The sequence below is a fragment of the Eucyclogobius newberryi genome, unplaced genomic scaffold (genome assembly GCF_026437365.1).
Source record: "Eucyclogobius newberryi isolate DKJ021-1_F unplaced genomic scaffold, fEucNew1.0.hap1 SCAF_6, whole genome shotgun sequence".
In the NCBI taxonomy this organism is placed as follows: domain Eukaryota; kingdom Metazoa; phylum Chordata; class Actinopteri; order Gobiiformes; family Gobiidae; genus Eucyclogobius; species Eucyclogobius newberryi.
In genome coordinates this window covers 38,412,996-38,545,495 of record NW_027316278.1, presented here as the reverse complement: position 1 = coordinate 38,545,495, position 132,500 = coordinate 38,412,996, and the positions used below count along the sequence as shown (strand labels likewise).

The 132,500-nt window shown below is 43.3% G+C and overlaps 2 protein-coding genes, 1 long non-coding RNA gene and 1 other non-coding gene across 4 annotated transcripts; 1 reads left to right on the top strand and 3 right to left on the bottom strand.

Moving 5' to 3' along the window:
* Positions 1–4,386: 4,386 nt before the first annotated feature.
* Positions 4,387–11,334, bottom strand: mat2ab (methionine adenosyltransferase 2Ab). Its single transcript, XM_072432684.1, has 9 exons — positions 11,204–11,334; positions 10,141–10,218; positions 9,934–10,056; positions 7,722–7,834; positions 7,499–7,642; positions 6,667–6,885; positions 6,391–6,573; positions 6,165–6,298; positions 4,387–5,717 (listed from the first exon to the last, which is right to left on the bottom strand). Exons 1-9 carry the CDS (start codon positions 11,295–11,297, stop codon positions 5,615–5,617), a joined length of 1,191 nt encoding a protein of 396 aa, XP_072288785.1. The 5' UTR covers positions 11,298–11,334; the 3' UTR covers positions 4,387–5,614.
* Positions 11,335–11,788: 454 nt separating this feature from the next.
* LOC140347525 (uncharacterized) lies at positions 11,789–13,915 on the top strand. Its single transcript, XR_011924374.1, has 3 exons — positions 11,789–11,880; positions 12,604–12,766; positions 13,269–13,915. It is a non-coding gene; the product is annotated as an uncharacterized lncRNA (long non-coding RNA).
* A 6,337-nt stretch (positions 13,916–20,252) lies between these two features.
* On the bottom strand, positions 20,253–20,335 carry trnal-caa (transfer RNA leucine (anticodon CAA)). Its single transcript has one exon. It is a non-coding gene; the product is annotated as a tRNA-Leu (tRNA).
* Positions 20,336–66,902: 46,567 nt separating this feature from the next.
* inpp5jb (inositol polyphosphate-5-phosphatase Jb) lies at positions 66,903–117,140 on the bottom strand. Its single transcript, XM_072433284.1, has 12 exons — positions 116,668–117,140; positions 113,665–113,772; positions 112,365–112,473; positions 101,088–101,204; positions 84,733–84,908; positions 84,126–84,237; positions 83,944–84,053; positions 76,221–76,422; positions 75,064–75,201; positions 74,786–74,869; positions 69,063–69,167; positions 66,903–67,274 (listed from the first exon to the last, which is right to left on the bottom strand). The coding sequence occupies exons 1-12, from the start codon at positions 117,117–117,119 to the stop codon at positions 66,978–66,980; spliced, it is 2,010 nt and encodes a 669-aa protein (XP_072289385.1). The 5' UTR covers positions 117,120–117,140; the 3' UTR covers positions 66,903–66,977.
* Between the last annotated feature and the right edge of the window lie 15,360 nt (positions 117,141–132,500).

Sequence of the window (132,500 nt, the reverse complement as noted above, 5' to 3'; positions counted from 1 at the left end):
AAAACAGGGGTTCCTGGCCAGCATGTCCATATGGCTCCTCTCTGGAGCCATATGGACATGGAGCTCCAGGCTCTCAGCGCAGAGCGATAAAAGCCTGAAGTTCTCGACAGATCCAGTTCTTTCAGGTCCAGGTGGAATAGATGTTTGTCGTACCTCAAACTCTCCACTTCTTGCAGCAGGACTGTCACTGTCACTGTCCACTACTGCTGAGGACCATAGAGGAACCGCTGTACAGCTCTCAGGCGAAAAGCTGCCAATCGGCCGGAAAGGTCCAACCCCTGTCCTCCTTCATCCACGGGCAAGTGAAGCACCGCAGCCCTAAGCCAGTGGATGCCTCCCCAGACGAAATCCACCAGCCTCCTTTGAATATTTGCCACTACAGAGTCTGAAGGTTGCAACACAGTGAACCGGTGCCAGAAACAGGAGGCAGCCAAAGTATTGGCCACCAAAACTCTCCCCCTGTAAGACAGCTGGGGCTGGACCCAGGTCCATCGAGACAATCAGGTGCTTACCTTTTCCACAAGACCTGCCCAGTTCTTAGTCTGAAATAGCTCGCTCCCCAGATACATCAGTGCTCCACTGCAGTCCTGCTGGAAGGGAGGGTCTCACCTCCTGCGCCCACTGTCCTTGAAGATAACTTTCACATTTATTTCAATTTACACAGGCAGATGAGGCACATTCATAGAGGCGCAGCACCTGCTGCAAAGTCACCACATCTGATTGCCCCGCAATGACCTCGTGATATCGTCCGCGTATGCCGACACGCGAAAGGGATGTGATGCCAGAAGAAGTCCCCTCGAACCACTCCTGAGCTGATGGAGCAGAGTCTCAATGGCAATGACGTAGAGCATTCCTGATGAAGGACAACCCTGTCGGATGTCCCTACTTACTGCCACCGGCCAAGAGAGAGAAGAGAGAGGGCGAGAGGAAGAGAGAGGGCGAGAGAGGGCGAGAGGAAGAGAGAGGGCGAGAGGAAGAGAGAGGGCGAGAGGAAGCGAGAGGAAGAGAGAGGGCGAGAGGAAGAGAGAGGGCGAGAGGAAGAGAGAGGGCGAGAGAGGGCGAGAGGGCGAGAGGAAGAGAGAGGGAGAGAGACAGAGAGGAAGATAGACAGAGCGAGAGAGAGAGGGAGAGACAGAGAGAGTGGGAGAGGAAGAGAGAGAGAGGAAGAGAGAGGGGGAGAGAGAGAGAGGGCGAGATGAAGCAAGAGGGAGCAAGAGGAAGAGAAAGGAAGAGAAAGGGAGAGAGGAAGATAGGGTGCGAGAAGAAGAGAGGGAGAGGAAGCGAGTGTGAAAAAGGAAGAGACAGGAAGAGAGGGCGAGAGAGAGGAAGAGAGTGTGGGAGAGAGACAGACAGAGGGAGAGAGTTAGACATTTATTCAGTCTAAAGCTCGAGAAAACAAGAAACTACTTCCAGTTTATCTCCCACTTTTTCTGCATTTATTCCACTTCTCTGCCTCTACTCTACATTTAGTTTGGAGAGTGTTGGATGTGTCGTGCTCTTGATGTGACTGTTGTGCTGTAGAGCGTCACTAAGCAACCACGGCCCGTCCATAGAAAAGTTCAAATCTGTAGTAGATGATGTCGCATCACGAGTGGTGACAGGGAACCCTCAAATTCATGACTGAACCCGCTCCGTACAGGCCACACAGGCCCGTTAGGACTTTAAAACATGGGACAGAGACCAATACACAAAAGGTGACGTTTATTAAGCTGCATAATTGATATAAGTTCAATAAATTCAAAACAACATTCACTTCACATGGTGCATTATTTCAGATGGTGTAGTTTTAACAATGCGTAACGTGACAATCAGTCCCAGATCAGTTCTGTCAGGCCCGTATGATGTCGCCCTCGTGCCCGAAGAGCCAGTGGAGACGCCACCCAGGCCGGCTCCCTGGAAGGACCCCAAACGCTGCTGAAAGGCACGTTTGGCTCCCGAGTTAAGGACCAAAGCAACGCACAATACGACACCCCGAGCCGACAACCCGAGCCGACAACCCGAGCCGACGCCCCGAGCCGACGCCCCGATCCGACGCCCCGAGCAGACGCCCCAATCCGACGCCCCGAGCCGACGCCCGAGCCGACACGTGAGCTAAACTACTTTGAGGCCACCACGCCTAACACTGACGGTAGCACTATTAGTTTGCCACTGTCCGACAGTCGGCTGCCCAGTCTGTAGCTCTGCAAGCGGCCATCTTTGTTGTATGTCAGAGGTCAGAGGTCGGGCAATGTAACAGACCCTTTTATAGGGCGCCCTCACCTCGGTCACTACACGCAGGTAGACAGTAGACCGTCCTGCTATTAGTTTCTGCTTCTCCGTAGATGTCTTCTCTGCTTGATGCTAATGATTTTACGCTTCTCGAACATATTGACATGTTTTCCATGACCACGGGATTTGTCTTGACACATGGTTGTTTCAGAAATGAGGAGCCCCTCACCACATGAGTTGGGTTTAAATACCATGTTGCAGCAATGATCCATTCGGAGGCACAGACCTACGTCAAAGAGGGTCTGTTTTCTACCAGGCACCAACCAGCCTAAAGTAAAGGCTGTTCCCTTACAAAGCAAGGGAACAGCCTTAAAGGTGCCATAACATGCTTTTTTTCACGTTTCGTAGTCTACCTTAAGTGTATAATTGATAATAATAAGGGTTGTGCAACACCCTTAACATAATAGTAAAAAAATATCACCCAGACCTTGGACCCCCTCACCAACCCGGAAATGCAAACGGCTTGGTTTGATATTCGCCCCCACCCTTGTGAAGAGCCATCTGGCTGCGGGAATCAATCAAAAAAACACTCTGGACATATATGATGCACAAATAGCAATGTAAGAAGGTTAAAAGCTCTGAAAAGTCGATTTTGCATGTTATGGGACCTTTAAGTTTGTAAAATAAAGCTGTGCATATTTGGATGAATCTAGAGTGGAATTTGATTGGTGGCAAAATAACTCTAATAAATGTGCTGAGTTGAATCAAAGTGAAGGTTTATTACAAGATCAAGTCATCGTTTGGTGAGAAATTATTTTCTGGTTCTGGGTTGCCCAGGATTTTTTTTCAACAGTTCTAATGAAATGGCCACTGGGGTCTGCACATGACAAAGTTAAACTAGCAATACCCTATCCACATAGTTAAATAGATTTGTGGTTTTCTCTTATCCAATCATCTTGATGTGTGTAATTCCTTTTCAGCTAAAGCCTCTTAAGACTCTTAACAATCCACTCCAAAGCCAAACAGTAGAGACAAGTCTAGACTATACAATAGGAATATGTACATTTGCAGTATATGGATCATTTTGTGTACATTTTGTGTGTGCTTTTGATAAGAGTTTGGTTTTCATATTCAACTTGGGAAATCAACTAGGCTCAGTGACTGTTCAGCCTATTCATAGTTAACCTCCTGGAGCCTCGACAAACCAGCCTAAATATAGTTTAGGTTTAGCAGATTCACAGCTGCGTCACAAGATCTCAGAATATCAGCCAAATTATACAAGGCACGTGCTCTTGTGGAGCCCGACCATCTACAGCGAGCCACCTGCACACAGCAACAAAGAAAGGCAAAAACTTGAATTCAGAAAAGTTATCTTGATTTTCTTTGTTTGAATTGGCTTTAAAATGAAAATATAAAATATACTATACTACTTTTTCCAACGTAAAATCGCAATGTCATTCAGACCTTAGTCATGTTCTAAGCCTTTCTATTGTTTAGTTGTTCTGTCACAACTGTGTTTCATGCCTGGAGTGACTCACTAAAGCCCTGAGCACCAGGTTCAATAGTCCTTGGATCTTGGTCTCAAGTATCAAAACTTGCCGTGTAAGGATGACGAGGCAAACTAGGGTAGTGCAAACATCTTTTATTAGGATTCAACTTTGAGCCAAGTTTTGAATGTGGATAAATCAAAGACAAGGAAATAAATGCCTGAACCAGTTGGAGTCAGGAGCCATTTCAGCTCATTAACTCAGTAACTCCTCAAAACATCTGAGTACCACAAAGATCACACTGTCGTTCTGACGAGGTTAGTATTAGGTTAAAAACATCTCTTTAGCTATGCATGACTGAGAGTTGAATCCATATTTTATACATTTTACTATTGCCATTAACGTTAAGATTTCAAAAGCATAAAGTATTTTGTACTTAGTTTGTAATCAGTTACCTTTAGAATGGTGTTACACAAATAAGCTTGCTTAATTTGACAAGTGCTTCTTCCAATTAAACCAATATATGTGATCATGTAGTTTTGAGACAGAATTGACAAGCACCTCATTAGCCTTACATTAATTACCCTTTTGGGTAGTTATTGAACCGCTTTACCAGCCTCATCATGAATGTGTGAATGTGCAGCAGCAGACACTGCTGTAGCATTACAAATACAAGACAGAGGCAGAAACTGATGGAGTGGTTGTTTATTACAGAGCATCTACACATGAGACTACAGTGTGGGTGTTTCTCTGGAGGGGGAGGGAGGGATAGAGGAAAGCATTAGTAGAGCAATAGAAAAGGCACTCTAGCTTATGTCAGCATCATGACCACTGAAGGACGGGCTGTAAACAAGGCTGGTTTCTCTGTACAACACCAGCCACATCTCTGCCTCCTCAGGGCCCTCAGGAGCCGAATTCATTGCACCAGACAATTTCAATGGGATTGCAAACACTAAGAACCTAATAAATATAATATGCAGGTAAAAAATAAAGTTGACACTTTTTTTAGGAGGCAGAACAAAGCTTTTCTGTAGCACACTTTGGAACCTCACGTCAAATTCTTTTAAAAAAACAGTCTAGAGTCCATACCAATATTAAAGCTACCATCTGAAGGTCAGCTTCTCTGTATCACGCCATCTTTCAGAGAACAAATAAATAGTGGAGGAGTTTGAGGACAAGCTCAGAGAGCAAGGCAAAGAGGTCCCAGCTTCAGAGCACAGAAGAGCAGGTTTCTCTGTAGCTACATCTGCCATCAGTGCACTGAGCCAAGACATGCCAACATCATGTGCAAAAAGGACGAGTCTATCATTTAATTTCAATGAATGAAGATCAAATTTGTCTTTAATTCAAGTATCACCAGTCCCAGGGCAGACCAGAGCAGACAGCAGCTTCTGACTTTTCTGTATTACGTCAGAAAACTGCTCCAGTCTGTGCGTGGGGAGTCTGAGGAGCTGCTCGGTCAGAAACTAGTAGGACTTGGCTTTTTCTTTAGCCTGCAATGCATAGCTTTTTAGTGAAAACAGCAACAACCCTTCAATTTTATTGTTGCTGTTCTAGCAACCTCCGCAAAAGACTATGGAATTAAGCAAAGAGACGGGAATAGAGGGACACTGCAAACAGGGCCATCTGACACCGCAACACCTACACCAGTAGCACCATGACCTTAGAAGGCTTGAAACATGTCCCACACTACAGGACATGGAAGACAAACCATTGAGGGGGAGGAAAAATGCCAGAGAACCTGAAACCGCTCCAGGTGCAGGACTGAACACGTAGAACCCAAAGATGTGCTATCAGTAACACGAGGAGATGTGAGGAGGGATTCAGAGAGACTAGGATTTAAGGGCATTTCTCTCCCGGAGACTTGAGGCTTCTCTGTAGTATACACCTACAAGCCTGGGGAGAAAAGCTTAACAGGTTTAATATTTGAGCTTTTTGGGCATCTCCCATGGGAAAGATTCTCGGCCAAAGTGACCATAGGCCGCAGTCCCCTGATAAATGGGCATCTTCAGATCCAGCTCCCTGGAATACATAATCGTTACATTTAGCAGCAGTCACAGACAGACATGCAAACCCACACTACAGGTCACAACTAGGTTTTCATGTAGCTCTTTCTTAAACATTACATATTAGCATACATGAGACCGGCTACATACAAGCGTACCCACCCTTTATGACCAGGCGCTCAGGTCAGGCATGCAACAAACTGGACACTTACCACATCCCTGAGGGCAATGACTGTGTGACTGGAACACACACACACACACAAGCCACTTATCGGCTTTATTTAAATAACATGGATCCAGTAGTGGAACAAAGCCAGCGATGCAACCGCTCCAGAATACTGTAAATGTTTAAACACTAACTCATAAAGCAAAATTATTCTGGCTATTTGGAGGCCTACAGACTACAGTGAGACGGTGTCTAACTGCAGCGCTTAAACTGACTGGACTAGTTTCTCTAGGTTACCTGACAATGACTCCAGGACGCAGGTCAAAGTTCTTCTTCACAATATCCAGCAGCTCGCGCTCACTCTTGTTTGACGTCCCATAGTGGAAGATGGAAATGGACAAAGGATGGGCCACGCCAATGGCATACGCCACCTGGAACAATACGCGTCATTGACTCATGTTTGTATATATTTTTTTTTATTGACCCTTGGTCAGAGGCAACGTTCCATTAGAAAGGTTCTCACCTGGACCAGGACTCTCCGGCAGAGGTTCGCCTTCACCAGAGACTTTGCCACCCAGCGGGCGGCGTACGCAGCAGAGCGGTCCACTTTTGTGTAGTCCTTACCAGAGAAGGCCCCACCACCGTGAGCGCCCCAGCCTCCATAGGTGTCCACGATGATCTTTCTGCCCGTTAGTCCTGCGTCGCCCTGAAACACAGGATGACGATAGATCTAGATCTATATAATGACATGTCCCCTCTGCCCTGGGCCAGCACAGGTGTCGTGTAGTGCCCCAGTTACCTGCGGGCCACCGATGACAAAGCGCCCACTGGGCTGCAGGTGGTAGATGGTGTCATCATCCAGATAGATGCAGGGGACCACAGCTTTGATGACCTTCCCTTTCAGGGCATCCCTCATCTCGTCCAGGCAGATGTCCTCATCATGTTGGACTGAGATCACAATGGTGTGGACACGCACAGGCAGCATGGCCCCGCGGTCCTGCCGGTACTGCACTGTCACCTGCACAAGACAAGTCACGTTTAGTTAAAGACCCCATCTCATGCTATTTTTACTGTTTCATAGTCTACCTTAAGGGTATATTTAATAGTTGTTGTGCAACACCCATAACATAATAGTTATGAAATATCACCCCAGGGCTCAGATGAAGGACTTTCTCTTGTACAGCAGCAGCTGCTAAACAATCGGCTATTTTTTTCAAATTTGTATAACAATTTAATAATTGCATATCAAAACACAAAAGTGACTAACAATCAATATTTTCCATTGATGCAACAATATTATTCATTTCAAATGTATTTGTAAACATTCTATTGAAAAAATAGAATGTGTGTTGCATAAAGAGTGGCCCCCGTTGGTCTGCTCATCCCAAGGAAAGGATAGAGACTGTTCTCTAGCTAAAGACTGCAGGAATCTATCAAACACTCAGGGCACATACATGAAGTACCAATTGCACTGTAAGAAGTTATAAGCTCTGAAAAGCAGATTTTGCATGATACGAGACCTCCAGTGATCCAAATTTTAACAAACAATCCTTAACATTGTTATTTCACATTTAAACAAAACCCTTTTCCCTAATGCAATAAGAACCAGTCAGCCCCCCCCCCATCAGTACCTGGGTCTTGGAGTCTGGTCGGAGCCAGGGCAGAGTACCATTGCGCCGCAGCTCAGCCATTTTGGAGTTGAGTTTGTGTGCGAGCATAATGGTCAGGGGCATGCACTCCTCAGTCTCATCAGTGGCATAGCCAAACATCAAACCCTGGAAAAGAACAACAATTCAATGCAAGTCTGAGACTCAACGACCATGTGACCCCTGGAGGTCTTAGGCCTTATCTGACCTGGTCCCCTGCACCGATGTCCTCCTCGTTCCGGTCAACGTGAACTCCTTGAGCGATATCGGGCGATTGCTGCTCCAAGGCCACCAAAACATTGCAGGTCTTGTAGTCAAAACCTAGAACAGAAGAGCGCTCACATGTCAGGGCTTGACATTAAGAATCAAGTACTTGCCCATTACATTAATGTAGTACTTGGATACAAACCGCCATAAAACACCAAAGACGACAATGTCCAAACTATAAAAAAAGTTACATGGACATATTTTGGGGTTGCTATTTAGTCACCTCTCCATTATGCATTTTTTGTAATTGTAATATAATTGCACAGCCCTATTACATTTGAAAAAAAAAAAAGTATCACTGTAGCTTTAGTCTTCTTTATATGTGAACATTAGGCTACATAAAGTATTATATTAATGACCCTTTTTTGGCCGTTTTTGGTACCTTCAATTTTGCCCTGATATACTACATTAAGAAATGTTTACCAGACCAATGTTGGGTATCTTTTTTTTCAGCACAACCTAACCTATATGATCAGTTGGTTAGTGTTTCACTTTGACATACTATTTCAACATACTGGACCTAACACACAGAAAACAAAGTCCGTCTAGAAAAATTATGTTGTTTTATTGTAAAACCCTCAAACATGCTCAACCAAGCATTTAAAAAGGTTCAAACTGAACCACAAGGTGCAAATATGAACATATAAAAGTATTCTTGTGATATATACACAAGCAATAAACAACTATTTACAATAAAATGTGGCAAAATGACCATGCAAGAACTATAATAATTAAAGCCACGGAGCGGCGATGATGGCTCTCGCCTTCCCACCTGTCCATGTTTTCTGCTGCGTTTTGCGTCAGACCAAACGAAGCTCAGTAATTCACCGTTGATGATTGTGTAGTTTGCGATTCAATTAGTAAGTTTGTCCTGACAAATTGCAAGATTGTGCTGAACGCAGACCTGAGCAGGGAGAAAGAAAGAAAGAGAGAGCCTCGGTGACCCGTGACTTTTCATTGATGTTCAGGGGGTCAAAAATACCCCAGTTGTGGCAGAAAGAATAAAGTCTAAAGAATAATAATTCTAATGCGGCACGAGAGGAAATGCCCCATCAAAATAAGAGGAAGAGGAAGTGAAGGCATTCATTGTGCCTCTGCTGGCCAATTGTGAAAATACACAATATCTGCAATGCACTTTTTCCATGGCGTCTCGAGGAGAATATAATCCATGAGTTTCAAACAAATCAGACAATGTTGAGTCTGTCACACAATGGGTAGGGGGCGCTATAGAGTACATTTGTAACATGGGTTTTATTTCCAATCAGACATAAAAAAACACATTAGTGAGTGAAATATGAGCTCCGTAGATCAATTCCATTAGGCGTGACTTGTCCTTGAAAAAACAGGAAATTAAGTCTTTTTTGAGGGCGTGTTACGCAGAGACCGTAAAGAATAAACACTCTTTTGAATATTACATTTCAATGTCTTTAGACAAAAGGCGTTGTTTTGAGCTCGATCGGACAAAAAAAAAAAAAAAAAAAAAAAAAAAAAAAAAAAAAAAAAACTTAGGACAAGTATGATTTTGAAAAAAAAAATAAAAATAAAAAGTCAAGCGTGGCTGTGCCACTTTGATTCAACATGGCTGACTTCCTGTTTATCATAGAGCGATGCTCCAGGTGCGTTATACTCTTCCAAAAAGGTCAAAGGTCGCTCTATCACTGTCCCAAGTCTCATGTGCCTAGGCCAAAGATGAAGCGTTTCATGATTTTTCTTTTTGAACTAGTCGGCACTGTTGCCACGGGCGTTCTCGCAACCTCCATTTTATTGGAGTCCGGGCCGAGCCGATCGTGTCCATGTCCCCATGTGTGACCTATGACCCCATGTGTGACCTATGACCCCATGTGTGACCTATGACCCCATGTGTGACAGTCATCAATGTTCAGGGTCAAAAATGCCAGAGTTGTGGCAAAATTTTACCATGCAAAACTACAATAATAAACCATGGCAAGAACAAAGACCCGTTCCATTCCATGGAGCCAATAAGCTGGAACCATTGTTGGGGACCAAACTGAAAATGTATTACATTAAAATGATAAGAAACAATTATTGGCCAGCCAAAAAGTTTAACTTCCCCTGACAAGCGAACAACAGCTCATGTGGAACCCAGCCAGTATTCCCATTATCCAAGACTCAACAAGCACAAGTACACTTACCTTTGGCCGAGTCATCGTATCCAATTTGGCGAATGGTGTCACGAACTATTTTCTGGTAGTCCACCACGGCCCGCGACGTGACTTCTCCAGCCAACAGGATCATCCCCGTCTTAGCAACAGTCTCTGAAACAGACAACAGAAGATCTCAAACACCACGTTTACCCAGAGTCATGAGCGGTCGACAGGCTGCAGCCCGCGGCAACCTACCACAGGCCACTTTAGCATCAGGGTCCTGCTTGAGATGAGCGTCCAGAACAGCATCACTAATCTGGTCACAGATCTTGTCTGAAACATAAAAAAAAGAACATGCATTAGGGTATTGATGAGCATCGCATACATATATGAATACATTCAGTTTGAACCACGAGGGAATGAAAAGAAAAAAAAAACACGTCACCAACATTTGTATCATAATCTGTCACTTCTGTTGGTCAGCAGCATGTTTAACACACTTGGGAAATACGAGGCAGAAACAAAGCATGATCTCCAAACAAGGCTGTAAGAAAGTGACATTTGGCACTTTAGAGGTTAATTTTATGGCCCATGTTCTGTCCAAGCGCGGCACCACTGCACGTGAGCGGCGCGTGTGCCGGCCGGGGTCGGGACGCGGCGGCACACGGGGGGTCTCGGGACGCGGCGGCACACGGGGGGGTCTCGGGACGCGGCGGCACACGGGGGGGTCTCGGGACGCGGCGGCACACGGGGGGGTCTCGGGACGCGGCGGCACACGGGGGGGTCTCGGGACGCGGCGGCACACGGGTCTGAACACGCCAGCGCCGGGAGAGAACAGGACTATTGCATTACAACAGTCGCCATTGCGTCATATGCACGTGGGGCAGCGGTATTAAGCGCGCGCAACACACCGGAAAACAGTAGGCGCGTGCGGACGCCAAAATAGTCATTTTATTCTTGTCGGTTTAATATTCCTTACATTAACGCTGCAAAAACGGGCCTTTCACAGTCAAACAAGGCACTGTGGCCCGGGCTGCTGCGGTGATACACGCGTGAACGCTCAAAATGCGTCAAACGTGCGTCGCGGCTAATGGATTCCACACGCGCGGATTATTACTGCGGCCGTGCACGTTAGGCTAGCTCGTGTTAGCAGCTAGCGTGACTTACACAAGCACAACCCGGCCCTGCGGGCGAAACAGGCGCTCACAATCCACACGCAAGAAGTCTGTAAATACCGCAAACGAGTTATGTCGTAACGCAAAACTACACGTGAAGAAGTGCGGCGTAACCGGGGCGGCGCGTACGGTGCGTGTCTTACCGGGGTGCCCTTCTCCAACGGACTCCGAGGTGAACAAGAAGCAGTCTTCGTCAATGAGCGCGTTGTGAAAGCCGTTCATCTGGCCGTTCATCATGGCTGCTGCTGTTGTGTTACTAAAGCGGTGTTAGAAGTATAATACGGTGTTATAATGATTGTGATCAGGACCTCTGCGCGGCTCCGTGTAGCTCCAGAACGGTAAATCTCATGGCGCAGACACGGCGCACTATTTAAGCATAGAGAGCTGCGTGCGTGGTGACGTCATGAGGGCGAGGAGGGGGCGGGCCGCAACGTAGCGCTGTGTGTACGCGAGGGGCGGGGCCATGGAGGTGGGCCCATGGATGTATTATATTATCTGGATAGGCCACGCCCCCTCTGCCTCTGGCTCCACAGTGAGTAGTGGCCACTCCGCAGAATGCAGCCTTTTGGTCGGACCATTTCAGGAGTTCGGCCTCTAAAATTACCAAACATGCTAAATTGTTTTTAGTCTAAAAATAAAATAGAAGGAATTTCATTCTTCAACTGTTTCTAAAATACTTAAAAAATACATTTTTAACCTTCCGGTGAACGGTGTACGCGCACCGAGCGCGCACGTGACCCTCATGAACGAGCCTCAGGAGAACATGTGACGGAAACTAAACACAAACAGAAGAATGTGACCAGACGAGACCACGATACACGTAAGTTGTGTTTGTATGTCATTCCTCACGATTCACACATCGTTCCATATGAAGTGTAAAACAACGATTACACAGTTAACACAAGTTAACACGAGCTAACACGAGCTAACGTAAGCTAAAGTTTAGCTACACAAAGATGCAATAACACGTCGTGATGGCTCGTGCTTCTGCAAATAAATAACTAATTATTTCTCTTACTAAATGTTCTATTAGACAAGAGGTTATGCACAGATCAAGGAAAACTAGAGAAAGAAGGGAAATAAAGTGATGTTTGTATTATGTGCTATAAAAAACAACCAATAATTCAAATATAACCTGCTGAAATGGGTCATATCTTACATACATAAATGTAAAGTTGTTTAAAAGTGACAGTCGTGTCTCACAGGGGCTGAGACCACATTTGAGGTTTTATTACATATTTCATAATGACGTGTGCTGTGTTTAAACAGCAAAGCACACGCTTGTTTTCTATAGGAATGTCATGGATTTACTTCCATGGAATATGTAGAGATTTAGCAAACATGTCAGTTATGTTCTAACTTCTAAGGTTTAAACTTATGCATAAATAAATGACTTTTGGTTCTAGCTTTAAAAATTAATGTGAAAAGAGGAACTTTTGTTTTACAGAGCGAAATGTAAATCTGTCAATAACATATTCCAGCTTTTCTCTGTTAAATGTGCAGAATATATCAATGTTCTAATGAGTATCTTTCTCATCTTCAGAGCTGACCAGTGAGTTTAGTCTGTCTGTGCTGTCCAGAGCTCTACAGGTCACTGCAGGTCACTACAGGTCACTGCAGGTCACTGCAGGTCACTACAGGTCACTACAGGTCACTGCAGACACAGAGTCATCTCAAGTAAACTCCTGACGACTCCAAAGCAAAAGGTATTTTAATAATAACTTCTGCCTCGACTAAAAGTAAACTGTGTAGAATCAGTATTTTTAATTTATAAAATGTCTGTTTTGTTATGACCAAAAAAACTAAATGATAATTGTTCTTCAAAAGAGCCACTGATGTGTCACATGTGTCTGTGAAGCAGCTTCAGGACAAACATGTGAAGTGTATGTTATATGACTTGTATAATCTAAAACATGTGAAGTGTATGTTATATGACTTGTATAATCTAAACATATGAAGTGTATGTTATATGACTTGTATAATCTAAAACATGTGAAGTGTATGTTATATGACTTGTATAATCTAAAACATGTGAAGTGTATGTTATATGACTTGTATAATCTAAAACATGTGAAGTGTATGTTATATGACTTGTATAATCTAAACATATGAAGTGTATGTTATATGACTTGTATAATCTAAAACATATGAAGTGTATGTTATATGACTTGTATAATCTAAAGCTGTGACATGTTCTGTTTGTCTCAGTCAAACGATGGAGCTGAACGGAGCAGTTACTGAAGTACAGAAGACTGCGTAGCCATGGAAACAAAGTCTTGTTAAATACTGAGATATTCAGTATTTAACACAGTAATGTCACATTCATGTGCATATAACTGATGTAAAAAGAGTGTTTATTTTACCATTATTATTAGTATTATTTTGTCTTACGCTGTTTTTATTTTATCTTTATTTCCCCCTCCATTCTTTATTAAGGTATGAGAGGTTCTGTCTAGAGGAGTTTTTGTTTATAAGAGTTCTTCTATTAAGATCGATCTATTAAGAGTGTTTTTTAAACTTCCTATAAGTGATCTGTCCTTTTCCTCTGTATCTACTGTGTTGCAACAACGAAATTTCCCCATGTGTGGACAATAAAGGAATATCTTATCTTATTCAGTTTGTTCTATTTGACTTATACAGGTTGTTTTATCATTGTTAATATTTTTATGTTGCACTGAATCACCAAAGCAAGTTCCACTGTTTGTGAATTCTGTTCTTTGACAATGGAATAAACCTTTTCTGATTATATTAATGATGATAATAATAATGAACATTACACAGACTCCAAAACCCCTTAATAAGGGACTCCCACATTGCAGCTTTAAAACTCATTGGAGCTTTAAAACTCAACTAAAACTGGCTAAAATCAATTTATCATTTGTAGTTATAATCAGATTTGCATTTATTGAACAAGTTCATTCATGTTCATTATTTGTATTAAATACATTAATAAACAAATGTGTTTTGTATTTATTAAAGATTGACATGATACAAAAACGACACAAAAGGAAACTGAATATAATTAAATACTGCTTAACTCAATTATGTAACAGAATCGATGATTATATTTTATATTTCTTCTCATATGATTAAAAAAAATGCATATTGGCCAAATTATATTATGTAAATAAATAACTGAAAAGTTAATAACAAAATAAATACCCAAACCAAAAACTACAGAAAATGATGAGGACGTTATTACACCTCTAAATGTAATTCATTGTCATTAAACCAGACTTTTTATCTTAACACTTCTTTATAATTCTCTTAAATATCAGAGCTTTACATCATGATACATGTATATTTATAGATGGATATAACAACATCATTATACGTTACGTAAACAGACTATTTCAAGCCGAATTATTCCAAAAGTCCGTGTTGACTTCTCAGTCTTTCACGCTGCTGTGACGTGCGCGCTCCCGACGCCAAAGCCTCACGGCGATGACGTCACAAAAATGGGAGGAGATATACCACTGTTCAGGAAGTAATGCGGAACTAAAAAACGTTTTTGGAACCATGCGCCAATGAGCAGCTCCATAGTTTTCAATGGCGGCCATCTTGGCTTCCGGGGGCTTGGGTGGGCCACGCGGATGCTGTCAGCCTATTCCTTCGGTCGGCACTAGATCATACGCTCATAACTCACGGAAGTCCGGTTAGTACCCCTTTGTGCCATGCTGGAGATTTTGGGTTCGACTCCCGCTCCGACCTTTATTTTTTATCGTGTTTAACTTTTTTTTGACTTAGTCAAGTTTGAAATATGTCGGTGTAATCCCTCATTCGTCCAGGCGTGTTCCATAGTAGAAAAAGCTTCAGTTGTAGTCATCTGGACTCAGTTTGAAAAAATAGACGTTTTGACTCATCCAAGAGTCATTGTCAATAAAAGAATTTAGATCGAGAACTCCGATATTTATACTGTTCTGTGGTAAGACCCGCCCATTGGGAGGAGCCTTCCTGAAGTAGAAAGAGTTGTTTGTTTCAACAGAAACTCCCCCCTTGTATCTACCGAGCTAGCCTATTCAGAATCTTAATGGGCTATTAGAATCCTCTTTGTCTTTGTGAGACCCTGGCTCAACCACCCTGAGTACCTGATTAGCATCTAAATGTCCTGGTCCTGGTCCTCTACCTTTCCAGGGGTTCAGTAACCCATTATAAATAACAGGAAGATAGAATCTGAGCCCTCCATTTCTGTTTAAAGAGGGTCTTTCTTTTTTAACAAAAATAGCTTCCTTGACTCCTCTTTCAAACCATCTTTTCTCCTGCTTAAAACCTTCACCTCACCGTCTTCAAACGAGTGATTAGAGGCTTCAAGATGGAGATGCACGGCACTCTGAGGTCCTGAACTAGTATTTCTTCTGTGCTGATAAAGCCTCTTGTGTAGAGGCTGTTTTGTCTCACCTATGTACCGTTCTTTACAGCTTTCTTCACTGCACTCCCAATGGGTGGGTCTTACCACAGAACAGTATTAATATCGGAGTTCTCGATCTAAATTCTTTTATTGACAATGACTCTTGGATGAGAGTCGAAACGTCTATTTTTTCAAACTGAGTCCAGATGACTACAACTGAAGCTTTTTCTACTATTAGTCAAGTTTGTTACATTTTTCCCTCTCATCTCCCAACTACTACAAAAACTTAGGGTTAGGGGTTAAGGGCTAGGGATTAGGGTTAGGGGTTAGGGGTTAAGGGTTAGGGATTAGGGTTAGGGGTTAAGGGTTAGGGATTAGGGTTAGGGGTTAAGGGTTAGGGATTAGGGTTAGGATTAGGGGGTTAAGGGTTAGGATTAGGGGGTTAAGGGTTAGGGGTTAAGGGTTAGGGCTAAGGGTTAGGATTAGGGGGTTAGGGGTTAAGGATTAGGGTTAGGGGTTAAGGGTTAGGGCAGGGGTGGCCAACCAGTCAGAGACTAAGAGCCACATTTTTTACTGTGTTACCGCAAAGAGCCACATCATACACATGGCACACATGAACATCACCCCATCCCTTCCTCTCACACACACACCTCTGCCACAAACAAAAACATAATATTTAAATACCATATTGAAGTTCAATATTGGTGGTTTTCTTTTAGATGAGAGCCGTCTTCCCGTATTTTGGACGGGGTATTTTGAAATGTGGACGGGCCTTTTCGAGTGCAAGGACGGGGTCATTTTTAATAATAAATCTTAGAAAAAAGAGAATATTATCATTAAATCGGGCCGGGAAGCGTTTGATTAAAGTCCGCCTCGGCCCGTGCCATGACAGTTACTGTTTACAAGTGAAAATTTGCATGCTGCGCGCTGAGTGGTCGACAAAGTTTGTGTGCTTGGCTCTGATTGGCTGCTGACCTGTGGTCCGGAAAATGCCGAAGCTCCACTTCCGTGCGGGCGCCGCTGATCACCATGAGGGCGCCTCCGCGCACGCAGAACGCCGTCTGGCACAAACAAATGTTGATATGAACGTAAAAAAGCCTCATGAAACCAGGCAAAGAGCCGCATGCGGCTCGTGAGCCACGGGTTGGCCAGGCCTGGGTTAGGGGTTAAGGGTTAGGAGTTAAGGGTTAGGGGTCAAGGGTTAGGGTTAATCCTGTACTACGTGTGAAGTGGAACAGACTGTAATGCAATGAAAAAAGCTTTTTAGAGAGATAATCATTGCCTGAGCTGTATCAGCGGGACTGAACTCAGACTTCCGTGAGTTATGAGTGTATGATCTAGTGCTGACCCGACCCTAATCATACATGGTGTGTGCTCAGCGATTTGTTAAAGGTCAGCAAAACCTGACATTTTTACAGATCGATCCAAGGAGCTAAGCTCTGTAAAAGCTGCGTTTGGAGTACATATTATGAGCAATGACGTTTGGAAAAGTGTGTGTGATCATTTATCTGTGTGATTCCACTGAGCCGTCTGGTGGGCTTTGGATTGGATTGAGCGAAACAAACCCGACTTGTCATATATCTATTCAGAGCAGCGGCAGTGACATTTTTGTGTGGATTCCTGGGTGGATAAGTTAGCAAAAGAGGCCCTTCTCCAGAATAAGGGTGAATAAAAGATAAACAGTGCCAAAGGAAATGGTATAAGGAAACTAGACGGGGATATTTTGGATGTCAGCACTCAAAATTGCAGACTTTTATTAATCCTAACAAAATCCAACGGAATTAATCAGGTGAAAATGATACGACTGAGAGTGATGCATTATGGGTTTGCAGCCTACTTAAAAATCACTGGTGAACATCAAAATGGGTTGTGGTTGTATTTTTTTGCATTGAATTAAAAAAAAAAGTAACTTTTAAACATTGTATTTTTGTACAGTGAAAATTAAAACACAGTACAAACTGATTTTAATACATTGTATATTAGAAGACGCTGAAAATGTTTACACCAATTTATTTTGCACTGAATTAATAATTGTATTTTAGTAGAAAAAGATTCAGTTGTATCGTTTGGACTCCGTTTTGAAAAAACTAAATGTTTCGACTCTCATCCAAGAGTCATCCTCAATCTGTGAATTTAGACCGGGAACTCAGATATTTATCCTATTCCGTGGAAAGCCCCGCCCACCTGGCAGGACTTCCTGATTATTTTTTTATTTAATTTTTTTAATTTGATGTCAAATGTATTTTCTTACAAATGGTATCTGCATCTAAGACTTAGATGCAGATACCATTTGTAAGAAAATACATTTGACATCAAATTAAAACAATTCTAAGTCATAGTTCTACCACTACCAAAAGTGGAAATAACGTTTGTTTACTTCATCAATTCAGTTGTAAATATGTATTTGAGGGTGGTACCACAGGTCTTCCAGACCTGTGGTACCACCCTCAGCTTCAGGCTCATGTGGAAGACATGCTCCATAACTCCACACAGTTCATCTGCGCAGGACTTAAGGAGCCTGAAGCTGATGCCGTCAGGTCCTGCTGCCTTCCTCACTTTAATCCTCTTCAGCTCACTCCTCACCTGTGCTGCTGAGACAGTCAGTGGATGGCAGGGGGACTGTGTGCTGGGGGGATGGGTGAGTCCAGGCGAAGTGGGGAGCTGATGGTCCATGGCAGAGAAGTGAAGAGGAGCAGATACAGGGCATTGTCCAGCTGTGGAAGAGGGAGCATGCAGCTGTGCAGGGGGAGGGGCGGGTGACCGATCAAACCTCAAGAAGTGAGCATTTAAATCATTCACCCACTGTAGGTCTCCCTCTGTCTGGGCAGGGGGGATTTTGAAGCCCGAGATGGTTTTCAGGCTCCTCCACACTCCCTGAATGTTCTTCTGCTGCAGCTGCTCCTCCATCCTCCTCTTGTAGCCGGCTTCAGCCTGCCTGATCTTCCTCCTCAGCTCCTTCTGCACAGTCCTCAGCTCCTCCTTGTTCCCTGACCTGAAGGCTCTCTTCTTCTCCTTCAGCAGAGCCTTCAGTTCACGGTTAATCCATGGCTTGTTGTTTGGAAAACATCGCACCGTCCGGGAGGGAACAATGTTCTCAAAACAGAAGTTGATGTAGTCCGTGATGCACTCTGTGATGGTGTTGATGTCCTCCCCATGTGGGCCATAAAGCTCAGTCCAGACAGTGGTGCTGAAGCAGTCCCTCAGAGCCTCCTCGCTCTCAGCAGACCACATCCTCACCTCACGGGACACCACAGGCTGCATGCGCACGATGGGTTCATACACAGGCCTCAGATGTACAAGGTTGTGGTCCGAGCTGCCCAGGGGAGGGAGGGGGGAAGAAGAATAAGCCTCCTTGGTGTTGGCAAAAAACAAGTCCAATGTTCTATTGTTCCTGGTGGGGCAGGTAACATACTGGGTGTATGTTGGTAGAACAGAAGAGGGAGAAGCGTGGTTAAAGTCACCAGAGATGAGGAAGAGAGCCTGTGGATGCCGTGTTTGCAGCCCACAAGTGCAGGAGAGCAGTGCTTCACAAGCATCTTCAGCATTGGCAGACGGGGCCACATAGACTGCGATCAAAATCACATGTGAGAACTCCCGGGGCAGATAATATGGCCTCAATAGCATCTGTTATGGATTGAGCATCAAATTTAGCCTAGGATACCCCCAGCTGAGCGTCAGATGCAGGGGGGTGGGCTGGGGGTTGGGGGGATCTACGATACCCCAAGTTGAGCGTCTGATGCGGGGCGGGGGGGTCTACGATACCCCCAGCGAGCGTCTGATGCGGGGGGGTGTCTACAGGGGGTCGGGGGGTCTACGATACCCCCCAGCGAGCGTCTGATGCGGGGGGGTGTGTCTACAGGGGCTGGGGGGGTCTATGATACCCCCCCAGCGAGCGTCTGATGCGGGGGGGTGTCTACAGGGGGTGGGGGGGTCTACGATACCCCCAAGTCGAGCGTCTGATGCAGGGGGGTGGGGTGGGGGTTGGGGGGGTCTATGATACCCCAAGTCGAGCGTCTGATGCGGGGCGGGGGGTCTACGATACCCCCAGCGAGCGTCTGATGCGGGGGGGTGTCTACAGGGGGTGGGGGGTCTACGATACCCCCCAGCGAGCGTCTGATGCAGGGGGGTGTCTACAGGGGGTGGGGGGGTCTATGATACCCCCCCAGCCGAGCGTCAGAGAGATAGAGATAGATATGGATATAGAGATGGATATCTCTCCTTACTAACGTGATCCCTTGTCTCATCTGCCTGAAGAGTGGGTCCAGCTCGCCTCCGACGGTCCCTCTTCTGCCTGAAGAGTGGGTCCAGCTCGCCTCCGACGGTCCCTCTTCTGCCTGAAGAGTGGGTCCAGCTCGACTCCGACGGTCCCTCATCTGCCTGAAGAGTGGGTCCAGCTCCAGTCTCCTCGTGTCCGTCTGTCCGTCTGTGAGAGTCGGATCTCTCCTTCACTGGAACTCCTCCAGGTTTCTACGCTTTTTTCCCAAAGAGGTTTTTTTTGTAGTTTTTCCTGGCCGAGAAGGAGAGTCTAAGGACAGAGGACCCTGGGACATCGTCCCTCGCCACCACAGACATTGTCTGACTTCATCGCCACCACAGACATTGTTGATTCATTTCTCCCTGTGGCCCTCAGAGGCAACTGTTGTTGTGATTTTGGGCCTTACAAAAATAAATTGATTTGATTTGATTTGGATATCACGTCAACGGCTATTAGCCCTACTGAATTACCGTCATGTCCCGCACGAGACCTAGGTTTCTTCAGCTGTTAGAAGAAGAAGAAGGGGAGCGCGTCATCGGGGACATCTCGGGAGAGGGGAGAAGGAGAACCTGGCAATATTTGTCAAGAATACCAGGAGTGGGATTTGAACCCACAAGGGCTACCACCCATCGGATCTTGAATCCGAAGCCTTAACCGCTCGGCCATCCTGGTGAAAACCTGTAACGGCGTTGCTCATTTAAAAGGGGTGTCGGTGCCTGTTACGACTACTGCTGCGATTACGACTACGACTACGACTACTGCTGCAATCGCCGCCGCCGCTACTATTTTAAATAAAGGATGTGACGACGACAAAAAAGAAATGCTATTGTGTCAATTTTTTTCAATTTTATTTGAAATAATAAGGAAAAAAAACAAAAAACAAAAAAACAATTGTGTCCTTACGACAAAGAAGTGAGAGTAAAACGGGCGTGCGCAATTGCGACACCTGCAGGTTGAGCGTTTAAGGCGACGGACGCGAAGTCCGTTGGGGTTTACCCTGCGCAGGTTCGAATCCTGCCGACAACATCAACCGATGTCAACAGTTCCAGAAAGAGCACAATCTTCAAAGCCAAACTCCTTCACCACAACGGCTCACATCACAAACTGTTACTGAAGAGGACAAACCTGCAGCAGAGCAGAGGCTCTATTCAGGGCCCACTACAGCGGAGCAGAGGCTCTATTCAGGGCCCGCTACAGCGGAGCAGAGACACAACTACTAAACACACCTTTTGAATTTGATTATCACATCTTTGGACCAGTTGCTCTTCAGAGACTCACAGCTGGGACCAGGACCAAGACCAGGACCAGGACCAAAACCAGGACCAGGACCAGGACCGGATTTTCTTCTGGTTTTAGATCCAGGTTTGTCCAGTTTCCTCCTGAAGAAAACAAAAGGATCAACACTAAACTAACAGCTGCAGCAGAGGCTGTGGTGTTGCGTTTGTCCTGAATGTAAAACTGAGCGTCTAAAGCCAGTCCTCTCTCATTAAAAGTGTGGAGCAAAGTTCAGATTAAATGAGACAGTTTTTTTGTCTTCACTGATTAAGTGTCTGTCGTCTTTATGTTTATAAAATCAACACTACAAGACATTTTCATGTGTTTGTAATAAAAAAGTCATGAAAACCTCTCAGCTCTAGTGGAATCATGTCACTGGTGTTTCTTTTATTATTCTCTTGTCACTTTATCACACTCTGTCCTCTTGGTACAGAAGAAATACATTCACTTGAACCTAAACTTAAATCCTTTCTAATTGAAGTCCAAAATGCAGTGAAGGGAGCAGACGTTTTCCTGTCCCAGTGTCTCACAGCGGCCCACCTCCCAAACTGAAGACAAGAGGACAAACCTTGTAGAGTCAATCCCACAGTCTTTAGAGCGGTCAGTCTCCAGACACACAGAGCTCAGACCAGGACCAGGATCACAACCAGGACTGGACGGGTCCATCTTCTCCTGAAACCACCAGAGCAGAGGGAAAGTCACACATCTATAATATCAATCTAAACCACTATTACAATGAGCAACAACTCATTTACACCAGAAATCACATGATTTCTCCTTGTATTTAGTAGTTAACTGTAACCTGCATAGTTTATTTTACATTTTGTTCTTTGTAATCCATAATAATATTGATTTAAGACGGCGAAATAATAGAATTGTGTTTTTACTTGCTGCTGCGTGACATGACAGGCTATAAATGATAATGTAGCAGTGCGTGCCTGCCATCTTCTGCTGACATATATGGCCACAATAATAACCACATTTATTATACTTTTTAACTTGTCTTAACCAATATGAAAAGCTGCCACCCGACGCAGCCACCGACGCAGCCACAGCCACCACTGAATGCCCGGGCAACAGAATTCTTCCCTACATTTGCTACTAGACCCACAGAATTCACATATGAAAACAAGCCGAATTTAATGCACTCGCCTGTAAGAGATGTTACTTTGCCACTTTTGTCACGTGAGCTCCAGTATCATTCTCCGCCTATGCAAAGGCTCCAAAACACAATGACACAGTACGGTAATACAATTGATCACTTCTCGTACAACAACAATGCTTGTCTGCGCTCCCGAAAAGAGAAATCCCAGTGTTCGATGGTAATCCACTGAAATATTACACTTTTGTAAGAGTGTTTGAAAATGGCGTTGAATTCAACACAACCAACAACTGTGATAGATTATATTTCCTTGAACAATTTACAAGGAGACATGCAAAGGAGCTAGTGAGAAGTTGCCAACATCTTGAACCAGAGAGCGGTTACACAAGAGCAAAGACTTTATTAAAGGAACATTATGGGAATGAGCAGAAAGTGGCAGCTGCTTATATGGAAAGAGCCTTGTCCTGGCCCCAAATCAAAACCGAGGATGCCTTGGCATTGCAGGAATAGTATTATAGTATGTTTCTCCGTGGCTGTTGTAATATAATGGAAGATGTTCAGTATCTACACGACTTGGATACCCCCTCCAGCATGCTTGAAATCATAAAAAAGTTGCCAACTTACTTGCAACATACAAGACACATTCACCATGAATAAAGGCGATAACAAACACTCACGGTCCCGCTCTGGAAGTAAAGAGACCAGCTTTGCCACAGCTATTGAGAAAGAACATCAGTTTGGAAATCCGGTCAACAATACTCAACAAACGATGGATAAAAATTGCCTGTGTTGTGAAGGAAGACACACATTGGAGGAGTGTACACAGTTGGAGATGCTGCCACATGAAGTGAAAATTGGCTTCCTAAAGGAGAACGGCTTATGTTACAGTTGTATGTGTAAAGGACACATCAGTAAGGAATGCCGGAAGAGGATCTCCTGCTTAAAATGTGTCCGGAAGCATCCAACTGTATTGCACAGGGACAACATGAGTACTGACCGGACCGAGCAGAACATCTCTGGGTCTGTGGACAATGCCCTGGTTTCAACTGGTCTTACAGGGGCTGGTGAACAGAACTGCAAGCTGCCTATTGTGCCAGTCCAGGTTAAGGCCAAACGAGGTAATAAAACCATCTACACCTACGCCTTCCTGGATCAAGGAAGCACAGCAGTGTTCTGTACAGAAGACTTAATGCATCGGCTGCACCTGACAGGAAGGAAGAACCAACATTCTTCTCAGAACCATGAGTCAGGAAAAGGTTGCGAGCAGCTTCATTGTGCCAGAGTTGCAGGTAGCTCCATTAGACAGCGGCAAATTCATTGACGTGCCAAGTGTCTATACACAGGAGTCAATGCCAGTGTATCGGAGCAACATTCCTACAAAGAAGGATCTAAGAAAATGGCCACACCTGAGACATCTTGCCTTACCTCAAATCGACGCAGGGATTGATCTGTTGATTGGCATTAATGTTCCTAAAGCTATTGAGCCACAAGAGGTTATCAGCAGCATTGACGATGGACCGTACGTAAGGACTGTGCTGGGTTGGACAGTGAATGACAGGGAACAGTGGGCAGGCCATTGATTGTGAGTCAGTGACGGTGAACAGGGTGTGTCCATCGTGAACTTAGAAGAAATGGTGACGTCATCTGCTAAACATTTAGATGGTCACTATAAGGTCCGTCCGCCACAGAAGGAGCTGAACATCAGCATGCTTAACATTAAAAGAGCTGTTGAACAGAGGCTGAACTATTTGAAAAGAGTCCACCTAAAGAAATCTGTGGTGTGGTGGAGGTGCAAGAGGAGGCTGTTTAAGAAGAGAAGATGCAAACAAGTTGAATACGTGTCAGACTTGTTCTGGAAACGTCGGATCAAGGAATACCTTCCACTAAACTGGAAAGGAGTCTTATTCCTGGGGATATTGGGATTGGTATGGACGGTACTGCGCCACCCAATTCTTGGATAATTGGACACGTTTTGGAGACATTTCCTGATCGGAAAGGATTAGTTCGTCAAATTCGGATTAAAACAAAGACTAGTTGCCTGGACTGACCTATTTCCAAGGTCTGTTTGCTTATGGAATCTGAGGCTGCGTCAGGACGTTGCAGGCCCTTGAAGTGACTTTTTCTTCCACCTTGGATTATTTACTTTTTGAACTTTGACCAAATTGACTCAAAGTGACTCTGAACTATGGGTCACGCAGCAACTAGAAGATTCTATGGATTAATTCATGATCTTGATTAGTGGACGTTAATTTTGTACATGGTAATTGACATGTCTCCTATTGTTTTGTAATTATTGTGGGATTCAATAATTAGGGGCTGGTGTGTAGGAGACAGTTTATGGGCACTGTGTGAATGTATGTGTGTATGTGTATGTGTGTGTATGTGTATGTGTATGTGTGTGTATGTGTATGTGTATGTGTATGTGTATGTGTATGTGTATGTGTATGTGTATGTGTATGTGTATGTGTATGTGTATGTGTATGTGTGTGTGTGTGTGTATGTGTATGTGTATGTGTGTGTGTGTGTGTATGTGTATGTGTGTGTGTGTGTGTGTGTGTATGTGTATGTGTGTGTGTGTGTGTGTGTGTATGTGTATGTGTGTGTATGTGTATGTGTGTGTATGTGTATGTGTATGTGTATGTGTGTGTATGTGTATGTGTGTGAATGTATGTGTGTATGTGTATGTGTGTGTATGTGTATGTGTGTGTATGTGTATGTGTATGTGTATGTGTATGTGTATGTGTATGTGTATGTGTATGTGTATGTGTATGTGTGTGTGTGTGTGTATGTGTATGTGTATGTGTGTGTGTGTGTGTATGTGTATGTGTGTGTGTGTGTGTGTGTGTATGTGTATGTGTGTGTATGTGTATGTGTGTATGTGTATGTGTATGTGTGTGTGTGTGTGTGTGTATATATGTGTATGTGTGTGTGTGTGTGTGTGTGTATGTGTGTATGTGTGTATGTGTATGTGTGTGTGTGTGTATGTGTGTATGTGTATGTGTGTGTGTGTATGTGTATGTGTATGTGTATGTGTGTGTGTGTATGTGTGTGTGTGTGTGTGTGTCTGCTCCTCCAGGGAGGGGTGGGGTGTCACGTGGTCATGGGTGTGTGTGAGTGTAGATGTTAAATTGAATTCAGGGCAGGGAGAGTTTGGTTCTGGGTAGCCGTAATTTTTGTTGCCCGCTTCCATTTCACCCTTTTGATTTTGGTTTCCTTTTTTGTCAACTCACTTCATCAATGCAATATTCTGGCCTCTGTATTTCACACCCGTTTATGTTCCGCTGTTCGCACCATTAAATCACCTTGAAATGTAACACGGATTTAGCATTTGTTCATCTTTTAAGCGCGTCACGCAACGCTAAAGGACCCGACGAGCTTAGCCCCTCAGCGGCTCTACAGGACCAGGGAGCCGCTACAGTACGGATTTAGCAGGGAAGTGTCGAGAGCGCCCAGACCCCCCCCTTCCGCATATGACAGAAAACTGGCCAAGCAACTCAACTCAACTCCACTCTGCCAGTTAGCTGTTAGCTAACTAACTGTTGATTAATTAGTCCTCATCAGGCCAACTCCCTACAACTGTGACAGCTCCTGCCAGATTGTTCTTGTGTTGTGCCTGACTTCAGCGTCTTTCCCCGACATCTGTGCTGCTTTTGTGTCCTCACCGTACCCGTGACAGTATCACCAAAGCAAGTTCCTATGTTTGTGAATTCTGTTCATTGGCAATAAACCTTTTCTGATTCAGATTTTTTTTAAAGGAAATTCACTAAGGTTTATGAACATTTTGGATGATATTAAAAAGTCCCAAAATCAAACATCGTGGTCCAGAACAAGTGGCACCTTTGTGAAACTATGAAACTACTGTATAACAAATTGTATATAATATAATTGTACAATGTGATGTGTCCATTACCACCACAATAAACAGAAAATATGTAAAAAAGTGTCTGCATAGCACTGATTCTACATGGGCCAAGAACGTCAATATCTCATACCATTTTGTTGTATTTGCCCATACTTTAAACAAGGGTAAACGCGAATCTAATTTACACAATAAATACGATTGCCGAGTAAAAACACACAACACCTTTAGATCAATGTTTTTGTTTGTTTTTTGTTTATTGGAGAATAAATCATTTAAAAGTATAAAAATAATTGTTCAAAGAAGGTGTAATGGAGCCAGGGATGGTAGGTCCTCATAGGTTTACAGGAACCAGGGGTGACGCTGTAGCTCCTTAATTGTGGGTCTGGTGCTAGGGTCCGTGGCCAGGCAGGATTTAAGGAAAGCCCGGCATTCGTTGGACAGGCTTTTGTCAAACTTCCTCTTGTTCTTCAGGTAGCAGAGTGTGTCAAAGACCTTGCGATGGAGGAGGTCGTAGAGGAGAGTGCCCAGATGATCACTGTGGTGGGCTTGGCTCTGTACTCTCTAGCGAAATACATCTCAGGCGGGGCATATCTGACGGTGCCTGCAAAGTCAGTATAGGTGCCTTCTTTGACGAGACATCCACAGCCAAAGTCAATAACCCGGGCTCTGGGGAACCCGTGGGCCAACTCCACTGAAACATTCTCCAGTTTTAAATCGCGGTGGAACACGCCGTCGTTGTGCATCTGGATGGAGGCCTCCAACAGTTGCCTCAGAATCAGCTTGGCGTCTTGCTCCTTCAGCCCTCCTAACCGGGTGTCTTTATAATACAGCAGGTCCAGTGCAGGATAGGGCCGCTCTATCACGATGACGACCTCCTCTGGGAACTCATAGTAGTCCAGCATAGGAACCACGGCAGGACAGTTGACCAATTTGACCATAAGAGCCACCTCATCTATCAAGTTGTACTCGACGCCTTTCCGCACCACTTTTTTTATAGTGGATATTCTTCCGTGGGATGTGTTTAATGGCCACTGAGAAGGTGTCCTCCAGGCGTAGGCCCTCAAACACAGATCCAGAGCCTCCACTGCCCAGCTTGTACAGCTCACGATACTTGGAGTTTAAATCAGCTCTGCTGTTGCTGACCTGGTAGGTCACGTCATACAGCTCATCCTCAGAAGAACTGGTCCAACTCTCAGAGGAACTTTCCACTTTGGCCTTTTTGGCATTGACCTCAGCCTCATATCCGACCTTGCTTTTCTCTGGGACTAGTCTCTGTCCCTCCACAGGACCGCAGATGTCAGTGTCTGGACTTTTTGCATAGTTCTCGTGATCAGAGATTCTGCTCCTCTTTCTGGTCTGTGGCATCTTCATCGTCTCTAGTTGGGTTAAATTCTGCTGAAGAACTTTCTCTGTCTGCACAATGTGTCTGCTCGTTCTGTGGTTGAGTGCGGACTGATAAGAAACTGTGCTGTGCATGGATATCTTCTGTGCACCTGCCAAGGCTTTATGACGTCATAACGCATCAATGTATGTGCGACGTAAACATCGTATCGCCGCTCTAAGAAATCGGAAGAATCGCGAGAATAGGCCACGAGTCAGGAGTTCGGGAGAATGAAGTCTAAATGTAAAGTCTAAAGTATAATGTCTAAAGCATAAAGTAGATGCGGTAAATGCACCAACACAAGAAGAGCTAGTCTCCGGTCTGGAGAGACGGGAGATGGCGGAGGAGAGTGGATCGGTGGTCGAAGACGTTCTGGACGGCGTGGAGGAGCAGCCTTTTCTGGCTGCACGTGCCCGGAAACGTAAAATGTCCCTTAGCTCGTCCGAGGGTTCTGGGAATGAGCAGCAGGATGAGGCTGAAGCTATTGATATACGGAGTGAGAGCAGAGACTGTAAGGTGATCATAAAGCTTGCACAGGATAGTGCATCCTTTAAGGAGTGGAATTCAGTGGCATTATCAAAGAGCCTAACTGTAGCTGTGGGAGTGATCAAGAGTGCGAGTGTCCTTAGAGATGGCTCGCTGCTGGTCGTGTGCAAGGACGCGGCTCAGCAACGGAAGGCGATTGGAACTAAACGTCTGGGTGGAAAGGACATTCTTGTGTCTGATGCTGAAAGAAACACGGTCAGAGGAGTTATCGTAGGTGTCCCTACGGCGACGTCTGTGGATGAAGTTAAGGAGAATTTGACTGGAGCTACGGTGGTGGACGCTAGGCGGTTGAAGGTGACCCGGTCTGGGGTAAGATGTGACAGCTTGTCGGTAATGGTAACACTTGAAGGGAGGTGCCTGCCAAGTAAGGTGTTCATTGGGTTCATGTGCCATGACGTTAGGCCATATTTTCCACCGCCCCTGCGTTGCTTTAAGTGCCAGCGCTTTGGGCATATTGCAGCGGTCTGTAGAGGGAGGCAAAGATGTGGTAAATGTGCAGGAAATCACGAGTATGGGAAGTGTGACGTGGGAGCAAAACTGAAGTGCTGTAACTGTGGGGAAGAACATAGCTCTGCCTACGGGGGATGCAGGTTTAGCAAAAGAGCTGCTGAGGTGCATAAAATAAAGGTCTCTCAAGGTATATCCTATGCAGATGCAGTCAAGAAAGTTTCAAGTAACAAGTTTAGAGTAAATACAGAGAGAGGAGCCAGCGCTGCTCCCAGCCAGGGCGAAATGAGAAAGGCCAGCGTGGCTCCCAAGAAGTGTGAAGGTTTCAAGAGTGGAGGTCCCAAGTGTGCAGGTTCCAGAATTAATGAGAATACCCTGGTTGTGGATAGAGAGGATTTTGTACTCTTTATGGTGGATGTTGTAAACTGTGCTGCTCAGACTCAAAGCAGAACTGAAAGGATCAGGATCATTGCTAAAGCTGCAGGGAGATTCCTTGGAACAAAGGAGCTTGATTGGGCAGATATAGAAAACAGGCTAAAGGCGCTAAATGGCAGTCGGAGTGATGGGGGTCTGCTTTTGGGGAGTCAGAGTAATCAGAGTGACGAGATGGGGGTGGGGGTGGTCTCCTGTCCTCGTCCAGTCTCGTAGACGCACGGCTACCAAGCAGCGATATCAGTGGAAATATTAAAGCCTATAGAATGAAGCCTAAAGAATAAAGCTGTACGGTGGAAGCACCGAACGTCAAAGAAGGAGAGGAAGATGAAGAAGAGTCTCCCTGGAATAAAGCCGGTTGTTGTTGTTGTTGTTGTTGTTTTATGGCGGTTGGCATCCGAGTGTTGCATTACCGCCAGACTTTATTCCTCAGACGTTTCGTAGTCCTCAGACTCTGTCGTAGTCCGTAAAAGTACTCCTCCCATTGCTTTGGCGTTACAAAGCCCATGAGGTCATGATGTGTTTTTGTGACTAGAATAGTTGTTGTGTCAGAGACCAACCGGCCTTATTCCAGGGAGACTCTTCTTCACCTTCCTCGCCCTCTTTGACGTTCGGTGCTTTGGAAGTACAAAGCCCATGAGATCATGGGACGTCTTTGTTGTTTTACAAAGCCCATGAGGTCATGGGACGTCTTTGTCGTTTTATCCTTTAGAAGTCCTTCTTCCATCACTTTGGCGTTTCTAGGCCCATGAAGTCCAAGCGCGTTAGAACATCTTCTTGCTCCTCATCCTCGGCTCAGTCTCCAACACCCCCCACCTCTATAAACGTTTACCCAGCCCTGTGCTACATAAGTAAGCAACCACAGCCTGACACAAACCCTGTGACTGGATCGCCAGAACGTTCCGCAGATTGAACTCCCGCCCATTATTCCGAAACCACAAGGCCAACCCGGCCCTTTCCCTATCATAAGCCTCACAGCAAATCAGCACATGCTCGACAGTCTCTGGCACCCGACAGTGACCACACAGACCGGTCGGATGTTTGCCTATCCTACTCAGTGACCAATTGAGTCCAGTATGGCCAATCCTCATGCGGGCGAAGGCCCTTTCCTCCCACGCGTTCCTGCCCATAGACCCGCAAGGACCCACACTACCCTGTATGTGATAGAGATGCCGTCCAGTAACACAGTGGCTCCAAAATTCCTGCCAAAGGCCGACCACATGACTCTTGATAACGGGCTTGATTTCAGACTTGCCCAACTCAACCGCCACATCAATTGATGGCCGCCGAAGGGAACGTTTAGCCAGTGCATCAGCCATTTCGTTACCATCCACCCCCACATGCGCAGGGACCCAAATGAAGGAAACCCTCACATCCTTCCTGGACAGGGAGAGCATCAGACAGAAGATGCCATTCAACACATCCTGTCTGCAATCCGATTTCCCAGATTTAATGCTTTGCAATGCAGAAAGGCTGTCAGAGGCCACCACAATGCCGCAACACTGCAAAGCAGATTCCGCCCATTCCAACGCCAACCGTATCGCTATAAGTTCCGACGTGAAAACAGAAAGGCGATCTGTCAACCTCTTCTTGACCGCTAGCCCCAGGTCAGGCACAAAATACGCGGCGCCAGTACGCCCACTCTCAGGATCCCTAGACCCGTCGGTATAAATAAACACATCACCTGAGTGCTTATCGATGAGCGCTTGAACGGCAAACTGCGGTGCCCTCCCAGCGACTCCTCTAAGCTTGCCATGCAAGCTAACATCAACAGGAGCCGGGACAAACTTCCACGGAGCTATAGCAGACAAAGCCACCGACGGGCTCACGCGCAGATCACCAACCCCCGCAAGCCGCGCCTTCGCATTTCCTACCTGGCTGAAAACCATACCGCCAGCCTCACTCTGCCTCCCATCAACCCTGAGAAAGTCCCTCACCGGGTGAGAGCTCGTATGACCTTGCACATTCACCCAGTAAGCCAACAGAAGTTCTAGCCTCCGGAGCCGTAACGGCAATTCCCCCAACTCAACCTGCAGCGCCGAGACAGGGGAGGTCCTAAAAGCCCTACAGCAGATGCGCAAGGCCTGGGCTTGCTCCACATCAAGCTTCTTTAAGTTAGTCTCAGCCGCAGACATGTAGGCTATACAGCCATAATCAATAGCCGCCCTCATGACGGCCCGATAAATACCCAGGAGCGACCTTCTGCTGGCCCCCCAGTCCTGGCCGGATAGACAACGAAGCAAGTTATTCACCCTTTTGCATTTACCACTGACCTCATCAATGTGCCGACGCCAACTAAGCCTCTCGTCAAAGGTGACCCCCAAGAACCTCACCTCCCTGACCTGTTCGAGCACCTGCCCATGCAGTCGAAGGGAGACGTCCCTATGCCCATTGAAGAAACAGATCACTTGAGACTTCCGTACGGACAGTTTAAACCCCCACTTCAGGGTCCACTGCTCCACCTGCTGTATTGCCCTTTGCAGTTTCGCCTCGTAAAACCGGAGATTCCTCCCTCTCACCCATAGAGCGCCATCGTCAGCATAAAGGCTCCTCCCAACAGACCCATCCACGTCGTCAAAGATGTCCTTAATCATAACATTGAACAAGATAGGGCTACACACACTCCCCTGCGGGATCCCATTCTCCACCCCATAGACCCCAGAGTAAGCAGCGCCCACTCTGGTTTGGATACGCCGGCCAGACAGAAAGCTCCGGACCCAGTTAAACAGTTTACCCTTCACACCACACTTCCGCAGCTTAATGAGGAGCCCATCCTTCCAAACCATATCGTACGCCTTCTCCACATCAAAGAGCACCGCAATAACCTTTTCTTTCTGAGCCCTGGCCAGCTGGATATCAGATTCCAAACACAACACGGAATCCATGGTGTTCCTGCCCCTACGGAAACCACTCTGGTGCGCGGGAAGCAAACCCTGACTCTCCAAGAAGTAATCCAACCGCTCGGTAACCATGCGCTCCATCGTTTTCCCGAGCTGCGACGTCAAGGCAATCGGCCTATAACTTGAAGGGTCAGACGCTGGCCTACCCGGCTTCAGAACCGGCACCACCGTAGACTGTTTCCACGCAGATGGAACACAACCTGAATCCCAAACACGGTTGAAAAGACCCAGGACTAGCCCAAGCGTGTCATCAGTCAAATGAGAGAGCATGTCATAGCACACCTCATCTTTACCCGGGGCTGTCTGTTTCGCCTTAGAAAGTGCTCTCCTTAGCTTAAACAAACTAAACGGAAGGTCAAGGTCATCTTGAGTCGAAGGCTGGTGCCCAATCAGCTCAGAATTCTGGGCCAGAGTACTCTCCCTGTAGTGCCTTTCCGCAGGTGAGAGATTGTCAGAGCTGTGCACCGACACAAAGGTGCTGGCCAACAGTTCAGCTTTGTCAACGTCGCTGACTGCTTCAACACCATTCAGTATTAGGACCGGGGTCCCATGACGGCGCTCAACCCCATGCATCCGCTTAATCATCCCCCAAACATCCCCGAGACGCGTTTCTCTCCCAATTTTGGAACAATACCGCCTCCAATAGGCACTCTTGGCCGTTCTCACAGTTTTCCGCACAACAGCGCGGGCCCTCTTCTAGTCAATGAGGGCACCCTCAGTGTGGGCAACCCTTAGCCGGCGAAACGCCGCATTTCTCGCCCTAACAGCATGACCACATGCTTCAGTCCACCACGGCACCCGCTTCCTATGTCCACTACCACCACTCTTAGGAATCGTGCCTACCGCTGACTGCGTGATGAGCGAGACAATTGCACTATTGAGATCATCCACCTGAGTCAATCCTCCTTCCTGCAGAACCCTAGAACCATCATCAGCTTTCCTCAGGAAAGCCCCCCAGTTCGCCCTTGCCAACTGCCACCTCTGGATCCTCGTCCCCCTGACCACACAGCTCCCAAAGCCAATCACGGTGCGGACTAGATAGTGATCGCTACCAAAAGAAAGATTACCAAGAACCTCCCAACTACAAACACCAGCTAACTCCTTGGACACAAGTGTAAGATCTATTGCACTTTCCGCACCGGTCCCCATATCATAGCGGGTCCCACCCCCATCATTCAGACAAACCAACTCCCTTTGATTGATAAAACCCTCTACCACCTGCCCATATCTATCGGTACCACTACCGCCCCACAAAGCGCTATGCGCATTAAAATCCCCACACCACACGGCCTTAAAGCCGGTTGTTGTCTGAAACAACAACTATTCTAGTCACAAAGACATATCATGACCTCATGGGCTTTGTAACACCAAAGCAATGGAAGGAGTACTTTCACGGACTACGACAGTCTGAGGACTACGAAAAGTCTGAGGAATAAAGTCTGGCGGTAATGCAACAATTGGATGCCAACCGCCATAAAACAACAACAACAACAACAACAACAACAACAACATCTATGCTGGACCATGAGTGTCGCCCCCTGCAGGACACTCTGCCCGCTCTGGAGAGCAGCTTCAGTGACTCGCTGTGTGAAGGAGACGTTTCGCAGGTCTTTCCTTCCTGTCAGACAACAAACACTGCTCACCCTGAACATGTGAACACCTGTCACTGTACTCATACCCATGTACAATACTGACATACCCATGTACAATACTGTCATACCCATGTACAATACTGACATACCCATGTACAATACTGTCATACCCATGTACAATACTGACATACCCATGTACAATACTGACATACCCATGTACAATACTGACATACCCATGTACAATACTGACATACCCGTGTACAATACTGACATACCCATGTACAATACTGACATACCCGTGTACAATACTGACATACCCATGTACAATACTGTCATACCCATGTACAATACTGTCATACCCATGTACAATACTTACATACCCATGTACAATACTGTCATACCCATGTACAATACTGACATAATCATGTACAATACTGACATACCCATGTACAATACTGTCATACCCATGTACAATACTGACATACCCATGTACAATACTGTCATACCCATGTACAATACTGGCATAATCATGTACAATACTGACATACCCATGTACAATACTGACATACCCATGTACAATACTGACATACCCATGTACAATACTGTCATACCCATGTACAATACTGTCATACCCATGTACAATACTGACATAATCATGTACAATACTGGCATAATCATGTACAATACTGACATACCCATGTACAATACTGACATACCCATGTACAATACTGACATACCCATGTACAATACTGTCATACCCATGTACAATACTGTCATACCCATGTACAATACTGACATAATCATGTACAATACTGACATACCATGTACAATACTGACATAATCATGTACAATACTGACATACCATGTACAATACTGACATAATCATGTACAATACTGACATACCCATGTACAATACTGACATACCCATGTACAATACTGACATACCCATGTACAATACTGTCATACCCATGTACAATACTGTCATACCCATGTACAATACTGACATAATCATGTACAATACTGACATACCATGTACAATACTGACATAATCATGTACAATACTGACATACCCATGTACAATACTGACATAATCATGTGCAATACTTTGACATAATGTCATCTTGGTGCAATATTCTCTGTCCATATAACTTCTGTCAATAAGAGTGTTACTACTGTTATTATTCTTTACTTTTTATAAATATTTTTTTTTATATAAGAGTTTTATAAGAGCTTTTCTATTAGTGTTTTAAAACGTTTTTTATAAGTTATCTGTTCTTTTACTCCTGTGCCTACTTTGTGTTGCAACACTGGAATTTCCCCATTGTGGGACGAACAAAGGCTTATTTTAGGATTGGACACTGCACAGAACAATAAATTGTGATTTATACTAGTTAAAATCCAGATTTAAATAGAAACCAGACAGAGTGACCATACATAAAGGTTACAAAGAGTGGACAATGTCTTGAAATTGCTTTTTAACAGGTCTTAAATATTCACACTGTAGTGACGTACTTAAGTACGTCAGCTTCCCCAAGTAAACCATGTAAGAGCTGACGTTGTTTGTGAGCTCTAATTCTCATTTACACTGATTATAGAACAAGCACTGCTCTATTTTTATAAAATTTCAGTTTTATGTGAGTGAAAATCTACTCTTATAAAAGTATAAATGATGGCAAAAACATACATTTGGAAGTATTTACAAGCTCATGAGTCCTGATTCAGAGCAGGTCAGTGAGGTTAGACACAGTTTTGTAGTAGGTCTGTGTAAGGACTCAATGCAGCCACTCAACTTCCTTGTTTGAGCCGCATGGAATTCTGGACTCCCGACATTGTTAAAGAAATATTGTTCTTTTTAGTATTTGTTATTTAAGTACACGCAGTTAGACAAAGAGTCCCAGAAAACTTAGAACCCTTCACTAGCAATAATAATGCAATAATTAGTCAAACTAAAATATTGGTGTTGTGATGGTTGGGGCCCTTCATTCAAACATTACCCCTCCGTCCAGCGCACAGCCTGGTCAGGGCACTTCATTATTACTACAGGAACAACACCTCAAATGAACAAAATACTAATATGTTTAAGATCTGATCCTTTTAAATTGTCATAATGTTTTTAAGCAGTAACTGAAGCCGACTGCAGTTTCTGTGATTGGTTAAATCCACCGGTCACTCACTTAGAGCCTCACAGAGCCGGACCAATAGGAGGAGTGGGCGGGACAAGTGTCTGTGTTTGAGCAAAGAGCTGCATTAAACAGAGAAACACTGAGTCGAAATGTCATCTGAAACAGCAGATTGTCACAGGATCAGATCAGGATTAGGTTTTTACCGTCTCATCGTCTGCTCCACCAGAGACACAGAGGAACCAGGAGCAACCAGACCAAAGCCAACAAACAGAGGCTCTGAGAAGCTGCAGCTGAAGGAGCGGAAGTGGACTGGACCGTTTCCATGTCCAACCACATAGAAGGACAGAGCTCCAGCCTCAGAGTCCAGGAACACACCTACTCTATGTGACCTGTAGTAACAGTAGGTTTCCCTTTTACAATGAGAAACAGACCATGGTCTTCCTTCTCCATGTCTCCTCAGACTCCAGGACTGATCATTGTCTACAAACCTACAGTCCTCAGCGTCTCTTCTCCGTCTGATTCCTCTGTAACTCACTGCTACATCTACAGACCCTCTGGCCTCCACCTCCCAGTAACAGCGTCCAGTCAGAGCGGTGGAGCTCAGGACCTGGGGACAGGAACTGAACCTGTCCTGGTGAGACGGAGACAGCTGGAGCTGCTCCACATCACTGTCACTGTCCTTTTGTCCACAGACAGCTCCAGTTTGTGGTTGGCCGTGTTTGGATCTAGAGAGACGTGACAGAAATCTGCAAACACAAATACACTGTTCACATGACTTTATTATAATTACAGCACTTATAAGAATAGAATGAAATACAGATTATACAAGAATAAAGTCAAAGAAAAAAGTGAATTTATTGTAGATTTGAGGTGGGTTAAGTAGTTGAGGAATGTGATACAATAAGAAAAATGAAACATACATTTATTATTCTATACATAATATGTATATATTTAAAATAAAAAGGAGAACATTCAGGTTAATGCTATAATTAGATCTTTATAAACATTGGTTATTGCGGTTGTGTTATTTGGATGGTTTACAGTAATGATTTATGTCAGATTTATTGCATTTATTGTTTGCATTTCCGGGGTGGTGAGAGGGGTCCAAGATATGGGTGATATTTCATCACTATTATGTTATGGGTGTTGCACAACACTTATTATTATCAAATATACCCTTAGGATAGACTATGAAATGGGAAAAGTAGCATGATATGGGATCTTGAAGAAAGGGAAACACAACACATTAATGTGGGACATGGGGCCGGTCTCCCCTGAGGACCTCCAGTCTGCAGGGGGCGCTCTTCAGTCCAGAACACAGACGCTTCACTCCTGAGTCCTTGAGGTGGTTGTTACTGAGGTCCAGATGTGTCAGACTGGAGGAGCTGAGGACTGAGGCCAGAGCATCACAACAGTCTTCAGACAGTCCACACCAGGACAGACTGAGGAGAGAACATGACACAGTCACTGACTTTGACTAATGTTCATTTGTTTTATAAAGAAATACAAAATGTGCATTATGACGCCACCAAATGGACACAAATATTAACACAATATTCACTTTATTAAAGACTCTGAGCAAACAGTTCCAACTGAATGTTCTCCATGTGTGAAAGTCACTGCGTTACCAAGGAGTAACACTTATAGTTATCACCATTCATTTGGATTATGTTCTGCTTTTTATGTTATTCAGTGTTACAACATAAGAGTCACATTTTCCCACAGCAGTGTTTGTTTTGTTAAATTAAATAAATTAATTTCACAGCAAATGTTTTCAGTAATTTCATCTGAAATGCTGTTGATCATGTCATCGTGTGAAAAATGAGACAGCTATGAGGTATGAGATGGAGGAGTGTAATTTTGCATGAAGGGATCGAATGTTTTTAGACGTTTCAGACATTCAAGGAAGTTTCCCTGGTTCTGGCTCGACTCCTGTTCCCAATGCCCACGGAATGGAATGCCTTGTTTTCCAAGAAAGCTTGTAACAGCAACGATTCTTTGTAGATACTGGCGTCTCTCTGAATTTTCTGTAACACTTGCTGTGTGAATTTTCTGTAGTACATCTCCCTGTGTTTTAGTGTTTTTATAACAATGCCAGAAAGTCATGGAGGAGGCATGGCTGGAACTCTTTTCAAGTTCTCTGAAAGTTTCTAAAGCCCTTTTCCAGTTCGAAAACCCTGAGCCATTGAGGGTATCTTGATTATTACGTACGTTTTGCCTTCCATAAAGTCTGCATGGAAAGCAGTAAGCAGAGTTCTTGGCAACAGAATACTCAAGCCATTTAAACTGTTCAAACCAGCTCTTGTTAAATGCTCTCTGCTGCTCACCAAACTTGCTGAAGGGATACTGATGGAGAACAGTCTGTCTCGGGCCACTTTCTGATGTTCCTAAATCACCTTCTTCAACTTCTGTTCTTTGCTGGTCCTGCTCTTGACTTGTTTTATTTAGTCCTGTTGTTGCTGTCCCTGGATCACTTCCATCTGCTTCTTTTCCCAGTGAGGATGCAGAGATTTGGCTTCTTTCTGTATAATCAGAAAACTGGAGATGCCAAGTTTTATTTCAACGCATGTGAATGTTATAGTTGAAACAAAACTAGGTTAAAATTGCACAAAAAGTGTATTTATTGACCAGAAATTATATTTAGGCAATAAAAGAAAGTTAACAAAAATACAGGTAATGTGTGTGTCAGTACACCACATACTGACACACCCACATCAGCTGTATGTATAATATGTAAACTGTGTGCATGTGTGTATGCTATAGAAGAGGGTGGTACAGGGAGACAAACTTACAAACTGCATAAATGGTTATGTTTTACAGAATTCAGCAGCAGTGCAAGAGTCAGAACAATTGCCAGGTAAGAGTTGAGAGGAGCTTTGTTATGGCGTGTACTGCAACATCTACGATGGGCTATGCAATGCAAAATATCATATTTTAATTTCTAGCTCAATGTAAAGCTGTTGTCTATTTAATTGTATGTTTTATGGCTGGTATTTATTGCAGTAGGCAAATACAGAATTAGTTCATGTAAACTTCTAAGAATATTCAGATGATTGTTTATATTTGACTAAGTATGGCCAAAACTAGCATTTTTTTTTTTAGTTAGAACAACTAAATATCTACATTTAATGTTGCCTATGTGTTGTTTTCCTATATATCCACAGAGGGGCGCTCCAGTGCTGCTGATGTCACAGGTATATGAGCCAGGTGAAGACAGGTAGTTAGAAGGGGCGGACTTAACAGAAACATTGACCCTGGCACGTGTATTTTGATCAGTATGCAATACAATGTAAGATTTCACAATGTAATAGTTCAATGGATTAACTCATCGGCCTGTGATTCTTTCTCTTCCACATTCTCTCTTTGTGCTATGGCCCAAACATCCAATAAGAAAATGACTTCATATCCTGCTTCCGAAGAGTGCACACGCTTTTTTGCTCGCTCCGCTTGCTATTGCTGCTTTCCTTATTTATTTTGCTTTTGATCAGTTTTTGTCTTCCAAACATTTTTGCTTTAGACTTTTTCAAGTAAACCAAGGATTTTAAGAACATTTTTCCAGTTTTAACGACATATCTGACGCCAGCGACATGTCCGGGAGAAGAAGGGAGAAAGACTGTGAACGCTGTCGGAAATATCAACAAGAAATTAATGAGCTGAAAACACGGATATTTGTTTTGGAATCTGAAAAAGTTCTTCACGATACCATTCCTGTGTCAACCGACGGTAAGAAGAGTACACTTTTTACAAGAAAAACTGCTACTTTCAACCTAAACCGCAGTGACTGTGTCGTTTCCAAAACTGTCTAAAAACCAGACAGACCAGGCTGTTTCTTGGAACAAACTTGGAGCAAAGCCTAAACGATACAAAGATAACGTAAAGTCACCTAAAATACAGCTCACAAATAGATTTTTACCACTTTCAGAGATGGAATTAAATGAAAAAAGGAAAGATGACGTGGCCAAAATACAGCGAGGAGGATCTGTGCCAGGAGCCAAGGTCACGCAGATTGTTTTGATTGGGGACGGCGCGATAAGTCACGTGACGCATGAAAAGATAAACACACATTCTTTTCCAAGCGCCACTGTTTCTGAGATAACGTCACTCCTTCCAAATATTATGGCTAAGCATGGAGGAGCTAAACAGCTGATTGTGCATGTGGGTGCAGTGGACATGCGGAGGGAACAGACTGAAGTTTTGAAAAAAGACTTCTTGAAGTTATTCGACGTGCTTGACAAAATGGAAATCAAAACATTCATAAGTGGACCTCTTCCAAACATCGACAGGAGGATAAACAAGTTTAGCCAGCTTCTTCAGCTGAACACATGGCTGTCCAAAGAGTGTTCCCCGAGAGGACTACACTACATTGAGAACTTCTATCTATTCTGGAAATGAAAGGACCTGTTTAAGAGAAATGGCCCCCACCTATGCAGAGGTGGAGTGAGGGTGCTGACAGAGAACCTGCTCCACGCTCTGAGGCATTGGACTGGGCCTGGAGAGGGTCCTGAGCAGATAGTTAGGGAAGAGAGGAATGAGAGAAGAATTCCTGCTCCATCAGCCAGAGACCGAGCCAATGTTTCAACATCAAAAGCACCACAACCTCAGCCTCCACCAAAGGATTCATCAGCAGCTGCTCCACCACCACCAGCAAAGGATTCAGCTCCAGCTGCTCCACATTCACCTCCACCGCCTCCAGCAAAGGAACAATCTTCAAAGGCCTTGGACCCATCTGTGACAAGCCCAACAACATCCCTGTCATCGCCCCTGCCTTCACACCAGCCCTGGGTTCCCCCTGCAACATCTACTCCCACTAAAGATTCATCATTCTCCTTCTCATCTCCACTCTCACCCATGGGCCTTCCCAGCCATTTTGAAAGTCTGATCAAATCAGGCATTAAGATGGCTCCACTCATGCCCAATATAGCAAGGGCTATGTTAATACTTATCAACTCTTCCCTGCACAAGCCGACTACACCAACAAAAGCCCCACCACCCATCCCCCCTCGCCTCTCACCTGGTCCCAAACTCTCCTTGGCTACAAAAGCCCCACCACCCCTCCAACCTCGCCTTTCACCTGGTATCTCCCATAGCTAGGATGCACTGGGTCTCAGCGTTGCCGGGACTTATTGTCACATTAAAAATCAAACCAACCCGGGGCCCTATGTAAAAAGAGCCCCCCCTAGTGCTATTTCTGTAGTCACATCATCACACAGATGGAAAAACAAAATGCGAGTCAGGCCCAATCTGAGTAATGTGATTCATATTCCCTGTGAAAAGATAAAGCCCAGTCTCACTGAAACTAGTCTGAAACTTGCTGTGCTAAATGTCAGATTCTTATGTAACAAATCTCTCTTAATTAATCATTTTATTTCTTCTTATAATCTTGATTTTATGTTTTTAACTGAAACATGGCTTGACAAAAACACAGGAAATGTAGTTCTGATAGAATCTGCTCCACCCAACTTTAAGTTTGAATCTGAAACACGAGAAAACAAAAAGGGGGTGGAGTCTGTGCTGTCTTTAGAGATGAAATAATTACCCGCAGGTTGTCTTTTGGGGTGTTTTCATCATTTGAGTATGTATCCTTTAAAATGGAGCTAAAACGGTCTCCATCCATTCTCTTCATTGTTTTATACAAGCCTCCCCAGCACTGCCAAAGTTTTATTGATGATTTTACTGAGATGCTTTCAGTCATATGCACAGACTTTGATGGTTTGGTCATTACAGGTGATTTCAATGTGCATGTTGATAATATTTGTGACAGAAACGCTAAAGAGCTTGATGCTGTCCTTGAAACCTTCAGTCTTACTCAGCATGTGAGAGGCCCCACCCACAGCAAAGGACACACTCTAGATCTCATAATTACAAAGGGGGTAAATATTTCAAATGTTAATGTGATCGATGTTGCTCTGTCTGATCATTTCTGTGTCTTCTTTGACCTGTCTGTTTCTCCCCAACCTCCGGTTGGTCCTGCAGTTGTTCAGAGGAGACACATAAGTGATGGCACAGGTGCACTGTTTATGGAAATGATAAACTTTGAAAATATCTCATGTTCTAATGTAAATGATTTGTTGAACTCTGTTACATCTAGTGTTTTGAATGTTCTGGACACCATCGCCCCTATAAAGGCTAAAATGGTTAAAAATAAGCAGAAGGCGCCGTGGAGAAATGATGATTCGGTCAGGGCACAGAAAAGGGAGTGCCGCAGGGCCGAACGGAAATGGCGCAAGTCAAAGCTCCAGGTTCAAAAAGAGATTTACAAAGAAAAGCTGAACATGTACAACCTAATCTTATGTAGAACTAGGGAAAGATATTTTTCTGAAATAATTGGAAGCTGCAGTAACAACTCGCGTGTCCTGTTTGCCACAGTAAACAGATTAACAAACCCTCCAGCTCAGCTGCCGTTAGAACTCATTTCCACATCCAAGTGTAATGAGTTTGCATTATTCTTTAATGACAAAGTTCAGGGCATTAAAAATTCTATAAATCCGACAATGCAAAAAATTACCCTAAAACCACCAAGACACTTAGAGCTCACTCACTTTGCACCAGTAACTGACAAAACTGTCCATGAGATCATCACCAGTCTGAGTTCATCTACATGCTGCCTTGATGTGTTACCCACCAGATTTCTAAAGTCTGTGCTGAACAGTTTGTTAGCACCATTCACTCACATAGTTAACATGTCGCTTCAATCTGGAACATTCCCAATGTCTTTGAAAACTGCGGTCATAAAGCCGCTCCTAAAGAAGAGCAGTCTTGATGCCGCAGTACTGAGTCATTACCGGCCCATCTCTAATCTGCCATTTTGGGGCAAAGTCCTTGAAAAGGTTGTTTACCAACAGCTCACAGATTTCCTCTTAATAAACAACTCATTTGATGTTTTTCAGTCAGGTTTTAGACCTCATCACAGCACTGAGACTGCTCTTGTCAAGGTGACAAATGACATGCTCCTGAACACTGACACGGGCAAAGCCTCAGTCTTAATTCTGTTAGATCTGATGCTGCTTTTGACACTGTCGATCATGGGATCCTCTTACAGAGACTAGAGGACTGGGTGGGCATCACTGGCACTGCCCTAAACTGGTTAAGGTCCTATCTGGAAGACAGGAAGTACTTTGTTGAAATTGGTAGCTGTGTCTCAGACCACATGACCCTGACCTGTGGAGTGCCCCAAGGGTCAGTCCTGGGTCCCCTTCTGTTCAACCTCTACATGCTGCCGTTAGGTCAGTTGATACGCAGTGAAAATGTGTCCTATCACAATGATGCAGACGAGTCAGATCTATGTTTCACTGTCGGCAGGTGACTATGGACCAGTAGATTCACTCTGTCACTGCATCCAACAGATCAGTGTGTGGATGCAAAACATCTTTCTCCAGCTGAACTCAGACAAGACTGAAATAATCGTTTTTGGCCCACAGAAACAAAGAGAAAGTGTTAGCGGTCACCTCCAGAGTCTCGCTCTAAAACCTACAAACCAAATTAGAAATCTGGGGGTAATAATGGACTCAGACTTGAACTTTAATAGCCACGTCAAATCAATAACATCAGCAGCTTTTTACCATCTAAAAACATTGCCAAAATCAAAAATATAGTGTCAAAACCAGATTTAGAGAGACTTATCCATGCGTTTGTCTCCAGTAGATTAGATTACTGTAACGGCCTGCTCACTGGCCTCTCCAAACGAGTTGTAAAACAGCTACAGTTCATCCAGAACGCTGCTGCTCGGGTCCTGACTAGAACCAGGAAGTACCATCACATTAGTCCTGTTCTCAGGTCTCTGCACTGGCTCCCTGTGGCTCAGAGAAGAGACTTTAAAGCAGCTCTGCTTGTGTACAAGTCTCTCCATGGCCTAGCACCAAAGTACATCTTGGATATGTTAGTGCCATATGAACCATCTCGGACTCTGAGGACCTCAGGGACCGGCCTCCTGCTGGTGCCAGAGTCAGGACTAAACATGGGGAATCTGCGTTTCAGTTTTATGCAGCTAAAATCTGGAACAGTCTTCCTGAAGATGTGAGACAGGTTCTACTCTGACAATGTTCAAATCTAAGCTAAAAACAGTTTTGTTTAGCTACGCATATGACTGAAAGGATTTTTTCTTTGCACTCTTCTCTTTTGTTTGTGATTTTATTAGTTTAGAAAATCAGTTGGATTGATAATTTTTAATTTAGTTAATTTTATTGTATTTCTGTTTCTGTAATTTCTTTGTGATTTGAATGCATTTTTCCTGCTGTGTGAAGCACTTTGAATTGCCTTGTGTATGAAATGTGCTCTACAAATAAACTTGCCTTGCCTTGCCTTAAAAGTTCATATAATATAAGTTTTGTGTGCAGGCATTTCTATGTAATTCAACTTTTTATTGTGTAAATGGTTTGGGTAAGACAACTATGTTTGAAATAAGGCACAATCAAATGGGACTTGTTGGTAAAGCAAAGTCAGTAATTTCTGTGAAAAAGGGTCATACTCACTTTGTCAAAGAAACATAAAGTTAAACCTATGGGTACGATCCTAAATGGGGAAAACACTGCCCTGTCAAACCCTCATAGGTTATTGGGTGACAGGGTGCCTTGGACCTTCAATGACAGCATTTAGCACCAGTCCATATGTTTGTTCGTTAGTTCAGCTTTCTCACCTGGTTCTAGACCGACCCATGCACTTTCAAAATGTTGGTCCATGTCCCCCTCCTCTTCATCGCTCCCACAACCAGGCGTCATAACAACAGATATTTTAAAATGCGGCATTGGATTCACATTCATCATTTCTTCTTTCTGGCGTTCCCCTTACCTGGGTTGACTTGTTTTTTAAAAAAAAGACCTAATGTCCATGGTGGGACTATAAAAGATGAAGTTTATGTTACTTAACTATATGGTAGTTATCAATGAATGTAATTATACATAAGACTAAAATAAAAAGGGAAATTTTACATATTTTACACAAAAGATTACTACCCAGCAAGCCAGATTGCATAAAATAAATGACAGATCAGCCAAGAAACAATGATTATGCTCGTCACATCAGCGTTAGCTTGACACTGGTGATGTAAAATAAAGTTAACAACGAGACACTCACAGCTTAAACACTGAAGAGCTTGTGGTGGTTAGTCAATTTGTGAGAGTTATAATGATTTAACTCGACTGGCTAATGATAGGGAATACCTTATGTGAATGAACAATATAAGTGTGTGCGAGACTGTGGGGCGCGCCCCTCGGTCCGTGTCAGGGATGCGGCGCCACCTGCGCCTGTCAAAATCAAAACACCACCCAGAGCGCGAGCTTGGTGTTGGATCGTACCAAATGTGGGGGGGTTGTTTTATTTACGCATTACTCGTTTCACATGTACAGCTAAATACGTTAAAAATTAGTGTTACAAAAAAAAAAACACCTTCAAAACATCCGGGGCTTTTCTCAAGACATCCGGGGCCCAAAGCCTGGCTCCGCCTATGGCCAGGGGTCTAGAATCCGCCCTCAGGCCTTCAAAATCAACAGGGCTAGCACTTGTAGCTAAAGTGAATGGAAATGAAAATTGAATGACAACCAATCAGCTTCAGAGTTGGCTATTGTATGCCTTCTAGCAGGGGTAGCACATGCACATCTTTTGATTGGATTATCAATATTGAAAGGCAGGTTCTACGGGCGGGGCTATGCAGAACCTCAGAACGAGGAAACTGAATTTGATAAAGAAATTAATTTGCGTACTACTAAACTGTTTTTCAACCCACAATGGCGGAAGGAAAAAAATATATCAGTTTGGTCGAGGATATAATTCTAACAAGGTTGTCCGACACTGACGCTGCAAAGCCTGTCACAGGCGGGTTTGTTCGCCACTTTCAAAGTTCCAACTATGAGCGCCATCTATGGCTCATAGGCTCAGAGAAGCACTGCAAACTGTACTGCTGGAAATACCTATTTGCAAGTGGTCGATTTGGTCGGCTGGGCACTTACAAGCAATGTTGCTTTGGAAAACTTTTGGAGACGAGTGGATCTACAGCTCAGCGAACACGAGCGCAGGGCAACGGAGCTGCACAATGAAAAGGTAAAGAAAAATAGGAAAATGTTGAACTGTACTGTATTGTACTCTGTGGGTCTGGGGCCTTCAGTGAGGTCCTACACAGTCCCACCCGAATTAATCTACCTCTTATTACCATCATTATGATGCCATAGCTAGACACTATAAATTTAGACAGAAACGTGTCACGAATGGCAGAACAGAGCCAATTATGGAAGCTGGAAACAGGAGATGATTGTAACAGTTTTAATAAAACTGAACTGAGAATGTACAAGATCTTTAGTAAGGTGTGACGGCAATAGAGGATCCTTCCAGCGGTAGTCAGAGCCAGCAAACAGCGGTGTCAGAGAGCAGGCGATAGAGGCGTAGTCAAATATCCGTTCCGGGTTCGATACTCAGGCATTCAGCTTTGTCACAGGATAAGCGGAATGAACACTCAGGAAGGTCCGAGGTCGACAACAGCAAACAGGATCACGAGGGTTAGGCAAAAATCAGAAGTCAGAGTCAAAAAAATGAATCAAATATCAGAAGCTCGATAGCTGGGGAAGAACAGGGCAACGCAGACAATCTCGCACTGAGGCAGAGACACCTAAAATACTACATCAAGCCTCGAAATAACGGGCCGGACAAGGTCTATGCGCGGAGAGCATGTGCGCGCGGAGAAATCCTGGCAGATAAACACCGCTGTCGCTGTCAAACATAAACAAAAAAGTGCGGCTGCAAGGACACTCAAGACTATCACTGTCAATAAATGGATTCATGATGATCTTGCAAATTTGTGCCCGTGACTGGCGAGAGCATAGGTGTCAAACTCTGGCCTGCGGGCCAAATTTGGCTCGCAGTGTTATTATATTTGGCCCGCGAGGCAATTTCAAATGAATATTAGAGCTGGAGCGCTGTAACACCGCATTCACCGCTTATACTACAAATCCCATAATGCTCTGCTATTGTTTTGGCGCGTCAATTAGAACAGAGGCAGATACGCCCCCTCCTCTGTGTCAGTAGCGTCTATGCTAGCGGTCTTCTTGCGCACTCCTTCGGCTGAAAGCCCCGCGCACCCCTCATCCCCGTGCCTCTCCCCCAGACCACACTGCGGCCTCAAACCACAGCTGTCACTGTTACCCTACCAAAAAATGGTGAAAAGAAAGGCAGAAAATAGAACTTTTCTGGACAGGTGGGAGACAGACCTGTTTGTCTTGTTTGTGGAGCCACCGTGTCAGTAACTAAGGAGTACAATAGTAGACGACACTATGATACGAAACACCAGGACTAATATAAGGACCTGGACACAGCTCAAAGGAGCCAGAAAGTAAAGGAGATGAAAAGAGGTTTGGTTTCGCAACAGAAAATGTTCACAAAAGCCACAACACAAAGTAAGGCAGCTGTAAAGGCAAGTTATATCGTGGCAGAAGAAATCGCCAAATCAGCCCGACCCTTTAATGAGGGAGAGTTTGTAAAAAAGTGCATGATGAAGGTTTGTGACCAAGTGTGCCCAGAGAAAAAGCCTTTGCAAATGTAAGCCTGAGCAGAAACACCATAGCTGAGCGCACGTGCGAGCTTGCCACCAATCTGCATGTCCAGTTGATGGAGAAGGGAAAACATTTAGTTTATTTTTCCCTTGCTGTGGATGAGAGCACTGACACGTCTGATACTGCGCAGCTGTCAGTCTTCGTCCGCGGCGTGGACTCAAATCTGTGTGTTACGGAGGAGCTTTTGGGATTTAAATCCATGCATGGCACAACCACAGGGAAAGAAATCTTTGAGGAGGTTTGCAAATGTGTAACTGAAATAAACCTGCCGTGGGATAAACTTGTGGGATTAACCCCTGACGGTGCGCCAGCGATGAGTGGTAAAAAGAATGGACTGGTGGGCAGGATTTGAGAAAAGCTGCGAGAAGAGAACTGTGCAGGTGAACTATCTGTTTATCACTGCATCTTACATCAGGAATCCCTGTGTGGTAAAGCGCTAAAGATGGAGGATGTTATGACCACAGTAACACGTTGTTAACTTCATAAGAGCCAAAGGTCTCAACCACCGACAGTTTAAGTCTTTTCTGGAAGAGTGTGGTTCAGAATACACAGATGTGCCGTATTGCACAGAGGTGAGAAAAGTGCAGCGGAAAAGTGCTGAACAGATTTTTCGAACTGCGAGAAATGTATCAGTTTATGGAAAGCAAAGGGAAGGACACAGCAGAGCTCCAGGAGCAAACGTTTCTGTGTGAGCCGGCCTTTCTGTCTCAAGCCACCTCGATGCGCTGAACCTGCAGCTGCAGGGGCGGGGACGCATCATCACAGATATGTATGCGTCAGTGAGAGCTTTTAAAACCAAGATGTGCCTGTGGGAGAATCAGATGCTACAAGCACACTTTGGCCATTTCCCCTGCTGCCAAATCATAAAAACACTGATCTCTACCAACGTGTGTGCACAGTTTGCTGAAAAACTCGGTGTGCTCGGCGCTGAGTTTAGACGGCGATTTGGCGACTTTGATGTCCAGAAACTTAGATTTGAACAGCTTAGTAATCCCTTCGCAGTTGATGTGGAAAAAGCACCAACCAACCTCCAAATGGAGCTGATTGGTGTGATGAAACGCTGAAGTCAAAGTTTGATGCTGTTGGGGCTGCACAGTTTCCACAGTTCATCCCTGACACGATGCCTCCGCTCCGCACCGAAGTTGCTCAATTGCTCTCCATGTTTGGTAGCACTTACCTATGTGAGCAACTTTTCTCCTCAATGAAGATGACGAAAACGTCTCACAGGAGATGTCTGACTGACGAACACCTTTGTTCGATAGTGAAGGTTTCCTCAGCTCAAACCCTGAGCCCCGACATTGATGAACTGGCATCCAAGAAAAGATGCCAGATATCTGGCCTGGGCGCATCAGAGTAGATCAGTGTGTCGCAAAATGAGCAGTAAATACATTTTCTATGCACTTTTTCTTGCTACTCCAAGGCCTGAATGGTTGATTTTTTAGGCCCGAGCGCCACAGGCTGGTGAGAGGCCCATTAGTTCCGTAAGGCCGTGCGAAGCACAGCTGCGAAAGTGCACACGTAAAAGTGCCCACTTCCAAACACTCACTAACGCACTCATGCACGCCCCGTGCATACTAATTAGTAGTAGGAAAATGGAACATTACCGTTGTAAACTGGCGAAGCCCGTGTAAAAGCGCGCACTAAACGAGCACTTTACATTGGGAAGCGGTCGTCATCCCCATATAAAGCACTCGTTTGCGCTAAGTAGCTCACAAATATGTTCCCCATCTCTTGCATGTTCCGTGCATATAAGCATGTAATGCAACATTATTACTGTATAGAGGGCCAAAAACACTCAAAATTAACGAAAGTACCCTTCAGTGACCAGGGACCCACACCAGTGTATAGTTTATGATATTTGAAAAATGGTAAACATTGTTTTCGCATTGGAATATTATTCTTTCTACTTCTTTCTTCTTTCTTCTTCTCGGGACCAACCCCCCTATTTTTCACCCAGTGAACATTGACGAAAAGTCACAAAAATTTGCACACCTCTAAAAATCGTGCCTCTCTACATTCTATTTTTCTAAAATTAAAAAATTGGCGCGTCAGCGCCCCCAAATGTACCAAAAATGCATTAAGAGATGGGAAATGACCCCAAAAAAATCTGATTGTAGACTCATGAAATTTGGCGCAGAGATAGATGGTGACAAGAAAAGTAAAAAATATTATCACGGCAACGCCGTCCGCCCAACCAAATATCGGCCATATTGGTTAAAAAATGGCTAAGCATGACTCAGGAGTTTTTCCAATCGTCTTACTTTTACGAACTCCTCCCAGGGCGTTGGCCCTAAAAAGCTGAAATTTGGTGAAAATGCTACTGAGGAGTGGGACATCAAAAGTTATTCAAATTACATTGATACCTGTCACGGTCTCTGAGCGGCGAAGCCACAAACTTTAGCTATAATTTCAGAAATTTCCCAAATTTAAAATTTGCTGCCGTTTGCGCAGATAAAGTCCGAATTGCGTCAAATTAGAATCAGTTGTTAAACTCTTTGCCCTAAACCTACTTGAAGTGAAATACATTAATTTGACGCCACAGCGCCCCCTACAGATTTTATATGGAGGTTAAATGTTTAGCTTTGCGAAATTTTACGAAATTGCCGAACAATTTGCCAAGAATTCAAAATAAAATTGCTTTTTGATGGTAAAACAAAGGGGAGAAGATGTGACAGCGTCACAGATTCAGCAGTAGATGTAATAAAAGGACAATTGGGGCGCGTTAGCGCCCCCTCCTCTTGCGGCGTGGCTGCGGCCGTTCATTGTCGCTTGCGGCTATATATATATTATTGTTATCATTATTATTATTAGCAACTTGATTTTGCAAGTGTGGTATTCCGAGGGTCGTTTAGCTTAGCCCTCTGTCCAGTGTGGCTAAACCAGACTAAACCATCTCATGTTTTTATAAAAGCCAACAACGCCACCTGGGAGTTGGCCCAGGACCAGCTAAATATAAGGCACATAGGTTTGTCGTGATAGGCAGAGACTTGAGGTATAGCAAAAACAAATGTTTATTCGTACATGGTCAATAAATTAATCGGACATTAGTTTGAATAAATTACGCATTGGTTCAGTGTTCAGATCCAAGCAGGAAGGATACAACTGCAAGGCAAGTAGACAAAGAAGGCAGCAAGGCAAGGCTGCGACAGTGCACCCTAGCTCCATGGTTCAGATCTATAAAAGACAACATGGTCACTAAATGTACAACTGTATTATTTGAATTACCCGCTACACCACGCACCTGCAGCTGGATAAATGAGACGGAGGACTGGACAGACTATAAATAGCACGCCCGTTAGCCGGCATAACGGGCGGCACACAGAGCCCATGGCAGCAAGGACTGAATTAAAGTTACAATCAGCCTTAAAGGACGCTAAAGGTCTCACATCTGAATATCGTTGTTAATACTACCTGAGAGTGGCGTGCGCGGCGCAAACAATGGGAACCCGGAATCAAGAGCGCGAGATCAGAGGGCGCAGGTAAGCGCGGAAGCGCTTTTAAGAGTGGTTGACGTCACCGTCAGCCAATAGAAATTCTGCTTAGTAGTAGAGCCCGCCTGCAGGTTATACTGCTACACAAGCCTGGACTTTAAAGTTATATAAGCCTTGCTTGTTCAGTATTCATTGTTAAATCAAAACTTGTTTGGTTCCATATTAAAAGGTTCATTTGTTCAACGTTGGCCCGCGGCTTTGTTCAATTTAAAATTTTGGCCCACTGTGTATCTGAGTTTGACACCCCTGGGCTAGAGTATGATGAGAACAAAGGTGTTGTGATCGCTCTGAAGTGCACAAACTGCCGTGAGTTCCGTAGAGAGATAGAATCCTTCCGTGATTTCAACCCAGCGTTCATCGACACCAGCAGAAACCTACACCTTCCCAATGGAAGGGACCACGCCCGTTCGAGCTGCCATGCCAAAGCATACACCTATCACCTTAGAGCTGTCGGCAAAGCTGATCAGGTCATGAACTCAGAGTATTATTTATTGTGTACTTGGCTGTACTAGTGCCGTGTGTACCGGCAACTTCAATTAAAGTAACGTCATCCACCACAACAAGATGATGAATATGACAAGTGATTAGGCCCAGGTGAAATATAAGATCATGATATTAAAGACCACGCAACATACTTGCAGTCAGCCAATCATCTAAGACTTTTATATTATGGATTGCAATCAGCAGATCAGATGTGTTTGTCAGTCAGTGCAGAGTTATTGTTTAATTAATCATAGACTTCTGCTTGTATTCTTGTTTGTATTAGTAATTATTGAATTACTACATCATGTCAGATCATGTCATAGGCTTTTAATGAATAATCTACACCACACACACCTGTAGGCCTACTTATAGCCCTAATACTAAATGGGATCATAAAAATATTTCTCATGTTTTATTTGGCTTTTATTTTACAGATTCCTCAACAAGATCCTAGACAGAAGACAATTCTTGAGGGATTTTCCAAAATGGATGCTACAATCAAAGAGCAGCTTTGAAGAAAAGTTTGAAGTTGCATATCTAATAGCTAAAGAAGAGATGCCCTTTACAAAGTATGAAAGCATTCTCAACATGGAAACTCACCATGGAGTTGACATCGGTACAAGTTATGTGAATGATAAGCAATGTGGAACTTTCATTGACTTGCCACGGAGAATATCTACAAGAGACTTAAAAAAATTAACTGAAATCAGCAAAATGTTTGAGTGTCTTAACAGATGGCACACCTGACAGTAGTACTCAGGAACACGAAGTTGTGTGTATGTGCTATACTTCAATAGTAAGAACTATGAAAGTGTGGATTTGGATGAGATCAAAGTGAAGCTGGTGTTTTTGTACCTAAAGCTGATGCAAGTGGCATCCAGTCAGCAATTGAAGCAAGCTTTAGCAGCACAGGTATAGACAGGGAAAGTCTGTATGAACGGCTTGTAGGTTTTGGTGCCTCGGTCAACTCGGGAAGAAAATCTGGTTTGGCTGCCAAGCTGAAAGAAAACGCACCATGGCAAATTTTTATTTGGTGTGTGGCCCACAGACTGAATTAGCCATCAAAGATTCACTAAATGACAGATACTTCAAGTCTGTGGACCATATGTTGATGAGACAGTATTACATATACTTCAAATCATCCAAAAAAATGAGTGAACTGAAGGGTAAAAAAAAAACTTGCTGGATCAGCTATAAATCTCAAGCTTTAAGCTTGTTTGTGACACATTTGGTCTATATGTTCAGCACTTGGAAAGTCTGGTGGATCAGGGTAACAAAGCAGAAACTTCAGGAGACTTACAAAAGTGGAAAGATCATCTCATGTTACTTTATTCTGCCTTCTTCAATGATATTCTGAAGCCGGCTTCTATTCTGAGCAAGGTGTTTCAAGAGGAAGGAGTTGATATTGTGACAGCCATTGATGCTATAGGTAAGTCAGAGCGTAAATTTGAAGCCCTGAAAGACAGGCAGTTGGAGAACTTTCCTACTGTCAAGCATGTTTTGAACAAGATAGCTAAGCCTAATACTGGTTGCTACAGCTACCAGGGTGTCAACTTTAGCTCTGACAGCTACCACCAGGCATCGGAGAAGGTCAGGCTTAAAAAACCTGTGATAATTGACAAAATTATCAAAGAAACTCAGGCCCGTCTCCAGGTAGACAATCAGTAGTCTGTTATGTACAAAACCTCCATGATATTGAACTGTCAAGGCTGGATAGCAAGGGCTACAACTCCAAGAGTTTAAGAAAGCTCAGAAGACCAAGCATCAAGCAGTGTTTTAGACGATGAAGGTGAACAGAACATCAATGAAGAAGCTCTGAACCAATATGTTTTCTTCCTATTGAATCATTTTAAAGCACTGCTTGGGAAATCTGGGCTTTCTTGCTCAGAGCATGCGTTCATCTGTGAATGGGAAGATATGTTTTGTTATGCCATCAAGTATCTCAACCCAAACTTCATATCTCACAAGAAGACATGGGAACTCTTGTTTCAGTCTGCCTATGCTAGATCCAAATGGCGTAATGTTCTACTTCTCATTGAGATATTGTTCACATTGCCTGTAAGTAATGCTAAACTTGAAAGAATGTTTTCTAAGCTAAAGCGTACTAAAACAGATATCCGGTGTTCACTGGGAGAGCAAAGATTGACAACTTCTTAGGATAATGGAAGAGGGGCCTCCTCCTACATCATTTGATTAGATTTGTGGAACTCCAAGAAGCTGAGAAGGATCCATCAAAAAAAAAAGGAAAGACTACAAAAAATGGGCACAAGCTTCAAGTAGTCTTGGAACGTCAGCTGCCTGTGGCTCCACCAGCAGCAGTGACGATGAATGCAGTGAATCTGAAAGTCGCACGGCTTTAGAAATCTGGTGGGAAAATACATTCCTGTCAGATTCTAATTATTCTGATTTTGATGGGTTTTAGGAACACCTTGTATTTTCTTTCATAACAAATGTGACACGAGTTTAAGTTTAGTTCATTGTGAAGGTCACAACTTATATTTTTGATTATTATTATAATAATAATAATAATAATAATAATAATAATAATAATAAATATATATATATATATATATATAAAGTTATAACTGTGCAAGGGAGTAATATATATTGTTGAGTGACCAGTTTTGATGTTAAAATGATGTTAAATGATAACGAGACATGACCAATTCAGAATTAGCCATGACAGGTACCAAATGATCGGTACCTGTCATGTTGACAGGAACGTAAAAATAATTATCTCAAGGCTTGCTACATCCAGTGATTAACAAGCAGACACAGCTGTGAACCCACGCACAGGTGTGAGGAGCCTGTGAGGAGCTGAGAGACAAGGGGGCGGTAACCAGAGAGACAAGGGGGCGGTAACCAGAGAGGAGAACAAGACGGGAGGGGTCACTGGTCACTGTCTGGTGACAAAACGCAGTTTAACCAGGCGTTGCGTCACCTTGAAATTGACATTTCTATTCAGAGAATTCAATATTTCCCTATTTGTCTTTACCTTTTCATTGTGCAGCTCCGTTTCGCGCTTAAACAGCTTAGTAGTACGCAAATTTATTCATCAAATTCAGTTTCCTAGTTCTGAGGTTCTGCATAGACCTGCCATATATATATATATATATATATATATAGCAGCTTTACTCCGAGCTCCCCCCGTGTGGCCGAGCTCCTCACTTTATCTCTAAGGGAGCGCCCAGCCACCCGACGGAGGAAACTCATTTCGACCGCTTGTATCCACGATCTTGTCCTTTCGGTCACTACCCAAAGCTCATGACCATAGGTGAGGTCAGAACGTAGACCGACCGGTAAATTGAGAGCTTTGCCTTTCGACTCAGCTCCTTCTTTACCACAACAGTCGATGCAGCGACTGCATCACTGCAGCCGCTGCACCGATCCAACTGTCAATCTCACGCTCCATCCTTCACTCACTCAACAAGACATAGAGATACTTGGCCTCATCCACTTGGGGCAAGGACTCCCCACCCACCTGGAGAGGGCAAGACACCTTTTTCCAGTCGAGAACCATAGCCTGGGATTTGGAGGTGCTGATTCTCATCCCAGACGCTTCACACTCGGCTCAAACCGTCCCAGTGCAGCTGCAGGTCCGGGTTTGATGGAGCCATCAGGACAACATCGTCTACAAACAGCAGAGATGAGATCCTGTGGTCCCCAAGCTGGACACCCTCTGTCCCCTGACCACACCCTCTGACCCCTGACCACACCCTCTGACCCCTGACCACACCCTCTGACCCCTGACCACACCCTCTGACCCCTGACTGTTCCTAGAAATTCTAATCCATAAAAACAATGAACAGAACCGGAAAAGGGAAGCCCTGCCGACATAGGTGGAAATCCCCCCGACCCCCCCATGTGGACTGGTGTCCCCCTCTCCCCTCGCACAACCTTTAATATAAGTTAATATAAGTGTTAAAGGTGTTCCATGGCTCGAGCCTAATTAAATATTGTTTGATAGAATAAGTAGTCAGAAGCAGAGGACAGAGCTCAAGCTGCCATACTTCACCCAGAGTTGCTCCTAGGGCAGCGGAGCTGAAACTGTAGGTTTTTACTTCTGTTCCTAACTGGCCTGACCATAAACCAGCAGAGGAGCGTTTTAAGCCTGGACTTAAATGAAGAGACTGTGTCGGCCTCTTTAACATGGACCGGAGCTGATTCCAGAACACAGGAGCTTGGGAGCTAAACACAAACATAGAAAAATCCTCACTGTAGCCTCCACTGTCATGAATCATAGCATAAATTCCCCCCCCCCCCTTATTTTTATTTATTTATTTATTTATTTATTTAAGGACATAGCATTGGACGAACCAGAAGCAATGTTTTAATGTTATAAAACATTATAGCAGAAGATGCTCATTTCCAACACCTGTCCATTCGGCCAATTTAGAGTTGCCAATTTTGCCTCGCATATACATGTCTTTGGACGGTGGGAGGAAGTCGGAGAACCCGGAGAGAACCCGCAGTAACACAGGGAGGACATGCAGAGGGATCATGTGATGTTGGTCTGGTCCGGGAATCGAACCCATGATCTCCTTCTTGGGAGGCTAACCGCCTTTGCCACCGTGCACCCCTATTTGGACACTTGATGAACATGGTGTAAACTTATGACTTGGCATATTTTAAATGACGAGATAAGACGACCTTTATTTGTGCCACAATGGGAAAATTCCAGTGTTGCCATGCACAGTTAAAGAACAGTAGGGGCATAGAAACGTGCGGAATATCTATCTCTGTATCTACTTGCGTTGCATCAATGGAATTTCCCCATGTGGGACAATAAAGGAATATCTTATCTTATCTTAGACTTAAATCTTACACACTCTGTGCAGGCAGGGCAAAAAATAAAACAGATTGAGTGTCATTTAAGCATTTTTAATATGGGATTATAAAAATAGCAAACAAAAAGGTAAAAAATAGCTAACAAGGTAGAAACAGGCAAAGCAAATTGCGAGCCTAAAGTCCATGATGCTCTTGACTATGGTCGTGCAGCATATGGACAGAATAATTAGTAGCTAAATAGTAGCTAAAGTGACTTAAAGTGCCTATGTCAAGTTGAACGACTGATTAAACTAAAATGCAGTTAAGATAGATATATTTTGAATTTAGTTAAAAATTAAAAAAAAAAATTTCGGTAAAAAATTTTGTTTATCATTTCACTTCCTGTTTGTAATTAATGGCATCACACTAGGAAATTAAAATCAGCAAAAACTAGGCCAAAACCCACATCATGTCACAATGTTTTTTTATAAATTAGAGCACTTTTATTTTGTTTAATCAATGTTTTGAGAGTCAAAAAATAATAATTCTTCAATAAATTATGCATAGAATTGACTGGAATGAGTGTCCCTAGTGTGATCTCACTTCCTGTAATTTTCTGCAGATTTTTCTGTTTTCTCCACAAATACCACCTCAATTGGTGCAAAACTATAACTTATATGTACAACAGGTATGAATACACTAAATAAAGTCAAATTAGAAAATCATAAAAACCTGTCATATGCATTTTAAGTGTATATTATGGTATAGTACAATAAGAGGCTATGGTTATGGTTAAGTGCAGTGCAGTGTAAAGTAATGACAGAGATGTTTGACATTATATTACAGTAACACATAATTATAAGAACTGTATGACACATGTTCAGGGCTAGCAGTGTTAGCAGTGTTCAATATAGTGTAGAGCAGGGGTGGGCGCCCGCGGGTCTTCATAATCCGGTCCGCCAAACATGCTGAGTAATATTTAAAAAAATTAAATAAACATTTTTTAAAAATGTTTTTTTTTCTTTTTTGCCCTCAAGCATCAGTCTGCACTTGTATCCTTAATAAATGTGACGTGAAATGAATTAGATAATAGATTCAATAGCCTATATTTGACAGAAAAGGGATATTTTATTTGATATTTAATTGTTTTAATTATTTTTTTTACACCAATGATGGCGGGCTGGCCACCCGCTACTTGCATGAATTTGAATATGGCCCTCGGAGGAAAAGAATTGCCCACCCCTGGTATAGAGTCTGACAGCAGTAAGATGAGGTCCAGCATTGTCTTTTATCTGTTATATATTATATGTTTGGTTCAACTTTTCTGCTATCCCTATAATCTCTGTCACCCCTGCCAAGCCACCCAGAAAATAATGTATAGATCCGCCACTGGTGCTGACCTCTTTGACCTCTTTGTCTGTTCAATTAATTTCACAACTTTTCTCTACAGGACCAACTTATAACAGATCATTGTCCATTAAGCAGTTACTTTAAAGTGTTTTTCCATTGATTTGAATTTGTCATGCATCAGTTTAAGAACGATATAATGGTAAAAATGTGATGATTGAAAAATATCTGAAAGAAAACACATCATTTGTTGAAATACAAATCTTTTATTTCCGAATAACAGCAGACAGCACTTTCTTTCCAGTGATTTCAACAGTAGAACACAGCAGTACACGCTAACAGAACAGAAATGTAAAGATCATAAAGTAAAAGAATAATCTTTGAATTAAATAATGCTCTTCCACTGGCCAGCAGAATTCAGAATTCAAATAAAAAAATACTACATCTCTGTTTGGCATTGATTGTCTCTTGTTATTCATTTATATATATATTTATATATAATTTTTTTCTTCCCTTTAAATAGATATTCTTCTATTCACCACATATAGAGTCACATTCTGAGGACAAACATTTTTAATATTCATCAGACTTCATATGGTACATGTCTACAATGTACTAGGACCTATAGCACCCCTAAAGTACAGCACATACACACACGTGAGGAGCCTGGGGTCTGGGCCACTGGGAAAAATACATCTTACAACATTTTACAATTGTTCTCAAACTTTTTCAGATCAAAATGACCCTTTTCCCCAAATAAAATGTCTATATTATGATGACTTTCTTAATGTTTTTCAGTGTAAACTTGGATCCTTCCCTAATACATGTTTTTCTTTGTGCTTTATAGTCACGTTTCGACTGGCCCTCGTTGCCTGTGAATACTTTGGAAGGCCTCTTTTATTGGCTGAATGCAGCCGCTGACGTCACCCAAACACAAGTAACGATTTAGATATAAATTGTTCTTGAATTATGCTTTTTAAATCATAAGGTCGATATCAGCAATTCACAAAAAACGTTCAGTAATTCTAAGTTTGTTGCTGTGAGACTGGAGTAAATATGAAATGACTTCTGGTTTATTCATGGGTCTGAAGTGGCGTCACACACAGGTGCTACTTACATCGTGAGGACGTAAGTTGCATGTTGCATTGGGGGGCGGAGCTAACAAAATGTCTCAAATCAAAGGATTCCTCTTCTGTAACATCTCCAAAGACCCAAAAGGCCAGTTGTTCCTGCTTCTGCTGCGAAGTGTTGTCAGTGACTAGCCACTGTAGATGAGGCCGAAGCCCATCACTTCTTCTTGAAGTATCAATCCTTTTGTTTCATCTAACAGTGGTACTGGGCAACAGCATATGATGAGTTCTTCAAAATGCATTCATTTCACTTCTCAATGTTGGACAATGTTGGATGCATCCACTTTTGACACAATGTTGTTGTTGTTGTTGTTGTGCAGCCGACTGAAAAGGTGCATTTACTGCCACCTCCTGTAGCTGTACGTCCTCAAAGTACGTGTTTTACGCTATTTTGTAAAAGAAAGAAGAAAGGAGCGAGTGAAAGAGAGAGCGAAACGTCTGTTTCTAACGTGCTTTGCTGGCTTTGTTTTGGGTATGTGGGATCAGCATTAGCATTGTCACTGGAAATACAGTGGTTTATTACACGATCAAGTCAACGTTTGGTGAGAAATAGTTTTATGTTTCCATCTTGTTTTTCCACCTGAATCTGCATCTCTCGTGTTCATCCGGCTGTGGTGTGTAGCTACAGCCTTTGGAAGCTCGTACTTCTCAGGTCCACTTTAGATGTGGCTCGTACCTTTGGACCGTACCAATCTGCTCCAAACATGGAAACATGGCTATAGAGCACCTTTAATAAAATCTCACAATTTCTACCAATTTGTTCCTGGGAGGATTTGATCAATATTCCAACTTCAATATTTCTTAAAAAGTCCTCTCAAAAAATCTCTATATTTGTTGCTAAATGCAAACTATACAACACTGACATTTTTCACAGTGACCCAAACCCTCTTTGACAGACAATAATACAAACATATCTGGACTTTTTTTTCATTTGGACTCATCAAATACACAGTTCACGATGCAATGACTGGGTTCTGAAATCTGATGTTGTGTATATGAAATCACCTTCACTGCTAACACTAGACCACAGCACATTAGTCCATCCAAGGTTTTACGTCACAGCCACTTTAGAACTAAACCTCTAAAAACAGCACTTTGTACAGAACTGGAGACACACTGAGGACTAAAGTCACCTGCAGCGTGGAGTCCAGTGTAGAGTCCAGTGTAGAGTCCAGTGTAGAGTCCAGTGTAGAGTCCAGCGTGGAGTCCAGCGTGGAGTCCAGTGTAGAGTCCAGTGTAGAGTCCAGCGTAGAATCCAGCGTGGAGTCCAGTGTAGAGTCCAGTGTAGAGTCCAGTGTAGAGTCCAGCGTGGAGTCCAGCGTGGAGTCCAGTGTAGAGTCCAGCGTGGAGTCCAGTGTAGAGTCCAGTGTAGAGTCCAGTGTAGAGTCCAGCGTGGAGTCCAGTGTAGAGTCCAGTGTAGAGTCCAGCGTGGAGTCCAGTGTAGAGTCCAGTGTAGAGTCCAGTGTAGAGTCCAGTGTAGAGTCCAGTGTAGAGTCCAGTGTAGAGTCCAGCGTGGAGTCCAGCGTGGAGTCCAGTGTAGAGTCCAGTGTAGAGTCCAGTCCGAGTTACCCTGAAGTCTGTGTTCTGAGTCACATCCATTTCAAGTCCTCTTTGTTCAAGTCTGAGTCTGAGTCCAAGTCAAAATCAAGTTGTCAGGTTCTAGGGAGCAAGATAGAGTCCGATTTTCAAGAACCACGTTTTGACTGGCCCCCAAATGGATTGACTTTAGACCACTTTGGAATGGTTCTGCTTCTTTACGCTCAGGTCCTGGCTCTGGGTCCTGAGGCAGAGCTCGGCTACAGAAGCGGCTGACATAACCCAAACATAACTAATGTCTAATAAATAAAATCTAAATCATACCTGAATTATAGTTCTTAATCATTAAGGACAAGCTCAAGAATTTACAAAGGCCACTCTAAAACTATTCAGGAAACAGAACTTGGACCTATTTATGTTTTTTTCCCATAACTGTTCAAATGAGCACACGAAGTTCAGTCCCGAGTCAGAAAGTCCCAGTAAAGTCCCCAAATCATTCAATATTAGACGTCCAGAGAATGACAATTTAGCAGCACGCGCACGCGCACGCACACGCGCACGCACACGCACACACACAAAATATCACAGTGGCACAGGTGATATTTTATAGGAGAAATGGACTTGGATTAAACACACAGCTTTGCCTTGGAGACACTGGACATGGGAAACAGGACGATGGCGTGAGCGACTGTTCCAGGAGTCGATCGGAGAAACTAGGGACAAAAAAAAAAGGGGGAGGAAGAAGAGCGGATGGAGAGTGTGGCAGCCCCTAAATGTGATCTCACCAATTCCACATCTTATCCCCCGTTTGTGTGAAATGTGCCTGATCCAACAGGAATATGTCAAATAGATTCTTATATTGAAGTACTTTTGACATGTTAAGACAACACATTTTACAAAACCGTAGTGAACATGATCTTATTTAGGATTTCCCCCAAAAAACTGATTGCTTATTTACTCCCGTTTGACAATTTTGGTGATGTTTAAAATGTTACTTCCTGGTTGAACATGAGCAGATGTGACATTGGTAAAGCTAACTCTGCAACTGTTAACTAGCAACCATAGTGTAAACAAGGGCCAAACTCCATGAAAATTAAACAATAGTAATGACACAAACTGCCACTTGACGGATGTAAAACTATGATAAATTTTTTGCCACAGTTTCTATCCCACCATCTAATTAGAACCTGTCATATTCTCGCTGCCATGTGTCCCGTTTGTCTCCAGGAGATGCTACTGCTTTGCCTGTAATGTTCCACAGTGTGCTTTCTATCTCCATGGAGAGAAGCGGGTGACATCATGAACAATAAAAACACCTGTAATTAATAAATGACAAATAGATAAGGTTTAATGCAATACTGTTCATTCGAGCCAAAGTAGAAAAAGATTCAGTTGCATCATCTGGACACGTGAAAAAACAAGATGTTTGGACTCTCCAAGAGTCATTCTCAATCTGTGGCTCTAGTCTGAGAACTCGGATATTTATCTTACTCTGAGTAAGCCCCGCCCACCGTTTGGAACCTCCTGATAATAGCCCGTTCTGCTAATAAATTAAATTAATTTGATTCATTTGGGTCTTTAATAACTGACAATGTGAAAAATGGCTAAATCACCAAATTGACATGGCCCCCACGGAGTGTCCATTTGGCCCCAAAATGTTGTCAAACCTTGTTGTCACAATATCAGTGTTTGTGAGCTTGTTTTTTTGAGATATTGGTAATTTTTTCCCCAAAGTGTGAAGTTGGGCCCGATTGTCCCCAAAATGTCTGAGTGACCTAAAAATGGTGATGACTTTGCCTCTTCCAAAGAATGGGATTAAACACATCTATCTAGAGTTGGGGAATATATATAGACATGTTTATAATATTTTGAATGTTATTTTAAAAATATGCAAAATGTGTAAATTGAGTATATAGTTTACAATACATTTGAATTTGCTCCATTTGCACATACAAAGTTCATATTGCGTCAAATTTCAATCAGTTGTTAAACTCTTTGACCTAACCAACTTAATCATTGAATTTGGCGCGTTAGCGCCCCCTACAGCGTGTTAGCGCCCCCTACAGCGTGTTAGCGCCCCCTACAGAGTGAAATGAGTTATACAAGTGGCAACATATTTCCCCCCCAAAATTGTATGAACTATGGCATAAAATTCTGCTTTGGTGTCCAGATAAAAAAAGTCATATTTCTTACAGCGCAGCCGTAGCAATGACAGAAACCTTCCATGTTCCAATCTCTGTCTCTGTTTCCACTAGATCAGGCTGAAATCTGGTGAAAATCATCTTGAAGATTGGGGCATCATTTTATTTGAAGTGCCGCAGTCTCTGAGCAGCAGAGCCACAAAATTGGCTCGGAATTTTAAACATTTGGCTTTTTTTCATGGGTAACCCCCCCCCACAGCACAGCCGTAATGATGACAGAAACCCCCAATATTATGTCTATGAGAAATTGACAAAATCTCTGAAATATGTCGGTAATTAAACCTTCATACAAACTTCATGTCCTCAAACTTTGGCCAACATTTTCAACCATAAAAACAGCAAAGAAGAGACGGATACAGCAGTAGGTGAAATCAAAGGAGAAAGATTGGGACACTTGAGCGCCCCCTGCCTCTTGTGTTGAGGCGGCAGCGCGGACAAAAGCTGATCACAGCCACTTGCAGCTATATTTGATATGTATTTAAATTTGTATTCTTTATCTTTTTTTCTGCTGCTCTTTGAGCTTTAATTTAACTCTCTAAAACTTAACAAATGTTGCCCAAAACGTAGAATCAGTACTTGAACGTGCATAAAACAATTGTGCGACAGCTACAAAAGTAAAAATAGATTGTGCCTCTGGGAGTCGTCCTGATGTCGTTAATCCACCACAAAACATTCCTCTTGTGAGGACAAGAAAAATATATATCATAGTGGCCACACCCCCTGACTGACCATTATGGCCGCCATCTTGATTTAAAAATTAAAAGACGCAGAGTCGTCAATTTGTTCACATCAAACTTGAACAAACTCCAGGTCGTTTAAATGGCATCATCATCTAGACAAGTGGAGCCTCTAAAGTTATGACAAATGTTTGATACGTTTGCGGTTTAAGTGCAGCTGCAAAGTTGCTCCTTTTTCTGTAAAACAAGTCAAATTTCATTCAAATTTGTATCAGTTGTTAAACTTTCAATCCTGGACCTGCTCATTGTAGAAAAATAATATCATATGAGGCGCAATAGCGCCACCTACTGAGTTAAATACATTTTTTTTTTTTTAATCTATGTTGGAGTTCTAATCAAAAAAGCCATGTCACATTTCCTACAGCAATGACAGAGACTCCAATCTTATCCCAATGGAAAGTTGCCAAATTTCCAACGCCTTTTGTATGAGAAACAAACAAATGTCGTTCATCCAAAATGTCTGACATTTTACTCAAAATTCTATTTTGGCCCCTGATCAAAAACGTCTAGGGGCCAATGTAATATTTTGTACGGCGTTTTCCCATTGGGAAGTTATAAAGTATTTGGGCATAAGTGTTATGTCTGTGCGGCAGAGCCACAAACTTCACTAACACAGGAGCGTGTTATTCACATGAAGCGAGGGCGTGGAGGGCGTGGCAGCGCGTCAGCGGGAGAGGGGAGTACAAAGCTGTTCAATGCCGCTTGCGGTTTAATATACAATACCATTTGTTTTACTTGTATACATTTCTTAATCTTTATTCAATGTTTAAAATAACTATTGTATTGTGTATTTGTATATTCCCTTCCATGTGTTTTTATTATAGCTCAAAGGCCATTTAAGGTCAGTGAGGTCAGCAGTGACTGAGCCGTGTTCAGAGGCTCGTTCAGAGTGGACAGCACCTCCGCTCTGAGGACAACATGGCCGACAACATGCTGAATAAACCTGTTTTGTCTAACTGCTTGTGCAGAGGAGATGCAAAGCACAAGTGCCAAGTTTCAACATAAAAACGACTGCGTTGCAAATTGTGGAAGTGTCATAAAGGTCATTTAAGTTTGTTTTCCAGTGAAACTCATGGATGGTCTCGTGTCTCAGGGCTCTTTGGGTCAGACAGCTGCTCATCTGCACAAAGTCAATGCTTGAAGTTTGGATGTAAATGTCACTGAGTCGCCGCAGTAAATAGGGATCAAAGCCTTTAACTTCTGTCTTCTTATGGTATCAAACACTATAATTTCAATTTCATGCGCTATTGTTCATGACCATCTAAGAGCGGAGATAGACAACAGCAGTGATGTCATCAAAATAGCAGTGACATCATAAGTCACATGACTGAAACCCATGGATGTTGTAAGTACAAAAATATGATCTCTGTAGATGCTACTTTTAGAGTCTCGGTCTGGAGTGTGAAAAGAGCACACTTTGAAACACCTTAGAATACCTCATAAATGGTAAAATGATAATTCTATTTAAAAAAATAATCAGTTTTGGCTGTAGAGTCATTCAATGGGTTCGAAGACGTAATGACTAAGTAAAAATGTGTGTCGCACCTGCATGATTCCGTGGAAAGTTAAAACTGTATTGTTGAACATGTTAAGAATGTTCTAATGATAAGTGTTAGGCCTTGGGAATATTATAGTCAAAGAAACAACTGTTCTGTGGAAACAAGCAGATGAGGCAAATTCAAACTATATCAAAGAAAAGTCCCACTTGGTCCAAAGAGGGTCAATTATTTCCATTTCCAAATGAAGTAAGAATGTATTTTTTCCACTTCTAATGTCTGTTACTGTGTCAGTCCTTGATCGTTGGTGAGGTTTATGTCAAAAGTATGTTCCAAAGGCGTCCACGGCAGGAGTTTTGAGGCCAAAATGAGAATATTTTCAAAATAAAACGAGAATATTTTTCCATTTATTTGTTTTGCCCGTTTAGTGACACATGCACACTCAACTTGTGGGCACCTTTTAGACTTTGTGCCAATGCTCCTGGAAACAGGAGCGTGTCATGACTAAGAAAAAACTAGATTGTTTTGTGGTTGTTAGAGCTGTGCTAAAAGTGGAGCTAATGTGGAGCTAACAACAAGAAAATAATCTTCTGTGATGATGCTCTGTGAGGAAAACATCCCAACCAGCAGGTCAGAGCTTAATAAAGATGTGACTGAACACAAACACAATGCACTATTTTGAGTCACTACATGAAACATTTGTCACTAAAATCAGCTTAAACTATGAAAATAGTGAACTCATTTTGAGTTTGTGCAGCAGCAACAAACAGGTCTGTGATATGAACATTTAATATCAGAATGAAATCACAAGTCCATGTTCCTGCTGCTGCTGCATGAATATGGACTCAGTCTTTCACCTGCTGCACATTTGTGCAACAGTCTCCACATAGAACTATTACTAGGCTGTGAAAAACTATTTATTATTTTTTATTGTTTTATTTTTGACGTTATGTCCGGCCCACGACCCAGCCTGAGAAATTCAGCCCGTGGCCCAAAATGAGTTGGACGCCCCTGAAAGACGGGCCTGGAGTGTGATACAAGTAGAGAGCGCATGCGAGTCACTAAACAAAAGCAAAAAGAAAAGCGGCTGCAGATTGCAAACAGATATAAGAAAATTGTGTTGTGATGTTTTAACATAATACTTTCTCGAATGAACAAAAAAGCCTAAAAGTAACGTTTGCGCCACACTGGCAGTTCTACGTTTCCATAGATTTTCGTCTAGGTTTATGGCTAAAAAGGTCTGTACTATGCTTTGAAAAAGATGTTGGCAATTTGAATTTTATATTTTTCAAAAGCAAAAAGTTATCTTTTATCAAACGTTTTTGTGTTTTCTGTTTTGATTTCATATCTCATATCACTTTGACCACATGATGTGAATTTGTTGACAACTGAGTCTACTTCAGGACAAAACTCATGATTTGTGCCTGATTCTGAATTCACTTGGGGAGTCAAAATGTCAAAAATGAATGAGTGTGAATAAATAAATAAATAAAATTGTGGCCATTTTAATTCAAAATACACCACTGCGCTACAAAAAAACAACCAAAAACAATTTTGTCTGAAGTGGATTATAATGTGGGTATATTTAAATATGTTAATAAATGTTCTTTGTTTTTTTTAAAAGGTCAAAAGGCACCGGTTTGGCAAAATGGCGCTGTAATGTTTTGCTTTGAAATTTAACATTAAGTGTGATATTTTGATTATCCTAAAATGAACAATTAAGGCAGCTCCCAGTGAAACATTGGTCCTATCTCACATCGCTTAAATAACTGATCAATCATAGTTCACATTACTGTCGGAAATACAGGTAGGATGGTCATTAATAAATAAATCTTTGAAAATAAAGTGGACATGTATTTGGTATTGATCACATGTTGATGTCTCCCTGAACTGTCCACACCTGAGAATGAACCACGACAGACGCCACGTGTACAGGACACAACTGTTACAGGATGTGCACGGGGCAGACACGACTCAAGGCAAAGAGACGCCACTGCTGACCGCCGCTACGTTCCGGCGTGGAAAGCGTAGCAGCCGAGTGGCATCACCAACGCTGCAAAAAGTCCCAACCGTTAACATGACGTGAAGGCAAGATTTTAGATGGATTGAAGTAGGTTTGACTCAATTAGATTTATGTCATGAGGTCGAGGATTTTCGGATGTTTCAAGCTAAATGATCTGACTGCCAAGTAGACAAATCAATAGGCTTGCAAATACTAAAAAAATAGTGACTGAAGGCTTCTGAATAGATACACAAACTAACTATGCTGCTCTTGGTTATAAAAGCTCTTTTGGCGTGTGGGTTAGAATCCACATGTCCACATAATAATTCATAAAAAGTTGATTTGTCAATTCGTCTAATTAATAGTTTATGCCCAGTAAATTAAGTACATTACCATGCATATTTATTCATTCATTCATTTTGTACCTCTTGTTCCCGTTGACTGGAGCCTGTCCCAGGAGTCACAGGGTTAACACACAGACAACCCTTTACTCTCACATTCATTCTAGTGGCAATTTTTAGAGTTACCAATTTTGTTAACATATGCATGTGTTTGGACAGTGGGAGGTAGCCATGGTAACAAAGGAAGGGCATGCAGACAGCACCCAGAGAGATCATGTGATGTTGGTCTGGCCCGGGAATTTAACCCATATTCTCCTTATAGGAGCAAAGAGCTTTTTAACATTTATAGAGGTATTGTAAGCCATCAATACATTCTAATAAACGCCCTTATAAACAAATAACTGAGCTTATTAACGGCTTTTGATTAGTAAACCAACAAACATGACCAAATATATAATAAACTTAGATAAACCTAACTGAGTCAAAACTAGTCAAGCTAGATTCAAACTTAACTGCAGTCATGTTAACTTGTGTGGCTCTTCCTTTTTGCAGTGTGTGAGAAACAGGACATTTGGAGTGAGTGTGCTGCTCACTGCCCGATCCCCTTCACCTCCTCCTGTGTGATCACGCCCTCTGCTGGCTCCTGAGGGCATGGGCATGAGTCAGTGCTAGTGTCAGGTGCAGGCTGGGTGTCCTGGGTGGGCTGGCAGGGCTGGCAGGGCTCCAGGCCGCTGGCTGGGCTGCGGTGCCGTTGGTGCACTCTGGTCCGACGGGGGCTGGAGCTCCTGGACCGGGTCTTGGCGTGGACCCCAGTGCTGTCGTCCTCCGAGCTGAGGTCCGAGCTGTCTGAGGAGCTGCTGCGAGGCTCCAGAGACGGCAGCTGGATCTGAGCACAGAGACAGAGAGAGTGAGAGGTAGTCATTTCAAATCACATACTGTATTTTGGTAAGTTTGAGTTGTTTTCAGAACTTAGTGCTGACCCCATGTCTGTCAATCCATTCATCATAAAAAAGTGAGTAATGGTTGGAAATTAAGGCTCACATTTTGTCACCCACATATTTTGTCGCTCCCACGTGGAAGAATCCCTAAAAGTATGGAAAATCTACCTACTGTCCTATAAGCAGGCCCTGTGTAAGGCCCAAACCAGATACTAGGTCAAATTGAATAGAAAAAATAACAAGATCTATTTTTGGCTGTAGCCAGGCTGACAAACTGTCACAGCGCAGTAGAGCCATCACTCCCAGCTACTCTCAACTCTGATGATTTTATTCTATTGTATAACAATAAAATATAAACAATTAAGAGCTAAAATAGATGAAATGACTCCCACTATTACTACTGAACAAGCCCACGCTGTAAAACTAGTGTCCCATATCTCATCAGTCACACTAGAAAAGCTTCACGGCTGTTGATCACGCAGCGATCTAACCCAGCCCTTAAAGTCATCAACTTGTGTCCAAGACCCAATTCCAAGCAGACTCCTCAAAGACATTCTCCCCCTAATTATAGATTATATTCTTAATATAATAAATACCTCAAGAGAAAAAGTCTCTAAAAGCACAGTAGGAGGTAGAGCTCCTGTGTTCTGGAATCAGCTCCGGTCCATGTTAAAGAGGCCGACACAGTCTCTTCATTTAAGACCAGGCTTAAAACGCTCCTCTTTGAAATGGCTTATGGTCAGGCCAGTTAGGAACAGAAAAAAAAACCTGTAGTTTCATAGCTACGCTGCCCTAGGAGCAACTATGGGGGAAGTATGGCAGCTTGAGCTCTATCCTCTGCTTTCTCCTACTTTTCCTATCAACAATATTTAATATTCACAATATTGACTCGCTCTGGGTCCCTGCACTGCTGCTTTCTGTGCTGGAGCCAGAGCATGCGTGAGAGATGGAGCCTGTGCCTGGGCCCGTGGGGGCTGCTGTCGATGTGGAGCTAGCTGGCTTGAATGTAGCATTGCCAGACTGGTTCTTGGTGGTTTTTCTTCTTTATTTTATGGACATGTTGCTGAAATGAGTGTCCAGGCTCATTACATGTCAGCTCAAACGTAGAAATACCGGGTCTCCCCAGGTGAACTCGTAATAAAGACGGATCATTCCAACGGATACAATCAGAATCAGAATCAGAAAGGGTTTATTGCCATTGTTAATGAACAGAATTCACAATCATAGGAACTTGCTTTGGTGATTTGGTGCAACATAAAACAATGTTTTGTTATTGGCCTGTAAACCTTTTTAATTTACACCGTCATTGCAAATGGTGTAATTTCCCCTCGTAGCCAGTAGATGGCACCACCACTCAACAGTTTAAGGTAAATAGTTCAGAGAATACAAGAATACAAAGCCAGTGATTTCTGGTCTTAGCACACAGTTGTACTGATAGTGATAGGATGACAGAAAAGCACGGAAGGAGTCTGGCGATGATATAGACTTAAAAACAGCAGAGAAGATTCTCAGAGTCACGTCAGAGCTATGTCAGTTGTTGAATTAATGTCAGTAATCACGGAGCTGCCGAGGAGTGTTAGTGGTGCTCGGGCTGAGGATTTTCTAACCAGGATTCCACAAACTAGCGCAAATGAAGATAAATGCTGCTCCAGGTATGTTTTTGATGAGGGAACAATGTTAGAACATGGTTACTCTCTAAAAATCTTCTAACTGTGGCAATGAGTTCACAGCTATACCTGGAAGGGCTCAGTCACCCCCACGATGGAGTTCATGTTGTTGCTGTAGTATCCCAGGAGGAAGTCTCCTGAGCCTTTGGGCAGCTCCTCCTCCGTGAACACCACCTACACACCAACACCATTTCAAAACTTGATTTGAGACACAAAGATACAGTACATACATATACAGCAAATTTTTTTTTAGTCATGACAAACTAAAGCATTACAGATTTTGGACCGTTTAGTGTAAAAAATGTGGTTTCAAAAATGCTTTTGCTCAGGACCAGGTCTGCTCAATACACACTAGTAATATTGTCACAATAACATTGAGGTGCTGACAGAAAGTTTATTCATTCATTTTCTACCACTTAGGCTTAGCTGATTTAAATGTTAAAAAAGGGTCATCTTATTCATAATTTTCTTTCAAAAGTCTTAATTAGCCTTTATTTAGTTACAGATTTGTCTCTGTTAAGTTTATATTTTGTTTACACAGTTTTACTAATACAAGCAGGCATATGTATATTGTATTTGTATTGCAATAATATTGTTATCACTTTGTAGTAGAAAAAGCTTCAGTTGTAGTCATCTGGACTCAGTTTGAAAAAATAGAAGTTTTGACTCTCATCCAAGAGTCATTGTCAATAAAAGAATTTAGATCGAGAACTCCGATATTAATACTGTTCTGTGGTAAGACCCGCCCATTGGGAGGAGCCTTCCTGAAGTAGAAAGAGTTGTTTGTTTCAACAGAAACTTCCCCCTTGTATCTACCGAGCCTATTCAGAATCTTAATGGGCTATTAGAATCCTCTTTGTCTTTGTGAGACCCTGGCTCAACCACCCTGAGTACCTGATTAGCATCTAAATTACCTGGTCCTCTACCTTTCCAGGGGTTCAGTAACCCATTATAAATATCAGGAAGGCTAAACCTTAGCCCTCCATTTCTGTTTAAAGAAGGTCTTTCTTTTTTAACAAAAATAGCTTCCTTGACTCCTCTTTCAAACCATCTTTTCTCCCTGCTTAAAACCTTCACCTCACCGTCTTCAAACGAGTGATTAGAGGCTTCAAGATGAAGATGCACGGCGCTCTGAGGTCCTGAACTTGTATTTCTTCTGTGCTGATAAAGCCTCTTGTGTAGAGGCTGTTTTGTCTCACCTATGTACCGTTCTTTACAGCTTTCTTCACTGCATTGGATCGAATAAACTACATTGCTCTGTTTTTGAGTCGGCAACTTGTCCTTAGGATGAACCAGTTTTTGTCTTAAAGTGTTTCCTGGTTTAAAATAAACAGGGACTTCGTGTTGTCTAAAAATTCTCTGCAGTTTTTCCGACAGGCCAGACACATAAGGGATAGAAACACCCTTCCTTCTCTGTTCAGTTTCCCTTTTGTCCTGCTTCTTGGTTCTCTTCACTCTGTTGAGAGCCCAAGCGGGGTAACCACAGGCTGAGAGGGCATTTCGGACATGTTTTTCCTCTTAATTCTTGCCCTCTGAGCTGGTGGGCACACCTTGAGCTCTGTGTTGTAAGGTTCTGATCACACCCAGCTTGTGCTGTAGTGGGTGGTTGGAACCAAAGAGCAGATACTGGTCCGTGTGTGTAGGTTTCCTATATACTTCTATTTGGAGTTTCCCGTCCTCTCCTCTGATCGTGGAACAATCAAGAAAGGCCAAGCGATTCTCCTTAGCGTCTTCTCTTGTAAACCTGATATGTGGGTCCACAGCATTGATGTGATCAGAGAAGGTTTCCAGCTCTTGTTTCTTAATTGTTACAAAAGTATCATCGACATAGCGGAGCCATAGTTTTGGGGCTATGCCTGAGAATGAGGACAGTGCCTTCTTCTCAAAGTGCTCCATGTACAGGTTGGCCACTATGGGAGAGACGGGCGAGCCCATGGCACAGCCATGAATCTGTCTGTAAAATTGTCCCCGGAATTGAAAGTAAGTGGTGTTCAGACAGATGTCCAACAGTTTGCATATGTGTTCAGGTGTCAGTTTGGTCTTTTCCTGTAGGGTGGTGTCTTCCTGCAGTCTGATCCTCACTGCTGCTACTGCATCAGAGGTCGGGATGCATGATTGAGAAGAAGGCACTGTCCTCATTCTCAGGCATAGCCCCAAAACTATGGCTCCGCTATGTCGATGATACTTTTGTAACAATTAAGAAACAAGAGCTGGAAACCTTCTCTGATCACATCAATGCTGTGGACCCACATATCAGGTTTACAAGAGAAGACGCTAAGGAGAATCGCTTGGCCTTTCTTGATTGTTCCACGATCAGAGGAGAGGACGGGAAACTCCAAATAGAAGTATGTAGGAAACCTACACACGGACCAGTATCTGCTCTTTGGTTCCAACCACCCACTACAGCACAAGCTGGGTGTGATCAGAACCTTACAACACAGAGCTCAAGGTGTGCCCACCAGCTCAGAGGGCAAGAAGAAAGAGGAAAAACATGTCCGAAATGCCCTCTCAGCCTGTGGTTACCCCGCTTGGGCCCTCAACAGAGTGAAGAGAACCAAGAAGCAGGACAAAAGGGAAACTGAACAGAGAAGGAAGGGTGTTTCTATCCCTTATGTGTCTGGCCTGTCGGAAAAACTGCAGAGAATTTTTAGACAACACGAAGTCCCTGTTTATTTTAAACCAGGAAACACTTTAAGACAAAAACTGGTTCACCCTAAGGACAAGTTGCCGACTCAAAAACAGAGCAATGTAGTTTATTCGATCCAATGCAGTGAAGAAAGCTGTAAAGAACGGTACATAGGTGAGACAAAACAGCCTCTACACAAGAGGCTCTATCAGCACAGAAGAAATACTAGTTCAGGACCACAGAGTGCCGTGCATCTCCATCTTGAAGCCTCTAATCACTCGTTTGAAGACGGTGAGGTGAAGGTTTTAAGCAGGGAGAAAAGATGGTTTGAAAGAGGAGTCAAGGAAGCTATTTTTGTTAAAAAAGAAAGACCTTCTTTAAACAGAAATGGAGGGCTAAGGTTTAATCTTCCTGTTATTTATAATGGGTTACTGAACCCCTGGAAAGGTAGAGGACCAGGACCAGGACATTTAGATGCTAATCAGGTACTCAGGGTGGTTGAGCCAGGGTCTCACAAAGACAAAGAGGATTCTAATAGCCCATTAAGATTCTGAATAGGCTCGGTAGATACAAGGGGGAAGTTTCTGTTGAAACAAACAACTCGTTCTACTTCAGGAAGGCTCCTCCCAATGGGTGGGTCTTACCACAGAACAGTATAAATATCGGAGTTCTCGATCTAAATTCTTTTATTGACAATGACTCTTGGATGAGAGTCGAAACGTCTATTTTTTCAAACTGAGTCCAGATGACTACAACTGAAGCTTTTTCTACTATGGAACACGCCTGGACGAATGAGGGATTACACCGACATTGTTATCACTTATTGCAATAATTCAGGATAGTCCAGCACTGTAAACATTCTTTTAAATCCATGTGTGAATCCTCAAATTGGACTTTTTTCAAAGGCATAAAAAAATCATAAAAACAACATATGAAAGAACATATGACAAACAATACCATATAATAACACACTATTGTTTATATTAGCACTTCCTTCAATGGATCAGTTTTTATTCATTCAGCCGAACCTTTTGCCAAAACCTTTAGTGTTGAAGCCATAAATTGAGTTTAGACGTTTTGGCTGTTTATGGCTGTTTTTTTTAGATCAAAGCTCATGCGTGGCTATGCTAATTTGAATTGACCTGGGGCATTATTGATAAAGCTTGCTTGCGCACTGTAGGCCGCCCTCTGCGCCCTTTGCGGTATTTATGAAACTTGCATTAGGCCCAAACTGCCTGTAGACACTGGGAAAAGACGACACTCATGGAGAGAAGCAGAAGTGAAGAGAGTTTGAGGAACTCTTCGGTTCAGGAAATCATCAGCAAATACATAGTTTAGCCTGAAATGATTTTATTCAGCCTTTATACGCCGTCCCCTGTTTATGTTGCGCATAATCTAGAAAACCCCCCCAAAAAACATTTTTTAAAGATTTGGTCTCTCACAGTGGAAATGCACCGATGACATTTTCAGACCCCTCCATAATTTCTAAAGAGGCAGAAATCACAGGTGTCATGGTAACAGTCTGGTCTGGTGATGTATAGTTTGTCTTGTTTTATTCACGGGTTTTCTGTCTCTGCTCCTCTTGGTTTCCCCCCTCCCTCTTTGTTCTCCTCTTGGTTTCCCCCCTCCCTCCTTGTTCTCCTCTTGGTTTCCCCCCTCCCTCCTTGTTTTCCTCTCTGGTTACCGCCCCCTTGTCTCTCTGGTTACCGCCCCCTTGTCTCTCTGGTTACCGCCCCCTTGTCTCTCTGGTTACCGCCCCCTTGTCTCTCAGCTCATCACAGGCTCCTCACACCTGTGCGTGGGTTCACAGCTGTATCTGGTTGTTAATCATTGGGTGTTGTATTTTAGGTGTTTGTTTCCTCTGCTTCAGCGCGAGATTGTCTGCGTTGCCCTGTTCTGCCCCAGCATTCGAGCAGTTTGATATTTTGATTCCTGTCTGACTCTGATTTTTGCCAACTCCTCGTGATCCTGTTTGCCCTCATCGACCTCAGACCGTCCTGAGTATTCCTTCCGCCTGACCTCTGACATTGCTGTTTGCCTGTGCACTGAACCTGGAACGGACCTTGACCACGCCTCTCGCCTGCCCTCTGACACCGCTGTTGCTGGCTCTGACCACCGCTGGAAGGACCCTTCCTTGTCGTTCAGCCCTTCCCAGTGACTTTGTACATTTTCATTCTGATCCATTAAAGCATGTTATAATCATATCCTGTTTCCAGCTCTGTAATTGGCTCCGTTCTGCCGTTCGTGACAACAGGGTGTTCAAATACTTTTCCTCACTGCGTTGCAAATGATTATGAATCTCTGATTTTGCCAAAGAGTCAATATAAATGACAGTCGTCGTCATTTACGAGTCATCAACCTTTGAGTACAATTCGAACGTTATTGAACAAACCTCAATATGTATTTTTTTTCTAAAATAAAAATGCACTGTTCCAAATTATTATGCACAATACCATGTCAGTTGCAGAACTGAAAATTGACATTTGTTAAATTAGAAGAATTAGCAGGTCATATTTACTGAAATCAAACGCTATTTCAACCAAAAGTTACATTTGAACATAGGACCCTTTTATTTGATGGGAGCTTCACAATTCTTGCATCCATTGAACTTGTGAGTTTGTGGAGAGTTTCTGCTTGAATGTCTTTGCAGGACGTCAGAATATCCTCCCTTTGCAGCATGAGATGGAAAGTGTTTTGTACCATAGAAGAACTTTGTCAGTCAGAAACTCCACATGTCATTTTCACACCTTCGGGGGCCCTAAAGGTGCCGACCAGCACTCCCCCCATGATTCCAGCCTATATAGATATATGACATGGGTCTGATTGGATCGGCACGTAAAAATATAATTTTGGGACCAATTTATACATTTTGGAAGAACTACATTTTGTGGTCCCCATAAAATGTGTGGTTTTGCACACATTTCATTCCATCAGCAAAATGTACGATGTGAGGAATAACCCTAACTATTGGCCTTAGAATAAAACATTTAATAACTTTTGATGTTGCACATCAACATAAATTATTTCAACTCAAGTTGGTTTGGATCAAAGAGTTTAACAACTGATTAAAACTGGAGGCAAATTTGGACTTTGTGTGTGCAAATGGCAGCAAATTAAAAATTCTAGACATATTTTGCTCCTTTGCTCCTTATTTTGTCTCCTTTACCTGGTGCTCCTGACGCTGGAAGTCATTCTCCTCCTGTTTGGCCCACACATAGCCCACGTAGTCCTTGTGGTGTTTAAAGCCCACCTGCAGCACAATCGAGATCGAATTGTGAGTAAAACATTGGCACAACAAATGAGACAAATGGGACATTTGCTTTGAACATTGACTCTGTTGAAATCTGTTTTTCACTGTCACCGTTCAAGGCAACTGCTGTTGTGATTTTGGGCATTACAAAAATAAATCGAATTGAATTAAAACCACATGAGGCACAAGATTACCTTGTAGAGGCCAATCCAGTCCCAGGAGCTGCGCGAGTAGTTGGGGGCTAGTTTGAACTTGGTAGTGGCGTCAGCGATGCAGTTCCATTCGTCCTCTACAATCAGCGTAACCAGAGGCATATCCACTCTATAGGGGAACTGCACACACACACACACACACACACACACACACACACACACAGAGAGAACACTCAAGGGTGGGCCATATTGACTTGCTGTATATGAAAATCTAATTCTCCCCCCCATCTTATCCCAATGTCGATATTCAGTTATATTATGTCAGTCCATCAAAATTGGGCAAAAACATGTCTGTAAATGTCATGGTTGAGGTTGAAGTAGGGCAGTAGTGGCAGTAAACGACTGAAGACGCTTTGGTTTCCCCTGTGCACGTCAATTATGGCTCAAGAGTTACTTCAGTAATAGGGATTTCTTTAATGTCACTTTAATGTGTGGAGGTTCTATCCTCAGTCTGATTTTATTTAATCCATATCTATTTCACTTGATCATATTATAAGGAAATACAATAAACAATACCATAATTAGGCTGATGATACACAGTTGTACATTTCCCTCCCTTTTGGAATACTCAGAGACATACTCAGATACTATTGCAATGCATTAATAATAATAATGTCTTCTTAAAAATGTCTTCTCAAAGTCCTCGTAATCCAATACAATATTAAGATGACTCAAACTGTTGGTTGTCCAAGACACCATCGACCAACTAATCAACTAAATGAGAAAAAGTTTCATTTAGAATTGCAAAAACAGTGAATGATGAAAGCATGATTAAAAACAAAAGTACAAAAATATCATCTTATGCTTGTTTGAAAGATTCCAGCCTTTATTTTTATTGTCAGTAAGCTTTTCTTTTTGCAGACAATATTCTAATTGGGGCTAAAGTTTAGCAGTTGACTTAAAAGATTAGTCATCAAGTCAAACCGTTATTTCTATATCACGACTTTTAAAATACATTATCAAACAAATAATGGTTGAAATATGGTGACTTAACAACGAGAATATTTATGAATTAAGTGTATTATAATGCTGTTTTTGTTATCAAAAAATCATTTGGCATGCATTTTAGTCTGTATAGTCCAGAACCATTATGAGTATATCAAGTGTATTTCATAGACAAATGAGCTGCTGATTCTGACCTGCAGAGTGAAGATGGCAGACACGGGCTTGTGGTCACTGACGGAGTATTCCATGTGGCTCCTGTAGTAGGGCTGTGTGACCCGTGTGCCACTGCTCAGGCCTGAAAAGGAGCCACGTTTCCCCCCCGCCACGCCCACTGAAGTCGTGGCCCTCAAGCGCCACAGGATCCGGTCGGTCCAGGCCGGTTTGCGCTTTTTCCCGCTGCATAAGAACAGAACAGTCAGAATATATCATGGGAGCAACATTTAAGACCAGGCTTGTGGTGTCCAGAGGCTGTTGTAGATCTTTGAGTGGTTTAACTGCTCGGGTTCAAATGGAGCTTGATTTCAGAGGTACATTTCCCATGAATTTTTCCCATAAATATTCTGAAAAGGAAAACGTTTGCTCAGTTTAATCAGCTCTGTTCTCTTTAGGTCTTTAAAAATGTTTCTGAAAGTTAATAAATCACTAAGTTATTAACACATTTTCCCTTTGACCAAGTTTTTTGGTCTGAAAACAACCGTGTTAACGTCAATGATTACCACAGAGCTGCTTAGCCTGCATCATGCTTAAACTCTTATTAATTACAATTTTCCAATCCTCTAGTATCTGGGTTCTCAGACTAGATCCGCAGATTGAGACTCTTGGATGAGAGTTTAAATGTCTTGTTTTTCCAGGGTTAGTCCAGCAACAACAGAAGCTTTTACTGAGTTTAGTTGTTGACCAGAGTCTTTAACCATTTCTAACTGTGAGCCATAAAATGCAGACCACAGACATGAAGAGAGTCTTATAAGATTCATATGATTCACCCGGCAGAGACTAAACTATCTGCAGAAAAAGGACCTGTCTAGAAGCAACTGTTTCCTCCTGTCCAGAGTAAAGGAAAACCGCACTTCTAGTTAGTTTAGATCTGTCTTTTTGTCCATTTGCATTTAAATGTGAGCTTTGAACAGAATCCTATGATTAAAACATAAATGGCAAATCTAATCACAATCACAATTCTTGTCAGAAAAATCCCCAAATCATGCAGCCCTACTTCATTAGAAATTGTAGTATTATAATTTTTTAATGTGGTCCAGTAGGGCAGATAAATTATTTTAATGCACAGAAGGTTGACAAAAAACTGCACAGGAAGTGCATTTACTGTAGCTAGAATCTGCAGTAGCTTCACCTCAGTACCAAATTCACCAAAATACAGAACATGTTATCTTCTCTTTTTATAATTTTCTGGCACCTCAGTTTCAGGGGTACTTCTGAAACTTCTTATTACACAGGCTAAACCTTCTTAGCTCACTTGGCTCTAGGCTTATCAGGCTGTATTCCATGATTTGTGTTTTATAGATTAGGCTTATTTCCACAAAATCATAGGTTTCTGAATGTACTTGATTTGATACTGAAAACTCTAAAATGTACTGTGGTAAAATAATGTAGTAGACATTATCCTCCTTTTGTTGCCAATTGTGAGGTGACCACATTAGCATTAGCCAAGGCCGGGATGTAGACACCAGTCATAAAAACGGAGACAAACTCGCTGGTCTGCACTTCAAACCGAGATACTCCAAATAAAGGCTATAGCACTTCTTGAACTCTTTGACACTGTTGCATGCATATGTTTGCCAGTGTATCTGCTGCTTCATTACCTTTTATACCCCTGTGAGCTGGGATCCACATAAAAGAGCCTCTTCTGTGAAGCCTGTGCCAGTGTTCGTATATTTCTATTACTAAGTCTTGTCTACTCGAGGACCTGAGAGATTGAATTGCCATTAATGAGGAACTTGAATCAGAACTAATGACCACCTCCATCACCCGAGAATTCTCTGCTGCTAGGATTGCCATCATCTCAACTGTAAAAACTGCCAGGTTATTTGTTGTTCTCCTCTGGACTGAAACATGTAAAGAAGGAACAACAAATGCAAACGCTGTAGATCCTATTATAGGGTCTTTTGAGCCGTCTGTATAAGATAAGATAAGAGAATCCTTTATTGTCCCACATGGGGAAATTTCATTGTTGCAATGCAGGTAGATACAGAGGAAAAGAACAGATCACTGATAGGAAGTTTGAAAAACCCTCTCAGTAGAAGATCTCTTATAAACAAAAACTCAAAGACAACAACAAAGACAAAAGTGTGAGAAAAGAGGGGAGCGTTACACCAGATTGCCAGCTGGACCGGCGCCTTTGTGACGTATGAATATATACGTATAAATCGGAACATATGAACTGTATAATGTACTCAACCTCTCATCCACCAGCAGCCTCACATCCCCAACTGATTTCAGAGCCTTGGTTTTACCCAGAAGATAGAAGTCTACTGAAGCGGCAGGAAACTCCCACGGAGGGAGTGGTGGGAATCGCAGCTGGAGGTGAAAACTCTTTCTAGGTTAACGTCATTAACTCTGCTGTGCCATTACTCCTCCATGCAAAACAACCCTGCTTTGCCCTCTCACTTTCCTAACATGGAAGTAACGTTCTTACTGTCGAATGATGATTTACCCAATAATGCATGGTCATTTGTTTGCATCTTCGATATAGGGGCAGTTCACTCAGTGCTGACAATGGAGAAGTCCTGACACAACACAGCCTCAACGCTTACGACTGGATCACCTCAAGCCTTTTCAAAACTGTTGAAGCTGCTGAACTATATGCCACACTTTCATGGTCCAGCACTGATCTAATCAACACTATATAGATCTTTTTCATAGCCGTCCTACTAGCCCCCCAGTCCACCCCAGTCAAGCACTTGGTTAGCACATAAGACATATGAACGTTCCAAGTCAGCCTTGGATCCATCCACACACCCAAATATGTAAATTCCTTAACTGGTTCTTTTACTTGACCATACAGTTTAACTGCCACCTCAAAACATCTCTTCCTGGTAAAAATTAAAGCTTTTGTTTTCTCACCCGAGATCTTAAACTCCCGAGCATAAGACGCTTCCTGCATTTAGCTGCAATATGTTTAATGTTTCGCCCTCTCTTCCACACTGCTCCATCATCCGCAGTGAGCGCCCTATACTACTATCAACCTCGACAAAAACATCATTAATCATAATTAAAAATAAAATAGGACTGATCACACTGTCCCATTTTCCAAGCTCCTGTGTTCTGGAATCAGCTCCGGTCCATGTTAAAGAGGCCGACACAGTCTCTTCATTTAAGTCCAGGCTTAAAACGCTCCTCTGCTGGTTTATGGTCAGGCCAGTTAGGAACAGAAGTAAAAACCTACAGTATCAGCTCCGCTGCCCTAGGAGCAACTCTGGGTGAAGTATGGCAGCTTGAGCTCTATCCTCTGCTTCTGACTACTTATTCTATCAAACAATATTTAATATTTAATGCAATCTGTTCATTGCCTTTTCTTTTCCCATCTCCTCGAGTCCCTGGAAAAGCAATCTCTACTTCATATGAACAGTTTTTCATCTGCCTGGAAGAACTGGTTCTCCTCCTGAAGAACTGGTTCTCCTCCTGAGTGGCTCCAGCTCCACTGTCTATCTCGCATCAGCCTGTTCGTCTGTGAGAGTCAGATCCTCCTTCACTCTGGAACTCCTCCAGGTTTCTACTTTTTCCCAATGAGATTTTTTGTAGTTTTTCCTGGCCGAGAAGGAGGGTCTAAGGACAGAAGGAGGGTCTAAGGACAGAAGGAGGGTCTAAGGACAGAAGGAGGGTCTAAGGACAGAAGGAGGGTCTAAGGACAGAAGGAGGGTCTAAGGACAGGGGACCCTGGGACATTGCCCTCGTCCCTATGGACATTGTTTAAACCGTTTTTCACTGTCGCCTTCCGATGACAACCGCTGTTGTGATTTTGGACGTTACAAAAATAAATTGAATTGAATGGATATTTTTATGACAGTGCTGTCCCTACTTTACCCTGGATATATCTATGGAATAAAAAGTATTTTATCCAGTTAAAAATCCGTCCTGAAATACCCAAATTATTCAGCTTAATCATTAATCCCTCTTTCCATATCATATCATATCATATCATAGGCCTTTTCCACGTGAAAAAATACTGCAAGGATTGATTCCTTATTTGCCTATGCTTTACACACCTCTGTTTGCAGAAATATCACCGGATCCATTGTCCCCCCTTCCTTTCCTGAATCCACTCTGATACATCAACATACTTCCTTTACTTTCAACATAATACCGTAAACAATACAGTTCTCATTATCTCCATTTTCATCAGCATTATACCAACACACACCAAAGACACCTTCAACAATGACAAACCCTGGTAGGAGGCAGCAGAAGGAGGCAGCGCACAGGGCCCGTGATAGAAAGCGCTACAAAGATGCAAAGTATGGACTTAGCAGGAGGTGTTGAGAGCTAGATCACAGTACAATACGTGTCTGAAGCAGCAGTAACTAACCTGGCACTCCACCTCATCTTGCAGCATCTGGACTCCCCGGGAACCTATGCCAGGATCCTGTTTGTGGACTTTTGCTCTGCATTCAACACCATCCTCCCTGCTCTGCTCCATGCCTGATAGTACAGATCATTGCTTACCTCCTCCCATGTCAGATCCCTCAGTCCCAAATTACATTCTGCTGCCTTGACTATGAGTTGTGTTCTCTCCGATTTTAATTTCACCTCTATTGTCGAATTAATTACAGCAGTTATGACAGAGACTAACCTTTTCAAGTTAGTCGTAATCTCTTGATTTGGAACATCAGGCTCTAGTCCAGCCCCTTGGCTTTCTTGGTTTGCCTGGTTTGTTTCACCACCTCCTTTTGTATGACTGACCATTTTAGCTTCTGCATATGTGACTTTCTGCTGACCCCTGACCTGCTGGATCTCCCTTTGCATTTTTAACTCCTCACAACCCCTATAGAGGTCGTTCACGTGACGTCACACGACCGCCCCCCACGCTCCTCCAGGCTCCCCCAGGCCGTTTTGGCCATGTTGGCCGTCCTCAGTGCGTGTCCCCCTATACAAACCCATTCTATACCGCAGTCTGTCTGCTTCGATTTACGAGGAAACACGGTTCAAAGAGGCCCAAAACTTCATCAATGATATCGCATGCTTTACTATAATCACAATGGTGAAGGTTTATGTGGCAGTTGATGCAGCAACCGGGAAAATAAACTAAGACAAGTTCTATCCAATACCGAGAAACCCGGAAATAAGAGCGCTGTAGAATCAACATCAGTTTAGTCGACACTTTGTTGATCTGAAGTTCTATCGTTTGTCACTCACTCGCGCGGCAGAGAGAGCGGCGCGCGGCGGAGCTGAAAGCTGTTCAGCCCGGGGCTGGTGACCGAACCCCGGGCGTGCAGCCTCACGCACCGCTGCCTGCGCTGGAGCTCCGGAGAATAAACGCTGTAGAATAACATCAGTTTTATTCAGGCGTAGAGCCTTTGATCAAAATTGGGACTTGTGAACCATGGGACCAGTGGGCTTGGAGATATCTGGAAGAGTCGTGATTTAGGCATAAAATATGATGTGAGTTGATAAATATCGACCTCTGTGTAGCTCATCCAAGGAGTTTGTGGCCTCTGAAAGCTCTGGGGCCGCCATCATTTACGTTTGCGATCACTTTTCACGCTCTATCAGTGCAAAGGAACGCAACTCTGGACGGACAAGGGGCGGCAACGTATGACAAGGGGGCGGCAACGTATGACAAGGGGGCGGCAACGTATGACAAGGGGGCGGCAACGTATGACAAGGGGGCGGCAACGTATGACAAGGGGGCGGCAACGTATGACAAGGGGGCGGCAACGTATGACAAGGGGCGGCAACGTATGACAAGGGGGCGACAACGTATGACAAGGGGGCGGCAACGTATGACAAGGGGGCGGCAACGTATGCGATCAGGTGGTTTTGTGACGTCGTGAATGAGCTCTATAGGCTACATTGTGATCCCCTCCACAGTATCTGTCGCCCACATTCAGAATAACCATGATCCTCTCCACATCTAGCGCATCTACGTTTTCCTTTACACACCTTTGCTGTATGGCCAGACCTCTGGCATTTGTAGCAACAAACTGGAGCGAATACATATTCTCAAACATTATAGCTTAGAAAGCCCAAATACACCTTCTCTGGCAAAATATGTGCTGGTTAAAGGAACTATTAATGGAAAGGTTTTTGCTCTGTTTAATGTGTAGACTAGACATAGAGTGATGTCACCTTCTATACAGATATTATGGACCTGGTTGAAAACCACTCTGAGGGAACCCTAATCTCTAGGTTGGACGTGTCAAGTTTGACACGTCCAACCTACATTGGAAGTGTCAAACTTGAGAGGCACTGGAGGAACAATTGGTAGGATTAATGAAAACTATAGGACTGATTGAGGAGGGAGATGAACCCTAGAGCATGCCAGAATATATTTTTTTTTGTGTGCCAGAGGTGCAGACTAGAAAATTAGGAGCTGAAATAACAGTGTTGGAAATACAGGGTGCAATCAAGAAATTGAGGAACGGTGGATCTCCGGGAAGAGACGGGTTCACCTCGGAGTGGTATAACGTTCTCAAAGACACACTTAAGCTTGGATAAGATAAGATAAGATATTCCTTTATTGTCCACACATGGGGAAATGTCATTGATACAACGCAGTAGATACAGAGGAAAAAGACATAACAGATTATTCTTATTAGAAGAACTCTTACAAACAAAAACTCCTATAGACAAAACGTCCCATTTCCCAACAAGGGATGGGGGGGAAAAAAATTATAAAATTTAAATATAATATGAAATTATACTTCCATGAAAATTCTGTGCAGATATGAGACATGCGGAGGGCAGTGGAGAAGACGTTGGCAGTAATTATACTCTGTGCGGGTTTAATGTGGTGCAGACAGTAGAAATCTGAGCTAGCTGATATGAAATCCCATTAATTTCGCGGAAGAAGTGCGAGGGGCAAAAATGACAACATTTCACAACAAGCATAAATCTACCTTTACTCCTCTGCTTTCAACATATAACTGGGCACTTAAAAAACTATGCCATGACTGTTTTTTTTTTGTATTTTTGATTAGTTGATGTCTGCATGTGTTGTATAGATATCCTGAGAACGCAAACTGTGAGGTCCATTAGGCGTATGGTCAGTTTGTCAGCTGTCGAGTGGCTAAAGCAGGCCTTTCAGCAGATCCCATGTACAGTTCACAATGGTTAGTCAGCGCACTACATTATACAGTATTGCAAATAATTAAAAACAGACTCATCCATACTGTGGCCACACTGACAAGCCTTGAAATCATTATTTTTACGCCCCTGTCAACATGACAAGTACCAATCATTTGGTACCTGTCATGGCTAATTCTGAATCAGTCACAAGTGTTTTATTGATGTGTTCATTTGGCTTCATGCTGTCGCTGCAACATTAAAGACACAGTGGACACGGTGGTCTGTCCTCGTCTCCACCTCAGTCACAGTGAAGACAAGTGCTACATACACTTCCTCATATTTCCACGTTTGATTAGCTTTTGGGTGAATTTTTGTTTGTTTCGTTATTGGTCATGATTATCATGGAGAAATATCACGATTTTACGATTATTCACAATTATCAGAAAAAGTACGGAAACATTTATATTGTACAATAATCGTCGTCTGTAGTGTAGCGCGCCCAGTTTGTGCAGAGGAATGGCTTTGGGCATGTTCACCGTGCTGTTTTTGCCTATTAAAAATATATTACCGCGAAAAATTTGCGTCGGTCACTATGTCCAGAGCCTTTTGGAGTCGGTCAAAACTGATTTTTGCGTCGGTCATTGACCGTGTCCGACCCGTAATTTCGAGGCTTGCACTGACCTGGTGTCATATGTGTCTGTGCCCACATCAAACTTGTATGTGGGGGGGAACTTGAGTGGCCCCTCCTGAAAGCCCTCCAGCACCGTCTCACTGTCTTTGGCCATGTTCAGCTGCAAAGAGGACACAGTGTGAGCACCAACACTTGTCCTCTGCTGGTTTTATACTGGCAGGCTGCGTTCTACCTGATCCTTCTCCCACAGAGTCGAGTACTTATTGTTGTCTATGGCTGATTTCACCACCTGCATCTCCAGGTCATCAATGCGAAAGTTCAGGTCCCCAAACCAGAACACCACACTGTAAAAAAACAACAACATGAAAATTAAAAACAATATCATTTTAGAATTGATACAATAATTGTATCCTCTTTTTTTCCGTAAGAGAACGTAATGAATGACTTAAATAAGACCAACACAATATTAGATACATTTAGTGTAAAATATTCTTTCCCACATTTTAATTTTTTAATGACTCACTGAGACGAAAGCACGTGTACTGCTTCTGTGATTGGCCGAAACCCCATGTGAATTGGGTTTGTTTTGGTCCTTCTTCCAGTTTGCGCTAGGGTTAGCTCCGCGCTAGCAGCCGCTGGGGCTGGCTAGCGCCCACATTCTACCACATAACTACATTCTAATCGCGTACGTTGCGATTAGCAAATCGCGTTTGATCACATCGCAATTTAATCGCAAATGCAATTAATTGTTCAGCCCTAATACACAATATGTATGAATATACATATTCATACACGTGAGAGAGAGGGACTTTATCCAGATATTGGAGGTGTGCACTCACTCATGGTCCAGGACTCCGGTGGCAGCCTGGCCCTCAAACTGCTGCTGCTGCAGAATGCTCTCGAAGTCCTCCATGCGCTGCTCGGAGTTCTCCATGTGTGCGGGGAGGTGGCAGTTCAGGAAGCACACAGTGTGGCCAAACACAGACATGCGTGCACTCACTCCACCTTTGTTTCCCTGGACAAGAGGCAGAGACAGGCCAGTTAAGACACACTGTCCTCCAAAGCACCTGTCCATTCACTTTCAGATTGTTCTTCACTGAATGTTGCTTTCATTGTGTGTAGCCCTAAACTTAATGTAATACATATTATGCTTTTCCCCCAGGTTCTTAGAATTGAATTGTAACAAAAGATCATCGATCATCATTTTACCTTTTGATGATTTTAAACCAAAATACTGAAACAGGCCCATTCATGGTAACAGTTCACTATAAGAAGCAGCATATTATCATTTACATGTTTTTATTTTGGAGACGTTGCTAAACCACATTTTAGAGCCCTTCATGTGTCACTTTGTCAAATAATCACAACTAGGTACAGGGATGTGGGCAGGGATGGGGCCTCGAGCCATCGAGCCTCAGTTACAGAACAATACGGGATTACTCAAACTTTGAGTAATCTAATGGAGAGGAAACATGGTAGTAACAAGGCTAAAAGCTAATTAGGCCCAAGCCCCAGCAGGGCAGAGGGCCTATTGCTCCCGCAACGCTGCCGAATGCAACTGTCTGACCAAACATGCGGGCGCAGCCCGCATGTTTGGTACCCGCGTAGCCCATTCACTCATTGTTGAAAACAGCAGCGCGAAGCGCTGCATTCCTCCAAAAACAATCCTGGCATCGACCCGTACGCGAGAACCCATGCCGCAGGCATGGGCCATGCTTGTTTCTGCTCAAATCAATGGAAGTCTATGGGGAGTGGGCGGGGCATCCCCACGAAATAGGGAGTGACGAGCGCGTAAGCGCTCGTAATGATGATTCCACCCCATGGCGGCATGGGGAAGGCTTAGAGCTTTCAAACGATGTATAATTTGTTGTTATAGTGCAAATGGCTATATTGTTTTTGCTAAAAATATTATTAGGCCCGAGCGCCACAAGCTGGCGAGAGGCCTATTAATCTCGTAAGGCCGTGCGAAAAATTGAACATTATTACTGTATAGAGGGCCAAAAACACAAAGTGGGCGGAGCCCACTCAAAATTATCGAAAGTACCCGTCAGTGACCAGGGACCCACACCATGAGGTAGGAAAGCGCGAGCGCGTTCCGAAAATGTATAGTTTATGATATTTGAAAAATGGGAAACATTGTTTTCGCATCGGAATATTATTCTTTCTTTCTTTCTTCTTCTTCTTCTTCTTCTCGGGACCAACCCCCCTATTTTTCACCCAGTGAACATTGACGAAAAGTCACAAAAATTTGCACACCTCTAAAAATCGTGCCTCTCTACATTCTGGCTATTTCCCTTTTCTAAAATAAAAAAAATTGGCGCGTCAGCGCCACCAAATGTACCAAAAATGCATTGAGAGATGGGAAATGACCCAAAAAAAATCTGATCGTAGAATCATGAAATTTGGCGCAGAGGTAGATGGTGACAAGAGAAGTAAAAAATATTATTACGGCAACGCCGTCCCCCGAACCAAATGTCGGCCATATTGCTTCAAAAATGGCTAAACATGACTTCGGAGTTTTTCCAAACGTCGTACTTTTACGAACTCCTCCCAGGGCGTTGGCCCTAAAAAGCTGAAATTTGGTGAAAATGCTACTGAGGAGTGGGACATCAAAAGTTATCCAAATTACATTGATACCTCTCACGGTCTCGGTGCGGCGAAGCCGCAAACTGTAGCTAGAATTTCAGAAATCTCCCATATTTAAAATTTCTGCCGTTTGCGCAGATAAAGTCCGAATTGCGTCAAATTAGAATCAGTTGTTAAACTCTTTGCCCTAAACCTACTTGAAGTGAAATAAATTCATTTGGCGCCACAGCGCCCCCTACAGCTTTTATATGGAGGTTAAATGTTTAGTTTTGCGAAATTATATGAAATTTGACACACAACTCAATTTTGGCATCCCCATCAAAAAAGTCAATGAGACCCATGTCATAATTGTTATGGCGTTGCCGTAACGATGATCGAAACCTTTCATGTTATTCCAATGGGGAAATCGCCAGAACATGTTTACACTTTAGACTTTCACAAACTCCTCCCAGGGCGTTAGACATATTAACCTGAAATTTGGTGAGACTCATCTTCAGGACCATCAAAAGTTATCCACATTTTCATTCAAAGAGTCACGGTGTCTGTGCGGCAAAGCCGCACATTTTGCCAAGAATTCAAAATAAAATAGCTTTTTGATGGTAAAACAAAGGGGAGAAGATGTGACAGCGTCACAGATTCAGCAGTAGGCGTAATAAAAGGACAATTGGGGCACGTTAGCGCCCCCTCCTCTTGCGGCGTGGCGGCGGTGTGGCGGCGGCGTGGCGGCGGCGTGGCGGCGGCGTGGCGAGGGCCGATCATTGCCGCTTGCGGCTATATTTATTATTATTTTTCTTGTTCTTCTTCAGCGCTTTGAACTCTAATTTGACCCCCTGAACATGCTCAAAAACTCACCAAACTTTGCCCAAAATTCAGAATCGGCGAAAAATTTTGTTTTTTCTGGGCCATTTTTTTTTTCCTAAAAAAATGGCGCGACAGCGCCACCGACAAAAGTCAAAATACATTGCGCCTATGGGAGACGCCCCGAGGTCAACTTTGTCGTAAAGCTACGAAATTCGGAACACGCATTCCTCTTGTGAGGACAAAAAACAAATATTATTGTGGCCACGCCCCCAGACTTACCCTATGGCCGCCATCTTCCTTTGAAAATGAAAACACGCTGAGTTAGCCATTTTGTTCACGTCAAACTTTGACGAACTCCTCCTAGGGCGTTTTGCCCACTGACTTCAAAATCGGCGTACGTCCTCTGGACAAGTGGGGCATCTAAAGTTATCAAATTTTTTGAGATACCTTTTACGGTCTGTGTGCGGTGCAGCCGCAAAGTTGGACAACTTATTTTGGAATATTGCAGATCTAAAAATTGCTCCCATTTGATCAAAACGAGTCCGATTTGGACCAAATTTGAATCAGTTGTTAAACTATCCAGTTTGGACCAGTTTAGGATGACAAAATTGAAATGGGCGTGATAGCGCCCCCTACAGAGTGACCTTTAAATTAACATTGAAGGTCAAAAATTAGTTTTACCAAAATTGTCTAAACTTTACCCAAAATTCTATTTTGCCGTCCCGATCACAAAAGCCAATCACAAAAATGCCTAAATGTTTACGGCGTAGTCGTAGCGATGACAGAAACCTCCCATGTTATCCCTATGGGAAAACCGCAAAATCTCTCAAATTACCATATTTTTATGTTTTACACTTTAACAAACTCCTCCTAGGGCGATTGTCCGATCAAACTCATATTTGGGGAAAATCATCTATACAAACGGGGCATCAAAAGTTATCCATATTTTGATTTTAAGTGCTACGGTCTCTGTGCCGTGGAGCTGCAAATATACTGTCACAAATGGGAAAAACGCCAAATCTTTGAAATGTTCACATTTGTGACTGACCGTGGCTAAACCAGTTACATGTCTACCCGGAGACATTGAGTTATTCTGAAAGTGTGAATTCAAAGCTTTCCAATGATGTCTCACTCATGTAGATCTGATAATATTTGAGTAAGTTGTGGTCATTTGAATGTATACAACTCTCAAACCCATTCACTGAGAAAACGGGGCTCAAAGTTTCTCACCGGAGTGAGCCCAGAGTCACAGGGGGGCTTATTTGCATCTCATTGAGATAAGCCCTCCCCCCTGTCACACTGACACCACCTTCCCCCTACAGCTGTCACTGAAGACTCAAGAGGAGTGTTGTTATTGATGGTAACTGGACTTGAATCAGAATTAGAAGTTACTATATTAAAATGGAAATACTTGGATTACAAAAGGCCCTGAATAGAATCAAAGAATCAGAATCAGAATAGGGTTCATTGCATTTGCCGATAAACATAATTCACAGGTGATTCATTCAATACAAACAACAAAAGATAAGATAAGATAAGATAGCCTTTAATGTTACAACGCAGTAGATACAGGGGGAAAGGACAGTAACTTATAGGAAGTTTAAAAAACACTCTTAATAGAAGAACTCTTATAAACAGATGCCAGGGCCAGGTATACGAACTGCAACGGGTCCATGGCTTTAATATATTTGAGATATGAGATATGAGATAATAGATATGATATGTACACCACCAGAGTCCAATTACATCAGAGATCACATCCTCATCCTCTTCTTCATCTGTGTACTCTTCTGTGCTGTGACTCTCGGCTCTTGGCATCAAAGCTGTAAACAAATAACAGGACATTTAAGAAATGGCTAACTATTTCACATAAAACACTCATTAACTATATATTTTTTAACACAATGTGAGAGTTTCAATATAAATACCTGAAGTGCTGATAACTCTTGATCTTTGGAAGCCGTCTGAAGAAGGGACTCAGATGCTTCTGCCAGTCGAAGTTCTTGACAAACACTTTGCCATCCGCCGTTCCAACAAGCTGTGGGATATTGAGGTGAGACGTTGGCGGTGAGGGTCCGAAAGACAGCACATTAGATTCTGTTGTAGAGATCTGTGTGTGGCCTGCAGCTTCTGATGTGTGGGAGAAGCTGTTTCCACAGTGATCTGAAGCTTGATTTGCAAACTGCAGGCTCACCTGAAAAACAGATGTTACTTATGGTTAATTATACTCTAATCATTAAAACATGAAAATCACCAAAATAATGTTCTACACTTACCACGCTCCTTAGCAGACTTCACGTAGAGACAGGTCATGTCAGTCAGGGTGTCTTTGCCAATTCTGAAAAGGGGGATAAAAGGATTAGGGTTAACAGTAATATGGGAATAACACGCTTCACAGATAACAGTTCACATTGTGACGTTAACGGTGTATTTAAGATGCAAAACGCGGAGATATTGGGACATCTGCCCTCGGCTAGCGGGGGTTTGCTAGCTCACTTGAGATAACACTGCTCGTAAAAGCAAAACACTTGCAGAACAGCACACCAAAACATAAACATACACTCGAGTTTAAAACCGGCGCACATTAAAGTGATTAAAAGCGGGTGTTTTAGTCGCAAAGCTTACCTGGTTCAGCCGTCCTGTTGTCTCTCCCAACACCGTGCACAGAGACACACACAGGAAGCTGATAATGGCCAGGCAAGCGCGTGATTGGTTCGAGTGACGCAGTGCGTGCGTGACGTGCAACATACGTAAGCCACGTGACCAGAAGTGGTATCTGGAGTTGTAGTTTTTTTCTCTTCCCACGCCGAAAAATAACTCGATAACATAGCAAAGTTTAGCTAACAACTTAGCTCCGAATAGCTGCGTTTAGCTCCGGGCTGTGGGGCTAACAGCCGGTTTAGCACCATAAAACACACACAAAGCACGACCCACACAACCCACGGGCCAACCCACGCCGAAAAATAACCCGATAACATGGTGATAACAGCAAGTAGTCACATTAAGCCCGTATTGCAGAGTGCACTGAAGCAACATGTTAGCTTAGCATTAGCTCCACCGGAGCAGACAAGTAAGATTCTAAAGTGATCACGAGACCGCCTTAAAACACAGCGTTAAAGCAATAATTTAGTAGTAAAGTAAAAGTGTACCTGAGTAAACAGTTCCGTTGCAATGTAGTCCAGGAAATGTAAGCTCTGAAGACTGTGCTCTGCAGACGGTCTGGAGTAATGAGAGGAAAACACAGAGAGCACGCAGCTGCCATGCGGATCACAGCTGATTGGTGGAAAATGTAAAAAATACGTTGGCTAGAAAAAGGTGACGCCCCCCAGGAGAGCAGGAAAAAGACCCCAAAACTCCACATTTTTAACAGCTTAATGTATATGTTTAAGACAACCAATAGTGTTATCTGAAGCACACAGGGGCTTATTCATAACTTCAACTAGCACATTCTGCAAAAAAATGAAAATCACAAATTTGGGGGAAAAAAAGTAAAGTGCTGGTTTTCTCAGTTTCACTGAACATGGTTCGACAATTGCGGCGGCGGGGCACATTTACGCTTCACACTTTAACAAACTCCTCCTAGTGCGTTTGGCCCACCGATCTCAAAATCGGTGTACCTCCTCTAGACAAGTGGGGCATCTAAAGTTATTTAAATTTTATGTATAACATTTACGGTCTCTGTGCAGCTGAGCCGCAAACTTTTCGCAGAATTCGGACTATTTGGCCTTCAGAGTGGCCTATAAACAAGAGTTTTTCCAAATGACATGACATTTTGCACACAATTCTCATTTGCAATCCCCAAATTAAAAGTATGGGAGCCAAAGTCATATTTGGTAAAGCGTAGCCGTAGCGATGACAGAAACATCCCATGTTATCCCTATGGGGAAACCGCAAAATCTCTAAAATGACCACATTTTTACACTTCACACTTTAACAAACTCCTCCTAGGGCGAAAGCCCGATCAAGTTCATATTTGGGGAGAATCATCTACACAAGCGGGGCATCAAAATGTATCCATATTCTGATTTTAAGTACTAGGGTCTCTGTGCGGTAGAGCCGCAAATATATGTCACAAATGGGAAAAACGCCAAATCCTTGAAATGTTCACATTTATGCTTCACACTTTAATGAACTCCTCTGTGGGCAATAGCTCAATCAAGCTCATATTTTGGGAAAATCATCTACACAAGCGGAGCATCAAAAGTTATCCATATTTTTATTCCAAGTGTCACGGTCTCTGTGCGCTGGAGCCGCACTTTCGACCCACATTTGTGTTCATTTGCACTGGTTTAGCACAGCATTGTACATGTACAATGTGTCGCTGTCTTAGTTCTTAGACAATTACGTTAGCGCCATCTCTGTAAAATGCAGAGAGCAGAGTCGGAAGGCCGGCGGCCCGCGAGGGCCGTTGGATGCCGCTTGCGGCTTTAATTTTTATTATTAGGCCCGAGCCCCAGCAGGGCGGAGGGCCTATTGCTCCCGCAACGCCCCGAGGTCAACTTTGACGTAAAGCTACGAAATTCGGGACACGCATTCCTCTCGTGAGGACAAACAAAAAAAATCATTGTGGCCACGCCCCCAGACTTACCCTATGGCCGCCATCTTCCTTTGAAAATGAAAACACGCTGTGTTAGCCATTTTGTTCACGTCAAACTTTGACGAACTCCTCCTAGGGCGTTTTGCCCACCAACTTCAAAATCGGCGTACGTTCTCTGGACAAGTGGGGCATCTAAAGTTATCCAATTTTTTGAGATACCTTTAACGGTCTGTGTGCGGCGCAGCCGCAAAGTTGGACAACTTATTTTGGAATATTGCAGATCTAAAAATTGCTCCCATTTGATCAAAACCAGTCCGATTAGGACCAAATTTGAATCAGTTGTTAAACGTTCTAGTTTGGACCAGTTTAGGCTGACAAAATTGAAATGGGCGCGATAGCGCCCCCTACAGAGTGACCTTTAAATTAACATTGAAGGTCAAAAATTAGTTTTACCAAAATTTTCTAAACTTTACCCAAAATTCTATTTTGGCGTCCCGATCAAAAAAGCCTATCAGACAAATGCCTTAATTTTTACGGCGTAGTCGTAGCGATGACATAAATCTCCCATGTTATCCCTATGGGAAAACCGCTAAATCTCTCGAATATCCACATTTTTCTGTTTCAAACTTTGACGAACTCCTCCTAGTGCGTTTTACCCACCAACCTCAAAATCGGTGTACGTCCTCTAGACAAGTGGGGCATCTAAAGTTATCCAAATTTTAAGGATAGCTTTTAAGGTCTCTGTGCGACGGAGCCTCAAACGTTTCCCAGAATTCTGACTATTTGGCCTTCAGAGTGGCCTATAAACAATAGTTTTTCCAAATGACATGATATTTTGCACAAAATTCTAATTTGCCATCCTGATCATAAAAGTATGAGAGACAAAGTCATATTTTGTACAGCGTAACCGTAGCCATGACAGAAATATCCCATGTTATCCTTATGGGAAAATCGCGAAATCCCTCAAATCACCACATTTTTACGCTTCACACTTTAACAAACTCCTCCTAGGGCGATTGTCCGATCAAACTCATATTTAGGGAAAATCATCTATACAAGCGGGGCATCAAAAGCTATCCATATTTTTATTCTAAGTGCTACGGTCTCTGTGTGGCGGACCCGCAAATATATGTCAGAAATGGGAAAACAGCGAAATCTCTAAAATGACCACATTTTTACGCTTCACACTTAAACAAACTCCTCCTAGTGCGATTGCCCGATCAAGCTCATATTTGGGGGAAATCATCTACACAAGGGAAGCATCAAAAGTTAGTCATATTTGGATTCTAAGTGCTACGGTCTCTGTGCGGCGGAGCAGCAAATTTGACTGACACTTGTGTTGATTTCCACTGGATTGGCCATGTCCAATGTGTCTCCGTCTGTCAAGTTCTTTTTTTAATTCAACACAATAAGGGCGCCATCTTTATCAAGTCGAAAGCGCAGAGTCGGAAGGCCGGCGGCCCGCGAGGGCCGTTGGATGCCGCTTGCGGCTTTAATTTTTCTTGTTCTTCTTCAGCGCTTTGATCTCTAATTTGACCCCCTGAACATGCTCAAAAACTCACCAAACTTTGCCCAAAATTCAGAATCGGCGAAAAATTTTGTTTTTTCTGGGCCATTTTTTTTTTCGTTAAAAAATGGCGCGACAGCGTCACCGACAAAAGTCAAAATACATTGCGCCTATGGGAGACGCCCCGAGGTCAACTTTGGCGTAAAGCTACGAAATTCGGGACACGCATTCCTCTCGTGAGGACAAAAAAAAAATATTATTGTGGCCACGCCCCCAGACTTACCCTATGGCCGCCATCTTCCTTTGAAAATGAAAACACGCTGTGTTAGCCATTTTGTTCACGTCAAACTTTGACGAACTCCTCCTAGGGCGTTTTGCCCACCGACTTCAAAATCGGCGTACGTCCTCTGGACAAGTGGGGCATCTAAAGTTATCCAATTTTTTGAGATACCTTTTACGGTCTGTGTGCGGCGCAGCCGCAAAGTTGGACAACTTATTTTGGAATATTGCAGATCTAAAAATTGCTCCCATTTGATCAAAACGAGTCCGATCAGGACCAAATTTGAATCAGTTGTTAAACTTTCTAGTTTGGACCAGTTTAGGCTGACAAAATTTAAATGGGCGCTATAGCGCCCCCTACAGAGTGACCTTTAAATTAACATTGAAGGTCAAAAATTAGTTTTACCAAAATTGTCTAAACTTTACCCAAAATTCTATTTTGCCATCCCGATCACAAAAGCCAATCACAAAAATGCCTAAATTTTTACGGCGTAGTCGTAGCAATGACAGAAACCTCCCATGTTATCCCTATGGGAAAACCACAAAATCTCTCAAATTACCACATTTTTATGTTTTACACTTACAACAAACTCCTCCTAGTGCGTTTTGCCCACCGACTTCTAAATCGATGTACGTCCTCTAGACATGTTGGGCATCTAAAGTTATCCAAATTTTAAGGATAACTTTTACGGTTTCTGTGCGACGGAGCCACAAACTTTACCCAGAATTTGGACTATTTGGCCTTCAGAGTGACCTATAAACAATAAAGTTTTTCCAAATAACATGACATTTTGCACTAAATTCTAAATTGCCATCCTGATCATAAAATTATGACAGCAAAAGTCATATTTTGTACGGCGTAACCGTAGCGATGACAGAAACATCCCATGTTATCCTTATGGGAAAATTGCAACATCGCTCAAATCACCACATTTTTACGCTTCACACTTTAACGAACTCCTCCTAGGGCGATTGTCCGATCAAACTCATATTTGGGGAAAATCATCTACACAAGCGGGCCATCAAAACTTATCCATATTTTGATTCTAAGTGCTACGGTCTCTGTGTGGCGGACCCGCAAATATATGTCACAAATGGGAAAACAGCGAAATCTCTAAAATGACCACATTTTTACACTTCACACTTTAACCAACTCCTCCTAGGGCGATTGCCCCATCAAGTTCATATTTGGGGAAATCATCTACACAAACGGGGCATCAAAAGTTATCCATATTTTGATTTTAAGTGGTACGGTCTCTGTGCCGTGGAGCTGCAAATATACTGTCACAAATGGGAAAAACGCCAAATCCTTGAAATGTTCACATTTATGCTTCACACTTTAACAAACTCCTCCTAGTGCGTTTGGCCCACCGATCTCAAAATCGGTGTACCTCCTCTAGACAAGTGGGGCATCTAAAGTTATTCAAATTTTATGGATAACATTTACGGTCTCTGTGCAGCTGAGCCGCAAACTTTTCGCAGAATTTGGACTATTTGGCCTTCAGAGTGGCCTATGAACAAGAGTTTTTCCAAATGACATGACATTTTGCACACAATTCTCATTTGCCATCCCCAAATTAAAAGTATGGGAGCCAAAGTCATATTTGGTAAAGCGTAGCCGTAGCGATAACAGAAACATCCCATGTTATCCCTATGGGGAAACCGCAAAATCTCTAAAATGACCACATTTTTACACTTCACACTTTAACAAACTCCTCCTAGGGTGAATACCCGATCAAGTTCATATTTGGGGAGAATCATCTACACAAGCGGGGCATCAAAAGTTATCCATATTTTGATTTTAAGTACTAGGGTCTCTGTGCGGTAGAGCCGCAAATATATGTCACAAATGGGAAAAACGCCAAATCCTTGAATTGTTCACATTTATGCTTCACACTTTAATAATAATAATAATAATAATAGCGCTTTTCAGTGACCCAAAGACGCTGAACATAATAATAATAAAAAAAAAAAAAAGGGGGGGTATTTACAGACAGGGGGGGACAACACGTACAATACACATTAATATACAGATAAAATGAACAAGACAGAAGAAGTAGAGAGAAAAAGATGGGGATGTAACAGGGGGTAGAAGTGTAGGCAATGGGGTAGAGGAGGCTAGGGGTAGGGGAGGTCATAGGCTTGGGTGAAGAGGTATGTTTTTAGGCGGGATTTGAATGTTGTGAGTGAGGGAGAGTGGCGGACAGGTTGGGGGAGGGAGTTCCAGAGTCGGGGTGCTGTTCGGGAGAATGCTCTGTCGCCAAAAGTTTAGAGTCGGGATGTTGGTGCAGTCAGGGTGAGAGAGGAGGAGGATCGGAGAGCTCGGGTGGGACGGTGGGGGATGAGGAGGTCAGACAGGTAGGGGGGGGCAAGGTGGTGAAGAGCTTTGAAGGTGAGGAGGAGTATTTTAAAGTTTATGCGCTGCTTGATGGGGAGCCAGTGGAGAGAGCGGAGAACGGGAGTGATGTGATCACGGGACCGGGTGTGGGTGAGGAGGCGGGCAGCGGAGTTTTGGACCATTTGGAGTCTATGGAGGGAATGGGAGGAGATGCCAGTGAGGAGGGAGTTGCAGTAGTCAAGGCGGGAGGAGATGAAGGCATGGATGAGGGATTCAGCAGCGGGGAGGGTGAGGCAGTGTCGGATTTTGGCGATGCGGCGGAGATGGAAGTATGAGGTCTTGACAATGTGGCTGACATGGGGAGTGAAGGAGAGGGTGGGGTCCATGATGACACCGAGATTGCGTACCAGGGTAGAGGGGGTGATGGTCGAGGTGTCGATGCTGAGTGAAAAGGGACCAGTTTTATTGAGAGTGGATTTGGTGCCAATGAGGAGGAGCTCTGTTTTGTCACTGTTCAGTTTGAGGAAGTTGAGAGTGAGCCATGATTTTATTGTAGAGATGCAGGTTTGGATGTGGCTGAGGGGAGGGTTTTGGGTGGATTTGGTGGTGAGGTATATCTGGGTGTCGTCAGCGTAGCAGTGAAAGTCCAGGTTGAGTTGGCGGAGGATGTGACCAAGGGGGAAGATGTAGCAGATGAAGAGGAGGGGGCCGAGGACTGAGCCCTGGGGGACCCCTGCGTTACTGGGGAGAGGGTGGATGAGTGACCGGAGAGGGAAATGAACTCTTGCCTGTTGGTGAGGTAGGATGTGAGCCAGTCAAGTGCAGAGCCCTCAACACCCAGTTGGCGCAGCCTTTGTAGGAGGATGGAATGGTTTATAGTGTCAAAGGCTGCGCTGAGGTCTAGTAGTAACAGGATGTTGAGGGCCCCGGAGTCTGCAGAGGTGAGGAGATCGTTGAGTACTTTGACCAGGGCTGTTTCAGCGCTGTGAAGTGGGCGGAAGCCAGATTGGAGGGGTTCATAGAGGTTGTTTGACTGGAGGTGGGTGTGAAGTTGGGCGGCGACGATGCGTTCCAGCGTTTTTGAGAGGAACGGCAGGTTGGAGATGGGGCGGTAGTTGGAGAGGTTGGCGGAGTCTAGGGTGGGTTTTTTGAGGATGGGGGTGATGGAGGCCAGTTTGTAGATGGAAGGAACATGGCCGAGGGATAAAGACTGGTTGAAGAGGGTGGTGAGATGGGGGATGAGAGTAGGGAGGCAGGCCTTGGTTAGAGTCGTTGGGAGGGGGTCGAGAGAGCAGGTGGTGGTTTTGGAAGCGGTGATGAGGTCTATGATATGAGAGGAGTTAACAGAGGAGAAGGTGGTGAGGGGAGGGAAGGGTGGGTGGTCAGGGAGAGGAGGGGGGGCAGGGGTGGGGGTGGTGATGGAGTTAATGGAGACGGCAGTCATGGAGCTGTTGATTTTGGAAATTTTGTCATTGAAGGCAAGGAGGAAAGAGTTGCAGAGGTCAGGGGAGGAGGGTGGAGTGATGTCCGGTGGCTGGAGCAGCTTGTTGACGGTGGAGAACAGGGTGCGAGGGCTCCGGTGGGAGCTGTTGATGAGGGTGGAGAGGTGGGCAGATTTGGCGGCTTGGAGAGCGTCACGGTAGGAGGAGATGTGTAATTTGAAAGCTTCGGCGTGGACGGTGAGGCGGGTTCTTTTGAGGAGTCGTTTGAGTTGGCGGCCAGTCTGCTTCATGGTGCGGAGTTCAGGGGTGTACCAGGGGGCGGGGTTGATGTATGAGACGGAGGAGGTTTTCCAGGGGGCTAGGGAGTCAAGGGAGTCGGAGAGGGTGGTGTTGAGCATGACAGCATAGTCGTCGGGGGAAGAGGGGGGGGAGTCAGGGGGGAAAGCAGAGGATATGAGCTGGGAGAGCGTGAGGGGGTTGACTGACTTGATATTGCGGTAGGTGATGGTGCGTTTTTTGGGGTTGTGGGGTGAGGGTAGGGGGGCGGAGAAAAGGATGCAGAGATGATCAGAGAGTGGGAAGGGGAGGGGGTGGGGCTTAGATATGGGTAGGAGAGAGGAACAGACTAAGTCCAGAGTGTGGCCTTTGGTATGGGTGGGGAAGTCAATATGTTGGGTGAGATGGAAGCAGTCCAGGAGAGAGAGGAAGTCGGATGTCAGTGGGGCGTTGGGGCAGTCAATGTGGATGTTGAAGTCACCAGTGAGTAGGAGGCGGGCAGAGAGAGAGGATGCGATGGTGAGGAGTTCAGACAATTCAGTGAGGAAAGAGGGGTGGGGCTTTGGGGGACGATAGATCAGGATAGCGGTGATAGAGTTGGGGAGGGAGAAGGCGAGGTATTCAAATGATGAGATGGATGGAAGGTTGAGGTTCAGTTCAGTGATGGATGTAGATTTTTTATGAATAACAGCAAGACCTCCCCCACGCCCGGAGAGGCGGGATTTGGCAGTGTAAGTGTAGTTGGAGGGAGTGGCTTGGTTGAGAGCATAGAAGTCCAGGGGCTGTTGCCATGTTTCACAGAGGAGAAGCAGATCAATGTTATTGTCCAGTAGCAGTTCAGATATAACAGGTGATTTGTTGGCGAGGGAGCGGCAGTTCAGCAGTGCAAGGGAGATGGATGGGGGCGCGGAGATGGATGGGGGCGCGGAGATGGATGGGGGCGCAGGGGTGGGGGGGCGGAGGTTGCTGAGGTTGGCAGTGCGGCAGGTGGGGGTGACGGGGGGGCGAAAACTAGTCCAGAGTGAGGGGATAGGTGAGCCGTCGTTGGAGTGTTGGTTATGGGAGAGACCAGAGCCCCGGTGGATGTAGCGGGGCCGGCGAAGGATCCCAGCTGAGCTAGCTGCAGAGGCAGCAGCAGCTGGGAGACGGTGGTTATGGTTGAGGAGGTGAAGGTCAGCAGCGGTGTAGGTGAGTAGGCGAGAAGTTGGTGGAGCGGTGGCCTGGAGGCGCGGGAGTGATAGTCCGAGGAGGAGATGGAACGTAGCAGCAGATGAGAGTAATCCAGTTAGTATGTTGGCGGTGGCTAGAAGCTGGTTAACTAGAAGCTGGTGGGCAGAGAGTTGTGAAAAAGCAGCAGTGGACCGGGTGTTGAAGCTGGTGGAGTGAGTGGCGTTGGTTGCCCCAGACCTTGTCTGCACGGCAGGGAGGCCCCGCGATACCATGACGGACCTCAGCAGGTGTTAAGCCAGCTGTTAGCTGGCGGCTAGGGCAGTAGATAGTCCAGGAGTGAGGGAGGAGATGAGCGATGGACGGTGCAGTAATGTCCGATGAAGTTAAGGAACAGGGATGTAGACAGAAGACAACACAGAGACGCGGGAACAAAACAAAACAATGGAAACGACTAACAAAACAAAGACGTTGGGACAGAAGCGGCAGCCCACATACCAGACGCCGGCGTTGCACTAGCCCATTCCTCTGTGGGCAATAGCTCGATCAAGCTCATATTTTGGGAAAATAATCTACACAAGCGGAGCATCAAAAGTTATCCATATTTTTATTCCAAGTGTCACGGTCTCTGTGCGCTGGAGCCGCACATTTGACCGACATTTGTGTTCATTTGCACTGGTTAAGCACAGCATTGTACATGTACAATGTGTCACTGTCTTAGTTCTTAGACAATTGCGTTAGCGCCATCTCTGTAAAATGCAGAGAGCAGAGTCGGAAGGCCGGCGGCCCGCGAGGGCCGTTTGATGCCGCTTGCGGCTTTAATTTAAGTTGATTTTGCATAACAGGTCTCCTTTAAAGGTTCATTCACTTTTCATGTTCATGTTTCACAGTATTATAAAAATAAATAATACATATATATTAATATATATAAATACCCGGTGCTGCAATGATCTTTCGCCAAGACTAGACATCGACTAGATGAATGTGTGTGAGTGAGCAGAGTCTGAGCCAGGTGAAATGCATTCCTATCCACTTGATTCTGCCGATGCTTTGGGTCCAATGCAGAAGATACATTTCCAATACAGTGTACCTTAACCTTAACACTGCCCCTCTCTCTGGGTGGCTTGAAAACAGCGTTGAGATCAATTTTGACTTACTTTCTATTGACTGTAGTGCGCAGCATGTTTATGGAGGACACGGCGGTGTTCTGTCTCATGCTGCTACTGCTGCTGCCGAAACATTACACTTTTACCTCTGTGGACATCACATGGGTGAAGAGGGTTCTAAAGATGTAACTGGTCTGAGGAGATAGTAGCAAATGGAAATGCGCTAAAGCAGGGCTGAATTGTGCAGAGTAAAGCCAAGTAGGTACTTATGTTGAAGGCCTATTATTGAAGCAAAGATATCACACTTTGCCTATATTCATGGTCCTCCTGACAGTAACCAGGTCCTCATCAGACATTTATTTATTAGAATGACTTCAATCTGCAGTCTAGTGGCAATTCAGCAGGAGGCCTAAGAGCCAACAAAATTGGTCAGAGAAGCAGGAAGCATGTTTTGGACACCCCTGAATTAGGCCAATTAATGTTGTATTTAACTTGGTTTAGTTTTTGTTCTCGACCTTATATATTCAGTGTTTAGTCTTTGTTCAGACCTGTTAAAATCCTGGTTTACACCCATTCTTGACTAACCCTGCTCACGCCAGATTGATCTGTGTCTCAATGTGAACTGCTTCACATGAATCAATATGGGAAGACTTTTGCCGAAAGCCATTGGGACGTAAAAAAAATACTTTACGTTGATTGGTCGAAGCATCACAAAAGCGGAAAAAGCATAAAAATAAACATTCTGTTAAGTCCAGTGGTCGGAAAAGAACAGTCCTCTTTCTCATCCACAAATGTACAAAGCACCACTGAGTGCACGTTTTTAAAAAACAAAATTGTGTGTATTTCTCTATGTTTTTTTTTTGGTTTGGGTTGTTTTGACTTCCGCCCAAACCACAATGCTGCTCTGTGATTGGTTCCAGTCCCATCTGTTGGCCCTAAATGCTCTGTGATTGGCACTGGTTCAGACTGCAGATGAATCCGCGGGTGCCTAACACGGTGGATTCTCAAGAGGTTGTGAACTCACAAAAATCCAGAGAATTGATCTTGCTGGTAGTTTTAATACTTGACTTATAGAGCCCACTAATCTGAGGTGGTATTTGGCATAATTAGACTGTTGGTGTGAGTGAGGGCCTCTCAGGCTGTGCTGCTTCTCACCCAGTAGCCCCCTAGGCCGGTGCGGGTGGTTTCTGTCTGGACTCCACGTAGGAAAGGCAGATGGAAGTACTTGGCAAAGATGAGAAGCAACACGCCCTGCATCCTCTGGGACGTCACCTACAGGGCACACAAAGTACACACTTCAACTCAAGACAATTATATAGGCAAATGTAACTAACTGCACTTCCATCACCTTCATTGTAATGCTCATTTTGAAATATCACATAAGTATCGGGAGGTGGAAACGCAAAATATTGCATTTGGAACCCTTAATTTGCATAAAAGTTTATACACTCGCTTGAGGCGGATTTTATCTGCATAACTGCGGAAAGAAAATTTTGAAAGGTGGAAAATGTATGCAGCTAACAGCTAAACAACAAAGTCAGTCTCTAGCAAAGCCAAACCAAACAGCACAGTGCATACTCTGAAAGATGAGTGGTGTCATGATACAGAAGAGACAGGCTGCTCTCATAAACAGGTAACAAACACCCAGATATCTGCTCGAACGCTTACATGGAAATAGAACTAAATTTGCATTTGTTAAACACTTTTCTTATACAAATAAGATAATATAAGATATTCATAATATGCAAATGTGTGAGGATGGAAATGCAGTTACTGATACAAATGACTATTGTGAATTTGAGACTGGTCTGTTTTTGAGCAGATTGGTAGTGTCCAAAAGTGTCTACTGTCGTAAATTAAACATATTGGCTCATTTAATCAATCCAAAGTGGGCCATGAGACATCGAGCTTCCATAGAGGTCAATTCCATAGTCATTGTCAACTCTTGGATGAGAACCTTTTTCTACAAGGCAACAAATGGCTAATCAGAGGCGCTGCATCCCTTTAGGCAAACCAGGCAATTGCCTGGGGCCCCAGGCCACTAGGGGGCCCCCGCGAAGCCGCCCGTGCGCTTAATATATGGTTTATTTCTGGTTGTGCTTAATACTGACACAGGATTACGTCATTTCTAAACTTCTTCGCGTGCGCGATAGTCAACACTGCCCCTAGTGGACGTTGTCGGTATAAGTTTGGTTTTTCGGCCTCATGCGTTCAGTCAAGCATGTCCGGCTCCGGCAGTGCAGCTACTGACAAAAACATCCTGTTTTCTGCCTTGGGGTGTCTTTGTCCGTAAGTTGAATGTTATTCTGTGTTATAATGTTGTTCTACGTTTGCATATATAAACTTATGTCAAACTTAAGATTAATCTGTACTTCCTTTGAATGTTGGTTGTTGCTAGCTGCTGTGATGTGATGTGAAGGTACATTTATAAGGTTTACATGTGTTTACATGTGTTTGTTACAGTTTTACAAAATTCCAATTGTCAGAGAGACAAGTTGTGGGGAAAAGCGTCTTAGAAGACATTAAAGACAAGTCTTCTCGACATGGTCGTTGGACTCTTTTTTGGATGTTCGCTATCTGTCTAGCCCTGGTAGTGACACCACAGTGAGGACAGAACAGACCGCAAAGATTTTTTGCGAACACTGGTCGGTAGGGCCCCCTAAAAATTTCTGCCTAGGGCCCCCACACTCCCTAGAATCGCCCCTGTGGCTAATAATATGGTAACTGTGTCTATGAACTTAATGCTTTCTCTTTTTTTTCAGGCAACATTGGAAAATATACAGGGGAAAAAATAGAACAGGACTAGAAAAAATAGAACAGGACTAGAAAAAATAGAACAGGACCAGAGAGAACATGACAAGCAAAAGAAAAGGAGACAAGAAAAACATCCTAATTACATAAATTCATGTTGCCCCAAGTCCAAAGTAAATGTCCCATTTAGTCCCAAGTCTGTCAAATTTGTTATAATTATTTTTGTGCAAATTAAGTCAAAATGTGTTTCTTTTTTTTTTAACGCATGTCCATGACAATGTCTGTCCAGTCCTTGATCGTCGACTCAGTTTGTGTGATAGCCTTTTCCCTGCTGCTAGGAGTATGTTCCCAGGGACCCTGTGACCCTGTGCCACACCAGCCACTAGGATGCAAATTTCTGACACGTGTCTCTGCTCAAAGAAGTCCAAAATAATCCAGTAAAAGCTCTCAAATATTCTTTTATTGGACAAGATCCGTGAACACGGTCAAAAGACTGTTCCTCCTTAATCTGGAACACTGGGCATTGCTGATTACAGGTCTTAAATAGGAAGAGAAACCCACAGACACATATATAGTGCCACATAGTGGCCGGGAGGTGCATTTTGGCCACTACAGTGTCCATGGCCGGAGTCCTGAGGCCCAAAAACATTCAATTCAATCCAATTTATTTTTGTAATGCCCAAAATCACAACAGTTGCCTCTGAGGGCGACAGTGAAAAACTGATTAAACAATGTCCAAAAATACATGGTTCTAAAATCAAGTGTCAAAATATAGCTATCTGTTGATCAAACAGTCCCAAAACACACAGAAATGTTTTTTTCTCTTGGCTGCCACAGTCTCTCCAACAGATAGAATTATATTATATTATATTATATATCTGTATATAGTCAGTGTTGTAAATGTGTTGTTTCCAAACGCGTGATTTTGTACATACATTTTCCCACTTGTCTCTCCTCTTTTAGTAGTAAAAAGAGGGGAATTGTTTAAATTACTGTTTAAATAAATGTATTTTAATTGTGGAATTTATTTGTACTCTTTTGCCTAATGTGTTGCTGTCACTTTAAGAGAGCTAGCACTTTGGGGGCGTGCAAGGGCGTGTTCCAGTTGAGACAGCGCCAAAGACGGAGCCAAATGGTTTTCTTACCGTAGTATTCTATTTGTTTATTTCTATTCTATTTTTTGAGCATAGCTTTATTTGATTGCTCCTGTAAGAAGTTTTACAAAACTGTGGATTAAACCTTGTGAACTATTTTTCCATTGGAGTCCTGTGGGAGTTTTTTCTCATCAATTAAAGTACACAAGTAATACAGTCGGCAAAAACAAGACCGAAGTTGTGGAACTTCAGTATAATTGGACTTTCTGTTTGCTACTTTGACTCAAGAGGGGGGATGGTATCTATGGTACCTTCACTGCATTATAAACAAACAAATGTTTTACAAAGCAGATTTTAATTTTTAAATTATAGCTTTTTTTAAGTCACCATTTAGTTTTTTAGTTCATCTCACAAACTGAAGCCTGAATTGAGTAAACTAATGTCATGTATTGTTGTCTGGAAAACCATCACTGAAAGTACCATCAAACCAAGACATCAGGTCCTCATCGAAGCTGTCAAAAAGAAATCTTGGTCTGAACCTCCTTGGCCTGGTCCTTTTCAAGTCATCCTCTCCACTCCAACAACTGTGAACATAAAAGATCAAAGGTTTTGCTGTACAAGACTAGCTGACTGACCATAATGTCCAGTAACGGCTGGTTTAGTGGAAGTTGTGATCGGTGTAATTTTGAGTGACTGATTGTACAGTGAGGTAAGTATTTGAACACCCTGTGATTTTGCAAGTTCTCCAAATGAGAAATTATGGAGGAGTCTGAAAAAAATCAAGAAATCACATTTTATGATTTTTAAATAATTTATTTGCACGTTATTGTTGCAAATACATATTTGAACACCTGCCAATCAGCAAGAATTCTGGCTCTCAAAACCCTGTTAGTCTGCCTTTAAAAAGTCCACCTCTGCTCCACTTAATCTAAATTAGTAGCATCTGTTTGAGCTTGTTAGCTGCACAAAGACACCTGTCCACCCCACAATCAGTCAGACTCCAACTACTCCCACGGGCAAGGCCAAAGATCTGTCCAAAGACACCAAAAAACAAATTGTAGACCTCCACGAGGCTGGAAAGGGAGTCATGGGAGAAAGTCATGTGGTCGTGAGACTAAAATCGAACATTTTGGTTTAAATTCCACTCGTCGTGTTTGGAGGAAGAAGAAGGATGAGTACCATCCAAGAACACCATCCCTACTGTGAAACATGGGGGTGGAAACATCATCCTTTGCAGGGGCTTTTCTGCACAGGGGACAGGACGACTGCACTGTTTTAAGGAGAGAATGAATGGGGCCACGTATTCCCTCAGTCAGAACATTGAAGACGTGTCGTGGCTGGGTCTGCGTCTTGTTTGTGAATTCCACCATCTTTACAATAAACCACGTATGCACAGTTGCGGAGTTTGTGTTTTCTAACTTTAGAGACACATTTTGCTTACTGATATTGTGGGCAATAATTAATCTGACTTTCGGAGATAAGAGCTAAATCTTAGCTTGCAGTAGCCTATGTTGTAGTTAAAACTTAATACAACTAAATTAGCCCAACTATTTTTTGTTCTCAAAGTAGTTTAAAAACGAATAATGTATAAGTGATATAAATGACTTGACTAGTCAGTAATCAGAATGTGTTCTCAGTGTAGCTGATCGTGGATTTGATAGAAGTGGAAATCAATTTTCAGTTTTCAGTAGAAAAGCCCTGCGGGCCGGATCCAGCCCGCGGGCCGTAGTTTGCCCACCCCTGGGCTATACCATACACCTACCTATGTCAAAAGGCCACATTCTTACACTAGTATTTCAGAGAATCTCAAACTTTTTCTGGCACGCCCCCTTTGGACATTAAAATTGACTGTGGTGGGTGTGGATACCTTTTTTTTTTTTTAAGTATGATAAAAAATAAATAAAAAAAATGGCAATAATAATCGCATATTGGACTGAAATAAAAGTAATCATTAGAGTTTAAATATACTAAATGTATTTTTAGTGTTATTCACAGACTGTCTTTGGTTTGTGCATGAAGCTATGAGGAAATGGCACAATACAAAGCCCCATTGCAACTATACGAGCCTCTCTGAGTGCTCTCCCCTTCCTCTGTCTCTTCTCCTGCACAAACAGGACAGGTCAGTCCGTCTGAAGAGGGACAGCACGGAATTGCAGTAAATACAGCATTTCAAAGAGAAGACTTCTCGGTCACTGTGGATCACTTTTACAACTGCGGCGGGTCCATGACCGTCACACACAGACTGCTTTCTGCATGGTGCTGACTCATACCGGTGTGTTTGTTTCACATTTAACAAGAAAGCTGGATGTTTTGTCTTTTACTGTGGCATGTGGTTATCTATCCAGGTAAAACAGATGTCAGCATGAGAAGGCGTCCCAAGTTCTCTGCGCAATGTGACTAAGATCTTTGAATGAAAGTGTCATTATTACCACTCATTTCTTTGAGAGTTGACATTTCTGATTTCAAATGGTTTAACTCTATAATTAGCTTTTAGGTTTTGAGCTCTTGTTTAGCTCAGCGCGTGTTCTAGGTTCTGTTGGTGTTTGGAGATGATTTCTCCTGCTTTGTCAAAATGCAGAATTCCGTAATCATTTAACCTCTTCATGTTTTGATTGCATGAGTTTCAGGTCATCTGAAAACATTTTCTTATCCTTTTTGAGAGATACAACTTGAGTAACAAGTTCATAATTTTGTTTCTCTACGTAAATCATAGCCCAGTGAGCAAGGCCTACTCAGAGTAGGATAAATATCTGAGTTCCTGGTCTTGATTCGCAGATTGAGAATGACCCTCGGATGAGAGTCGAAACGTTTCGTATTTTCCTAAAAGCAGATGACTACAACTGAATCTTTTTCTACAATGGAACACTCCTGGACAAAATTTGATTACACCCTCATTTCTCTTACAGCCCTATTTATCAAAAATTACATTTGGTATTTTGGTTAAGTGTGATCTGTTTTTAAAAAAAAAAAAATCCCCAAAAGTTGGGTGTGAGTTTTTCAGCTATAATCTCTAAAATTTGGCCAAGGATATCTCCTTGACTAAGGTTAGGGCACAAGGACTTTCTTCAGACCCTAATATGTCGCATCGTTAAAACTCATATTGCGTCTTATTTCCTCGTGGCGTGGACGGCCGATTAGTTCTGCCACGTATCAATCGTAGAACTCACCTACTGCTCACCTGCAGCCGCGTGCGGCTCGTCCCCACGAGCAGCACGTTTCCGCGTGTCTAAGGTCATGGATCTATCATAATATAGTTCCCTCAGTGTACGGGACAAAATTAGGACGGAGAAAGACAGTTTGAGCTGATTCAGAAGAAGACGGAAATCTACGGGAGACGAGAGATGTGATGTGATCCGTCGCGCTGATAAACAAACTCACGTGTGTGTTGTATCAGTCCACACGGGGGAGTGGCATGAGCATGTGGCATGAGTTCTCAAATCGCCGAAAAATCGTCCATAACGCCTTTAATTAAGACTAAGGTTGAAAGTTTAGCAATTTATGACTGTCATTAGCTAAAGGGATAAAGTGGATACATTTGAAGTTTCACAAATGGCCAAAACATGAATAATTTGGAATTAAACTATTTAGGTTTTAATTGTGAATTCTCAATTTGGTTAGAATTGTTTAGATGGCAATTGATCACTACTGATTCTTGAATAAAGCTTGCAATGTGAAGTAATAAAACAAGCTCAAATAAATCCAATCAATGATTGGATTAGAAAGGGTTAGAGAAAAGTCAGTGAGAAACATTTAGGAGGAAAGATCGTGGCTTTGTTTTCAATAAACAACTAAACTCAAACAACAACTCCAGAGGTGAAGCTTCTGCTCTTTCGTAGGAGGAGCAATGTTCACCAAGACCCGAGGGGCAAAGAGAGCAGTCCATTCAAGTCAACGGCGCATGCTCAGTGAACCATACGCATTACTCCCTGATCATGGGGCAAGCTCCGAGCCATAGCCATTACACCTCCATGATGCTTTGCGCGGCTGGAGACATAAAGTACGATGTCAAAAACTAAAATAAATCACACCACAATCTTCATTCTCTTCAACTCAACAGTGATCACCTGTGACCATGTGACCACCATCTCAACTCACATGGTTGCTCAATCTCTTGTGGCTGTTCAGTTCTCTGTGTTTTGCATCTGCCGGAGGAGTACATCTGTGTTTTGCACCTGCCGGAGGAGTACATCTGTGTTTTGCACCTGCCGGAGGAGTACATCTGTGTTTTGCATCTGCCGGAGGAGTACATCTGTGTTTTGCACCTGCCGGAGGAGTACATCTGTGTTTTGCACCTGCCGGAGGAGTACATCTGTGTTTTGCACCTGCCGGAGGAGCACATCTGTGTTTTGCACCTGCCGGAGGAGTACATCTGTGTTTTGCACCTGCCGGAGGAGCACATCTGTGTTTTGAGTTCTATGTTTTTTATCTTCAAAAGTGACCAAAATAGTTTCTGGGAACAAAAACTCATGCCTCGCAGTTTTCTCACCAGCTGCTAGTCTTTATTGCCATTGTCAATGAACAAAATTCACAAACATAGGAACTTGCTTTGATGATTCAGTCTTTGGCCAGAAATGAGCTCTAGGATCACCTTCTAAAGGAAACTTTCAGTGTTGTTCCCATCCACACCCTTCAGTACCCCCACGAGTCTGAGAATGTCCCTGCATGACCATCCAGGATCTTATTTTTCATATTCTTGATCTCCATCTGCAGCGCAATGAGCTCTCAGCATATTGTCTGAAATATGCTGCTCCGCCTCACCAATGCACGCTCCGTCTCCTCCTCTCACTTTCATCTCCTTTATGTCGGTTTCCATTTCTCTCGATGACGCCATGTCACGCTGCATTTCACACAACACAAGGGTCACCTGTATGTCCTCTCCACCTTCAGATAGGGATGGGCCTGGAGACTCCACGGCGAGGACAGAGCTTGGTTTATTTTAAAGGCAAATTTCAGTGCAAGTGCGTGTCTCTAGTTTGACGTCATAACCAGAAGTCCGGGTTTTAAAAAAATAATATGTTAACAGCACTTTGTGGGCTCTGTAAATATTTCTAATTCTTAACCATTATATACATATCTAAATAAGTATAAAGAGTATCTAAAGAAAAAACATTAGCAGGGAAAGGCAGTAGTTCATGCTGATTGGATTATAAAGGCTGAATTCTAGCTGGTTTGCAGTGGTCTCTCTCTACCCGCTGTGAGGACATGGTGTGCCTGGGGTTTGCAGCCGAGTGAGAGAGACAGTGATCCAACACATCAGGCTTTTAGATAGAGGGCCGTCTTTCCGTATTTTGGACGGGGTATTTTAAAATGTGGACGGGCATTTTCAGTTGCAGGGATGGCCATTTTATTAATAAATCTTAAAGCAATAATGGAATTAATTAAGAAAAGTATTTTTTTGTTTAAGTATAAATAAGTATTAAATTAATGTAATTACAATCTGAATCTTTAGTATAAATTCCTAATTTTCTAATTATTAACAAAGCCTAATCCTTAAGTTAAATGTATAATTTATGTCGCGCTTCAATCTGGAGCGGGAGAGGGCGGGGCCAGAGAAGTAGGCCAAACTTAATTGGTAAAATGGGAACAGGTGAGACGGGTCGAGATGGAAGTCAGAGGGCGACCGACACGGTCTTTGACCGCGCACATCCCCGCACATCGCAGAACATCGCAGCGTCTTTTTGATTGTGCAAAATAAAAGAAATAAACGCACCACGGACTACATGAGTGTTTGTTCGTGAGGATTTTGTGTGAGTCAAGAAACGGACACCCAAAGGAGGCTACTAGGCAGTTTTTTAGCGAAGATTGACTAGAAGCCAACAGGAATATTACAGTGTTCTTGCTGAGGGGTTTTGGCCGGCGGGCCCCCGCCATGCTGAAAAGATACCGCCAGATAACCGTGCGAGCGCTGTTACCGCGGCGCGCGCAGCGGCACGCTACCCAAAAGATGGCGCCAGGCTGAAAAAACATCAGCCAGGTTGAGAAAAAAAGATTGTGTTTTTTATTCAAGTTACATACAACACTATCATATAGTTAAGAAAGCTACACTCAATAACGTAGACGACTTCCATTCTGGTCCCTAATGTTTATTTGGCACATGTTCACCAGATCACCGTCTGTGCCAGCGCCGTAGTGTAACTTTTCTGCTCGCGCCGCCCACGGCTGTGGATAATATAGAAAGCCAATATGATCACACTCCGCCACTTAGGAGCGGCCTATGGCGTAAATTACGGTGCTCGTTTACGGCGCACGGCATAACGTCAGAAGGCGCACTGCGTTAAAAACGGCGCTTTATTTTGTAAAAGTGTAAGTGTGATCATATTGGCGTTCCAAATTTTTTAAGTACTTTTTATTAGTCAGGAGAATGCCGAAGCTACTTGTTTTTTCGCATAGTCGGCCCCCGGACAAAATGATTTGGATCTATTATTATCTAAAAGCCTGCATGCAGAGAGGTGACATAGTGGTGATGCAGCGATGGAGACCTGTAACCCGGGCCTCCTCTGCCTTTTTGTCCTCTGCTGCCTGTAAACCTAAATCCAAAATATCGCAGGATAACATTACACTCACGTGAGACGTCCCGTGACGTCAGCACATTTTAATGGCAGGCTTAACACGTGTTGTATGTGCGTTACCCGAATCGAGCTGCTACAGGTTTTACAGCTTTACCGTCTCATTCTGCTTTTTAATATAAACACCAATATGCTCCCAACATTATAGCAGCCCTACATCGGGGAAAACTACCTGACCACCAACTACAAAACTGTGTCTAATTAAAGCAGGACTGGTGAGTGTCTGTGTGTGTGTGCACGGTGCCAGCATGCTAGTCTTGTCAATTCTGCCCTTTGGTTTGAAAAGCAGAGACGGTGTCTCAGGTGAGAGACCTCCTCCAAGGCCGCCCCAGCCGGGGTGTCCAGCCGCCATAATCACTGGATCTATCCTGCTCGAATCTCCTCTGCAAAAGAATCTGATCTGGAACTGGAGCTGGATCGATCGGGTGACACGGCCGGGGCAGCAGCGGCGCAACCCACGCCCGAGTACGCGGAGGCTCGCGTCGGTACAGAGCTAGCTAGCTTAGGTTTAGCATTGCTAGCCAGATTCTTGGTGGCATTTTTCCTCTTTTCTTAGACATGTTCCCGAAATAAGTGTCAAGTTTCTTCATATGTCCGTGCCAAAATTGACAAAGTCTTAAGTCTATTTGTATTTTATGTTGTAAAGCTTTACTTCTATGCATGCCTTATTTGATCATAGTTTCCATTTTGCTATTATTACTCAGTATTTTATGTTGCACCATAATGTCGAAGCAAGTTCCAAGTTTGTGAATTTTGTTCACTAACTTCTGATTCTGAGATATTTGGAGCCTTTAATGAAATAAAAACATCCTATAACTACAGCATCAGTCTGCTGAAGTTCACAAGCATTGTTTACTAATCAATATAGTAATCACCATCATACAGGTTAATTAATTAGACATATTCTGTAGCAACAGCACACTTCTCTTGGCTTGTTGTAAATGAAAACTTAACAGCAAATTAAACGAGGGTTGTCCCATTTCAAGTGCTGTGTTTTCAGCCCTTCTCCTTGGCCCTCATTTTGAAGAGGTAGGGGTAGGGCTAAGGGGAAGAGGTATAAATGAGAATTGGGATTGAGCCCTACTTTTTCATCATTCTGGAACCCATGCGGGTGATGCCATAGGACCAGGTGACAGGTTCGGAGGTGAGCATGCATCTTTGCAATCAAATTAAATCAACAGGGTCTAATTATTTTTATTAATTCAAATGACATTTGAGTTCAGTACAGCTGTGAAGGAGAAGTGTCTAAAAGCCAAGTGGACATGCTATGCACATCCAGCCCCAAGTGTGCCGAGGTGACGTCAAGAGCCTGTAACAGCCAGGGGCCACAGGCAGGCTCACTGTAAGGGTCCATTAGCACTGACAGCAAAAGGGGACACAAATAAAACACAACCCTGGGGGCAGCTTGTCTCCATCTCACAATCAGAAGATCCATCACTCAACAACAGGGCCAATACAATCTTCCGGACCAAAGAGCGCTGCCACGCCACAAGTCAACATTGGGAATCCAGTCTAATTTTACTATAAACCATTGGAGATTACGGAGATAACCTATTAGTGATTAATATAAACTATAAAAGTAGAAAAAGCTTCAGTTGTAGTCATCTGGACTCAGTTAGAAAAAATAGACGTTTCGACTCTCATCCAAGAGTATTGACAATGACTCTTGGATGAGAGTCCAGATGACTACAACTGAAGCTTTTTCTACTATGGAACACGCCTGGACGAATGAGGGATTACACCGACATAAACTATACAAGTCAACATTTCAATGAAAAGCCAAGGAAAACAGTACTAGAGTAGTAGTAGTAAAAGAAATTAGTATACAGGGTTAGGAGATATTACCGACTGGTCAGTGCTGACCTGAAATGTGGGCGTGGCTAAAGCGTTTACAGTTTAAAGAGACGGCAAATATGCAAAATGAAACAGAAGACAACTCCATAAGTTTTTGACAACATTATGACATGATACAGATCTGCATACACCACCCTCAATAGCAATTGTGAGTGAGCCGAACTGACCAGCACGTAGCCGAAGGGGCTGAGGCGCTCCATGCACACCTCACTCCACTGGTCAGAGAAGAGTACGTCCTTCAGACGCTTATTTATCATGGAGTTCACCTCCTGCAGTCTGGACACAAACAACAGGGCAAGAAGAGTGACTTTCATTTCATAGCTCGTTATTCATGAGGATTAAAGCTGAGACTAAGGCTTTTTTTATGCTCCATTTAGTACATGAACAGATCTGTGTGTGAACACTTGCTGTCATTAATCATTTTTAAAACGTTTTTAAAAGGCTTGCATTTTTAAGCCTTTTTTGCCCATAGGCTTTATTAGTAGAGCTGCAACGATTTTAAAATTATTTTAAAACAAGTCCACTTTAAAAAATAAAATAATAATAAAAATAATCATAATTGTATTTTGATCGTTATCTGGATTATACAGACTCTAAAGCATATATAATAATGTGTGTAAAACACACACACACACACACACACACAAATATTTTTTCATTATTTATTTGTATGCTGCAAATGCAAAAGTATTTGAACACCTGAGAAAATCAGTGTTATTATTTGGTACAGAAGCCTTTGTTTACAATTATAGAGGTCAAACGTTTCCTGTAGTTCCTGACCAGGTTTGCACACACTGCAGCAGGGATTTTGGCCCACTCCTCCACATCTTCTCTAGATCTGTCAGGTTACGGGGCTGAACAGAGTGAAATGGGGGATGAGAGAGAATGGAGGACATGTAGTAAATTGTTGGAGTCGGGATTCAAACTCTCGACACTGCGGCCGACTGCGCTCGGAGCCTGGCATACGTGTGCTGTGCCTTAACCACTTGACCACCGTGCAGCACTCCAAAGATTTTGTATTGGATTTAGGAGACTGGCTTGCCCACTCAAGAACATTGATATGCTTCTTACAAACCCACTCTTTTGTTATCCTTGCTGTGTGCTCCAGGTCATTGTCATGTTGGAAGACCCAGAATTCTTGCTTATTGGCAGGTGTTCAAATATGTATTTGCAGAAATAACATACAAAATAAATTTGTTAAAAATCATATAATGTGATTTCCGGATTTTGTTTTAGATTCTGTCTCTCACAGTGGAACTGCATCTGTATTTTTTTTTTAATTGTTAAAATTCTTCTGTTTTAGACTTAACTAACTATTAAGTAAGGTTTTTATATTATAGAGGAGAAAAGAAGGATATAGTTTTTATGGAGAACCACACCTAAATATTTGTGGGACTAAAGTCAGATATTATCTTTGGTAGTACTTGGTGTGAAATCTTTAAGAGCCACAAAGTTAGAGTATCTCACCCGATGATATACATGTCTGCGTTTCCATCCCCCACGTTCAAACCCAACAAGGAAGTGATGTCATCAGGAGGCTGGGCGGAGCCGACATTCCATGTGATGACGTGGATCCTGCAAAAGATTAGCACAGTATGTTCACGAATAACTGAATAACAAACAGTATTATTTATACCTTTATTTTATTTGAACGCAAGCAGGTTTGGACATTACACCACTGCTAACAGCTAGTATGCTAAAAGTGCACGTGTCTTAATTTCAGGATAATTGGCTCGAGCCATGGAATGGAATTCATTCCATGGAATACGAGGAGTCTTTGTTTTCCCCTGGTTTCTTCTTCTTATTATTATTCATGGTTTTCTGCCACAACTCGGGCATTTTTGACCCCCTGAACATGGGTTGGATGAAAAGTCACACATGACATAGACGCGCTCGGCCAAAAATCTAATAAAATGGAGCTTGTGAGAACGCCCGTCGCGTAGAGCAAAAAAAGAAAAAACATGAAACGCTTAATCTTTGGCCTAGGCACATAAAACTTGGAAAAAAGTGATAGAGCTACCTTTGACGAGTAAAACACACCTGGCAGCATCGCTGTATGATAAACAGGAAGTCAGCCACGCTGAATCGAAGTGGCGCCGCCACGTTTGACTTTTTTTTTCTAAATCGTACTTGCCCTAGGTTTTTGTCCGAATGAGCTCAAAACAACACTTTTTTTTTGAATCTAGAGACATTGAAATTGAATAAAGATTTAAAAAATAATTTATATTCCTTACGGTCTCCGCGTAACACGCCAAAAATAGTTGAAAAGCGATTTGGTTTGAAATCAATATTGCAACAAAAACAGGAATCAGATAAAAAGAACAACATAGAAAACTACATTCTTTATCTGGGCCGGCGGAACCCCGTCCCGCCGCTAAATGAAAATCATGGAAAATATAATAATACAAATTTTTCACAATACAAGAACATATAGTGCCTGCGTGACATCACGCAGACATAAAATTATGCAAAATATTTTAACAACTTTTGATCTCACATGTTACGATGTTACGAGGGCTAGATTTTGGAAATCTGCATATTTTGATTCAAAATGGTCACCTTCACGTAGAAGAGGTGTGGGTGTGGTACCAAGAGACTTTTCCGCTCAAGTCACATACACAACACATGTACCAAATGTCATGGGATTACGACCACATTTTTCACTTCCCACTGACTTTTTTGAGGCGTGGCCATGCAAATATGGGTGGAGCTAGGGCATAGTATACGTTGGCTTTTTTGTTCTGAATGACAGAGTGTTTGGCGCCACTGAGCCGTTTTGTAACATAGATTCGTGACGACTTCATTGAAAGAGCTGAGCTCTACTTTAGTGCCCATCTTAAGGCTTACAAAACTAGAACGATGTGACTTTGCCAGATTGTTTCCCACTAAGAACACTCTATGTAACTATTTTTACAAGTCCACCATGTGCCTTTTATGATTCTTTTAAAATAGATTTTGAAATTTGCTCCAGAGAGCCATATTAAAAGCTACAACCTTAAGTACAAGTCTCGAAATAACGGGCCGGACACGGTCAATGACCGGCGCAAAAATCAGTTTTGACCGACTCCAAAATCAAGGCTCCGGACACAATGACCGACGCAAATTTTTCGCCGTAATATATGTTTTTAATAGGCAAAAACAGCGCGGTGAACATGCCCAAAGCGCTTCCTATGCACAAACTCGGGCGCACGATTACAGTCTACAGTCCACGATTATTGCTGTAGTTATACAGTGGCGGAAGGCAGCGGAGCGCACGTGCGCGCGCAGAGCGCGTGTGCGCGCAGAGCGCGTGTGCGCGCAGAGCGCGTGTGCGCGCAGAGCGCATGTGTGCGCGCGCAGAGCGCATGTGTGCGCGCGCAGAGCATGTGTGCGCGCGGAGCGCATGTGTGCGCGCGCAGAGCATGTGTGCGCGCGGAGAAAATGGATAAACACCGCTGCCGCTTTCAAACATAAACAAAAAACTGTGGCTGCAAGGACACTCAAGACTGTCACTGTCAATAAATGGATTCATGATGATCTTGCTAAGTTTTGTGCCCGTGACTGGCGAGAGTATGATGAGAACAAAGGTGTTGTCATCGCTCTAAAGTGCAAAGTCTGCCATGAGTTCTGTAGAGAGATAGAATCCCTCAGTTTTTTAAAAAGTTATAACTGTGCAAGGGAGTAATATATATTGTTGAGTGACCAGTTTTGATGTTAAATGTTAAAAACAGTTCATTTTTCATTAATGATGTTATTCTGTTTTCCTTTCCTTGTGACCAATTCAGAATTAGCCATGACAGGTACCAAATGATCGGTACCCGTCATGTTGACAGGAACGTAAAAAATATTATTTCAAGGCTTGTAAGTATCAATTTTTTTACATCCAGCTCATAATTCTGCGCGTGCGCTCTAGTCCGACAACTTTTGTAAAAGCTAGATTTTTTTTAATTGCCATTTAGTTGGAAAATTCATTATAGCCACACCCAACGTTTAATCTAAAACTGCAAGGTTTGACCAAGTTTGAAGTGTTTTTTTATGAAAACCGAGAAGTTAAAAGATTACGATTGACTTCCTGTAGGGTTTAGGGCGGGGTCATAATATATTTTTTTTTACTGGTCCTGACATAACCTATTTATTTTTTAAGACAAGTTTTGTTTCTCTACATTAACATTTTTCCGGTTTTCTTTCAATATTTCTCAGGTTTTTCACTCAAAATTAGAGCTCACTGAGCTCATGGAGCTCTAATATTCCATACCATTTATTTGCATTGTTTACTACTTGTATTTTGCGTAGTCCGTCAAAATTGGTCTCTCGTTCCAGGCGAGGGGTTCCCCTCTTGCCTGTCGTGCTCGGGCCCTAATAAAAAAATCCACTCCAAAGCAAACAGGTGGAAACATAGCTATAGTGTACTTTAAAGTGTGTTAAGAATAGAAAAACATATTCCTCTTAAGAGCACATGTCTGGTTCGAACCTAAAGCAGCTGAAACTTGCCTGAAGTCTTCGATGGTGTGGGCCTGAGTGTCTGCGGTACCGGCCACAGACAGGGCCCTCAGAGTGTGGGGGTTCAGGTGAGGGGGTATGTGTCTGCCCATCGGGGGGTCTGGCACAGAGGCGGCCCGCACTGGCTGGTAGTGGTGCCCTGGACCTTTAGGACCCGACTTGACACCTGGAAATGGTGGGTTCTCCCCCTTGGGCTTGACGGGTGCTGGGCGGGGGGATTTGGGATGACTCGGTGCAGAACCAACAGGGGAGCTCTCTTCTGCTGGACAATGCCCTTTAGGCTCACATATGTCCACGGAGCCCTCCACATGGGCACTCCTCTGGGGTCTTCTGGGTCTAGGGGGGACAGAGGTCTGGTCTGGACCTGGATCTGGCTCTTTCACAGGTTCTGACGCTCCGCTCGAGCCCCCTGCCTGTGTCTGACACTGGTGATCCGCATCCATTTTGGGAGATGTCTGCAAGAGATTAAAAGAGCAAAAACAGCACCGTTACCAAGGCACCAGGTGATCCATCTGTTGCTATGCCACCAACAAATATCAAATTTTTACATATTTCAGGGGGCTGTCCAAGCAAATTCAGCATGGCGTTTTAAGACCAACACATGGACACAATTTATGTATTCAGTTTCCCATTATATGTGACATACTGTAGACTGCCAATCAAAAAATAAATTGTTGTCTACGGCAACAGCCGTCATTTTTCATCCTTCAAAACCCATGCATAGATACATTTAGATGTCTCATCACCTCTGTTTTTGACTTATATTTAATCATCCATATATTTTAATGATGGGAGATTGACACTGAAACCAAGCAGAGAAACAAAGGGGCGTCGAAATCTACCGGGAGCATTTGCAATGCAGCAGCCCATCACCAGTTTGCCAGACCCTTTTTTGGGCATGGCTCTTCTACAAATGAATATTCTCCAAATGAGTAGGGCGGGACTGGGGGCAATTCCCCAAAAGCATACATTCCTGTTTTCTGCTGCATTTCAGTTGCTTTTTGCCAATAATAATGGGGGAAAGCTCATGTGTCATACCAGATAAGCCCATGTTCAAAACCATCAAACCAACATAAAGGTATTGTGGCTTGTAATTTTGAAATACCCACCATAAATTCATGCAATTACATTTTTAACATGGAACGTTAGAGGAGTTGGCTCACAGCCCAAAACACTTTAAAAACTTAACATTTTAACCACTGTTTTTCCTCCTACTATAATTCAAAACAAAGAGAAGTATGCAAACAATAAAATTAGATTTAGCTACCATAAAACCATTTCAGATCCAGAAGGCTGTTTCATAATCATTAACATTTCAATAAACAAGATTCCAATTTCAATTGGCAACATCTATGGTCCAAACTCATGGTCCTTTTTTCAAATTTCTCCTCCTCTCTCTCAGACCTTTCCAAATCCCCTACAATTATAATCACAACACTGTGTTTAGTCCATCAATAGACCGGTCGAAACATACAAACAAATTCTGGCAATCCTCCAAAACAATAAAACAATTAAGGGTGATTTTGGTCTTGGCGATGGTTGGAAGCTACAACATCCACTCGACAGAGAATATACTTTTTACTCCAATGTCCACCAAACCTACTCCTGTATTGATCTCTTTCTAACCAGTAATTTGATCATACCAAATATAGAAACAATAATTCACCCCATCAATATTAGCACCAGTAACGCTCACATGGAGCATGCAATACAGAAGCACCCCACCAGATGGCGGTGCAACACATCTCTTTTAACCTGTTACCATCCACCTATTTCGCCCTGTGCACAATGGTTGGACACACCCAAATTACATTGCTTATTAAAAGAGGATCTTGCAGTCCACATGCAAGTGTGATGCATCATCAGAACTTACACTACAGAAGCCCAAACATAAACAAAACATCCTTTTTTAGTCTCGCCTGAATATTGTCAATTTGTAAAGGTCCTGAGCATGACATACTTCATTGTGTGCTTATGCTGTTCACTGTACACGATGTTTATCTTGTTGACAACAACTGTGTAAAGTTTCAGATCTCTAGGAACAGGCATTTTGGTGCTGTTGACCTTTTTGTATCAAAAAGTATATTCGGAACAAGTGATCCAAATATCTGCCAACTGTGCTAAACTGTTTTATTACAATTTTAGCTCCTCTATGATCATAAAACATACATTTTGATGTTTTGTAGGCCACTGATACCTATTATAACAGCTAAAAACAATGTATGTGAAAATGTGTAAATATGAGATTACCCATGAATTTCCCATATAGAGGTGAAAAAAAATATATATATATTTTTGTATTGGTATAATAATACATATAACAAAATGCGCGTCCAAAAGGCTAATAAAATCAAAAAACGTGATGCGTAAAATCTAGTCGCCTCCTGCCGAAAAATCTAGGCTCTGACTGTCTTTACGCGCATGAATTGAGACGATTCAGTGTGAAGAAGCCCTAAGTCCCACCCACTATTCAAAAGCAATTTTTACTGGCTAGAATAATATGTCAATCAAAGTCTTCTACGTCACCGTTAGCATACGCATTCTCAATGTAAACAGAGGAATCTCGTGCGTAGGAAGCGGCCTATTTTGCGGAGGCTGTAAAAAACAAACCCGTGGACAGAAAAATTAAACGTGGATGGTCTCATTCTGTAGCTAACAGTCTGAAGAAAAGATCGATGCCAAACACAATCATATAAGTCAAACAGGTCATTTGTTATGGACGGAGAAATGCGCCGGACGAGCATTCATCGTGAATATTTTCAGAGAAAATTGACAATATCTCGAAATCGGATAACTTTGCGTTTGTAAAAGTTGAGACTTTCTAACAAACTATTGGCAATTGCTTATTGGGGCATATTATTCAATTAATGACATATTCGTTTTGTTGAGAAAATAACCTTTAAAATGATGTACAACTTGCTGGTATTGACCACGAAAATAAAAGTGATGATGTAAGAGAACTTTTCTAATTTGGAAACCGCGCCAGCGCATAGGTGGATGGTAACAGGTTAAAGGGCTACCAGATGAAGTGAAGGAGCCTGCTCTCGATGATTTGGAAGCATTTCATAGAAACGTTTGTGTAACTTATATGGGGCCCTATAATATGACTTTCAAACCTAAATCTTCAGGTACACGAGTTCATCTCTGAACTAATAGACAATATCAAATGAAGATTCCCTGATAGAGAACTACTAGGACAGTTCATGGTGTTAGACCCAAGTGAGATACCACAAAAGAGGACGAGTTCTATGGGGTTGACACTGTACAGGTAGGTAGGCAGGCCCAAACTGCCCTTCCGTGCACGGCGTCTTCAAATGACAACAAATTTAATGTCCATGCATGTCCAGCACCGTTGACGGAATGGAAGAAATACAAACAGCTACTGGTGAAAGAAAGAGATCATTCAATCAAGTGGGCAATGCAGGATCTTATAAAATCCTACTCAGAACTATATCCGAACTTAGCCAGGATTGCCAGTTCAGGACTCGTAATACCCATGTCAACTGCTGGTATGATCAGTCACGTTATAACATAATATATAGGCCTGTAAAGCAGTTTGATTGTTGTCACTAAAAACTCCAGTAATTTAAAAAAAAAAAGTCAGACTGTGAATGGGGATTCAGTGCCCTGAAACGAATAAAAACAAGACTCAGAAATCGTCTGTCTCATAAAGTCCTCAATAGTTTAATGATGGTCACTGTGGAAGGTCCTTAAGTACTAACAGATGAGATGGTTAATGATGTCACAAATCGGTGGTCTGGCATGCGTAGGAGGATTCAAGTTGGTGAACGTAATTGATACAAACGATGTCATAACACAGATGCACTGTACAGGAGGAGCCAGAGTGGGCTCTACCTCCTGAGGAGACTCAGGTCTTTTGGAGTGACAGGGCCACTCCTGAAGACCTTCTATGACTCTGTGGTGCATCAGCCCTCCTGTATGGTGTGGCCTGCTGGAGCAGCAGCATCACAGAGAGGGAGAGGAGGAGGCTGGACAGAGTCATCAAGAAGTCCAGCTCCGTCCTGGGCTGTGCTCTGGACTCGGTGCAGGAGGTGGGGGACAGAAGGGTCCTGGCTAGATTCACATCTATGCTTGACCATGAGTGTCACCCCCTGCAGGACACTCTGTCCGCTCTGGAGAGCAGCTTCAGTGAGAGACTGATCCACCCTCGCTGTGTGAAGGAAAGGTTTCGCAGATCTTTCCTTCCTGCTGCTGTCAGACTTTATAACAAACACTGTTAGTCCTGAACACTCGCAATACTGTCATATTCATGTGCAATTACTGTCGTGATTCATGTGCAATTACTGTGCAATTCATGTGCAATTACTGTCGTGATCACATGCAATGGTATTATTTTCCCCTCCAGGCCTTGTTGGGAAATGGGAGGTTTTGTCTATAGGAGTTTTTGTTTATAAGAGATCTTCTACTGAGAGTGTTTTTCAAACTTCCTATAAGTGATCTGTTCTTTTCCTCTGTATCTACCTCTGTATCTACCTGCGTTGCAACAATGAAATTTCCCCATGTGGGACAATAAAGGATTATCTTATCTCATCTTATTCCAGTTATTTTTGACAAAAATAGGTTGTCTATGCTGTATGTAATAATGAATAAAACACTGGTGACCATGAAAATAACGCGTTACTTTTTCACAGACGACGAATGTGCCTGACAGACTTAGAAAGAAAAATTAGGCTTTATGGCCCTGAATTGTTTCAGAAATAAATTGTGTTCGATTTGAAAATGATGTAGAGACATGACCTGCAGACTGATAGTCTAGGCATCTCCTGGTCCCCATTGTAACTGTCAGTCATACGCTGAGAAAATAGGTTACTCCACCGCGTGGGACCTATTTTCTCACACACACACACACACACACACACAAACGGGATAGTCACAATTTACCTACAGCACTGCTGAACGTAAATTGTCACTATTCCGTTTTAATTGAATTGACCAAGCTCCTACAGATAATATTCACCAAATGAGATAAACAACATTTGTTAAGAATACCACTCAAAATTATACTCAAATACCCAAATCAAGAAGACATAAACCAATTCCACAATAACACACTACCAAACTCAACCCGGAACAAGTCAACACTCTCGAAATGCCAATCACTGAAAAGGAACCACACTCCGCTCTGAGTCAAATACAAAAGAATAAAGCACCAGGACCGGATGGCTTCCCTGCTGAGTTCTATAAACATTTTTGGTCAAACTTATTCCCACTATTCACTAGAACAATAACAGAAATAAAACAAAACGCTGCATTTCCATCCCACATGAACACAGCCCTAATATCACTCATCCCTAAACCCAACAAAGACCACACACTCACATGTAATTACGTCCCATCTCACTTATAAATGTTGAAAATTATAGTGGAAAAAGCTTCAGTTGTAGTCATCTGGACTCAGTTTGAAAAAATAGACGTTTCGACTCTCATCCAAGAGTCATTGTCAATAACAGAATTTAGGTCGAGAACTCCGATATTAATACTGTTCTGTGGTAAGACCCGCCCATTGGGAGGAGCCTTCCTGAAGTAGAAAGAGTTGTTTGTTTCAACAGAAACTCCCCCTTGTATCTACCGAGCTAGCCTATTCAGAATCTTAATGGGCTATTAGAAACCTCTTTGTCTTTGTGAGACCCTGGCTCGACCACCCTGAGTACCTGATTAGCATCTAAATGCCCTGGTCCTGGTCCTCTACCTTTCCAGGGGTTCAGAATCCCATTATAAATAACAGGAAGATGAAACCTAAGCCCTCCATTTCTGTTTAAAGAAGGTCTTTCTTTTTTAACAAAAATAGCTTCCTTGACTCCTCTTTCAAACCATCTTTTCTCCCTGCTTAAAACCTTCACCTCACCGTCTTCAAACGAGTGATTAGAGGCTTCAAGATGGAGATGCACGGCGCTCTGAGGTCCTGAACTAGTATTTCTTCTGTGCTGATAAAGCCTCTTGTGTAGAGGCTGTTTTGTCTCACCTATGTAACGTTCTTTACAACTTTCTTCACTGCATTGGATCGAATAAACTACATTGCTCTGTTTTTGAGTCGGCAACTTGTCCTTAGGGTGAACCAGTTTTTGTCTTAAAGTGTTTCCTGGTTTAAAATAAACAGGGACTTCGTGTTGTCTAAAAATTCTCTGCAGTTTTTCCGACAGGCCAGACACATAAGGGATAGAAACACCCTTCCTTCTCTGTTCAGTTTCCCTTTTGTCCTGCTTTTTGGTTCTCTTCACTCTGTTGAGAGCCCAAGCGGGGTAACCACAGGCTGAGAGGGCATTTCGGACATGTTTTTCCTCTTTCTTCTTGCCCTCTGAGCTGGTGGGCACACCTTGAGCTCTGTGTTGTAAGGTTCTGATCACCCCCAGCTTGTGCTGTAGTGGGTGGTTGGAACCAAAGAGCAGATACTGGTCCGTGTGTGTAGGTTTCCTATATACTTCTATTTGGAGTTTCCCGTCCTCTCCTCTGATCGTGGAACAATCAAGAAAGGCCAAGCGATTCTCCTTAGCGTCTTCTCTTGTAAACCTAATATGTGGGTCCACAGCATTGATGTGATCAGAGAAGGTTTCCAGCTCTTGTTTCTTGATTGTTACAAAAGTATCATCGACATAGCGGAGCCACAGTTTTGGGGCTATGCCTGAGAATGAGGACAGTGCCTTCTTCTCAAAGTGCTCCATGTACAGGTTGGCCACTATGGGAGAGACGGGCGAGCCCATGGCACAGCCATGAATCTGTCTGTAATCTGTTGAAAATTATCATTGAAAGCATTATCTCATAGAATTGAAAAAAATACACCACATATCATCAATCCAGATCAGACCGGCTTTATAAAAAGGAAGACACGCATCCAACAACACCCGCAGACTATATAATTTAATACATGATCAGTACAACAGAAAGACACATTAGATGCAGAAAAAGCTTTCGATTGGGTCAACTAGAAATTTCTGTTCACCACACTACAAAGATTTGGCTTGGGAGAGTAATTTATTAACTGGATCAAGATTCTATACACATCTCCATCTGCCACAGTCACAACCAATGGACTAACATCACAAAGCTTAACACTGCACAGGAGGACAAGGCAAGGATGTCCACTCTTCGTCTCTATTCACATTTTTTATTGAACCCCTGGCAGCAGCCATCCACCTAAACCCATCAATCAAAGGTATTGAAACAACACAAGCCCATTAAATCTTACTCTATGCAGATGATATACTCCTATTTAGACAAGAACCTCAAAACATCTGTTCAAGAAATATTCAAAACAATTCTGTCTTTTTCAAAAATGTCAGATTATGCTATTAATTGGAATACATAATCTATCCTTTCACTACATAAAACCAAATGGGATGTGGCATCCCACCAATCAGCCATACCTATATGCCATGGTCACATCTCTTACCTAATAGGGCTGTGTACAAAAAATAGATACGGCGATATATCACGGAGTCACAGTATCATTTTTTTTCTTTTTCTTCTTTCTTTCTTTTAAAAAAAAAAAGATTTTTGTGGCCCGTAGGCTTTTGATATGCAGTTTGTACTGCGCTCCTCTCAGTGTCGAGGTGGGAAGGAGCTTATCAGAAGCTGATCCGTGCAGAAGATGCTGCTGCGGCATATTCAGACCAGGCCAATTGTTTGGCAAGAAACATGCAATATTTTACTAGAATGTGTTCCATATCTTTTATTTGGATCAGTTGGTTGGATGTATGAAGTTATTAGAGCAGAATGGATTTATAAATAAGTGCTTTGTGGATAAACATGACATTTCATACATTTTCTTATCCAGAGTAAAAACATTACCCATTAGGTAAACTTTTAAGGCCCTTTTTTAAAAAATGTATCGGGATACATATTGTAATCAGGGAATTGTATCGGAATATACATGTATTGGGATATGTATCGTATCGTGACCCCTGTATCGGGATAAGTATTGTATCGCAAGGGTCTTGGCATTCCCCAGCCCTATTACCTGGGTATCAAGATTACCTCCAGAGTTGATAACACCCAATTTCACACCACGGCTAAAGACAATAGAAGAAGACTTACTCCGATGGCTCAACCTTCCCCTCTCCATAATTGGCAGGATAGCAGCAATAAAGATGACAATTTTACCAAAAATAAACTATTTATTCTCAATGATCCCAACCCACCCCACACTCACCTGGTTTAAAGCTCTAGATTCTATTATCACACACTTATATTGGAAATATAAAACACCAAGGATTAAACTTAGAACACTACAAAAAAATAAAGCTCAAGGAGGACTAGAAGCCCCAAATGTACTCGTTGGCTAACAAACTACCGTACAATACATTTACAAATGGATTCATCCCACACCATCTGGCTAGATATAGAACAATCATTATGCAAATAATTAAATACAGCAGACATCCCATTTCTCACCAAATCAATAAAACGACAAGCATGCTTAAACGCTATATCCATAGCCTCTAATCTGACAGCTTGGTCGAAATTTCACTTAACAAATTCCTAAATTGCCCCATCTAACTTCACCCCACTTTGGAACAATCCTGACTTAAGCAATAAAAAAAATCTATTCACTTTCCCCCATGGGCATGGGCTCACACACATTCAACATATTTTTAAAAACATGTTAACATTTCCACACTTGGTCCAGGAGTTTGGCATCAGGAGCAATATATTTTTAAAAATACCTACAAAAATCAAATCATCAGTTATGGAGAAAATAAACATCATACCCAGACCGCGAAATAGACGGGGGCCCGGGGCCCGTAAGCAGTCAAATCTCGCGGTTTGAATTAGGAGGGGGCCCGCCGTGCCCCTGTATCGAAATTCCTCGAAAAAAATCAATATTTAACTAGTAATTTGGCCATATTTGGGGCATTTTCATCGCTTAAGTTTCGTTTTGACAGACATGCCACTTCGCAGTCTTCTCGCTTCTCATTGGCCGAGCGGTGCCCGTGATCTAATTTCGATGAAAGCGGGCATCTGATTGGCTGCTGCGTTCGGTCTTGTTCGGATGTACTCGGAAATGCCCGGTCTAATTTTGCCCCAAACGTGATATCTAGGTTGGCGGGCGTCAATCTCTACTCAGTCCACAATTCAGTCTTTTTAAAGTTGTTTGCAACAAAAGTTGTATGTCAATGTGGAAGTATCCAAGGGCCCCGCCCCCTTTGGAGTTGTTAGCATCGGGGCAATGTATATATGTTAGTAGTTTATTTGGTAGGCTGTGATTTTATATATTCCACAAGATCTCCTTGTGTCAAATGCTGTAAACAGTATTTATTTTGTATCAAAGAAACATTATTACATTGAATTAAACAGTATTGAAAGATCATGATCTTTGGTTTATAGGAATTCAGTATTTGTTTCTTCAGTATTTATTTGCTCTTCCTTCATATCAAATAAAAGATAAAAGTACTTTAAATTGTTTTACATGCTAATAACGAGGTTTAAAACAACAAATTCATCTTGTTCCTATGACGCTGCGATGCCGCGCGCGCTTGTGGGCCGCTGAAATTGCTGGGGGGCCCCTAACTTTTTTTGGGTAGGGGGCCCCCCTGGCCCCTAACTTTGAAAATCTATTTCTCAGCCTGATACCCACAAATTCCGAGCTCCCACCGACAATTTCAGACTTGATTAATATTTCTTCTCAAAAAAGAAACTTCTCACCAAAATATACAAAATAATTTCAAAGCCATCTCAGACCATATGCCCACCGACAATAAATGAGAACATTATCTGTCAATTACTACTTATGTCAACTTCTGGACCCAAATCTGTAAAAATATGCATTTTATGTCCAAAAATGCCAATTTACGGGTAACAGATTAGCTAAAATGGATTTCACAGAGATTCTCACACATTGCACTCAGAAAAGTCTACACACATATATCCATGCAACCTGGCACTGCACTCCAGTGAAACACTTTTGGGAGGAGGTCAGTCACTGTCCACTATAGTGGAATGCCATCCCATCCCCCTCTCTCTGCCTGATAGGAGATCTCACAAGGACAGAGCAGAGCTGAGACGAGTTTAGATGGTGCAGACCCAAGTGCATTTTATTTACAGCGATTATTTACAACAACAAAAAGAGATTTAAAATACAGCATTTGTTAGCATGTTCACACAGCACCAACCACGTGAGTGACTGAGACCAGGTACTTTTTATAAGCCACTGAGCTAATTGGACCGTCTCAATCCGAGGACCAGGTAAGTTCAACATCTGTCTTAACAGCAAAGATAAAAGTTAACTGTAGAAAAACAGTGCCAATATACATACTTAATTTTAATACAAAAATATATTCTTTATTTAATTTACCGTGCACATTTTAATCCTTGCAATATATTTTAAAATCGTTAGCGCCCTAAAATACCCCTCCTATTTCCCCACAATGTTCTGCCCCGGAACCTTCTTAAGGTGCTCCGGCACCCTGGAGACTCTTTTGGCTGGCGCACCTAAAATGGCTGACACATGAGGTAAGTTAACATTTAAATTTTGTTACATTGAAGTTACATACATGTTCTCTTTCGTTGCATGTTCCTTTAAAACACATTACATTACATTTCTTCCTCCCTCTTTTACGGGTACAGTACTTCTACTCTTCGAACACTCTGGACAGGGAGTCAGCAACTATGTTCGACTTGCCAGGTTTGTAGTAAACAGAAGTTGAATGGTTGCAAGGCCAGGTACCAACCAGCAATTCTCGTATTTGAATCCTTCATTTTGTGAAGCCACTGGAGAGCATGATGATCAGTTTCCAAGATGAAATGGCGCCCCAACAGGTAATATCTCAGCGACTCAATCGCCCACTTCATGGCCAGGCACTCATTTTCCACGGTCGAATATCTGGTCTCCCTGTCCAACAGCTTCCTGCTCAGAAACACAACTGGTCTTCTCTCTCCGTTCACCTGCTGCAACAGAACTCCACCTAGGCCCACTCCTGAAGCATCAGTTTGTAGAATGAAGGGTTTGTCAAAATCCGGAGTTTGCAGAACTGTGTGTTCGTTTAGGGCCTCCTTGAGATCCTTTGGGCTTGATCTCTGTCCATACTTGGTCTCTGCTTCTCTGTGCCTGGTAAGAGTTGCGACCATAGGTGGTGTCAAATCTCTTCCTTGCTGCTTGGAAGACCTCTGCCAACTCTACTGCTTGTTCTGCCGTCTTTGGGTCCCGTTCGCGGATCCAAACTTGGAGCCCTGGATCAACCATTTGCAGGAACTGCTCCAAAATTCATGTCTCTGCAATCTCCTGTTTTATAGACTTTTCAAGTTTGACCCATTTTTAGAACAGGTCCTTCAGTCGCACATACAGTTCCTTTGGGGTTTCATCCTGGAGGATCTCTATGGATCGGAATCTTTTACGATAAGTCGCCGATTTCATATTTTGCCAATATTGCACCTTTCACTTGTCCATAATTTTCAGCATCAGTAATGTCCATTTGTACATATGCACTGCGAGCCTTTCCTGTGAGAAGAGTCACTAGGTGGAGATCCCACTAATCTCCATCTGCAGACTTGAGCCATTCTCTCAAAGGTGGTGAGAAAATGCTTGATGTCATCGTATGGAGACGGGGGCAACAGCTTTGGCTCTCTGTGGAGTACCATCACTGTGTAAAATCTGTTCTGCTCACAGTGACAAGGGCCTTCATCTCCATCCAGACGTTCTCGTCTGTAGAGGGAGCAATTTCTTGCTCCTGGTCTTGTCTTTGGCTGACGCGAGTCACCAAAGACTGCATTTCTCTCATTTGGTGCTGTATGTTTTTCCATTTTGTTTCTTGTTGCGCTGCTTCTCTTTCTAGACGCTGATCTCTGGCTTTGCGAGTGACCTTACCAGCGCAGTCAACTCTTCAAACTTGTCCACAAGGGTTGCAAGTTGCTTCAGTCCCCTGGTCAGCAGCTTCACTTGTCCCCACATCTGGATCATCGTGTTGATCAATCTTCACTCTTCTTGTACTCCTCTTCAGTTACTCTGTTGCCTGGGCCCCAGCTTCTGACACCAATTGTATCGCCTGGATAGCAACCTTAGCGGCTATGAGGAGGACAGGACAGGGCAGAGCTGAGACGAGTTCAGATGGTGCAGACCCAAGTGCATTTTATTTACAGCGATTAGCCGAAAGTTTAATAAGTTGTTTCGCGAGCCAGCCCACCTCACACAGAGATAATAATAAATTCTGTTTTTGCGGATTTTCCAGTTATTTTGGCCAAAACCTCAATAAAAATAAACATTTATTCTGCACCAGCAACTCCGACACCGAGTTAGATCACTTGCGTCAGAAGGTCAGAGAGCTTTAAAACTCTCGCAACTCACGGCTTCCTAGATCGACTGGTAGATTAACTTAAAGGATGCGGGGTGGGCGTGGCTTTGGCTCGAGCTTAGGGTTAAGGCAATCACTTTTTGTAGTCTACTTTATTGTACAGTTGGCCAACATTTAATCAAAAATATTGTGAACAGGCTGCACACCAGTGGTGCATCTATTATCTTACATCATTGACATTGAACCTACATTTTGTCTTTTTGTTGCTTTGAAGCTTCAATAATACATCGTTGTGGCAGTAATTGTTTTGAAATGCGGGCGGAGCGCGGCGGGTGCGTAGGGGAGCACGGCGCGTGCGTGCGGGGGAAGCACGGCGCGTGCACGGCGCGCGGGAAGCACGGTGCGCATTGGCCCGTGCGGGGGAAGCACGGCGCGTGCGTTCGGGGGAAGCACGGCGCGCGGGAAGCACGGCGCGCATTGGCCCGTGCGGGGGAAGCACGGCCGCGTGCGTGCGGGAGAAGCACGGCGCGTGCGTGCGGGGAAAGCACGTCGCGCATTGGCCCGTGTGGGGGAAGCCCGACAAGGCGCGCCGTGCTCCCCCCCGCACGCGCCAAGGCGCGCCTTGGCGCGTGCGGGGGAGGAGCACGGGGGCGCTGTGGCCCGTGCGGGGGAGAAGCACGGCGCGGTGCAGAAAAGCTTTTTTGCTGCAAGACGCGGCGCAGCAAATGATCAAGAAATAGGCTCTAGTAAAGTGCCTATGCACTGCCCCGGAAGAAGGACCAACACAAAGCCAGCATTAGGTTTTGGCCAATCACAGACGACGTGAGAGTCTCACTGAGACAAAAGCGCGTGAACTGCCTGACAGCACGTCTAAGGTCTAAACTCAGACAATTGACAATTACAGGTTTTGACAAGAAACATTAGTTTCTCACTCTCTCATCCTCTTGAGACGATCTCAATGTGGTCATCTCACAATTTGGGTTGAATGGGATGTGCCATAGGGCCCCAAGGGCCCGTGGACCATGTGGATTGAGTAAACAAACATGCGCGACAGGTGACATTATTTGGAGAATTCATAACTTCTACTGATAAACATACCAAAGTCAAAATCAAGCTACTATCGTTTTATCAACGCGTAAAATGTTATGTGATGCCAGACATTTTTTTTTGTCTTTTGAGGGGGGGAGGGGGTCCAGAGAGGGACAAAAAATGTTTTGTCTTTGAAGCTTGAACTTATTTTGAGATGATCCCTTACATACATGTTCTTTTTCATTGCAGGTAGCCTCACAAAACTAAACTTCTCAATAAATCCTTTAAAACATTTACTTGTGGTTTCCTTTTATTCTCAATGTAAGCCTATGTAATGGACTGCTACATTACACCCCCTATAATCACTCATCTGAAACCGACCTCCCCACCCAATGCTTTCTGACCTTTCACAACTCTGATTACCTTCTCTTCTTCCTCCATCTTCTACTCTTCACACATTTAAGTCATCTACCAACTTTATGTAGTTTGTCTTGTCTTAAACTCAACCACCACCACTCTGCCACACAAACATTGTATTAACACATACATGTTGTGTTGTTATTTTCATCATCATTGTTGCTGTTGTTATTACTATTATCACTGTTCATAACACATTTGCTATATCATTACTAACACTATCATTGTCACAACTGTTGTCCTGTCCTAAAAATACTAACACCCCCCATCATTGTGTTTTTAATACACCACAGGTTGGGGAAATGTACTTACACTGAAACACACTCAGACTGGCTGGACCAACGAGAGGTGGTTTCCTTCAGACAAAATCTCTGTCCCATTGGGCACACGGTTTATAAGGTCTTATGGACATGGTAGTGGTTTATGGGGTCCAACCTTTCCGAGCAATATAAAAGTAATATCAAACATCTCTTGATCAACAGAAGACAAATCTAACTTCAAAATAAGTCTTTAAGAACACATGGGTAAAAACAAATGGTTTATAAAGCCAAGACTGTTTCTGAGGTCTATTTAGACACAACACACAAACCTGACAGTTTACTGGTCTATGAGGTCATAATTAGGGATATCCCGATCCAATCACGTGATCGGAAATTGGGCCCGATCACGTGGTTTCAGACTCGATCGAAATTGGATGACGCCCCTCGATCACTAATCGGATATAGATTTTACTCTTATTAGTTTGATCAGCGCTATACATTTCAAGCTCATTATTAAGATAAGATAAGATAAGCCTTTAATATCCACACAGGGGGAAATTTCGTTGTTACAACGCAGTAGAATCAGATAATTATAATAAAATAATGATAATAGAATAAAATAAAAATAAGGTAAAAAATAGCTAGCACAAGACTAGGTAATACTATTAGCAGGTAAGTAAACCGTTTAAAAAACAAAATAGAACACTCTTATTTACAAGTATTGCACATGGTTGATTCAGTATTGCACATGTTCAGGGCTAGCAGTGTTTGTTGTAGAGTCTGACAGCAGCAGGAAGGAAAGATCTGCAAAACATTTCCTTCACACAGCGAGGGTGGATCAGTCTCTCACTGAAGCTGCTCTCCAGAGCGGACAGAGTGTCCTGCAGGCGGTGACACTCATGGTCCAGCATAGATGTGAATCTAGCCAGGACCCTTCTGTCCCCCACCTCCTGCACCGAGTCCAGAGCACAGCCCAGGACGGAGCTGGACTTCTTGATGACTTTGTCCAGCCTCCTCCTCTCCCTCTCTGTGATGCTGCTGCTCCAGCAGGCCACACCTACAGGAGCTGATGCCACCACAGAGTCGTAGAAGGTCTTCAGGAGTGGCCCTGTCACTCCAAAAGATCTGAGTCTCCTCAGGAGGTAGAGCCCACTCTGGCTCTTCCTGTACAGTGCGTCTGTGTTATGAGTGCAGTCCAGTTTGTGGTTCAGATAAACACCCAGGTACTTGTATGAGTCCACTCTCTCAATGTCCCATCCCTGGATGTTCACTGGTGAGGGGGCAGTAGAGTAGCGTCTGCGGAAGTCCACCACCATCTCCTTGGTCTTCCCCGCGTTGATGAGGAGGTGGTTCCACTGACACCAGTCCACAAAGTCCTGCGCCAGTCCCCTGTACGCCGCGTCATCGTCGTCCGTGATGAGTCCGATGATGGCAGAGTCATCAGAGAACTTCTGCAGGACACAGCAGTCCGTGTCGTGTCTGAAGTCTGCAGTGTAGAGGCTGAAGAGAAAGGGCGCGAGGACAGTGCCCTGGGGCGCCCCCACACTGCAGGTCCGAGTGTCAGACACACAGTCCCGGGCTCTCACAAACTGGGGTCGGTCCGTGAGCTGTTGAGGTCTTTGGGGTGCGGTGTCATAGGCACAGGTACCAGACAGGAGGTCTTCCAGATCTGTGGTACCACCCTCAGCTTCAGGCTCATGTTTAAGACATGCTCCATCACTCCACACAGTTCATCTGCGCAGGACTTAAGGAGCCTGGGGCTGATGCCATCAGGTCCTGCTGCCTTCCTCACTTTAATCCTCTTCAGCTCACTCCTCACCTGTGCTGCTGTGACAGTCAGTGGTTGGCAGGGGGACCGTGTGCTGGGGGGATGGGT

Excerpts from the sequence above, each read along its gene's own strand:
- mat2ab (XM_072432684.1), bottom strand. The coding sequence starts at position 11,297 with ATGATGAACGGCCAGATGAACGGCTTTCACAACGCGCTCATTGACGAA. Across the intron at positions 7,835-9,933 it reads ATACGATGACTCGGCCAAAG|GTTTTGACTACAAGACCTGC; the intron begins GTAAGTGTACTT and ends CTTCTGTTCTAG. Across the intron at positions 6,299-6,390 it reads GCCGGAGAGTCCTGGTCCAG|GTGGCGTATGCCATTGGCGT; the intron begins GTGAGAACCTTT and ends GTATTGTTCCAG.
- inpp5jb (XM_072433284.1), bottom strand. The coding sequence starts at position 117,119 with ATGGATGCGGATCACCAGTGTCAGACACAGGCAGGGGGCTCGAGCGGA. Across the intron at positions 84,238-84,732 it reads ACCGGAGTCCTGGACCATGA|TGTGGTGTTCTGGTTTGGGG; the intron begins GTGAGTGCACAC and ends GTTTTTTTACAG. Across the intron at positions 75,202-76,220 it reads CTGCCATCTTCACTCTGCAG|TTCCCCTATAGAGTGGATAT; the intron begins GTCAGAATCAGC and ends GTGTGTGTGCAG.